Raw genomic sequence first — 144,179 nt, forward strand, 5'->3', positions numbered from 1 at the left:
GGAGACGAAGATCTATATCATCAAAGGAGGTCCCAGGAGAAGGGAGGAGTCAAAGGCCCCACCTGACATATACAGTCATACACAAACACAGTCACACACTCCCTCCCTCATGCTCACACATGCACATACAACCAAAGACTTACAAAAATACACGCCGGACACCCATTCATGCTCCCCATACACACCCTATTCACTCTGGTCCCGGTAATGCTGCACATGGGGTACAACCACCACCGGTTACCAGAGTTTGACCCTTTCTGCTGGGGTGCTGATGAGCAGGCTCCCCCGCCCACCGCCGAGCACAGCAACCCACCACCCCAGACCCCAACCAGACGGCCAGATCTCCCTCCTAGTCTCCAGCCCCAGGCAGCCAAGCAACAACAGAGGTGTGCTAAGACCCCCTGGTCTCCCTCCACCTGCTCCAACATAGTGTTGTGTGTTAATGAGGTGTATTCTATTGCTGTGGTGAGCGGGCAGTGCGGGCATTTTCTGGCCTATGCCAGCTGATGCCACTGCACCACCCTACTTGCACCCACAGCCCTTGGTGTCTAAATGCAGTTTAAAATTCGAAGTGGGCACCGGCACTCGGGAGGAGGCTGAGAACTCCCCCTGCCAAGTGCCGTTGAATGTGCTCACTCCCAAGGCCCTAAGTGTATGTTTGCGTGGAATGTCGTCGGTGGAAGTGCATAAGGTGCAAATAAAATTGGGGGGCAGGAAGCCACAGGAATGCGGAAATGGGGTCCATACCCGCACTCCTCGACTTGTCCACCCCCCAAGGTCCTATGTGCATGTTTGTGTGATGATGTGAGGGAGCAGGAGGAGAGAAATAAACGGGGATGGGGAGGAATGGCTGGTAGGGCTTAGCCCTCCAGGGAGCCAGCTCCCCCACTGACCCCAATAGGCACCTCCGTTGTCATACCGCCGCCCAGGGCATGGAGACCCCAGCCCATCCTGCCAGGGCCCAAAGCAGCAGCATCACAGAGCCCCACAGAGCCCGAGGGAGCCGACCCAGCCCCACCCCAGCAGAATATCTATGCCCATCCCTGCATTTGCACAACTTCCAGAATATATAAGACATAAGACATCCAGGTAAGGTTGGGTCCTCCCCCTCCTGGACCTCCCCCTCCCCTGTGATGGGACAACAGAGGAGCCAGGGCCTGCCCTACGCCCCCGAACCCGGGCCAGGTACTTCTGCGTATTCCTGCCTTCTTCCCGGCAGCGTACATGTAGGGACCCGACCCCCAAGGCCCAGCCCAGATCCCCACACGGGGCCGGCCACCCCAACACCCCGAGCCCCCAGGCCCCCACCCAGACCCACCCAGGGGCAATGCAGCCACCAGGCAGTAACCCATGGCCGCCGCCAAGACCTCCTGTTTTTCATTTTGTGTGCACACACATTGCGCCTCACATGCAGCTTAATACCCAACAGAATGCAAGCCTGTGAAAAGGATTGAAAACCAAACAAGGGTGCTTTCAAAACCCAGTTTAGAGATGCAAATCTTATTTTTGACTCCCAAGCAGATCCAAACTGACTTGCAATATGTTTATAGCTGAAATATTTTTTTTGGAAACATAAAACTACCAGATTGAGGAAGTTGTGGCAATCTGTTGTCAAGGCTAAAAAAAAAAAATAAATAAAAATTATAATAACAAGTAGCATGATAACACTTTGCAGAAGGGGGAACCTAGATTTTAAATGAAACCTGGGACAGCAATATTGTAAACTGTGGAAGAAAGAAATGAAAATGCTGATGCTCTTTGTCGTTGCTTTTGTCTTTTTCATTTACTTAGTGATTCTTTGTTTCTACATGTTGGTCTGTTGTAATTTGCTTTTTCTTTGCACAAAAGCAAATCAGCAGGCCTCTACTCTGTCAGTGTGCCCCAGGGTAGCTGTGGCTGCATCGTAGCTCTTCCCCACCATCATGTGAATGTGTGTGTGAATGGGTGAATGGCTGATTGTGTCTTGCGCCTTGGGGGTGTTGTAGAACCCTAAGAAGGCGCTATACAAATAAAGGCCAATTGCCATTTAAAATACCTGTACAAACTCCAACGTATTTTCATGTTACCTTGATTTAAAGACAAAGTTACTTCATTATCCTGAGAAAAAAGCTCAGGATAATTAGAATTTGATTTAAAATGAAAACAAACAAAAAACAACACATATCTACATTTCAAATCGGAACAGGAACAACTTCTTTTGGCTTCTTAATTTAATAAATTGAATCAGTAAAGAAAAAAATTGACAAGTTAACTTGTCAATTTGTGAAAACCATTTTAAAGGGTTGCCAATGCAGGAACGGTGAACAGCCTCCTTCAACAGAAGAACTCTACTTCCCGAGTCATAGCTGCACAGCATCAAAGAGCTTTCCTTCAGGCTCACTGAGTGATGAGTCCTACCACCTCGCCAAAAACCACAACGAATGATGGGAGCGTGACTCATACACCCATCTGTGATACATCACTCAGCAATAATTTGTGCTCGGCTACAAGAAAAAAACCACAATCTGTGGACACGATTCATGTATTAGCATGCATGGAGTCATGCTGAAATATTCTGAATTCCAATAATTGTAAAGAAAAAAGAAGCTAGAAAACAAAGCTAACATTTTTTATTCTATCTTTTGAAAAATGAACAAGTTTTTGCATCAAAAGCATTATCATCAAACTTTCCCCCCTTGCAAACAGCTTGAATCTCTACCAGTAGTCAGCATCTGTTTTTGTACAACTGAACTGACTGAATAAAGTGCTTTTTTGTCTCAACACCGTTTTTGCAAGACTAAATCACAGAAATGGATTGTTATCATTAATTCTTATTATTCTGTGGCATTTACAAAAGCAAGTAGAGTTAATGTGTGCTGCTGTGTCCTTTTCTAATAATCTTTTCTGAAAGATTCATGGTTTGAACGTGTTTTTGAGGTGCTGATGAGTCACCCTCGTGAGCCAGCCAAGTAGGAGATAATGAAAATGGCATTTTTAAAATACTGGAAATCTTGTTGCTCTCTGTCAATTTTTACTTTTAAAGAGCTATTGGGCGCTGAGGGCAGAGAGAGTTAGATTTTAAACAGCCTCAGTCTTCAAATACTGCATTCAAATATCTCATATATGTTTCCTGCAGGTGCTCATAATAGGAACATGAACCACCTGCTGATGAGGAGTTCTTGTCTTCATAGAAGCTATTCTCTTTTACTTTTTCTCTCTTTGTGCTTTTGAGTTTAGCTATAATATTCTATCCAGTCACCCAAAGTGGAGGATAAAATGGAAAAACAAAAACAATTGCTTTGAAGAATTTCTATTTAAGTCTGCAGGGTTCTCTGAAAATGGTTGTATTCTAGAAGACTAACCACTTTTTATATCAAAGTTTAAATCCATTTGAAGGTGTTGAAGTGATTAAAAAAATACAAGATTTTCTTACTTTCGTCTCTCGTTTGAACGTGACTGGCACTCGACTAAACCAGAGTTGCATGTCGAGGCACCCGGAGCCGAAGGTTCATTTTCCATTTCCCATTTATTTCACAGAAAGAGGTTATCAATTTGTAAAGATGCTGTCAAGTCTGACTGCTTAGCCAAGTGAGAAAGATCAACATGAGCCAACAGGGAGATGAATGTGATGCATCATTTTAATGTTTTTGGACCAAAGAGACCATCACGTGTCAAACAATCTTTTTGCATTTTGCTCTGCCTTTGTCAAGCTAAATGTGTTAAAAAAAACATTGCAGCGCTGTCGACATCGACACAATCTTTTGTCACATTGTAAATGCGTGTAGTAAAAATCCTCCAGTCTCATGTCACTTGTCAAAAGTCTCTCATGCGTCCATTTGAGTGAAACAGAACACAAGCAGTCCATTTGAAATTGCATTTCTTTTTAAAATGAATATCAAGCTGTGTCGCCTTTCAATCAATGATTCATCAGAGAGCATTCACAGAGTAAACCCTCTGTGCTCCTTTTTGTGTAATCCACCCTGCATATGCTGTGGTGGTTTGCCCTGCAGACGTGATGATCAGAGAGCAGCAGAGAGCCCCCCTCGTGAGATCCCTGCTTAAAATGACTCCACACTTCACTTTATACCAGATTTCTGTACTTTTATTTCACACGACAAGCCTGATTTACTCCAGTCTCAGAGGGGCTTAAAACTGTTATCCTGTTAAGTTGTGTGTGAGCTCAAAGAGCAACTAAAAGATTGTTAGCTGCTTAAAGGGCTTGGGTAATTATTCTTTAATTGTACATCTTTCTTAGTTCAGAAGATGGTGGAAAAAAAGGTATTTTCTAAAGGTTTATCTTGATCATTTAGTATAATCTTGAATAATCTGGAGCTGAGCAGAAAGGGACAAACACAAGAATTTCATCTTGTGGAGCAATGCTGGAACCATTACTGGAGCCGTTATTAGGTAACGGGAGACCACTTTACCATCACTGTAATCATTTGAGGCATTTTACCTTTTTTTCCTTCTGCCTAAGTATAACCATTTGTACTTCTTATCATGATGTTTATCAATTCTTTCTCTCAGTATCAGACACTCAAAAGAGATGTAAGAGGTTGTGATTGGTCTTTACAAAGACAAACATTGATTGGTTAAAAACACTGGTCCTTGTAATTCCTCAGTGGTGAAAAAACACACTGCAAGGTTTTGTTCTGGATTTCTTCTTATAGCCCACCAATGAAAGGTAACAGGAAGGGCGTCAGCGTTTCTGTTTCTGTATTAATGTTTATTTGTAGTTACATCTACAACTCCTGGAGTCAACCATGTTCAAGATGGCTGCCACAGTTAATCAACTTTAGTGAAGGAACATGACTATAATGAGCGCAAGTAAGAAAAAGTTCAAACGAATAAAATTCTGCTCAGGGCCCCGATTTGACCAGGGGCAGGCATAAAGCCATTTTATGCTGAGAGTGTTGACCTTGACAAGGTCACTCTTGCAAATAAGATTTGAAATCTCGATGAGTTTTCACCTGTTAATAATAATAATAATAATAATAATAATAATAATAATAATAATAGTAATAATAATAACAAGAAGAAGAAGTCCTTTACAACATACAGAGAGGTAACAAAGAAACAAGATCTTCAATAATGCACAAGACATTTTTGAGGTTTCACCACAGCAACAATGATGTCATCTGTTCTCAGCAAAAGCGCCAGAATATATTAGCTTTTTTTTTAAATATTTTATTTATGTATTTGCAATTTTACAAATAATGTGAATTGTACAGTTGATATGAATGTCAACAATGAAAGTACTAATAATGACAGTTAAGCCTAGAATGCAAACTACAAAAACCCTTTCAAACAAAACAAAGGAGAAAAAAAAGAAGAAAAAAAAAACAGAAAACAAAACAAAACAAAAAAAAAAAACCCCAGCAGCAACAAAGAAATACAACATGCGAAATATTTGCATTGTCAGTACTAGTCAGTACAACACATCTGGGCAGAATGAATTGAATAACACCAGTCAAGTTGCTGATCACTCACAAGGCTACAGATTTGACAGATAACGGATCCTCTCAAGTTGCAGCAGGCTTACAATCTCTGTCAACCAGGTCGCAAAGGAAGGTACACTTTCATTTTTCCACATTGTTAAAATACTTCTTTTGGCAATAACCATGCTATGTTGTATAGCTTTTTGCTGAGACTGGGTTAGCTTAGTGAGATGTCGAGTCCCGTCTAGTATGGCAATGTAAGGGTCTGGAGCAATATCACAGTTATATATTACAGAAAGGCAGTTAAAAATGTCTAACGAGTATTTTCTTAGTTTCGGACAAGTCCAGAAGAGGTGACCAAGAGTACCGTCGGCTGCTTTACATTTGGGGCATGTTGGAGACTCTGAAGGGTAAAATAAGTGCAGCTTGGTGCATGAGTAGTGTAGTCTATGGGTTACTTTAAATTGGATAAGCTGAAGTCTGGAATTTATTGAGCAGCTGTGGATGGCCGGAAGACAGACATCCCAGTCCTCTGCACTAAATGTGACACCCAAGTCCTCCTCCCAGGCTTCCTTAAGATGGTGTGTGGAGACAGGCTCACAGGCCGTAAAAATATTAACAAAACGAGTGACAAGTTTCTTAGAGTCCGGAGCCTGATTCATAAGTGCATACAAATCTGTACTGGCGGGGAATATTTCAAAATCTGTTATGTGTTTGCGTGTATAATCTCTAATCTGGAGAAAACGAAAGAAATGTGAAGATGGGAGTGTAAATTTTTCCTTTAGTTGGGGAAAGGTTGCAAATACTTTATCAATATAAAGGTCCGCTAGAGTGATAAGGCCTTTATTTTTCCAGATTGCAAAAGTGTTATCATACAGAGATGGGGGGAAGGACGGGTTGTGACAGATAGGAGTATAAACTGAAAATTCTGGCAAATTGTAAATTTTTTTTATTTGTCGCCAAATTCTTAAGGAGCTGGCCACTACAAAACCGAAGCCAGTGACGGCCATTGGAGGTATATTGGTTGAAAACAGAAGAGCAGGGAGAGAGCCCGTCGGAAGGTCCTGTTCGATCGCAAGCCATGCAGGAGTGGAATCCGTAATATTACCGGGGTATGCATCTTGCCAGTACATCAAGGCTCTGCAGTTTGCCGCCCAATAGTAATGCTGAAAGTTAGGCAGGTTAAGACCTCCCGCGGATTTAGGTTTGAAGATGTGCTTTCTAGAAATGCGGTGTGGTTTATATCCCCAAATAAACGAATATATTTGCTTTTTAACCTCGTGCTGCAGCTGGCTGCATCTTTGTTCACATACTTGCTGCTGCATGGCACGTAGTACTGGATGATTCTGCTAGGGGAAACAGTAGAGCTGGGTTTGTGGGGTACAGCCAAAACAAACATGGTGTCAACAGAAGAGATCAGTAACTGGTTAACTTTGAGATCACGGCAGACAAAAGGCAGCAGCGGTATTGTAGATAGTATGGAAGACCTCTAAACCAGAGACAGACTGACTATGATGAGTCTGTCTTGCTTATTTTGTCAACTCTGCCTACTGGTTACTTGTATATTGCAGCGTGCACAAACGATGCTCCAAATCAACGTGAGTTATGCAAGACAGCCATTTTGAACACGCCTGTGCATCATTAACCAACAAGTATATTCTAGCCTTAAGCTTCCCTGACTTTAAAATTGTGGCCTGAGACGAGAGATAGTGAGCAAACATATTTCTTCAGGGAGCCTGCTTTTTATTTAAAAATTGTTGCTAGGGCTGCATGGTGGCTAAGTTAGTAGCACGGTTGCCTTGCAGCAAGAATGTTGCAGGTTCAAATCCCAGATGTGTCCGTATACTTTTGAGAGTTTGCGTGTTCTACATATACATACACTTAGTTTCTCCAGGTATACTCCAGTTTCCCTAAAGACCAAAAAGCACACGTTAGGCTGATTGTATACTGTAAATCAGCCTTTAGCAGGGGTATTCAATTCTGGGCCTCGAGGGCCAGTATCCATTTTGATTTGAACTCTGCTTCAACAAACCTGATTTCAACCAGCAAGTGATTAACAGGCTTCTGCAGAGCCTGATGAGCTGCTGCACAGGTGATTCAACCACTGAATCTAGTGTATTGGACCAGAGAAACCACTAAAACCTGCTGGATACTGACCCTCAAGGCCTGGCATTGAATAGCCCTGGCCTATAGGTATGAGTGAGCGTGTGACTGGCTATGTGTCCCTGCGGTGGACTGATGATTTGTCCAGAGTGTCATTAAAACTCAGTGTTCAACCAATAATAATAGGATTTAATAAGAAGATGACATCATTTATGATTCCATAGACAGTAGTGCTATATTTCCATTACAGACCATTTTGAATAAGGGTGTCTCTATTCTAATGGATTTTTCGATTGGAGTGCTGGGAGGAGCATAACGTATCTGTTTTTATAGAAAACAGAAGAAAAACTGTGTTCACCTAAATACTGAGATCTACATTTATGGTTTAAATTCTGACAATGTTTGGGTGGCGTGCCACTGCGACACACTGAACTAACAAAAAACAGACTAATGATGGTCTTTAACAATAAAAGGTGATCTGGGGCTCCCTGTGCAACATTATATAAACAGTCATGTCGCAGGTGCTTTTGTGGGACACGGTGCTTTGTGTGGTTTTAAAACACTTTTTTTGTGCATGTACAAAAGGTACAATCTCCTGTGTTTGTGCATGAGGCTTGCATATGTTCCCTTTTAATCACCAGTAAATACACGCTCCCATTGCGCCATTGTGTCACCACAGACACAGTAATTGGGCTTGTTATGTATTTATTTATTTGATTTGAGACCTAAAAGAGACTTCAAAGTCATCAAGTTTTTTTGTGGGAAGGTGGAGTATGGCCAATTCTAATGAAGCCTTTCAGTCAGAGCTGCTCTAAGAAGTCAGAACGCACCGCACTGTAAGCGCACGCTTCTGGTTTTGTGAGGATAATGAGAATTCAGTCACATGATGTAAATATTCTTATCTTAGGGTGAAAATGTAAGGCTGTGGTAAAAATGAAGGAAGCAGGGATCATGGATGAGTAAACAGATAGTTACTAGAGACATTTTCACAACTCTTTAACACCAAGAACATCACATCAGAGCTGAATCTTAATCTGGGCACTCTTTTGAGGTGAATCAGGGTGCAACTGTTCAAAGAGAACTATTAACTCTAAATCCTCAGCAATAATTCAATTATTTTTCGTTGAAATACAGTTTAAAAATGAACTTACTGTAAATCAGGAAAAGAACATCATTGTTCTCAATTACCGATATCCAGCATGTTTATGCTGTTTCTCTCCAAAACACCTGGTTTAATGGTTTAATGGTTTAATCACCTGTTCACCAGGTAATCAAGCTCTGCAGAAGCCTTTTTATCACCTACTGATTAAAATCAGGTCTGTTGGAGCAGGAAAACAACTAAAACATGCTGGACTGAATGGTTAAATCATTGAAATGCTGGTTAAAAAAATATTTTACAAGAAAAAAAATATGGCAAGTAGATTTGTCGTAAAACAAAAGAGTATTGTGAGACGACTTTCTGCTAAAATGGTGATGTTTGGAATTGTTTAGAGTTTCTTTTTTTGATTTTTAAACTAATAGAAATATAAAAGTCCTGTGCATACGCTGTATGATCTCAATAATAGCGGAACTTAGTCTAACGTGCACAAATTAAATAAATTATTCCTAATGCAAAAGTGTCAAACAGAGTTTGTTACTTTCTCCTTTTAGTTGCAACTTTCTAAAGCTGTAGGAGGAGACATTGGGCGTGCCGATCTCTGTCAGTTTGACCTACAGCTGGTTGTTAGGAGCTGGTCGGAAACAACCATGCATTTCAGCTGTGTGTCTGGAGATTATTGACTCAACCATTGATTTTTTTTCCAGAGGAGAAGGAATAAATTATCATTCTTCCCTCAGCACCAAGTATTCCATTTTCATGAACTGGTAGTTTTCTCCCCGCTCCTATTCTTGTAAACTTGATTGCAGATAGTGACAGGTGTGCGTTAGCTGTCACTCACACCACAGCTAAAGCAGGAATGCCGTATACACACATAACACCTATTCTTTCTTCCTGCACCTTTGATGTGTTGTGAGCCAGCTCATGGGCCAAATTCCTGCTATTCACATCTTTAAATCCATGCTGTGCTACTTGATTGCTATAATCAGGCTCTCTGTTGCATTTCTTCTCTCATTTAGGCGTGGTCCAGCTGACAGCAGCTGAAAACAAATGTTGGATAGAAAACTCACAGAAACTGAATAAAGACAAAATAACAAAAGACTTTCTAAAAGAGGGAACTCTCGTCTTGCACCAAGAATAATATGGGAGCCCCTTTGTGGTTGAATGAGAAACTGAACAAAAATAAATATGTGATAAAATAACTTTACATCATGTACTTGTACATTTCCCTTTTTAGGATCTTTTATGATACAATCACAGGTCATAATCCTCATGGGGTTTGATCCGTTTTCATTGGTTGGATACGTTCGGTGAAGACCAACAGAAAAGTTGGCAAACATTCGTCGTTCCAACAAATGTGATGTAAGAATGAATGCCTTCTGAGTTGTTTTCTTTAAAACCAGGTTCATTAGTTTTTTTTTCAACACATCAGTGGTCTCCAGTATTATTGAATGGCTTATGAGTCAATCTCTGTGTGGAAAAAAGCTCCTGTATCAGGAACTAAAAATGAGCTAGGGGAAAGGTGAGCTCCAGACGACAAGATTTGGAGTCTTTTTTCTTGATATTCTGACCTCTCACCTCTGATTGGCTAACATCAATGCAATGGGTGTACTGACTCTGTTTGTTCTGAAGTGTTATCTCCACCAATAACATAAGCCTGAAGGATTTCTGCCTTGTGGCAGAGTTGCAAATGGTAACATTTAGCTTCTACTTGCTAAGATGTGCGCTGCTCTCTCCCAAACTCAACAACAGCATTTCCCAGTTCTGAGCAGAGATGGGTGAGTCTGTGAATGCAAACTTTACAGTGTAACTTGAGTTTGCGTGGCTTCTTATGACATGAGAGATCTGGAGAAATTGTTATCCAACAGCACAATGTAGTGGCTGACAAATGTAATTCATCTTAAGCCGTACTTACAGCCAAAAACAATGCCTCTCGTTCGTGGATGTGCACTTGTAGCTGGAAAACAGAGCTAAAACACACTGCTTGACATTTATTACACCGCCTGGCCAAACAACTAGTTGACACCAAAAAATAAAAAAGATCACACACACAACACACACAACACACACACACACACACACACACACACACACACATATATATAGATGTATATATAGATGTGTATATAGATGTGTATATATATATATATATATATATATATATATATATATATATATATATATATATATATACACACACACACACACACACACACACACACACACACACACACACACACACACACAGTTATTGTTAGTTATAGTTAGTTTTTTTCTAAAGACTTACCTTTCCACGTGAAAATGCCCTGAAAGGAGAGAAACTAAACTTGCAGATTTATGCATATGCATAGCAAAAAGTAGCTCCAATGAAAATCCAAGTTTACACAGGTAGGCTCATGTGCAACCAGCAAAAGAAAAAAAGAACATTCTAAAGAAAGGCTGTGCAAATTTGCATGCAATTATAAACACGGAGGAGCTGACTCAAGTGGCTGGGGAAAGGGATGTCTGGACCTCCCTGCTTAGGCTGCTGCCCCCGTGACCCGACTCCAGATAAGTGAAGAGGAATAGATGGATGGATAGAGGGAGTATAAACACATTTATGTTGCTATTGGAGCAAAGGGACAGAGTTTGACATGAGATCAACTGAAAGAGTAGAAAAGTGAAGGCTTGAATTTAGCACCGCCTCCTGGTGGATGTACTCGCCTAACAATTTAGCCAACATTAAAAATGTAAGGGGAGCTTGTGGGTTGTGATGCTGACGTGGTTTGCAATAGATGTTTCTATTTACATATGTAAAATGAGCATGAATGCACCTTTATTGGTTAAAGTTGTACAAACAGTGATTTTTGGTTAGGCCACAGAAACAAGCGGAAGTCAATTCAGTGTTCAAATAAAGATAGACCTCAACACTTACTCAGGCGTGTGTGTGTGTGTGTGTGTGTGTGTGTGTGTGTGTGTGGCCTGAATTGTATAAGGTTTAGTAAACGTTAAATAGAGATGCAGAACCTGTAACCTCAGCGTTTGCTGCACTAAAACTTCATTGCTCTCTTGAATGTTTCCTCAGTCCTCCCTCTGGCCTCCTTCTTGTAAAAGTAAGCCTCTGATGCTCCAGCTGGAGTGCAGTGCCTCCATTATCCATATGTATGAATGCATACAATACAGTAAATGGATGGGAATATCAAGTGAGTTTCTGGTGTATAAATTCTTCCAGCCGCATGCAACAAAGACAAGTACTAAATCATATGCAGAGAGAGGAACAAGTGAAGGGCCAGAAAACGTCAGCAAAATAACTTCTCCCATGTTTAATTTACAGTAGAACAAACTACTTCTGCTGTTGTTTCATGATGTGAGTTAAATGTCAAACCCGATTGCCTGATTTAGTGCGCTGAAACAATTTTCCCTCATTACAAATCTAACATGTTGACAATAATGCAAAACTGATAAAACATGAACTGCTAATGAAAAAACCTTGTAAATTATAGAGTGGTGCAGGAGATGAAAAGCAAATTATGTAAATTAGAGAAAAGTAGGAGAAAAAGCTCTTTTTGTTCCATCGTATTTTTCTGGTGAAAGGTCTGACATTCTCTTGTCCACAATTTACCAATAAAATATTGAAGGCAAACATTGAGCTGCTTCATGAGATTAATAATTGATCAGACTTTGTTCACAAGACATTGAAGAAAAGTGCATCCGGACCCATTGCCTCCTTACAGACTGAAGCTTTACTCATCTTTAGGAACAGGAGAATAGAAAAAACAAATATGAGAAATAAAACTAAAGATATCTTATTGTCTACAGGAGCAGAACCTGTTTATTACACAAATTATGTTAAATCGATTCATGGTTTGACCTTTTTTTCATATATTTTTTCATATTTAAGTTGTTAAGGGTGAGAATTTTGAAGAGATTTACAGAAGATCCCAAAATAAACCGAGAAAATCACTGGAATCTAAACAATATTGTGTACACTATTATTTTACTGCAAAAATGCATGATGTTAAAACATTATTACATTAAATGTTGCTTTTAAATGATAAATCTGTTCTGCAGCTGCCTCCTGGCAAATCCTGCAATCAGCTCTATTATATCAAGATCTGCAATCATCTACGCAGCTGTAGTTCTCCATGACCTTCTTCTTCAATTTGTGAAAAAAAAGCATGCTTTTTTTGTTCCCAGTTATAGCTGATTGTACTTCTCCATCCTGATTGGGTTTGATTGCACTGACTGTTCATTCACTGGCAGCACGACCCACAATTAGTTCTGATACAAGAATTTATATGAAAACCCACAAGATACCCAACATTACTGCCTAGTCTCACACTGGAACATAACAGCTTTGTTGGTTCTGCAGCAGTAACCGTCTGCAGTTTCAAAATAAAAGCCCTGGAATTTATGGTAACTGTACCTCTGAGATGCACATATCACAGTTATGATGCATTCAAGCTCAACTCAGCTTTATTTATACAGCACATTTAATCAACTTTGATTGACCAAAACTGCACAAAAAAATCAATAAAACAACACAAACACAGTTACAAAGCACAGAAACAGTGGGATGAGATAAAAGTCTGTGACCACTGTGACAACTATTACTAGATGATGGCATGAATCATCACTAACAAATACACTAAGCTGACAACAGAGGTTCCCTATGTCTTTTATTATTTTTTTAAAACTTTTACTTAGTTTTTTGTTTGTTTTGCCAACAATGTATCTGCACATCAGCGAGTTATGAAAAACAATATTTCTGTCTTATACAGGTGCTGGCCAGTAAATTAGAATATCATCAAAAGGTTGAAAATATTTCAGTAATTCCATTCAAAACGTGAAACTTGTACATTATATTCATGCAATGCACACAGACCAATGTATTTCCAATGTTCATTACATTTAAATTTGATATTCATAAGTGACAACTAATGAAAACTCCAAATTTGGTATCTCAAAAAATTAGAATATTCTGAAAAGGCTGAATATAGAAGACACCTGCTGCCACTCTAATCAGCTGATTTACTCAAAACACCTGCAAAGGCCTTTAAAAGGTCCCTCAGTCTTGTTTTGAAGGCACCACAATCATGGGGAAGACTTCTGACTTAACAGCTGTCCAAAAGACAATCATTGACACCTTGCACAAGGAGGGCAAGACACAAAAGGTGATTGCTAAAGAAGCTGGCTGTTCGCAGAGCTCTGTGTCCAAGCACATTAACAGACAGGCGAAGGGACGGAAAAAATGTGGTAGAAAAAAGTGTACAAGCTCTAGGGATAACCGCACCCTGCAGAGAATTGTGACGACAAACCCATTCAAAAATGTTGGGGAGATCCACAAAGAGTGGACTGCAGCTGGAGTCAGCGCTTCAAGAACCACCACGAGGAGACTCATGAAAGACATGGGATTCAGGTGTCGCATTCCGTGTGTCAAGCCACTCTTGAACAAGAAACAGCGCAAGAAGCGTCTCGCCTGGGCCAAGGACAAAAAGGACTGGACTGATGCTGAGTGGTCCAAAGTTATGTTTTCTGATGAAAGCAAGTTCTGCATTTCCTTTGGAAATCAAGGACCCAGAGTCTGGAGGAAGAGCGGAGAAGCACAGAATCCACGTTGCATGAGGTCCAGTGTAAAGTTTCCACCGTCAGTGATGGTGTGGGGTGCCATGTCATCTGCCGGTGTTGGCCCACTCTGTTTCCTGAGGTCCAGGGTCAATACAGCCGTCTACCAGGAAGTTTTAGAGCACTTCATGCTTCCTGCTGCTGACCAACTTTATGGGGATGCAGACTTCACCTTTCAACAGGACTTGGCACCTGCACACAGTGCCAAAACCACCAGCACCTGGTTCAAGGACCATGGTATCCCTGTCCTTGATTGGCCAGCAAACTCGCCTGACCTTAACCCCATAGAAAATCTATGGGGTATTGTGAAGCGGAGGATGCAATACGCTAGACCCAACAATGCAGAGGAGCTGAAGACGACTATCAGAGCAACCTGGGCTCTCATAACACCTGAGCAGTGCCACAGACTGATCGAGTCCATGCCACGCCGCATTACTGCAGTTATTGAGGCAAAAGGAGCCCCGACTAAGTATTGAGTGCTATACATGCACATTCTTTTCATGTTCATTCTTTTCAGTTGGCCAACATTAGAGAAACAAACATTTTTTCATTGGCCTTTAGAATATTCTAATTTTCTGAGATACCAGATTTGATGTTTTCATTGGTTGTCACCTATAAATATCAAAATTAAACGTAATAAACATTGGAAATACATTGGTCTGTGTGCATTGCATGAATATAATGTACAAGTTTCACGTTTTGAATGGAATTACTGAAATATTTTCAACCTTTTGATGATATTCTAATTTACTGGCCAGCACCTGTAATCTGCACAATGATGGTCTAATTTTTTCTGTCAAAACAATCATGCTGTGCTGATTTGTCTCTTTATACAGGAGTCTGACTCTTGCATTGAAGCTGTTATGATTGTTTCTTCTGGAAAAATCATCAAAATAGGAACAAAAATGACCTTACCTGAGCACAAATTTGACTTTATGCATTCTCTAATTCTCATTTTAGCACTTTTTATAGGTGTGGTTCACTTGTTTAATGATTATATTTGCCGAGGTCTCTAAGTCAAACTCTGGGTAGAAAAAACCTGTGTGCTTGTTTCAAGATTTAGATGATTGACAGCTCAGAGAGCTTCAGGCAGCAGGATTTGGAGCTTTATTTCCTGATGTTTGGACATCTCACCTCCGAATGGCTAACAGCAAAGTGACAACCTCTGACTCTGTTTACTTTGTAACCTGGCTGTTTTACCTCCTAATCAACACAAGCCTGGAGGATTTTTGGCACATGGTGGAGTTGCTAATGCTAGCAACTACCTTCTACTAGCCAATACATTGCCTGCTGTTTCCTGGACGCTAAACCAACAACAGCCTTCCCTGTTTTCAGTCAAGATGGGTGAGTCCATGAATGTTGAGTGACAGTGTGATGTCACTCTGTCAGGCTTTTCAGATCCTAAAGTTTCACCGTATATTTCCTATCAGAAGCTAATACAGGCAGCTGGCATGATAAATTTAAAGTGACCAATTGCTATCAGAAATAATCAGAAAAAGTGATTTTTCAGTGAATCGCATCTTTAACATTAACATTATGATAATAATAACTAGAAACATTTGCATTTCTTGCAGAAATGCTGTTTGAATGCTGGATAGCTGAAACTGTAAGCTGAAGCTGCTGAACAGCTGAACTGAAGCTGAAACTAAGCAAAACTGTCAAAATGAGCTGAATGTATTGAAAGATGTGGCAGCAAAAATCACCAAAAACCAAGTAAAGCACAAAAAGTAAGTGAATAATAGAGAAAAATAATCCTAAACAGCAGAAAACTGAAATCTGTGAACACTGTATAAGAATCGGTACAGCAAAAATGTCTAAACACCTGTTATTTCATTAGGACAAGTTTAACAGTTTAATCTTTACATTTAGCTGAACTGTGAAAATAGCAGCATATGCAACATTTGGAAACTGATTGCTGAAGCTGCTGAATAGCTGAAGTGAAGCTGAAACCAAGCTAAACTGTCAAAATGAGTTGAATGTATTTAAAGATTTAGAAGCAAAAATCACCAACAAGTGTAATAAAGCTCAGAATATAGGTGGAGAATGGACAAAAAAAAGCTAAACAGCAGAAAACTTAAATCTTTGAACATTGATTAAAAACTCAAGAGTTGAAATGTTTAAACAGCTGGCATTAGAATGAGAATAGTTTAATAGGTCCATTTTTACAATTGGCTGAACTGTGAATTTAGAAACATTTACTGATATCTGAAACTGATAGATTAACATATGTTCAGACTTGGTATGGAACTGATGAATGGTTGGATGAATGAAATGATGGATGGACTGTTGGATGGATGTTAGATGGTTTATTGGATAGATGGATGAATAGAAGCATGTATGGATTTATACGTGGATGGATGGATTCCTTAAGCCAAGCCGATCGATTTGATGTCTCACATGTGTGGGTGTGTAATTTCATTTAGCCAGAAGATGATTGACCTCTCTCAACCAATCAGGGAGCTGGGAGGGAGCGGGGCACTTTCCCACCTTCTGATAGTCAATGAAATTTAATTTGTTCCTAGTTTTAAGTACAAACAGTTCAAAAAGATCAAAAACAGAAGTCTGTTAATGGCTCAGTATTCAGCTTTTTATATTCATTTCTATGAGGCTTGGTTAAAGGGATATGTAGTTAATTGTGTTGCTATGGTAACAGATGACAGGAGTCTGCTTTAATAAAGCAATGTACAATGTCACATGACTCTTTTAAACTTTGAATAATATTTATATTTTAAAGTATGTTGATACAGTTGTCTCTAAAATGTTATTAAATGTTGTTGCTATGCATGTTGCCATAGTAATGCAGAACACAATATCAAGTTAATACAAGACTCCTGGGACCAAGCAGGTTAAATTGATGTATCATATGTGTGTGTGCATATTTCCTTTTATGCAGAAGACATTTGAAAACTCTCAGCCAATGAGATATCAGCGAAGGAGGAGGGGGCGGTTCCTGCCTTCTGACTAGTGTTAAAATGTCAGCTATGCTGCTAGTTTTAAGTGTATAGAGCTCAGAAAGATAAGAAACAGCAGTATCTTATAGGCTCAATATTAGGCTTTTCACATTCATTTCAATGAGACTTGTTTGGGGATATCCTTATGCACTTGTGTTACCATGGTAACAGATAACACATTTAAAATTTAATTCAAGATTCCTGAGACCAAGCTGGTCAATTTTATGTATCATATGTGTGAGTGCTCGATCCTGCTTGGACAGAAAATCGTTGAACACTCTCAACCAATCAGAGAGCAGCACTGCTTTCCCGCCTTTTCCCCCGGCTGTTGGAGGCCTGCAGCTGTATTCCTGTTAATGAGCGAAGCCTTTAAATCTGTCCTTCAGAAGTGAAATTGGACCTGTCAAACTTCTCATTACCATTCAAAAAGTACTGCACCGATTAGAAAAAATTCAAAAAGCTTGGGCAGCAGAAGGCTTTGGTGGTCATGTGTGTGGAGTCTTGTGTGCCTACCACAAATGTTCTAGAAGATATGAGGCACTTTGAAGCTGACAAAAAACCTACTAAATTTGAGAAAATCATTAGTGTATTATAAAAGTTCTGGTCGGTGGACATTTTTGTTTCAAGATTTCATATATCATGCATTTAACAGAGCTCAGCTGCTCAGATGTTATTTCAGACCTCTGAAATGTCTCATTGCCATTCAAAAACTGCTGCACCTATTGGAAAACTTCAAAAAGCTTGAGAGGCAGAAGGCTTTGATGGTCATCTGTGTGAATTTTTATGTGCCTACCATGACTTTTCTAGAAGCTATGACAAGAACATTTTAGCTGTCTGAAGCCAATTGGAGGAGAAAATCTCTGTTCCTTTAACATGGGTTTCAGTGGGACAGAATCAGGGTCTCTCCTCCTTCTAAGGTTTGTAGAGAAAGAAATGTAACACTTAAGGACAAAATTAAACCCATTCTGAAAAGCTGACAAAAATACCTATGTTTTGAGATAAAATTTGTTTCGGTACTCCAAACGGTCTGGGTGTTGGAAAGAGTTGTTTCCAGAAAATGTGAAGGTCAAAAGTTAGAGTGCGGGATTTTCAGTTTAGAGTGGTGGAAAGCATTTTTTTTTCTTTAAACATTCTCAAAGAAATGAACCGTATGACCACAATGTTTGGAGTACATTCATGAATTATAGCTCAAAACTAGAGATGGGAAGATTAACCGATATGTATCGATACGCCTTCATGCGCGTGCACGATGCGAGTGCATCGGTAGAGCAGCAGAGAATGAATGAAATTTTGGAAGCAAATCGAGATGCATCGGTTTTTGAGAGATACAGCTTTTAATGTAGAATGTATTTCTTTATTTATTAACAAGTGTTGTCAACCTGTTTTTGGTGCATAATCTAATCGATCTACAAAGTAGGCCTAATCAACGGACTTGCGGATGTATACATTACAACTCAATGTATCAGCTGCGTGGATGAAGCTAGTGATACACCCAAAGGTAGTTGTCAGGAAGCGCGAGGAGAAAAACAAACATGTCGGACGCCGAGAAAATTTATCCTCCTCTGGGTTTTAAATCTAAAGTGTGGCTACACTATGGATTTTACAAGAAAGACGGACGACTTGACAAGACGGATGCAATTTGTAAAATGTGCCGCGCATCTGTGAAATACACGGGCAGTACGACTAATCTGATATCTCACTTGAAGCGGCTCCACAGTGTTGTTGTGGAAGTATCTGCGAGTGCCCCTGTATCCCCTGCCTCCTGCTCTGATTCACCTGTAGCTACCAGCTCCAAAAGTGGTGAGAAAAGTATTGAAAGTTTTTTCCATGCCCCGCTTGCTAACAGTTCAGCGCGCTCTACGGCAATAACAGACGCTATTGCATTTTTCATCTGCAAAGATATTCAGCCCTATAGTGTAACAGAGAACGAAGGTTTTAAACATCTCCTCCATGTCTTGGAGCCTTGTTATAAAATCCCAAACCGAAATCTATTCTTCGATAAACAGATTCTTGCTCTGTATGGAAAAGTCAGGAGAGAGATAAAGGAGTCTCTGCACAAAGCCCAAAAATTTGCTGTAACAGTGGACGGCTGGACATCGTGCGCTACAGCATCATATGTAACGGTCACAGCACACTACATAGATGAGGGGTGGTTTCTCAAAAACCACGTTCTGCAGACCAGAGTGTTCAGCGAGGTTAACACAGGGAATAATCTAGCTGTTTTACTTCAGGATATTTGCCATGAGTGGAAGTCGAAGAGAAGAGCCCCGCGTTAGTCACAGATAATGCCAGAAACATGATCCTGGCTGGTGCTGGCGCCAAAATGGACCCACACGTGAGATGCATCACACACACAATGAACTTGGCATCTCAAAAAGCCTTTAAGGTGGACAATGTCTCTGAGCTGGTGGTGAAAATTAGGAAGCTTGTCTCCTTTTTCCACAAAAGCCCCAAGGCAACTGAAGTTCTGCGTGAAATACAGACACAGTTGCACCTGCCCAACCACAAACTCACCCATGACGTTTCCACCAGATGGAACAGTACCCTCGACATGTTGGAGTGTTTCTGGGAGCAGCAGCCTGCTGTACTAAACAACCTGCTGTCCAGGAAGATAAAGAGGCGTGAGGCTATGGAGAGTTTGACAGAAGATGACATGACACTGATCTCAGAGATTATCAAATTAATGTCACCTTTGAAAGTGGCAACCACACTCCTCAGTGAGGAATAAAATCCCACCATCTCCATTATCTCTCCATTCCAAGCCAAATTGCAGAGACAATTCCAACCAGATGAGAGTGATCTAGAGGTTATTTCCCGCATGAAAGACAGATTCAGGCAGGACTTTGATGGGTGTTATACATCTTATCTTGAAGGCGCTCTCCACTGTGCCTCAGCACTTGGCTTACGTTTAAAAGATCTGGCTTTTCTGGATGACAGTGATGCCAAGGATATGGTATTCATGAAGATAACAACACAGGTGGTACAGATGAATGGAAAGGTAAGAACATTTAAAAAAACATACGGAAGCAGAATGATAAACTAACTAACTAACTAACTAACTAACTAACTAACTAACTAACTAACTAACTAACTAACTAACTAACTATAAAGATCACTATAGTTTGAATGCTTTACAGCAGAGATTCCCTAAGTGTGGTGCGCGAGCTGCCGCTAGGGGGTGCGCGAGCTGCCGCTAGGGGGTGCGCGAGGTGAAAAGTGTAATGGCTACGGAGCTCAGAGAAGTCTGTCATATGTCACCATTAGCGTAGCCAGAAACTCATTTGTGGGTGGGCCTAAGAAAAAGTAAGTGGGCCCAATAAATGCAATTGAAAACAAGTATATTTTGCTTGTGTGTGTGTGTGTGTGTGTGTGTGTGTGTGTGTGTGTGTGTGTGTGTGTGTGTGTGTGTGTGTCCTCTGCATGTGCCCTAGCTTCATAATAATAATGCGCTCCGAGCTTCAGCACTCTGGCCTGCGCACACTGTCAATAGCAAGATATGTTCAGTATTTGATCATTTTTAACGATGTTGGAGAAATCTAAAGGTGGTGAGTCATTCTGGCAGATTGTAATTAACACCGTGTCTCATGCAGGTGTTCTGACATTGTAAACCTCACACACAGAACATTGTGGATGTAACAAAATAAATCAAGACATGATTCCCATCTGAGCATTTTAGCATTATTATATTATTATATTAGCACACTGACTTTGGGACAGCATTCTAAACGTGTCAGGCCATTAACAGCGCGCTGAAGATCTGAAGTTCAGAGTGCGTCTGTCAGAGGTCAGACGCGTTCCAGCGGAACCACGGCTCACGGGTGCACATGTGAGCACATCTGGGCTGGGCAGAAGTAATTTTACAACTTTGGTTTAAATAGCGCCAATAACAAGTAGCAGTGACTTGAGCGGCTTATGGAGCTGTGCCACACACACACACACACACACACACACACACACACACAAACACACACACACACACACACACACACACACACACACACACACACACACACACACACACACACACACACACACACACACACACACACACTGATTCAACAAGCGCATGCTGCGCAAACTCCAGCGCTGCGCTGTGCCGTCAGACTGAAGGCAGAAGCGAGCGCTGCCTCCTCCGTGATAAAAAATTTAAGAGGTTTTATAACAACATTTTTTATTCAAGGTCAAATTAAGGTATTAGCTTCTATTTTGGGATGACGTATTAAAGTCGAGTCCGCTCCAGCCAGTGACTCCTCATGAACCTGACCACAACTCATGTTACTGCAGCATTTGTTATTCCTGTCCGCATGACAGCGGATCGCAGATTCAGCCACACCATAAAACAGCAATGAGTCGGTCTGATGCAACAGTGAACCTCATGGCTATAGCTTTTCCATCTTTTCCTCTTTAGACATTTGATTACGCACAAGTAGGGGACTAGTTCAGGTTTACGCAGAGCAGAAGGAAGGAGAGAGCTCTGACTACAGGTTAAACCGGGCGCACACTGTGCGACTTTTTCACTTTTTTGAGCCGATTTTACACTCGTGCGTGAATCCAAAAGATCGGGGCGAGTTTTGCGCTGAGCGTCGTGTAGTATAGCCTACAGGGGGTTACGAGAGGCGATTAACACCACGTGACCAGCTACCGATCAGCAATCGTGAGCTCGTACGGTCTTCTGGAGTGTTTGATATTTTGCTCGTCCCTCGTGAGGGTGTCGCACTGTTGAAGCGGCGCTGCGAGCAGCTGCGACCCAAAAAGTACCAGAACCGCTCACGGCGCATGCGCAATCATGCAACACCGCTCGCCCGCTATTTCCCTAATAACACACGTTGTTTGTTTTTGTTTCTACACGTTTTTTTTTACACACAAAGATTGTCAAGAAAGTGCTTATCGTGTTCATGTCAAATTAAACTGATCACAAAACACATATTTACTTTCTTTATTCTGTTTTACTCATCCAACCCCCATAAATCCCTGTGTGTCCTGCAGCACTCCCGAAGGACAACAGGCAAAACAAGACAAGAAAGTCTGACGTGTTGTGTAAAAAACTGCTATTTTTAGTATATTTTTAGGTCCGACGTGTTGCTACCAGACGTACAGTGTGAGCAGTCAGGTCACATCCGAGAACTGGGTCGTACAGTGTGAGCACATGGCTCGTGAGATCTGCTCTGTGAGGAAGTCGTACAGTTTGAGCTGAAGCTGAGTGCTACGAGTGAAAAAGTCGCACATTGTCCGCCCGGCTTTAAACGTTCCTGCTTTAAGAAAACCGTTAAATTGCATTTTCTATGTGCTACCTGGGCACTCTAAATATTTATTTTAAATTAAATCAAAGGAAATTGTAATGGTATTGAATGTTTATTAATTACTATTTCAAAAATACATAATACATAAACATAAAAATGAAAGTGATGGGGAAATAGGTTGATCATATTTTTTTAACCCTGTCTGTCGAGTGACTGTTTAGCTTGATGTCTGATATATATAGTCATATATTAATGGCTATATATATATATATATATATATATATATATATATATATATATATATAGCCATGCCCTGATGTGGGGCTGGGGGGTGCGTGGACATGGTCAGGACATAGAAGGGGGTGCGCGGCTAATTAAGTTTGGGAACCGCTGCTTTACAGCATTCAAACAATTAAAAAACAACCTTCAATGCAGATCCAAACCACAAATTATCACTCAGTTTTATTCAGCAAGAATCAAACCAATAAGAATGTTCAGTTTGGTTCTAAGCCCACTGTATGAAGCATCAACAGAAATACAGTCTGCTCCTTGAATATATTACATTGCATATGGGTTTCTCATCAGAGCGTTGCATTTAATATTACTCTGAAATTAGTTATCGACTGAGCCATTTACAGGCTGGCATGAAACATTTCCTCAAATTAAACCAAAAATTATTGAAGTCTTCCCCTGAGGGTTTGGGGAAATGTCGACCACAGCAGGAAATCAAGTTTTCAAACACTTGTTTTAACATTTTGTAATGATGACCCTTAGACTTTTTTTTCAACCACTATATTGCGTTTAGATTCTCACATGAAAAATAACAAATAAAAATGAGCAAACATACTTTTTTGAGATGGAAATTTCCTTTATTTTCCTGAAGTATTGTATAAAGGAGGTTTGACATGCAGAATTTTACAAAGAGACTTTGTTATATTTCTGCAAATTAAAGACAGCTGAGCGTCACGGTTGATTTAATTCAAGAAATAAAAAGGAATGTGAATTCTTGAAGCTCCTGCTGCATTTCATATGACCTTTGGTTCTGGGTGAGTGGCATCCCACAAAATAAGCTAATTAAAAAGGACCGACTGAAATCTGGGCTTCTTTCAAGAGGTGAAATGAGACTCGCATAAAGTAAAAGCAGCTCAAAAGAAATCTAAATGTGATGACGTCTTAAAGAATGGGAAGATTTGTCACATTAAACCTTCCTTCATTTTATCTTGTGGAGGGTTAGGGGTAGGGCTAGGGTTGAACAACAGCCTCTCTCCAGCTCATCCATGACTCAGCACATAAACCGCTTTAATTTATGGTTCTAAAATGACTGTAGGCACTCCTTGAAGCTTGTCTATGATTTGTTTGGAAAGTCTTGGTGATCTCCAAACCGTTTTAATAACCTACATAAATGTGCATGCATGTGCATAATGCCCTACAGGGCACTGGCCCTAACTATCTCTCCTCACTGCTCCATAGATACAACCCCTCAAGATCCTTTCGTTCCCTAGACAGGAAACTGTTGGAGGTGCCACCCTCTAGGTAAAAATCTAGGGGTGATGGTGCTCTTTCTGTGGTTGCTCCAAGCTTAGAGAATGCCTTGCCTTTGATTGTGAGGCAGGCACCATCTCTCCAGTCTTCCAAGTCTTGTTTAACAACACATTTTCACCAATTGGCCTTTTCTCGTCGAGTCACAAGTCAGTCTCAGTTTTATTGTGATTTTATTATTTTATTGTTTTGCATATTTTTGACTTAAAGTTTACTTTTATCATTACATATTTGATCTTTTTATTGTTTGAGTGGTTGTCAGATTCCTTTACTATGATCTTGTCTAGATTTTTATTGTGATAGTGTACAGCAGCTTGGGCTACTACAAAGGTATGGAAGGTGCTATAGAAATAAAATTGTGATGATGATGATGATGATGATGATGGTGATGGTGATGATGGTGATGATAAAGACTCTCTGAGTGACTTCAAAGCTTTATTTCAGGTACAGGGAGGACTGAAAGCGGGGTGGGAATTGCTATTACTTTGAATAAGCTGGTTGTGCTTCACTGGAGCAGCTGAGTCCACACACATTGTTTCTCCTTGACTCTCTAAGCTACTCAATTATAGGACAGTGAACAATATTCTTTACTCTTTATATGTTCAGAGGTTGGGCACATCTTGTTTTTTTTATTTTGCAAGTGAATAGACACCTAGCTACAATATGATATAAAAATATTCAGCTTTTTAAAAGAGGATGCAAGGTGATGCAATTGGTAGCACTGCTGCCTTGTGGCTAGATGGTTGCAGGTTGGAATTCTGGCTTTGCAGCTACATCTACTGTAATGCTCTATATGTCGGCCTGCCAAAGTCCACCGTAGCTCGTCTTCAATTGGTTCAAAACTCTGGAGCCCGTCTCCTCACAAACACATCAAGGCAAAACTACATTTCTCGCACTCTCTCACTGGCTCCCTGTAACTTTCAGAATACAATTTAAAATCATTATATTTACATTCAAGAGTGTTGATGGCCTCGAACCTGCCTATTTCTCTGACGCTTTGTTCGTACATGTAATGTCCAGCAATGGTCACTTTTTAGGTACAGTTAGACCCTTCAACATCTGGTCAATATGGAGACACGAGACCGCATGTGTTCCCTTTAATCTGCCCGCCTTCATCCCACCAGCTGAAGCTCTGAGCCTCTCTGCAGCTCTGAACACATGATAACGCATTGTCAACAATGATGTTCTCTCCTCAAGGCTCAAGCTTCCCTTATCGTCCTACAGGATTCTTCACGCCTCCCTCGGTGCCAGAGGTCATCCGACCTCTCTGACCTTCGGATCCACAAAGAGGGTCTCCGAGAACGGGTGAAATAGACACACAGATAGCGTTGAGGTCATAAAGGTCAAAGAATTGTAGACCTGTCAAAAATTGTGACGGAGGGTGGTTTCTTCATCTCCCTACCACCATTAAATGTTTCAGTCAGAAACTGCAGAACTTTTATTCCTCCAATTCTAAAGCGTACAAGGTTGAGCAGCTGTGTCAACATTAACCTAATCTCTACCGGTTCCGAAAACATGGGCCAATGTTGATATTTACATTCCAAAAAGTACAGAAAACCTTAAATCAAACTTTTCAGCAACTAAATACTAAGATTTCAAAGTGTGCAAACCCCATGTTGAAATTAAAGCATTAACTCTGAGTTATTCTTTCTTTTTGTTTTTGTTATTCTTTCAGGAATTATATTTTGAAGCCTTTTCTGATTTCTGCCTAAGAATCACATGGCTGATAGAATATTGCCTTACTTGAGCTACATACTTGAGCCATAACATTAACAAAACAGTCTAATGTAATGGAAGGAAGGTTTTGCTAAAACCAATTGCATTCTTAGTTAGCCGGGGGTTGACAGTTTTCTTTTTTCAAAATGGTCAAAAAGGGACATAGTCACTTTTTATGATCCGTGAGTCTGCACCGCTCTAACGCTGCAGCGCTGGCATTTGTAATTCTCTAAAGAACCAAAGTCCGTAATCAGGTGCAACCCAGAATTTATTTCTTGAAATACTAAAGAAGTCCGGAGGCTAACATTGAGCTAACAATGCTAGCAAATAGTCAACTCTAATAATATCTTAAACTACTTTTCCAATAACCAACAACTCAATATTCCAGTGACAGACGTGTGTGTGTGTGTGTGTGTGTGTGTGTGTGTGTGTGTGTGTGTGTGTGTGTGTGTATGTGTGTGTGTGTGTGTGTGCGTGCGTGTGTGTGTGTGTGTGAGAGAGATAGACAGAGAGAGAGAGAGAGAGAGAGAGAGAGAGAGAGAGAGAGAGAGAGAGAGAGAGAGAGAGAGAGAGAGAGAGAGAGAGAGCGAGAGAGAGAGAGAGAGAGAGAGACAGAGAGAGGGAAAGAGAGGGAGAGTATGTGCGTGACATCTCTTTTAGCCTTGTTATTTTATTTTACTCATATTTCACCACCTTTTATGTGAGCTGTCTTTAGTGAGCGCAAAGTCAATTCCGTTGCACACCTGTGCAATGAAAATAAATAACATTGACGATAAATGACAACAAATTATCTTAAATCTTGAAAAGTACCAATGCCACATATAACTACTACTTATCAAATTACTGTGGATGACTCATCTAGATAGAATCTTCTGGCGCTGATCAGGAGTTAGAAAGTAACTTTTTGTATAGAAAAATGAACTGCAGTACCCAATTTCAACCACAGGATGTCATTTTTTCTTTGCTCTTACATATTGCACCTTTAATTGTGAGGACAGAACAACAGAAGTCACTGGTTCAACAACAATGGAACAATGCAAACCGAGCAAAAACAGATCACTGTAATTATACAATAAATATACACTTGCATTATGGGTGAGCAGCAATGTGATTTCCGACTTAGTTATTCTTCAAGTTTATACATTTATTGTAAGCAGCACCGTTTGATTTCTTTATTAGTTTCTCAGAATGGAACATCAAATAGAAAGTTATAGGATTTTATGTGCATTCCTGAAAATACCTATGTATAAGATTAACAATACTGAGCTGCAGAACCTTGTTTTAGATGTGAATGTCTAGAATTTGGCCCAGTTTTACCATCTCCATTTCTTTGTCTATTTGACAGGAGCAAAGTGAGAAATGAGCCCGGAGGAACTTGTGGCTGTGTGCTGTGATTATTTGCAGTCCTGTAGGTTCAATAACCTGTGACAAGTTGCAGTTCCTTTCAAACTCATTTAAAAAAGTAAAAATGTGTGTGTGTTTGAGTGAATGCTGGCTGCCTCTGTGTAAAGCAAATGATTAAAGTAGTGATCAATGCAACTAACGACAATAAAATTCATACATTATCAGCCCTGCATGGGCAGTTTGTACATGATTTGTTGTCTTAAATTCACACCTCACAGATGGCTGACCTCAGTATGACTCCTTCAGCAAAGAGCTTTAAACGGATCATGTATAAAATGTTAAAGGCACACTAAGTAACTTTGTCATATTTTCTAATCCTGTTCTTGAGCCAGCGTGTGCTAAAATGACCCTTCACAGGGTCAATGAAAAGCCCCATTCGCTCCTCGTGGGTACCAACTTTGCAACATCCGGACCGATGACCTGTCACCTCTCACAAAGTAATGTGTCTTGTAAGAAACAGTAAAGCTTTAAGGCCACGCTTACACCTCAGAACAGACGAGCTGTAGAAGTTTGATGTATATGAATCGGTTCATCATGGCAGAGCCTCTGAAGAAACAAAGAAAACCTTTCTCCGATGAAACAAGAGAGGGGAAAGAATGTTTGACTGGAAGAGGGTTTAAACAAGAATCAACATCAGGAGCGAGCTTTCTGAACATCGAAATGTCAGAGACAGAATTCAAATTGGACATCTTAATCAAGCTACTGTGCTTGTAGGTACAACTTTAATATGTGGTCAGCTGGTTTGAAAGTACAGACGTACACCAAGGAAGAGGAGAAAACTGTTCTATTTTACTACAGTATTCTAAAATTGACACCAAGTAAGCCACACCCATCTAGTATCCCTTTAATACACTAATATCTCTTTGTCTTTAAAATCACAATGTCATGGTCTGCGTCTGCGTCTCCCTCATGTGTCTCCTTGTGTGCTCCATCCCCCTCTAAGGATCCCCTTATGTGTCTCCTTGGCTGTGTCTCAATTCAGGGTCTGCATCCTTCGAAGGACCCAGCCCACTCGGCCGACGTGGGCTGCGTCCTCCGTCGGCCGGGTAGACCGGATGTTAACGGCTGTGAATTTGGACAGGCCTAGCCTTCATGAACTCCCTCCGCGAACGTTCCGTCGCCTAGCAACCGTGGAACCGCTGGGCAGAAGGTAGAAGGAACTTTAAACGATGGAGCTCGACGTTTTATTTAGCTTTTTAACCCCCAGAGACCCAAATTTAGAAAACAACTGCAAAATCTTTTTTTAACCTTTCACATGTTGTTCTAGGCCAGATAAACGGGCCTATTTTCACATTTTAACAGTCAATAGTGTTGCAGAACTGAACAATAGGACCTATTAGCAATGTAAATGTAGTTTTAAAAAGAAAAAAATGGGGAAGGTTTATTCTTGTAGACTTAAATCTGATGTTGTAATGTTACAACCGTGGGTCTCTGGGGGTTAATCATTTCCTTGACTGTTGGAGAGCTAATTCAAAGAAAATACTTTAGACAAGCTGAGCCTGAGCAAAGATGTGATAATAGTTTTTAATACTTTCTAAGGGTCTTAATTTGACCAAAACCGATTTATCACCTTTTAAGACTTTAAGACCCAGCGGATACCCTGTAATATTGAACAATTCTCATTTGTAAACAAAAATAAAATTCAAGAGTTTAATGCAGAACTGATTTTATTTAGATATTTCTTTTATATGTACATGTTTAATCTTTATTAACCATTTTTTCTAGCAAAGTAAAAAGCTGTCAAAGTTCTTCCTTCTCTCCTGGGCCCTCTGCTGCTCTGCCTCCCTCTGCAGCCTCATGTCCTCCCTGATCAGATCCAGAAGCTGGTCATCGCTGGCACCGTCCCCTGGATGCCCATTTTCTCCAGAATAGTCTTAACAAACATGTAAGAAAAGAAACAGGAAGAGAAAAGAGGACAACGGGTTATTCCTTTCATGTTTTCGCAGAAAAAATAAACTCAAACGAGTTTTTAAAATATGAGATGTTATTGTACCTCCATGCCACAGCCGCCGAATACTTTGCTCCGGTGATCATGTGGTCCATCTCCGCCCTAAGCTTAATAAATTACCTGGTTTTCTCTTTTGTTTCTAATATACAAACTTCTATTAAAATCAGGGGGAAAACGTAGCGGGAGAAATACGACACCGAGCGAGGCCGAACATACGAGCCGAGACCGCAATACAAGCACTTTTACTGTAACATTTCTAACTAAAATAACGTTCATGTATCACAAAAAGTCCTTAACCTAACAGTTTTCAAGTTTATACTGACATTTATATGCGCAATCCTCTCCGACAGCTCCCGCTTCACTGTCCGCCATTGTTTTTAAGTTTTTCTGCTGGCCGGCCCGCAAGGCATCTTGGGAAATGCTACCTGTTGAAGGATACACCCGACCCATCCTTCATTCAGGCGAAAAGAAGGCCGCATTCGTCGACCGCATTTGAAGGGGTCTTCGAATTGGGACAGGCCTAGTCGCGGCGCAGTGACGTAACCGGCCGACGAATCCGGCCGACGTAGGATGCAGACCCTGAATTGAGACACAGCCCTTGTGTTCCTCATGTGTCCCCTTGTCTGCAGCCCCTCCAGATTATTCCTTCCAGGTCCTGTGCTCACGTTGGTCTCCCCTGGTCACCCCTCTGCAGTTTTTTTTATAAGGTTCAGCTTTTCATATAATTAGTCTCTTTTAGTGTGTTTCTTTCCCCACCGGTTTTTGTAGTTTTCCTTCCCCCTTAGAACATTAGTTATTTAGCTTGCTGTTCTTGTCTTTAGGCTTTTGCTCTTAGGTCATGTTAGTTTCCTCTCCCTGATTAGTTAAATGTTTTCACTAGGTTTCTCTCCCCACACACCTGCAGCTCATCTTCCACTTATCATGCCCCAGTGTATTTAACCCTGTCTGCGTCTCTGTTTGTTGTTTGGTCATTGTTTGTGTCACCCTTGTCTCGTTCCCCGCTCTAGATTTTGTATCGCTTTGTTTCTTACGTTCTTGGATATCGTTAGGTTTTGTTATTAGGATTTTTTTGCGTTTGGTTTTTGGCTCCCTGCCATTTTGGATTTATTCTTAAATAAATGATTTTTACATTATTTCTACCAACCCTGTGTCATCTGGAATCTCAGCATCTTTGGGTCCTAACCTCCCCTTGGCTCACAACGTGACACACAACTTTAGTGTAATTTTACTCAAATAGCCACCAGTTCTTATTTAATGAGCTCATCTAAAATCATAGACCAATAGAACTTAAACTATAAAGGTTTATTTTTTTTCACCACAATCAAAATCATAACTTTTCTTTTATTTTTGTCTCTTTTCTTGTGACCCATTACGTGACGCTAATCCTGCTGATTTCCTTTCGGCAAGTGGGGTGTTGATGGGTTTTTAAAGCCATCTCCTGGAAAGTACGTGCCATGAACATGCAGAGTGGGGGAAAACAAAAAGAGGTTAGAAATTCAGCTCCACTCAAATCAGACATCGACGACTCGTGACCTTTTATGTTTCAGCTCATCTTGTCTTAGTATTTCAGCTTGACTGATTTGTCAGGTACAGCAATATGATTTTACCAAACCTGCGTGCCTGTCAGCTAGAATAACACACGGTTCTTATCAAGGCTGCATCGTCTATCACATTTCAACCTGACTTTAGCTTGACCTTCACGATCAGAAAAGCAAATACATGAGACAATTAGTTTGATTCAGAGGAGGAAAAGATAAAAAAAATTTAATGTAATTTTAATTAAAAAAATTGATTTTTTTTATATAGCTGAATTTTTGAGGTATTCACACTCTAATTGGACAAATAAACAAAGAAAAACGAAACGGGGACAAAATTAAGAGTCTAAACTTTTCCATTACAGTTAGAATGTGTGTTTTTCGCCTATTAAACCATAGCTCAGCAGAAAATAGACTGTCTTCACATTGGGATGTTTTATTGTAAAACGGAAGCCTGCTTTTGGGCTTGTGCTGCCAACAGCATCCAGTAGTTAGGACAATATTAAGTGTGGTAATAACCCACTCTTGTTGAGATAGGCCTCTGATCCTTTTTTCCCCCCTGGTTTAATTGCTTCCTTTGGGATAATTAGTAATCGTTGGGAGTTAGTCAACTGGGCATTTATGCCTTGTCATAATACACTGCACCAAATGCCCAAACATTAAGTGGTGCATCATTAGCTGAGTAGTCAGCAAAGTGGTGCTGTTCAAACTCTGAGGTCCACCAATGAATTGTGGCTCTCTAATGATCCAGAGCTAAAACGCTTGACAGTGCTTCTCTGAACAGATTTATGGTTCCCCCTGCAAACCACAATTTACAATGAACAAATTAAGAGTTGGTAACTCTGGATAATGACATATTTTAATTAGAGTTTAACTCTCCAAGAACTGGTGGATGTGTAGGTAGCTGGACTGGTGTGTGTGGTTGAATATTGTGGGATTGTTGTATCAATTTACTTCAGTTTGCTTACAAATCATCAACAATTAACGAAGGCAACTAAACTGGAGAGAGAGAGAGAGAGAGAGAGAGAGAGAGAGAGAGAGAGAGAGAGAGAGAGAGATCATAAATATAGTATTTTTTTTTTTGTTTTTTATTTTACTGGACATTTTAATGGACTCTAATGTGTGAGCTCTTGTATACTTTCTCAAATTTGACAGAACAGATTTGACTGGCAGCTACCAGACTGAAAGCTAGGATCATTCATGGGACATTTAAATTGACTTGTCTGGGTTATTTTAAATGCTGGATGCTGATGGATACACCATAGAAATAGAATGGCTCATAAACAATGTTCCACTTAATATAATTACCACGGTGCATGGATTTTAAGGACTGAAGTGGGAAAAAACTACTTACATGTTTTATGGACCAATGATAATATACATCCAAAATACCCAAACTGTAAAATCAGAAGGCAGAGAGCATCTCTGCTGTGACAGAATATATTTCCTTAACATTTATAATTTAGAGAACCTTTTACATTGTGATGTAGGGGTGAAGGTGAAGGTAATGTGAAGCAAAATGTCTCAATCAATATCTTCCAGAGGGAAACGGCTTGAGAGCAACGTCTCCTTACATGCATCTGCTCATACACTTCCTTGTTTTGTAACATTTAATTGATTAAGTGTTTTAGGTCTAGATTCAGGCAAGGCAAGGCAGCTTTATTTTATGTAGCACGTTTTAGCAAGAATAGCATGAATATTAACGTTGGCATGACAGCGCAATTACAATACACACTAATTAATTTCAAATTAACAATCAGAGAGAAACAAAAAAAAAACACAAAGTTAAAGGGTGAGTGGTTACAGTAGAGAAAGTGCAGAATAAGAGACGCTCATTCAAAGGTTGATTGATACATGATTTTTTTTTTTCAATTTTGATTCTAAATCTACCAGAGTTGAGGCACATTTGAGGTCATAAGGAAGCTGAATCCATCTGTGTGCAGCATAGTAGCTAAAAGCAGCTTCACCCTGTTTGGTTCTGACCCGGAGTTCTACCAGCTGACTAAGTCAGAGACCTGCTGGGTGTGTATAAAGGAAGGAGATCCGACACATAAATACTCTATATGCCTATACTTATATGTCTATAGGTCTTCATACATACCCAGTAAGGTATTCTGGCTCCATGCCATTGAGTGATTTATAAACTAGTAGAAGCACTTAGAAAATGATTCTGTAGTTTACTGGTACCCAGTTTAGAGATTTAAGAAAGACAAAAGTACTTCGTTCTCTTGGTTCTTGTTAAGACTCTAGCAGCAGCATTCTGAATAGAATATAACATGACCAGTTAATTTACCATCTACATGACCATCAGGTAATGTAAATTTTTCAATCTGGGTTTAGGAACGAACATAGCACTGAAACTGCTCGTGTGCGTGTGTTCAATGACATCTTTTTGGCCTAAGATCCAGGCTTCCATGTGGTTCTGGTTCTCCTCGATCTTTCTGCGGCCTCAGACACAATCGGTCACTGCATCCTGATCTCCAGACTCCATTCATGGACTGGCATCACAGGTTCTGACCTCCACTCCCTCTCCTCTCATGTGACCTTGACTGTTTCCGTAACACATTCTCACACCCGAAGCATTGAAAACTGACATTGGGTGACCAAGCGTTTGTTCTCCGATGCATTGGGGCTCCTAACACGTCAGGAGGTGACGCGCTGTGCCAGAGCATCGTTTTCTGCCACAGGAAAATGGAGAACTCACTGACTTGTGACCTTTGCCCTATTTAACCTTCCCCTCACCCCCATCCTAACCTTCACCATCTTGCACATGAAAAACTTTGTTTCTAGTTGTAACGTCCCTCTCAAACATGGTTAATGGGACGTTTAGAATGAGCAACAGGGTTCAGAAAAAGGATGGGGGTGAGGGGAAGGTTAAATAGCAAGAGGTTAGAGGTTAAATGTTGGTGAAATGTGTGTTTTACCACGGGCATCAGAAATTGACGCTCTGGCACAGAGTGTCGCCACGTCGGAAACAAACGCTTGGTCACACAGCGGCCATTTTTTGACACTTTGGGTGTGAGAAAGTGTTGGCTTCCAACATAGGAGTGAAAATGGACATGGCCTTAAAGATGGACACAGGTTAACACCGCTCCACCGCCACCACCCTCCTTGTGCCCTGAGGTCTGAGGATCAGCTCCTCCTCACGGTTCCTAAGGCATGCTTGCAGGGACGAAATTTTGATTTCAGAAGTGGGGGGGACACACCAGGCTTGTGCGGATTTGGGGTGGGGGTGTTATGTAAAGACCCTTTGACACGTCACATGCCCATCTCAATAATTTTTCCATCCTCTATATATATATATATATATATATATATATATATATATATATATCAAAGTTAAAAAATGTACAACTCTATTATCATTAATATTTATTATCATTATTGAAGTGCAGTTTTGGCTGTTGACAATGGATAGGCCATTGTATTTATTGTTTTGGGTCTTTTTTTATTGTTTTTGGTGCAACATTTTATAACAGGGAGTGAGATTCTTTTTTTTATTTAATTTTTGTTTGTTATTTTTATTCATTTAGAAGTTCTGGTTCTGGACATTTCAATGTTAAATGAAGGTTTATTTGTTGCATTTTAAAGGGTGTACTTGCATTATTATGATATATTAACATTATATTAGTGGTTATTTTGGTCTAGATAATGTTGACAATGATATTGTTTATCATCAACAATTTTTTTGGACAAAATATCATCCAGCAAAATTTGTTACTTTCCCAGGCCTAGTCAAAAGTATAAAAAGTATTTATATAAACGGTCCCTCCTGAGATCTGGCCGTTATTTCATTTGCTGTGTTAGAGGACATGCTGAACTAATGTTTTACACATGATCATCACCCTAACATTTGTCACAATGATCAATTTTATGTCTATCGTATCTTCATTATTTCAACCTCACCTGTGAGCCTCCAGCCTCTGCTCCATCTCCTCCAGGCTCTCGTCCTCCATCTCCTACAGCCTCTCCTGCTGTACCTTCACCGGTCTCTCCTCCTGCATCTCTGTCGGTCACCTGAAAAAAAGATGCATGAACTATAAACAGTGGGAGATTTTGGAATGGAACAAACAGAAATATTTACAGGATGGTTCTAGTATGATTCACAATTATTATTAATATAATGTGTAAATTATTCATTACCAATTTGAGTGTATAAAAACATATTAAATATGTTTTTTCCCTTAAAAGTGTTTAAACAGTTGTTGCATTTCAACACACAAAAAATAAATGGAAAAAATAAGATAAATCTAATGAAAAGTGTACATCTTTGACATTAAGCTTAAAAAAATCTGTTGACGATGATACTGTTCATTTTTCAGAGCTTTTTAATGTGAAAATATGCATTGCAATAGATAAGTTTACAATAAAGTTAAATGATAAAAGTTTTGAAGTTACACTTCTACTACTACTACTACTAGTAATAATAATTATGATGATAATAGTAATAATAAAAACATAATAATTATAATAATACGAATAAATTGTGTCTGAGGAGTCAGTTATGTGGAGGAGATTAGTTTGTAAAAGTTAGTTTTGAGTATGTTTGTGAAGGAGGAGGTGAGTCTGAGCTTAATGCAGGGGTGTCACATGTTCCAACTTACGTTTTGACTTTGAAAGAAGTCTCTTATATCCACTTTCGTTTCTTGACATGCTGCCGCCTGGCTGTGCATAACTACCAAAGACTCACAAATGAACACTTATTCAAATGTTGTGTAATGGAAGCTGAGCTGAGCTCTGATATTACACAGCGTCTAGTTGACGATGTGACTCAGTACCGGTGTTCCCTAGCGGCTCCAAACTAGCAAAACAACGTGAGCACGTTCTGTTTACTACTTGGAGTGACAGCAGCAACAGCCAATAATACGTTAGCAAGTATCAGCAGAGCCAATAGATTAGCTTTTGGGTGGGTCTAATAGGAAACCGGTTTCCGTTTCGGTCCTAGTGCTCAATCAAATCCATTTAATGGAGCGTAACATTGTTTTTGGACGGAAAAAAGTGAAGGGAACCGAAACTGCCTTTTGAAAAAGTGGGGGGGACATGTCCCACCCGTCCCCCCCCAAAATTACGTCCCAGCATGCTTGAAGTCCCGCGATGAAAGAGCCTTCTCTTTATGTGCACCAAAACTATGGAAGTCTTTGCCTTTCCACTTAATTTTGGCACCTTTAATCACTTTATTAGCTTTTAAATTTCACTATTTTTCCTGAACCTTCATGGCATGCATGTGTCTTGGTTCACGAGTGGTGTTGAGAGCGCCTCTTCTACTAATGATCTTGGAGTTATTTCCCACAGGTGAGGAGTGGAGGGGTCACCAGCTGCACTGGATTTCCAATCAGGAGTACTGGTATAAAGGGAGGATGGAGACACCACTCGATGCCGGATGATTGCTCCAGTTTAGGAAGCCCCAGCCACTTGTTTTTGTTTGCTCACTAGAACTCGTGATTTGGATTATTAGGATTTATGACCATGGACTGTTTTTGGATTATGTTTTTCGGATTCGCCTCTGAACCCCTGTCTGCTTTGCCCTGTTCAGGAACACTCAACTACATCCATTACCTTCGCCGCTCGAACCCTGGATCACCAGAACCACGTCCCATTCTCCTCCCTCTCTTCCTCTCCTCTCCGCTGCCTCACCCACCTTGGCCAACGGGCCTCCACCTGTGCTCACCTCAGCTCACCACCTTCCCCGCCATTCATGGCTTATTATCTGGACTAACGCCTTACGGCACATAATCCACCGGACTTCCCAGTGCTACTTTAGTTCCCGGTTTGAAATAAAGAACTTTACTTTAACTTACCCAGTGGTGTCGAGTCTATTCTGCATGTCTTGGGTTAAACACCATCCACGAGTCATGACAGCATGAGTCTCCATTTTACCGGTTTGGCCCGAAGAGACCACTTTGCGGGCCCTTTCAGGAACCAACCAAGTACCTGAACTGTGGTATGTACTTGTACCTGCCAGGTGGACCTTGGGGTTTACTCATTGATTGGTTGTAAATTAGCAGTGAAATTGATAGAGTTGCTGGTGAAGCATAACATAAGGAAAGAAAGTAAACAGCTTTTAAAATGCAACAGTGAAAAAGTGGGCGGATATCCCCCCACAATGTTGTAATTTGGCTGCTTACTGGTTTCTACAAAGTTCTGGTCATCAAATACCACTTTTTACATCACACAGCTGCTCTCCCCATCCTCCGAGTTGGTTAAATTACGGAGTACTTTGTCAGAATTAAACTTTCAGTGTTATTAATGTCCACTGGTGCTTTTTTGGTGCTGATCGGTGAAGTCATTCACTGCCGAAGCAGAACTTACATCCATCATTTAAAATTTGGGCAAGTGCATTAGACTTACTAATCTATGTTCTGTATCCAGTTTTTCATGAGGAAATGGGATTTATCTCTGGCCATCTTTGGGAAGGAAGTAGTGCACAACCAGAATCTCACCTGGCCATTCACACACACTTATGTCCTACATGCATTTAAAATTGCCAGTTAACCTAACATGCATCTTTTCTGTGTTGGAGGAAATAAGAGATTCCAGGAAAAGCTATTGCATGCAATAGCAAAACTCCACACAGCCGAGCTTTTGATGAGTGTAAAGTAGTCAAGGACTGCAATATTTTTTTGGGAAATTGTCAAGAAACAGTCCAAGGTTCTCTGTGGCATCCAAATGCTGGTCAAACTTCATAAAAGAATTCCACACACTAATAACTGACATCAGAGTGGCTAGGGACAGCTTTGCTGTGCTCTTATATTTCACTAAAATTGAAATTCTGAAGTTATTTGCACACGTCATTACAGCAAATGATGAGCAGTTGTGCCAGGGAGATTGTGCAGAGGGGTGGGGTTGCAGGGATCTTCGAAGTTGCTGTAATTTTATGATCTTAACTTCTGCCTGAAGCATTTTCTATATCTCCCCACTACTGATAGGGCTGTTTTTAGAGTACCAGAGGGCCTGTGTGTGTGTGTGTGTGTGTGTGTGTGTGTGTGTGTGTGTGTACCCACTTTTGCAGGTTGTATTTTTATAAAAGCCCACCAGCGAGTTTTAGCATCACCCTTGCTGATGTAAGGGATCGTACATGTAAATCCAGTCAGCATGAAGAACCTTAGAAACACTAGCAGGTAGGCGTGCCCCCAGGAGCCAGAGGGGATGAAGAAATCTGAATCCATTCAATAAATATGAAAGAGATAACACGCCTGAGCCGCTGCGGCTGAAATGCAAGCAAAGCAGGAGCCGTCTGATCCTGCCAGCTCTCCTGAGGTCACGAAGACCTTGGTGGTTGGAGCTTTAATCTGGAAGTAAAGCAAGATGGGAGGGCATTCAGTTGCCTCAGGATGTGGAGGTGGCATGTGGGAACATAGGTGGTCTGGAAGAGAGAGGACTTATTTCTTTCTTTATCTCTCAGGCACTGTTAGCTTCACTGAAATATTTATTGGTAGCAAAAGTACTGTCCTCTTATCTTTCATTAAACAGTTTTAAGCTACAGAAGCTTAAAAGGTGCAAATAATTTTCAATCAGTGTAGATTTATAACACAGCTTTGTTCGTAATTTTATTTTTGGTCTACTTTCTATTTTACGGCAATGGCGCAATGCTTTAGGTTAGGATTTTTACTGTCCAGGAAATAGAGGAAAATTGTATTTCTTTTCAGCCAAATGTTGATCTTAAAAGTTTGGATAACTGAAAAACATTTTTTAAATCTAGTTTCCAAACATAATCAATCATTCTGAGTTTTTCATGCAGGCTGAACATGAAAAAAGTCTCCTACACCTACCTCCTGCATTAGCTTCTGATAGAAAACAGATGGTAAAACTCTATTTTAGGTGTCACCAACTCCAGTCCTCGGGGGCCACAATCCTGCTGTGTTTTCTGTTTGACCACAGCTTAATGAAGTAATAGAATCCTCTCCTTACCACGTTTACATCTGCATAGGCCTGTTAATTACTACTCAATCAGGTATGTAGGAGCAAAGAAACTGCTAAAATGTGCAGGATGGTAGCCCTCAAAGAACTGGAGTTGGTGACCCTTGCTCTAGGATATGAAAAGCATATCCTGACAGATCTACGTCACACTCTCAATTAAGTCGAAGTCATTTTTATTGTCATTTCTACCACATGTGCAGGACATACAGAGAAACAAAATTGAGTTTCAGTGCACACAATTCAGAGATCAGACATACATGGGTAAGACACATGACAAGAATTGGTGACTGCGGTCATTTGCAACATGAGTCGCGCTACCTTAATAGATAGATGAAAAGGGTGTTACATGAGGATAATTGGGGGTAAGGTAAAAAAAAAGGCATAGCAGAGTTAGACCTAGCGGGGAGTAACTCTATTATACAAAAAAACTCCTCAACATAAAAGCACAAACAGCACAAATACAAACATCAGAGTCCAATGGGGAGGCGGGGATGGGCGGGATCCTGAAGCCTCCAATGGGAGCTGCCAGTACGGCGCATCAACCAGCTGCAGACCAACAGGTGGGAGGGAGAGATAAGGAACAGAGAGCGCATTGAGTTTCCCGCAGGTCGCTGACCTCAGCAGAAGTCACAATCTGAAGGCAGGGGGGGAAGGTCGGGACACAGCATCTGTCAGCATTCCTCCTTTCGTGGGGGTGTGTTGAGCTGCCTTGAGAGACTGCCTTGGCGTCAGATAAAGGATAAACATGGCTTTGTTTGGGGCAGGCAGAGATAATTTTCCTCTCTGCCTTAGAGTCTATAAGTGGTCATTCATGTCCACCAGTGAGCCAATTTTACGTTCTAAACATCCCCACATCGTCCGGCGACCCTCTCCGAGATGACATCCATCTTGCGTACTAATACAGGCAACGCCGCAACAACATTATCCAGCTTACGGTTCACCTCGAGTAACGCCCCAGTCTGTGAGGTCACCGCACGAGCAGCACATTCCATGGGCGTGGGTCGCACTCCAATTGCTCCCGTCTTCCCAAATTTCCAGAAAACCATATATCCTCCCACTCCAATCAGAAAAAATCCAGTGATCATCAGGCCGAACATCCAGAAATCTTCCACGTCCTCGATGGACAACTGAGAAAGGCACACGATTTGCCAGACCTCCCAAGAATCGAGTGCATATCCCGCTGCGAATGTCCCCTCAGGACAGGTGGGAGCCCCCTTCTCCGTTCTCATCGTAGAAAAAAATTTATCAGTCGCATTGAATGACCAGTTAATTAGGTCCATATTTCCAAAAAAAGAGTTGTGGTTTCAGGAGAAATGCAGAGAAGTGCTCTGTAGGCTGACAGGACAAGAGCCTTGGGAAAGCAGATAAGGGAGCTGAAAAAAAAGCGTCTGTACTCAGAAATTTTTTCCTAACATTCATCCCTCCATCTTTAATCACGACGGGAAAGGTTGTTGTTGTTTTAATTTCCAGGAAACAGCAGAGAACATATTGATTAGTAGAAGCTAACTGTTAGCATTAGCAACTCCACCTCATGGAAAACTCCTGTGGAGATAAAGCATCAATGTTGCAAAGTAAATAGAGTCAGTGGTAGAGTAGCATTGCTGTTAGCCAATCAGAGGTGAGATGTCCAAATATCAGGAAGTACGACTCCAAACCCTGCGAGTCTGAAGCTCTCCTCTAATATGGTAATCTTCTAGATCCTATAGCAGGCACACCAGGGCCTTTTGTCCCCAGATTACAATTGAAAAGGCATTAATTCCTACTAGAGACCACCAAAAATTTATTGATTAAATGAGTGAACTACCTCTTTAATAACATTACACAACACAAGCATTTTACATTTACATTTTATCATCAGAATGATATAAGTTAGATTCATGAGATCAGACACGAAAAAGCACCTGTTGCTAAGAAAAATCAGATCTGAGAGGAGATTTAAAGTTAGAATGTTTTAGTCTGCAGGCATCACAACGGCAAACTGAGTAAATGAATGATGAAATTTTAAAGTCAATGTAAAATTTTATTCAAATGTAAAATCCTGACATTTTAGTCAGGTTTTCACATCTGAAACTTGCTTTCAGCATCTTCACCATTACACTTCTGAAACACTGCCAGCTTTAAAAAGTGCATTTATAACAACAGACAATCCGAAAAGCTACCTGATGGCATTTGAGTCTGTGTGTATTCTTGGAAGTGTTTTTTGTAGCAATATTTTGGAAGGAGGATTTTCACCTGCAACCGAGAACCCAGAACTGCAGAGGAGTCTTTGATCTGAGGTGATGATCTTTGATCATGCAATATCACGTCAGTGTGTGTGTGTGTGTATTTATTTAAACCTATTTACACATGCATAAAACTGTACCTTTGCATAAATGGACAATTTCAAATCCACTCTGGACTATGTTCCTTAAATTTTCAGGTGATGCTGATGTTCACTGAAGCAAGTATAAAAGTGAGTGAAACAGAAAGTTTGGCCAAAGTAAATTACAAAAAGAGGGTTGGAGTGGAAGTGTGAAACAACTGAAATAAAGAATGTAAACATTCCTTCTGAGGAACCATAATAGCCTAAAATGATTATAGGTGGAATTATTTTTATCCTATGTTTTATTTCCTTGGTGACCTGTGATTCTTTGAGATTTTCCTCCCTTTACAGCAGAATAAAAATTGATTCAGATTCTTTTCATGTGAAGTAAGCCAGAGTCTAGTATGCTTCTGTTCTCAGACTAACACAAACAAATCTCCAGTGGTCCACGGATAGATGCATGCACCTGCGCAACACGGTAAGAGAAAAGCATGATTTGGCTACCAGAACATGAATAAACACTTGTCCTGAGATACGTAACATTGATGCAATGAAGAGAAATCCCTTTTGAATGATTTTTATTTGCTGTGGAGTTGCTGACAACACAAACTGAGAAATCATTTCTGTTTCGTCGGAGAATGGGGGTTGTCTGACGCACAGCTGCTACCAGTTACTGCTTTCCATTAAGCCTCAGTGAACAGGACATCACTTCCAGGAACACTTAATTGAAACACTTGTAAACGGAACCGTAAAGAAAATCGAACTCTCCTCCTAAATGTCATTTCAACCTTTGAAGTTCAGTGCTATGAGTTTGTCAAACTAAGAAAATCGATTTGAACTATCTTGCTCTTTCACTTTCACTTTCTTTCTTTTCCACGCACGTGCACACACACACACAGACACACACACACACACACACACACACACACACACACACACACAAGCACACACGCTCACAAGCTTTTCACATAAAAATGTAGAGAGCCTGGTTGCTCCCTGCATCTCGGGCTCGTGGCTGACACTTTGTGGGCCCTTCTGGAAAAAGGGTAATCGGAACCATTAAATTATCATCGACAAAGCAACTGAGTCACATTCGCATGAAAGGTTACAGGATACTGGAGACTTATTTTAGCAGCTTCACACAACTTGGATCTGAGTGTAAAATCTTTGGTCAGGCATTGAAATGAACAAGAATGGAGGAAAATACAAGGGTGAAATAAAATACTGTCAAAAATGTATAGGCACCAGCAGGGGCGCAGATAGGATTTTCAAACTGGGGGGGACAAAGTTCCAATGTACCCTCCCCCAAACACACATACACACACACACACACACACACACACACACACACACACACACACACACACACACACACACAAACACACACACACACACACACACACACACACACACACACACACACACACACACACACACACACACACACACACACACACACACACACAAACTATCGCAAGCCCCTTCACTAGAGCTCAGTCAGTTTGTGTAATTTCATCCAATGGTTTACGTAAAATCTAATATTTATATACGTGTTTGAAGCCATTATGCAACAAAGCTCTGCCTGATCAACACTATAAATGATAAATGATCCGCACTTGTATAGCGCCTCTCAGAGTAAGGACTCCAAAGCGCTTTACACTACAGTGTATCATTCATCCATTCACACACATTCACACACTGATGGGGATGAGCTACGATGTAGCCACAGCTGCCCTGGGGCGCACTGACAGAGGCGCCCCACTAATCAATTCAGTCATTTGTTATTCTCCCAATCAATTACTAACCAAAACCTCATGCTTTATGCAAAACATTAAATGATTTTCAGCATACCAATCTTTACAGAAAACATAAAAACCCTAAAAAACTGCACATAAAACATGTTTAAAAAACGAAATTCACTTATCACTTAGAGCAGTAGTTCCCAAACTTTTCAGCCTGACCAACAGATGTTCCTTCGTATGTTTACGTTATTTAGAAATTTTCATTATATTTGGAAAGTTTTAATTTATATATATATAAATCTCTTTTGAAATTTTATATTTTACTTTTTTTAAGGATTATGTGGCACACTTGACTTTCATATATAACGCATCGGCATCTGCCTCTTTTTTACAGCTTTTTTTTTTACATTGTCGCTACGTCTATCACGTTAGCGGTGTTTTTACCATCATTTCTACATCCATCACGTCCCAAAGAAGGTTAAACAAACATCAAACCCAACGTTTGGAGCTTGTAAACTCCACACACCTCTCGTGCAGCACCAGCTGTCTGATGCTGCAGCAGCGTCAATCTTCCTGGCTGGATGAGTGAATTCCTTCTTCAGAGTCAATATTCTGCTTCATAATCAGAGTCAGTCATTACCAGACAAAGTGATCAGTCAACAAAGACCAGACCTGCCGGCAATTATACGTTTTATCTCATATTTGCGCTCTTCATGTTGTGCACATCTCCTCCTCTCCCCGACTGGGAGCCTCACAGCGGGAGGCTTTTTTCAAACTCTAAAAACTCTCAAACTTTGCTCAGCCTGAAGGTTCCACATCTCCACTATCTTCTGATGTAAAGTAGTAACTTCATGTGGGATCATATTTGTAGATGAGACTTGTTAAAGTCAGCAATGAGGCTTTGGTGCTTATAACGAGTAAGTCCCAACACTGACAACAATGTACTGAATCTATAACCAACATGCATAAACAGACAGATCGGTCCCGCCTACTTACACTGTTGGTCTTTTTTAAATACGCAGTAATCGTTGCTTGCCTTTTCGCTTCATCCTGCATCCTGGCAGCAACCACTTTGGCGCCTCTGGAGTCGGTGTTTGTTTATGTCATGCTGCATTCATTGTAATTGGAAAAAGGAGCTTCAAGCGCTTAACCTCCGATTTTGTTTTCTTTCTGGCCTTAGTTGGGGGGGTGTTATGGGGTTATTGAATGGGGTTGATCTGAAATCTGGGGGGACAGATCCCCCCCGTCCCCCACCCTATCTGCGCGCCTGGGCACCAGCCCCACGTCACCCTGTGTGAAGAATGCAGGTAAAGAAAATGGATGGATGTTTAAATGATTTAATATTAATATGAAAATACTTTATACGCCACATAATTCTCTCTGTGCCAATATTTATTTTTTCTTTTCTTTTTGCTTAACTTTACTCTTTTGATTTGAAAATAACATTACTGAATTGTTGGGCCCCAAATAAAACAAAAATTACAATCTATTTTTGAAAAAGTACATAATGTATTACGTTGTCTTACACCAGTTTCACGCTGGAAGCATCAGCGGCCCTTTTCACACCGGGATAGTCTTGGCAGCAGCACAACCTCCTCGCTGTGCTCTTTGCTGTATTCGTGAAATCAGACGATCCCTCGACACTTCAGGTCATGGTTTGTTTATGCCATCCACTAACAGAAAGAAGGAAACCATGTTTGATGTCACTGTTTGATATTATAGATGATGTTGTTCTTCTCCACTGCCAGGAACAAAGCCACGAAAAACACCACTGTACTTCTGGAATGATGTGAGTAATTAAGCTGATGAGTCACACGTAAGCTTCATATATATGAAATTACATTGCTGCAATACTTTTATTTTGAAATTTACCGGTGATTTTACAGTGAAACGGCTTGTGATTTCCTGTCTAGCCTTGTATTAACTACGGAAATTCACTCATCCCGGCGCGGCACGGTATGCCGCTTCTGGGACGCGCCTGGTCCCATTCTGGACGCGCTGCTGGTTTGTAACACTCCATAGACCGTGATGGATTCTGTTTGAAGCAGTGGCGTTCCGCTGCCGTTTTGCGTTGCTGATGTTTTCAGTGTGAAATCAGGTTAGACCTTTTCCATGTTGGAAAAAACAACATGGATGTGGCACCTTCAAGGCCTGCTGACTGACTGCTAATTTGAGTGAATGAGTGTCAAACAGGTGCTTTAGGGATTCCATACTGATGTATGGAGTTTCCAGTAGTTAGGAATGGGTGATTTCCATTTGGTTATCATAGCTAAAACAATGGAGCTTGGACTATTTGAATGACTTCTATGTTTATTGTTTTGCAAAAGGGTGCGGAAAATGTGTCAAACCAATGAAAAATGATAACACATTTGCAAGAGGTGTCTTCTGCTCTGCTGAGAGGATGAAAACTGAGTGGGGGTAGTCCCCACCAATTTCAAGAACAAATTTACGCCAAGGTTGCACTCCCAGGGATTTCTGACCCGAATGGCCTTCTGTTGTTTAGGTCTTACTCAAACACAAAAACACAGCTTGCTTGCAATGATTGAGGTTTGTACTGACCCCTATTGCCAGGGAAAATACTATTGTTGCTTTAATATTTACTATCTGAATTTCTTATACTGTGATAGATGTTTGGTTTACATGAATTATATGTAAAAGTTACAGTATTTCAGTTTTTCCACAGTTTAGAAAAAAAAGTTGTGAAATCAATACAATTTCAATCAAAGCATTTTTGATTCTGAATCCAAAAGATGTTAAATTTGTCACAACCAATATAGAAAGATAAAATGACAATAAAAGCTACAAAGCCAAGCAGTGGTGCACTGATTCGCCCTGCTTGCTGTGTTTTGTATTTGTTGTCCATTGTGTAGTGATTGATTGATAAAACTCATTCATTTGTTTGCAAATTATGTTGTATGAAGGCAAAATTTGCATCTCTTTCATATTTTAAAGGTTTTGGCATGGTTAGGGCATTTTGCAAACAAAATGTGTCACTTTGACAGCAGTAGCTCAGGAGGTAGAGCGCGTTGTCCAGTAATCCGAAGGTTGCATGTTTGATCCCTGACCAGAGAATTCTCCTGTTGTACTTGGGCAAGACACTTAACCCACCTTGCCTGCTGGTGGTGGTCGGAGAGAGTGGTGGCGCCTGTGCTCGGCAGGCTTCGCCTCTGTCAGTGTGCCCCAGGGCAGCTGTAGCTACACCGTAGCTCATCCTCACCAGTGTGTTAATGTATGTGCGAATGGATGAATGACCCCTTGGGGGGGCTGTAGAACCCTAAGAAGGTGCTACACAAATACAAGCCATTTACTATTTGGCCATGATTACCACAGTTTAAGCCTGTGTGTTAACCATTTTCAAATGTGGAGTTTGAGTTGACTGCTGCATGAAAGTAATCAATAAATTATAAACAAACTGTAATCAAAAGGTTTGTAGTAGAACCGATAGACTTGCAAACCATCCAGTGTGTCTGCTTGTCTAATGATGGCTCAAAATCAACACCAGCTTCCTGCAACCTGCAAAGGATCAAGTAGGTAAAGAAATGAATGAATTAAGTTCTAATTAGCCTGTAGTAAACCTGATTTGATTGAAGGCCACATCTTAGAAATAGCTGAAACAAAAAGGTTACCATTGATCTAGGAACAGTAACAAAATCAAGAAGTAATCTTCATTTGTACGTACATCAGCTGAAGTTCATGTAGGTGCCTCTTGTGGTTCTTTCGGTGTCCTGGATATACCCTGGCACAAGGGTACATCAAAGGTTACTCCTAACATGCCTTAACTGCCACATCAGAACCACAGTATGTCTTTATAAAAGGAGTTAAAGTACAAACAAAGAAACTGCATGAGACAAAAGAGCACTAGGGCTGAACAGCAAACAAAGAGATTATAAATAGTTTAGTAAGTTTGAGTGCAAGTGTTGGGGAAAAAATCCATCTCATTCTTTTCCTGTGTATGCATTTGTGTTTCTGTCCATAAATGCAGTCAAGCATACGCTCATGCAGCTTAGAGAAAAAGGGTACCTGTAACCACCTAAAGGCAGTAAGTGGGTGGTGTGACACAAAGAGGGAAAGGAGCAGGGGGAAAGAGGATGGGAGAGGGTTATAAGGGTAGTTGGATCAGTGACAGACAGGGACTCTTTCCCCCTGAGAGAGGCCATTACAGGGAGAATGGAGGGGGAACATGTTGGCGGGTCCTGCCACAGAGCTTATTGGCAATCTGTTAGCAAGGCCGCTGGCAGGAGGGAGAATAAGGGGTTCAGGGACGGACGAGTGCTTTGGAGAAAATAAAAATCTACTCTCCTCAGGATTTCTGGCAATGAAAAAAGAGATATGTGGAGTGGGTGGTGGTGAGGGGTCAATCGTTGACAGTACAGGATGACAGGAGAGAAGGGTGTGGGACGGAATATATGGAGGTGTTTTTCATTACTGAAGGGCTGGTTGGGAATGTCTCAACACTGGGATTAGCATTTGAATTTAGTACAGGAGAGGTGGATGAGGTGATTTGGTGTCTAAAGAGGGATTGTGAGCACAGACCATGAAGATGAATTACAAAGAAAGGCTTTAGACTAGAAGGGACATAAATCACAAGCTGTGATTGTACGTTTGCTGTAAAGTAAATGACCCCTTTAGGTACAACAACAAAGCAGATACAGTTTTCACTGAACATTACACACATTTACTGACTGCTTGTCTTTTTCCATACTAGATGATGTATATACTGTAAAGTTGTTTGGTCTGAGGTGGTATTTTAAATACTGTTGACAGCCAAGGCCAGACATTCCACTCCTGATCTTGATATCACCCTCTGTTGCGCAAAGGCGTGATCAACATTCAGATCTCCAGTGTTGCTGTAACAATTACAATGAAGCTTGGTGACACCGTAACTGATAATATGAATATGAATGTGAATATGGATGGCCTTGCCCTCCAACCACTACCTCAGTACATGTTCCGTCACCTAGCAAGTGTGATGGCACTAAACAGAAGATAAACATAGCAGCAATGAAATAAGAAATGACAGACCTGACATACGAGCTCATTTATCATGATTTTTTGTAGGATAGTTGATAAAAATGTTTTATTTTACACTTTTTTCATTCCCTGGGATCAGTAGGCTGTAATTTGTACCATGCCTTGGGGGCAACTTTGGGATTCAGCATCTTGCCCAGATGCTTTGGCACATTACCTGCTGGGACTGGGGATCAATCCCATTACCTAAGGATAATAGGACAACCACTCTACCTGTTTGGGTGCGGCTACCCATTACATAAAAATAAAAAATGCATACTTGTTTTATAAGTCTAAACATAAAAAAATTGTTTAAGTTTATTTCTTAATTTTTTTCCCACCAGATATTAATTTATTAAGATTGAAAACCATAGTCCTTCCCTCTTTTGTCCACCATTATTGCAAGAATCAACATCTTCTGTTAGGCCTGCAATGAATCCTGGCATAACCTTTGCCAATGACAATACACCAGACCTGTCCTTGAAATTTGGTGAAAACGATAATGTGGGTGCCACAGGGCTCAATTCTCGATCCACTACTCTTCGCTGTGTATCTTTTCGAAAGCACATCCCGCTATGGCAGTCATCAGTGCATTCAGTCAACATTCTTTTGGATTGCTTTGAGGATGTCAAACCCTGGATGGCATTGAATTTCCTACATTTTAATGCAAGGAAGACTGAGTTTGATTGCCCACTGCTATGACCTAGCCTTACTAGCTCCATATGAGAAGTCAATTGTTACAGATCTTGGGGTGAAATTGGATGCAGGTCTTAAATTGGATGAGCAAATAAATACTGTTGTTAGATCATGCTTCTTCCAGCTGCACCAACTTTAGGGTTAGGTCATTGTTGTCCTGAGTGCAGTTGGAGAAAGTGATCCATGCTTTTGTTGAATCAAGGCTGGATTATTGTAATTCACTGTATGCAGAGTGACAGAATTCTGTAGCAAGATTTTTGATGGGGAGAAGAAATGGGAGCATATCACTCCTGTCTTGGCAGCCTTGAATTGGCTTCCAGTGTGTTCCCGGGAAAAAGGTTAAAATCTTAACCTATGTTTACAAGCCTTTGCATGGCTGTGCTTCTGCTTATCTGACAGCTTTGCTTAACAGACACATTCTGTCTCATGCACTTCAATGGGCTAGACAAGATTTGCTCACTGTTCCTCGTACCATGCATATAACAAAGGGTGATCGGGGCTTCTCAGTGATGGCTCCAACACTCTGGAACAGTATATCACTGGTTATCAGACAAGCTCCATCACAGCAATCAATTAAGCATCAACTGAAGACTAATGTTTACACTTTAGTTTTTGATACAGTTCTTCATGAGGGCAACAGCCCATGATTGTCCATGTTGTATTACTGTTTTCATCCTTTGTTTTTATTGTTGTATTGTGGTTTGTTTAATGCCCTGTTCAGTACTTTGGATCACCTTTGCAATTGTAGAAAGTGCTATATATATAAAAACTTGATTGATTGATTGATTGATTGATTGATTGATGGTTGATTGAAATGCACAGTCACTTTATTCATTGTTTAAGTGAGTTTGTGCAGGGTATTATATGACCCATCAGGATTGAATGTTGTTATCCCAGTTCAGAGATTCAGATAGAAGTCCTTATGTTAGGTTTCCAATTATCGAAAAGGGGTCAATTTATAAGCAAATGTACTTGATATAAATCAATTTGTACTTACTTGCGTAGGTAGAAGAAGGGACCAGTTCCCATCCACTCAATTATCCGACTGAGCTAGAGTTTGCATATACTTCCTAATCAGAATTATTTCTGATTCTTCAAAATGCCTTTAGGGGGTGCGTGGGAATTTGCCCAACCAGTCTACATGTGTTTTGTGGACTTGGAGAAGGCGCTTGACCGCGTCACTCGGGGGACCCTGTGGGGGTTACTCCAGGAGTATGGGGTACCAGGCCCTCTGATACGGGCTGTTAGGTCCCTGTATGATCGGTGTCAGAGCTTGGTCCGCATTGCCGGCAGTAAGTCGGGCTCGTTCACAGTGTGAGTTTGACTCCGCCAAGGCTGCCCTTTGTCACCAATTTTGTTCATAACCTTTATGGACCGGATTTCTAGGCGCAGCCAAGGTGTGGGGGGCATCCGTTTTGGTGTCCTGAGGATCAGGTCTCAGCTTTTTGCAGATGATGTGGTCCTGTTGGCTTCATCAGAACATGATCTTCAGCTTTCGCTGGAGCGGTTTGCAGCCGAGTGTGAAGCAGCTGGGATGAGAATCAGCTCCTCTAAATCTGAGACCATGGTCTTGATTCGGAAAAGAGTAGGATGCCTTCTCCGGATCAGGGATGAGGTCCTGCCTCAAGTGGAGTAGTTTAAGTATCTCAGGGTCTTGTTCACGAGTGAGGGAAAACTGGAGCGTGAGATCGATAGGCGGATTGGTGCTGCATCTGCAGTGATGCGGGTGTTGTACCGGTCTGTAGTGGTGAAGAGAGAGTTGAGTCAGAAGGCGAAGCTCTCGATTTACCGGTCGATCTATGTTCCTACCCTCACCTATGGTCATGAGCTTTGGGTAGTGACCGAAAGAATGAGATCACGGATACAAGCGGCCAAAATGAGTTTTCTCCGAAGAGTGGCTGGGCTCTCCCTTAGAGATAGGGCGAGAAGCTTGGTCATTCGGGAGGGGCTCGGAGTAGGCCCGCTGCTCCTCCACATTGAGAGGAGCCAGTAGTGGTGGCTCGGGCATCTGGTCAGGATGCCTCCTGGACGTCTCCCTGGTGAGGTTTTCCGGGCACGTCAAACAGGGAGGAGACCTAAAGGTAAACCCAGGACATGGTGGAGGGACTATGTCTCTCACCTTGCCAGGGAACGCCTTTGGATTCCCCCGGAGGAGCTGGCCCAAGTGGCTGGGGAGAGGGAAGTCTGGGCCTCTCGCCTTAGGCTACTGCCCCCACGACCCAACTCCGGTTAAGCGGATGAAAATGGATGGATGGATGGATGGATGGATGGATTCTTCAAAATGAGATGACTCTGACTGCAACCACACTGAAAAAAGAAACTGACTACAACGACCCCACACTCATTTCCACCAAACTGGAACTTTTTATTACTTTGCACTTTTGTTGTGCTCCACTGGCAATCTATCAACTGTAAATCTCTTGATAAATCAGCATATGAGATCCAATCTGACATGTTAATATAATGAGACAGGTGTAATGAGACAGGTGTCAGGGAGTGCAGTATGTCAAAACAGATACTAAATACCAGGGGCAGTGTTTGGCCCGGCTACTTGGGCTGAAGCCCCGGATGTTTTATGAAAAGCCCCGGATCTAAATCGCGGAAGTAACATGCAGTACCAAAGTCCAACAGAGAGGGAGCAGCTGGCATTAGTTTGTATACAGCCTGCCTGAGCCTCCACCACTGAAGAAGAAGCCCTTCAGCAGCCGGCTTCTTCTACAGTCTCTGCCTGAAACGCATGAGTGAAGATAAATTCAAATTCAAATTCAAATTTTATTTGTCACATACACATTCATACACAGTAGGAAATGCAGTGAAATGCCTTATGGATGGACATAAGGAAGTTTTTTAGACAAAAAGTACTGCGACAGAACCCCAGCTTTGATGAGACTGGTGTTGACTCAGGTTTGTGAGTCTTATTTGAAAATATGTGTTGTGCTGCTGGTTTGCCTAAAGTTAGCTTATCAGGTAAAGTTGATGGACAAAGAAAGGGAATATTTACTATCATCTCACACTAAACACTTACCCTGGGTTTCCACGGGAGCCGTCAGCAGCACGTTACTGCAGCAGCACGTCTTGCTCGCGTAAGCTGCTGCTTGGCCCTTCCCACGAGACGCAAAGCAGCAGGGGAGCAGCTGTCACCGACAGAGCACGAAGTCACACGAGTGACTTCGTCAGTAAACACAACAACAAGCAGGAGACAATTACAACATGGTTTGTGTTTTATGTTCTGTCCGTTTTATAATCGCCAATACGGACCTGAAAAACAAAGGAGACCGCTAGCTAGGTGATAACTTCTCACGGGGACGCACAGTTAGTAACCTTTTTTAAAAGTAAAGCAACCGGAAGGCAGTACGTTCTTTATTCTGAAAATCTCGGTAGCTTCTCTCCATTTTCGCGTCCGATTCCCTGTCTTTCTTTCCCCAAAAATGGCGAACTTGACCCGTTTCAGAGGCGTCGCGCGTAGAAAATAGAACCGGCGCATAAAGGCCGCGACATGCTGCTCCTGAGACGTGGCCGACTCGCGCTGCTGACGGCTGCTGACGGCTCCAGTGGAAAAGGTTCTGTTGACCCCAGCGGTTCCTATCAGCAGCTATGACGTGCTGCTGCAGTAACGTGCTGCTGACAGCTCCCGTGGAAAGCCGGGGTAACAGGAACAATATTCTACCCTAAATATGCTTAATATGTAGCTTCAGATTAAACATTATGTGGTACAAGACAAATGTATTTGTTGACTAGTGCGTGTCACCTGTGTGTGTGTGCGTGCATGAGTGCGCGCGCGCGTGTGTGTGTTAAGCCCCGGATCTTCTTCAGTCCTAAATCCGTTCCTGCTAAATACCACATCAGTACTAAAATCTCCATCAAATTTGTTTGATTTTCACATTTAAACTGTGCAATTAAAATGTAACAGCCTTTTTTCTACATGTATTATGGAGCTACGGGCGACTGTTATTTGAAGACATAGCCAGAAGTTAGGAAAAGCATGATGTCATCTGTTCATAATCATTCAAAACAGGCCTATTATTTGAGTCTACTTTTACACTGCTTGATATACAGTCAGATAGTCTGCTGCTTTGTGCGTTGGCCGTGTCGCTGTTCCCGGCGACTGAGGTGATTTCACTTTCCTGGAGAAAATGAATGGTGTCCAAAGCGAAGATGAGAAACATCAATCAACAGCTGAGGTGATGGGCGGCCCATACAGAGAATTACATGCACTTACCTTCGGTGATGTCATATTAACTGCTATGTCTTAGCTGAAACTCTACAGTTCTGCCTCCCAAAGGAGGCCGGGTCTGATCTCACAAGCCATCTAAAAAAAAGCAAGATTTTCCTGTGAAATATTGATTTTGTCTCATAAAACAATTTTTCAAAAACCCCAATCCATGAGTGAGAAAAGGAGAACTGAAACAGCTGCACACTACTGATGGAGGGCAGTTTTCCCTCTCCAACAGTTGAGGGGAGGAGCGTGTTTATATTCCAAATGGGCTTGGATTTATTAATCTGGTCGGCAGGTATTTTGTCATTGTCACAAGCACAGGAAGAATTAATTGGTGAGGGAACCCCACTGGCGGCCTCATGGGGTGGAAATGACATTTTTATAACCTTAAGGCCTTAATCAAAAGCGAAACGGTGGCACACGCCTTCAAATTGTGCTTAAGTAAATCTAACAGGTGTCGCCTGATACCAATATGTAAAGTCAGCTGGGCCGGTTGTTGGAATAGAATGGAAAGAGTTTGAGCTCTTCATAATTTTAATACCACCATTACAAAGGCTAAAACTCCAGTAATTAAGATAAAATCAAAAATATTTAATGTTGTATCATAAATAAATCAGTCCTAGATTATTTTTCTAGCTCTTGATTTTCTGATTGTTTGTTGCAGATTCCCCCAAATTAATGACAGATGCTGAGTGAAAATCGTGGGTGGAACATTTTGACTCACGTATCCATTTACAATCAGTTGCTTGAAAACTAATCATGTGCTTAATTAAAAATTGCAATCACTTAATTACTAATATCTATTAGTTTGCCTGCCTGTGCTTGAATGACTTTCATACATGATAAATAGTTGCGTGAAGTACTGTATGATTTGGGAGAAATGAAATAAAACGAAAACTAATTTGATGTATGTAATTACCTCCTTAGAGCTTTTCAATTTGGTTAAATGGTTCAAGACCTAAAAGATAACTGTTGATTAAAACCAGAATCTAGTAAATCAGGACACCTACAGAAAGCAGCACTTTCCAATTCACTGTTTATTTACACTAAACTCTGTGATGCGTTGGTAAGATTTATTTAATTTATCCGACAAATGTGAGCCGAGGAGATTGGCAGCGGGCCTCGCTGCGAGCGTTTCCTCGTTTATCTGACGGAATCGAATCGCCGGATCCTTCTGGTCACCTTAAGCCTGGACCGCCTGGGTAAGAGGTAAAAACATATATTTAATGTGACCTCATTTATTTAGTGTCAGTTAACAACCCACACTATTTTGGAACACGTTAAAAGAAAATAATGGAAATCGGTTCCATTCAAATTGAACGAAAAATCATTTTTCATGTAGTTATTACAATCAGACTACAATTTAATTGAGAGTTTTAATACAGAGATGTTTAAAATGTAACATTTAAGTCAGTCTATTATTTGACTATTCATTACTATATACTTCCATTAGTCAGCATGAAATAAGTTCTATAATTATGGTGATGACACTATTTTATATACATACACATATACACTCACTGGCCACTTTATTGGGTACACCTTGCTAGTACCAGGTTGGATGCCTTTTTGCCTTCAGAACTGCCTTAATCCTTCTAGTGATGTGTCAGTCGCGAACGAACCGGCTCTAAGAGCCGGCTCTTTGAAGTGAACAACGGGAGCCGGCTCATCATTTGGAGCCGCCCCCTCCCCTCCCCCCTTCCCTCTTGCTTTGGTGAAAGCTACAGGCGATTGGTCAACATGTGTAACTGCGAGTCCAGACTGTCCACACACAGAGCAGTAGGGGCAGGGTAGAGGGAGGAACAGGATATTGTATTTTTTTATTACATTAGTGAATCATTTTACATATAGTTTTGCATTATTTTGGTTATAAATGTACTCTACGTAACAGAAAATCTGAGAAGCCACTTGGGAGCTGAGCCAAAAGAATTCCCATCACTAAATCCTTCGTGGCAGAGATTCAACAAGGTACAGGAAACATTCCTCAGAGATCTTGGTCCATATTGACATGTTAGCATCATGCAGATGCTGTAGATTGGTTGACTGCACATCCACTATGTGAATATTCCATTCCACCACATCCCAGAGGTGCTCTACTGGATGTAGATCTGGTGACTGTGGAGGCCATTTCAGTGCATCGAACTCATTGCCATGTTCAAGAAATCAGTTGGAGGTGATTCAACCTTTATGACATGGTGCATTATCCTGCTGGAAGTAGCCATCAGAAGTCTGTGGTCATAAAGGGACGGACATGGTCAGCAACAATACTCAGGAAGGCTGTGGCGATGCAACAATGATCAATTAGTTCTAAGAGGCCAAAGTGCGCCAAAATATGTCCTCCACACCATTACACCACCACCGCAGCCTGGACCTTTGATACAAGGCAGGATGGATCCATGCTTTCATGTTGCTGATGCCAAATTCTGACCCTACCATCCAAATGTCACAGCAAAAACGGAGACCCATCAGATCAGGCAACATTTTTCCAATATTTTGTCCAATTTGGGTGAGACTGTTGCCTCAGTCTCCTGTTCTTAGCTGAAAGGAGTGGCGCCGTGTGTGGTCTTCTGCAGCTGTAGTCCATCTGGCTCAAGGTTCGACGTGTTGTGAGTTCAGAGATGCTCTTCTGCGTACCTTTGTTGTAAGGAGTGGTTATTTGACTTACTGTTGCCTTTCTATCAGCTTGAATCAGTCTGGCTTTTCTCCTCTGACTTCTGACATCAACAAGGCATCTTCGCCCTCAGAACTACCACTCACTGGATGTTTTCCCTTTTTGGACCATTCTCTGTGAACCCTAGAGATGGTTTTGCGTGACAACATCAAAAGATCTGTAGTTTCTGAAATTCTCAGATCTGTCCGTCTGACACCAACAACCACGCCATGTTTAAAGTCACTTAAATCACATCTCTTCCCCATTCTGAAGCTCGGTTTGAACTGCAGCAGATCGTCTTGAACGTGTCTGCAATGAGTTGCCACCATGTGAATGACTGAATAGTAATTTGCGTTAGTGAGCAGTTGGACCGGTATACCCAGTAAAGTGGCCAGTGAATGTATATGTGTTTGCGTGTGTGTAAACTTGTGTGTTTTCCCCATGGGTTTTCTTCAGTCACTCTAGTTTTCCCCCACTGATCAAAAACATGCATGTTAGATTGTTGGCAACCTTACGTTGTCCCTAGGTGTGAGCAAATGGGTGAGTTTGCCTCTGTGTGGCCCTGTGATTGGCTGGAAATCTGTCCAGGGTGTCTCCTGCTTATCGCCTGGTAATTTGAGAGGAGAAGAGGTGACAAAGCCTTGGTGGCTTTCACTGCCCTGAGGCAAACACTGTTGGCTTTAATTGTAAGCACCAGTAGGAGCACAGTGTTGAGCCAGTTACCCATAGCAGTACATTAGCCTCATGTTCTAGTATGTGGGAGCTTGGTGATCTTTGTGGCAAAAGGTTTGGTTTTTGTCTTCCTTCTAGCAAGTCAACCCATGAGGAAGATTTAACCGTAGAGTACTGTGGGGATGCATGGGGTCAAACATTGGCAGGATTTGGAGTTAAGTGGAAGACTAAAGCATTCAATCCAAACTGTCAGCAGCAACATTTGCCTAATTAAAAGAAAATATTAGTTTATAATTAAGACAAAAGGAGCGTATTCAATATATAGGATCATTACTCATTATTAATCATGATATGCTAATCCTTGTCTTCTGATTGGCAAACAGCAATGCAAATCTTCCACTGCCTCTGCTAAATCTGCAACACTGATGTTTAACTCCACAAATAACTCAAGCCTGAAGGAGTTCTGCCATATTGGAGAGTTGCCAATGCTAACGGTTAGCCTCTACAGGCCAAGCTGCGCTCTGTCTCTTCTGACTGCTAATTTATCACAGCTTTCCATGGTCAAAAGTTAAGCTGGGCGAGTCTATGAATGCTAATTTACAGTGTGACATAGATCTGTGTGGCTTTTTCTGACTTGATCATTTCCTCCTCAGTGGCTGATTTAGGAAATAGGGCTAGAAGACCATTTTCACATTCAGCATGCATGTGAATCTCAGCGTAATTCATCGTATTTCAAAAGGAACACGTTTTATGCATTTCTCAGTGGACTTCATCTTTAAACTATAAACATGTCTCACATATTTAGCTGTCAGTGATTATGCTTCAGGATTTTATGAACTGTTTTCTTTTCTTTTTTTATTTCCCCAACAGAGAACTCCACTCTCTGAATACAGATTTGGGAATTGGAATTCAGTGATTTGTCGGATGCTTTTATGAATGTTATACAATAAGAAACACTTTGTTGTAAATTGTTATCGGTGGTGGATGGTTCACTTTATTTAATGTGAAACGAGTTGACCCCTCGTAACACTGTCTAAAACCCTCTCTCTGCCCTCCCTGCTCCACCCCCCTCCCACCGTAAAAAAAAAAGACCTTGTCTCAAAGAGTAAATAATTGACGCACCTCTGGTAGTGAGAAATTTATGTATCGAGGAGTAGAGGGATGGTCGTATATTTCTCTCTAACTTCTGAGTAGTTCTTCTCGAACTTGTCTGTGTATCCGCACCAAGGTCAAATTGAGTGTATATTTTAAAAAGATGGATCACTCTGGCAAAACCCTCGAATTTGGGCCTGGCCCGCATGCTCCACGCCGAGATATTTACTGGCCTCACCAGCCCCAGGACACACATTTCTCTCTGTGTATTTTTCTGTTTGCGTGTGCAGACATGTCTCTGACAGCAAAACATAGAACATCAACACCTGATTTATGTTTTGAGCAAACTAAATCCACATTTCCTTTGGAATACCCAGAAAATGCATGGGTATAGATAAACATTTCCCCATGCAAAAGGAAAAATCACACACTTGATTGATAGAGTTGAGATATGTAATCCTTGAAATGTCAACATGAGAGTTAGTCTCATCTTTTGCAGGTTAACAAATTAGCTTCTTTATTTTATAGATGTGGGAGGCTTACATTTTCACCCAGTAATTGTGAAAAGCAGGGGAGTATGACAGAAAATAAGTATTACTTGAAAGAAAACCTTTTAGAACTGTGTTACGGCCCGGTCTTCAATCACACTTATAAACAGACAGGAAATTAAATATTTCTCCTGCTGCTGTCTGCTAACATCTGTCAAGTCGTGGACCATCTGTAGAAAGTCAAATTAGCTCCACTGGAAAAAAGGCAGAAGAAAAAGTAGAAAATAAACTTGAGGATTAAAAATAATAATAATCCAGGAGCTTCACAGCGCACTCCAGGTTAGATTTGTTCTGACAAAATGAAAAACATCCATTGAAGGTTTTGTATTCGATAAACATTTAAATATTTCTAATTTGGCCAAGTTTTAATTAAACTAATATATTTAAAGACAAAGTTTTTTGTCTACTTTGATTGAAAAGAGCATGCATTTTGTTATTTGTGGGAAATTGGACTAGTGCAGAGAAATTACACAGTCAAAAACACAAAATATGTACATGCATAGAATTAAAGTACTCACAGAGGAGATAAAGTGAAAGTAAAGAGGAGAAGTGGGGTGAAGGACTGACATATTCTCACATGGCTCAAACAAAACCAAAGAACTTTACACAATATTTAGCTACAAGTGGGTTTAATTGATGATATTTTAATCAACCAATAAGTTAAAAGGCCTTAATTTATTTATCACTTTCTAGAGTCTTGGAACCACAGTTATTCACTCTCACACACATTCACAGTGATGAGCCTTAATGTAGCTGCAGCCCTGAGGCTAACTAAAGGAGGTGAGGCATCGCCGGTTCCCTCTGACTACCACCAGGGAAGGTGGGTGAAGTGCCTTGCCCAAGGACACAATTGTGACAAACTGAGCTGGACGTGAACCTGCAGCCCTCCAGGTATGAGGCAGGCATCTCCGCCAGCATTGCCTAGTGGAACTTCTAAAATGAGTTCATATATTTGTCTCATTCTAACAGTCCATGTGTTTTATGTGCAATCAGGAGATTTAATTTTTTATTTATTCTTTACTTAACCAGGAAGGTCCCAATGAGATTAAAAAAAAAGGTAGCAAAAGTTACGATTACAAATTTGTCAGTGACACAGACATGTTATGCACAAAACTACAGAAGGCAGTTGCAACACAGGGAATCTGTCTTAAGGGCTCTCAATCTGGTTTTACGTGTATTCAAGGAGATAAACTCAGTTAATTTCCAGCTTTCCTGCAGCCTGTTCCATGCAGAAGGAGCAGAGGAGATGAGTGTGCTGCTTGATTTAGGCCTGGGCTACCCGGTGAATTAGTCAAACGGTTGTGACAGTGACTCAGGGGTTATGAGTTTGCAGTGTCATAGGTGGGTAGCTGGTTCAAGCCCAAGCTTTGTTCATGTCAGTTTTTGTGTCTTTGGACACTTCACCCTCTTCATCCAGTGATGGTGGTTAGAGGGACCGGTGATGCTGACTGTGTGGCAATGTGTGGATTCCACTCTGAGGCCCTTTAGCATCCCTAATTTAGAAAAGCGCTGCAAGTTTGCGTTGTTATTGTTGTCGTTAAAATGATGGTTAATTATTAGCTGCAGTCCTCAACCGAAAAGCATTAGGTCTGACTCACATGCGATCTTTGTACTAACAGCTGCTCATCCTCCACTTTCTGCAATATACACACCTAACTTTATTGGCCTTTCTAAACAAGAAAAAAACCCATTCTGTCTGTTTAATCGGCTGTTGCAGGATTGTTTTCTAAACTGACTTTAAAATAAACTTGTCATGATGCGTACCTGAAATGCTCTCATACACTTTTCCCAGTGAGGATTAGTTACTATAAGACGTCTTTATCTAAAACAAATTAAAGATTGTCTCTGGTTACAGCCCTTCAGCGTATTCTCCGATAATTCACCTGGCAACCAAGTGTCAGGGGTCCTAAGCTGAATAAAGCTTAATGAAGCATGTAACCTGCATTAGACCTCCTTCACTTCCTGCCCTCGATGACACGCGCTGCCCTTCACCCCACACAGCAGAACTGGAAGGTGGCTTAGTGCTCTCTGCCTCTAAACCATTCTAGGAAAGCCTCGCCAAAACTCTGTCTAGGAGTGGAATGCAGCACAGTCTGCAGACAAAATGCAGTTAATGAAGAACATCTTCACACTAACACCAACGCCTGTTGCACAGTTGCAATGTTTCTGAGACGGTTTGATTTTACAGCAAAATTATGATTTCAATTTATTTTAAACAAAGTTAGGACAATCTTTAAATAACACATCAACCAAAAATATTAGATGTTAACATGTCATTCAGTTTTTATTATTTGTGCATCTATATATGTGATTTATGTGATATGTGGATATATTTTTAATTCAGTGCACTATGTATAGATTTAATGTAACAATACAAATGCAGAGAATGTGATAATAATCTAAAGAAAGTAAAGTAAATTAAAAATGAATGCAGTTAACAGTGTCTGTAACAAGTACATACAAAAACAAAACAGGAACATTTGAACGGTAACAAAACAAACAACAGAACCAAAATATATCTAAATTCCACTAAATGTATTTTACTCCAAACAGAATAACAAATGCTTACGGTCGTCATTTCATTATCACAGCAGTCAATACAAACATATTGTTGCATCAATAATTCAGATTTTTCCTCTGAGGTTTATTTCAGCAGCCTCTGTTATTGACTTGTTTACCATGTTGATTTCTGTCTCTGTCCAATGGCTAATGTGTAGGATGTTGTCCACTGAAGTTTGTTTTGTGAGCATAAAAATGCGTGTACTTAAAGACAAGTTCTATTGCAGGGCATGTACGGTTGATCCTGGTCCCCATCACTCCTGCTGTTGGAGCCAAATTCAGGGACGGCGCTAAGCAAAGGCTGAAAAACACATTTAAGCATGCGGTGATGACATAGTTCAAAAACATAAACCAAATCAGAAAAAGAAAGATAATGGAATCTCACTTCTCTCTGGCTGTTTTGTGTGTGAACAGTGGGAAATTATAGAGCAGTTAGAGCTCTGCTGAGGTGAAACAAACGCACTCCACTGTGGCTTATTGATCTCAAGGCTGCAAACATCAGCAGCAGTGGCTCCTCTGCTCTGTTGATGTGCAGGCCCTGAGCCTGTGACCTTTTGCAGTGTCAGGCTTTCTGGGTCTAATCCTCACAAGTCATCCGGGGTCGTAAATGATGCTGGGTTAGCAATTTGAACGTCACAATGCACCACTTCAATTTTTACTCATTTGACTTTAGAAAGAGAGCAAATGTTTATAGTTTTGGTTTTGTTGCTTTACATCAATGAAAGCGTCAGAATTTCCTTGTTATCTGTAAATAGCATCACAATAGTCCAGCTTGCTGTCTTATTAAAAGGATGCATATCAACTTATTTAGATGCTACACTCTTTCTATTAGTTGCAAAGTAAGCATTTAGCTTCGCCTTTATCATGTGTGTCAGGTGAAACGTTTTCTAGTTACATTTTGGATGATTTTGTTGGGTTGTGTTCTTTTATTGGTGTAGTTGTAGTTTCATTATTTTATGCTTACTTATCATTACTTATCATTACTTAACATGCTTACTTGGCTCACCAATTCCTCAGACATCCTTGTTTCTCATGCTGCTATACCTGTTCTCCATCTGCTAGTCGGCCGCTATTCATCAAATGACCATCCCAGCATTTACATGCTAGTCATAAAATTAGAATATCATGACAAAGTTGATTCATTTCAATTATTCCATTCAAATGGTGAAACTTGAATATTAGACTCATTCATTACACACAAACTGATATATTTCAAATGTTTATTTCATTTATGTTGATGATTATGACTCGCAACTGATGAAAATCTCAAATTCAGTATCTCAGATTTTTAAACATTATATAAACATTTGAACATTTGAAAGATATTATTCTGTGTGTAATGAATGAGTCTAATTACAAGTTTCACTTTTTGAGTGGAATTACTGAAGTAAATCAACTTTGTGATGATATTCTAATTTTATGACCAGCACCAGTATAGTCCTTTGTTTCTGTCCTTCACTGAAAGAGTTGACTTCCTGATCTTAACGGATCAGTTCATTAAGTTTTGCTGCTTTTTCAGTTCCTGCTTTTCATCATTAAAGTCTTTTTGGCTGAATCATGTTTGCCTGGTTCACGCTTTAGATTTAAAATCAGTTTCTATTTCTAAAAACAATATAAAACAATTAAAAAATGCAACTCAAGAATACATGTGTTTTGAGTCATGGTTTGTGTTTGTAAAACAAAGTTTTGAAGCTTATTTTTTCTTTCATTTTAAACAATAACAGCAATTTACATTATGATTCAAAAAGTTTAAACACTGAAAACAAAAACACTTAATAATAATAAATAAATAAAACACCCTGGATAAACATTTCAAATTTCCAAGATTTTCATTTGGGATATTTTAAGATGCATTTTTTTAAAAATGCTAATGAGCTGTTTTCTTTAAAAAAAAGTAAAAAAAAAGTCTGCATGGTCCAGTTTTAGTATTTTAGAAACGTTTGCCATCAAGTATTAATTCCTTCACACTCCTCCTATCTCAGCTTCTCTCGGTGTCTGTCACACTATTTACCTCCCATGCATGAAATATCCTCTCACATGAGTAAGCACGGTGTCATTCAGAACACACCCAGTCTGGGCACAGATAAATAAATAAATATGCACATATATGAATCATTTCACGAGCCATTTCCTTATCAGTCTTTTTTTTCCCACCTATTTGGTGCCTCATCATTCAATTAAACACTACTACCTGCTGGAGTGGAAGTCTGCACAAATAAGCCACCCTGGCTTGACCCTTTAATGTAAAGCAAGAAGGTAATTCATCAGGAATAATCAAATGTGCAGGAAACAAAAGGAGAATCGGGGGGATCGCTCACAAATAGAAATACAGATTATTTCTGATCAGACAGGTGAGCTAATTATAACTGAAAAAATAACACAAAGGGAAAAAAGTCAAGCAATTCTAAGCTTACAATTTTTAAAAGTGTTAATGCAAACCCCATTTTACAAATGTTTCACTCACAATTTCACTACAATGTCAATAAAACTGGGGCAGCAGTAGCTAAGGTGGTAGAGCGGGTTGCCTCATGATCGGAGGGTCATGGGTTCGATTCCACCTCCCGCCAGGGGTATCCTGTTGTTGTGTCCTTGGGCAAGACACTTCACCCAACTTGCCTGTGTTAGTGGTGGTCAGAGGGGCCGACGGTGCCAAATGGCAGTCTCGCCTCTGTCAGACCTCCCCAGGGCGGCTGTGGCTACAAGTAGCTTACCATCACTAGCAGTGTGTGGATGTGAGAGTGTGTGAAAGCGTCTTTGGGTGTCTAGAAAAGCACTATATAAGTTCAAAACATTATTATTATTATTATTATTATTATTGTTATTATTATTATTATTATTATTATTATTATTATTGTTGTTATTATTATTATTATTAAATCATTTACACCTCCATCAGTTTCACACAGGTTTATTTCACAGCACATGTTTTGACTATATGGAAATTGCTAGTATATTCTCAAGGCTGCGTTCCATTTAGAGAAAATTCTGCTTGTAAGCACACATTCTAAAACCAGTGTGCACAGCTGCAGGATTGGGATGCAGCTCTAGCTAACACACCTGTTTGCCATGAAACAGGCTTCTTACTTAGGAATTCCGGCAGAAATGTAGTAAAAATTCAAGTGGAGGCGTGACGCTGTGCAAGTTCTATAGTTAATTTCAGCTGTTGAAGCACATAGAGTTGTATGTTAGTAGAAAACTAAACAAAAACTCCCGTTTTTGCATTTTAAAGATTACAGTTGTGCTGGTAGCTCATTTCAAACTAGCTGTTAGCTTGTCAATCTAATCAGACGAAAACTGTTTCTCCAAACTAAGGCTGTTATTTACAAATAAGATAATATTAATCATGAAAATATCCTAATAATGTACTCTTCATTTAATACTAAATCTGATATTACGATTAAAAGTTTGAATCTTGAGGAATTTAATTACTTGCACAATTAAACTTTTTGAAAAGAGATTTAACTTTGATTTATATCTGGATTTGTTTTAAGTCATCCAACCATCTCATCACATAATTATATTAACCACTCAATGTCTGTCATACGCGTTTGAATTCTCCTCCATCAACCATTTCTTGATTTTATCTGTTTCACTTTATCCGCATCAACCTTAGATAAGTCTGTCTTATCTTTTTGCAAATGCACTTCTCCAGTCTTACCTCTACAGTTATATGTCAGCACTGTTTGCCTACTTCTTAATTTTATCCTCTGCACTGATGATTTAAAGACCTGCTCTACTTGGGGCCTTGTTCAGGCTTCAGGTGTAATTATCAGGCCAAACAAAGTCAGAAATCCTTTAGTATAATTATTCATCAACAAGTTTACTCAGGTTTAGGATTATTAAAGTTATTCTCCGTTCCAACCATTATCCAGATATCTGGCTGATCAGTTTTGGGGATAAACAAGAATGTGTGTGTGTGTGTGTGTGTGTGAGATCTTTGGTTTTTAAAATATAAATAAACTTAACTTGAGAAGCCACCTTCATAAAACAGGCATTTTGAAACTTTAATTATAAGCAGTTTTTTTATTTTTAAGGACCAATGATTTAATGGCTGTTTGGAGCAAATTAACTTAATTATTTAAGAAGTACTTTATGAAAGGAAATTCTGTAGACATGATTGAAAGGATGGGTTATCTGAGGCTGAATATTAGTATTTATAGTTTTGACATTGTCTTTATTTTTCCTTTAAATAAACCTGATCTCTGATCACACATCTATTCTGTTATTTATGAAACATTAAAATGCATTGGTCTAACCAGACCTCTGATAGCAATGACTACTTCAAAAGTGACTGAGTAAAAAATAATAATAATAATAAAAAAAAACGTATAAGTAAACAAATTTCTTCTCAAATATTCAAATGAAAAGTCATTATAGCACAATGATCCATATTACTCTCCTATTAGCTACAAGAATCCACTCAACACCACTGTCACTATGAATTTGATGAGTCATTTTACAAGCATTGTAAAATCTAATCAGAACATCGAGACTGGGATTCATTTTTAGTTTGCTGCTTCAATCCAATTTAATATTTTTGCCCACATGACAAAAAAGAATCCAGGTGCAATTTGCTTCCGCTGGAATCTAAATGAGTTTTGACAGTACACAAATCTACAAACATATTGCACAATTGTTTTTAAAATATAATTTTTAGGCCCACTACATCATACAGTTGTAAAGTTGTTGCTTCTAGTTTTGTTTTACCAGACCTGTGTGTTTCATACTACTTTTTATGATATACATATTAGAGTGTTATAGTTTGTTGTGACGTTCAGCAATGGTCAGGTTTTAGGTACAGTTTGACGATTCAACATCTGGTCAAAAAGGAGACACAAGACTTCATGTGTTCCCTTTAAATCAGCCTGTCTACATCCCATCAGCTGGAGCTCAGAGCCTCTCTGCAGCTCTGAACACAGATAACGTATTGTCAACAACAATGTTCTCTCCTCAAGGTCCAAGCTTCCCTTATCGTCCTACAGGATTCTTCATGGATTCCAATAAGGAACACTCACAGCTCGGATCAGTTGCTAAATAAAAGAATGATTTCCTAAATTAAATATAAACTTCTAAAACCTATAAGCTAGATAATCATTAAATACACGTTTGCTTATTGCTACTTATAATAATTACAATATAATGAAATGTTTCATTAATCTGTTCTCAATGATTGAAGTTATAAATTAATGTTATGTTATGATTACATTGATTGAAATATATTACAGCATGTTAATATGACAAGATCATCACCACTTGCACTCACACAAGGACAAAGTAAAGTTCAGTTAAACTCATGACACATAAATAGTCCTTTACCCCAAATCAGAGCATCCGGTATCAAGGAAGGCATATTTCTGAGTTGTCTTGGTAACATTCCTCAACCTGTCAACCTCTGGTTGGCTACACAAATCATAACATGAGAACATTAAAACTGGATCACTCTGGTGAATCAGCAGTTCAGTTCAGCTCAGCTCAGCGGCGTAGTTCTTGAGAAAGCTTCAGACCGGCCATCTGAAGCAAAACCCCCTCTAGCCTATCAAAGCTTTTGACACGTCGTCAAAATCTTTTTGCTCCTGCGAAGCTGATACAGCAAACAGTTCCTGCAGAACAAGCTGATATTGTTTAGACTCCTTAAGAGTCCCAGACGCGCGTGACCCGAGACATCTCTGGACGGAAGAGTCGGTGCCATGGTATTCTACAGCCCTTCTGTGCCAGAGGTCATCCAACCTCTCTGACTTTCGGATCCACCAAGAGGGTCTCCGAGAATGGGTGAAGTAGACACACAGATAGCGTCTAATGTGGTTTTTGTTTTAAGTTTTAATACTCAACTTCATAGCTTAACGCAAACCAAATTCTTTTACATCCAGAACTCAGCTCTCCTAGATACGGAAGTTCTGATTAACACACAAAGACCAAGCAGGGTTGATATGCTATATTTAGATAGAGTATCACAGATTACTGGTCATAAGTAGAGGTAATATACAGTATATATTGAGCTCATAAAGCACTCAATTTCCCAAACCCTACATTGTACAGAACTATTAGAGCAAGCAATGAGGTATAATTAAATTTAAAGGTGTGGATAACTCGTTTGCAGTGGTCTCTAGTAGGAATGAAAGCCTTGTAAGTCATTCTTGGGGTAAAAAATAAATTACTGGTGCATAGTTTCTGGGAACTAGCAGTTACCGAAATCACTGCTGAGTTTCAAGTGGCAGATTTTGGAGACTAACCCTTTTCACAAAAAGATCAGTTGCATGGAACGGCAGCGGAACATCGCTACTTCAAATGGAATCCATTATTGTCTATGGAGAGTTTTAACGCTGCAACGCACCGATTTTCAGGTGCATCCCAGAAGCGGTACACTGCACTGCCAAAGATAGGATCAAGTTCTATTTGCGCCGCAAGCTGCTTTTGGGACATGTCAATTTCCACAGTTAGCATAGGGCTAGACATGAAATCACACACTGTTTCAGTGTAAAATACCTGGTAATTTTCAATATAAAAGTATTGTAGCGATGCAGTTTCACATACAGTATATATGAAGCTTACGTGTGACCCAACGGCTTATTTAATCACAGCAAAGTTCCAGAAGTGCAGCGGTGTGTTTTCATGGCTTTAATTAATGCCAGTGGAGAGGAACAACATATATGTTACATCAAACAGGAATCTCAAACGTGATTTTCTTCTTTTGTGTTTAACCCTCTCAGGCTCAAAATAAGTTTTGATGAAAGGACAAACAACTAAGTCCTTCAGGGGTAAAAAAATGCTCATGAAATACGTATGTGGAGTAACCAGGTAGGTACGTTTTAACTGGTGCAAATCTGCAATGCCTGCCTACCGAGGGTTAATGGCGAAATTACATAGATAAACCACGACCTTTGACTTTCCGAGGGATCTTGTGATCTTGCAAGTCCAACGATGAGCACAGAAAGGAAGTCATTCCGTGGCCAAGACTCTCCCAGTGTGTAATGGACCACACTGAAGCTTGAGAGCAAAAGGTTCTGCTGCCTTTACACGCCGCTTGTTGCTTCCAGCGTGAAACAGTGGTTATTTCCTGATATTTGGACATCTCGCCTTGGATTGGATAGCAGCAAAGTGACTCAGTTTACTGTGCAATGTGGGTGATTTATCTCCACAAGTAACACAAGCTTGGAGGGGCTTCTGCTGTGTGGCAAAGTTGCTAATGCTAACGGTTAGCTTCTACTAGCTGGGAAGTTATCTGCTGTTTTATGGAAGCTAAACCAACAACAGCCTTCCCTGTTGTGAGTCAAGATGGGTGAGTCCATGAATGTTAAGTGACAGTGTGATGTAGATCTGTCAGGCTTTTCAAATCCTAGAGTTTCACCGTCTATTTTCTATGAGACGCTAATGCGGGATGTGGATGTAGGAGACTGTTTTCATGTTCAGCCTGCATGAAAAACTCAGAGTGACGCATCATAATCAGAAAAAAAAATCATTAAAAATGGGTTTTCAGTGTTCTACACCTTTAATTTATGACAAAACTCTGCTCGACTTTAGCAATCCATAGAAAACCAGCAGGAAACTAAACCTTTTTACCATTTTAATCATACATTTGTGAGTCACAGCCTTGAGATTTAAAGTCAAAAGCACTCACTTCAAATAGCTCTGACAACCGCAATTGTACTGTTTAGTTTTAATACCTATGCTCCATAATTTGTGTGTTTCGGCACCATGCGCTGAAGTAAAGTGTTATCACACAGAGAGGATTCAAACCTCTAAAGTTATCAGTTTGACTGCACAAAGCGCTTTGGGAAACTGCCCCTTCTAAGCTCCTCTGATCCCATTTAAATTGCTAAGTGGGTTTCGTGCACTCAAACGCCTCTGTTGAAACAACTGAAAAACAAAATTGATCGCATTATCAAGTTTAAATGATCTGACACCCTCTTGCAACCTGGAACTCTGAAATAGTTGGGTTTTAATGTGAGCTTAGTGAAATTAATTTCAGGTTCTTTGTTTGTTCGCTTCTCAGAGATTAGTCGCAAACACACAGCTAATGAGAAGAGAAATGACTAATTAGGTTTAAGATGAGGAGCAGTGCAATAACAGAATGCATATGTTGAAAACTCCAATGAGACACCAGGCACAGGCAAGAAAAGGGGAGAATAAAACAATTTAAAGAGTGGAAGGACTGTGTGAAGAGAGCGACAAGAAGCTGTATGGATTTCAAGAATTTGCACTAGGCTTAGCCCCAAGAATCTAATACCTCAAATCACCACCTGCAGCCTGGTATAACACTCACTTTTCACGTATTCATCTCTGACACACTGAAAACCCTGAAGGAGGGCGATGAAGAGTCTGAGAAAAGGAAGTATGCTCACTATTCCAGTTTTATTTTAGCCCCACGAGGCACTGCAGTATTTGTCATACAGAGGAGCAGAATTTTCTGACATCCTCCAGGAAGCTGTAGAGTTGAATTTTTTTCTTCTTACACCCACATATCCAATCCTTTTAGCCCCGTGATTATCTGTTTGTGAGTTTTCCTGTGAGACAACATCACTCGTCAAAGTGAATGAGAGCAGTGTTTTCCTAAAAGTCAGTCACTATAGAGGAAACTGTTAGACCTTATTTTGATATTTTATTTTGTGGCATTGCCAAATTTATTGAAAATACAATTTTCCTTCTTGTTAACATCCCTCTGAAACTTAAACATTTCAGGTTTGCTAAGCCGTGTTTTAAGGGCAAAAGTCAAACTATTCTTGTGCAGAAGAAAAAAAAACGATGCCATGATTTTTATTCTCCATTCAGTAAATGGGGGAGCAAATAATATGTTCATTCAAAAATCACCAAATCTACCTTACACTTATGTTTCTGAATAAACACCTCATTAGAATCTTAGCTGCAGCTCCATGGAAGTTCTGCAGGACCCTTGATCTTAAAAAATTAGATAAAGACAATACATTGGGTACTGGAAAGTTTGAAACTAGATAATTTATCTCATCAACCTTTGTGCATTTCCTCCTATGTCTATACATGTCCACTGAGGCTATCACAAAGAAAGAAAAGGAGGTCATTACAGCAGACTGGAACTAACATCTGACATTCTGTGTGATTCCTGAAAGGTCAGTGCAAGATGGATCTGCCGCATGAGAATTAGGTTCAAGCATGAAGGTGCTCGGATGTAAGCATTAAGATTTAAGTTGAAATGTTAGTTCCGGAATAAAGTCAAGATGCTGAAGATGAGAAATGTTAAAAAATTATTGTAACGATAAACCCCTCCCACTAATTGGATTCCACTGTGGAGACCACGGACCCTCGTTCAGAGGCAGCCTGATACATCCCAGATGTAAAACAGAACGCTACCATAGGTTGTTCATCCCCTCTGCAGTAAGAGTGTGTAACTCCTCAGTTTAACTGGTACTGGCATTATCCTGTTACACAATAACATAAATGCAATACTCAGTACGTGTTCAATACTTTACATAGTATGTCTGTGTCCCATAGAGTATGCTGCACATTTTTGGAACCCAAGGTTTTAATTTTTATTTGTGGTTTTTAGTGGTCAAAAGTTACAATAACAGCATACTGCACATGTGTGTATATACATGTACATTTGTTATTATTTTTCTTATCATTATGTTTATATTACATATAATATGTATTGTAATAAAACATCTCCATTCTCTGATGCAGAAATCACGTTTTATTCATCTTTTTCATGCATTTAATACATTTGAACCACAAATTATTTCCCAAAGGAAACTGCCTAAATAATTTCAGCAGTAGTCAGAACAAAAAATCATTTCAAGTCTGAAAATTACATGCTGGTTTTCTCAATGGTGGTTTTGGAAGTTAAACGTTTTTACAGGCAGGTGGTGGAGAGGCTTGATAGCAGTTCTTTACCTATATTCTCTCAGAAAACAATGCTCCTTTAAATAAGTATTAAGGTTTTAAATTCTGTATTAGCAAGATGCAATAAACCTTCCAAAAACTGGATTTCTATTTATTTCAGCATTCACATCAAGTCTAACACAAAAACAAGGTTCAAAAGCTCATTATCTGATGATTTTATAATTATGCCATGAAAAAAATGCCCACAATTCCCCCCCAAGACTGTCAAAACCAACATTACAGTGCACATTAAAAAATTATTACCAATAAAAAAGTGCTACTTCATGCAGTTGAGTGGCTTTGGCTCTTTTTGAATCGCCTGGAGCCTAAGGAGACAGTCAGAGTCTGGGGAGCAATAAACCACCATTACCATGACCAAAACAGAATGTAATGATCCAAGAGAAAAATGGAGGGAAGGGTGGTTATTTCCTACTCTGTATGCACAACAGAGTGCCACAAATGAGATTTATTACCATCAAACCACTCACTCTGCCAATTAAAATAATCACTGAAAGCCTGAATGAGGTATGTGCTTGTGCATATGCACACATACCACAAACTTTGCCTTAACAGGGGTATTTCTCTCAGTCAGGTGGCCCTGGTTGGATATTCTACTCAACACTTCAATTCCTACTGCATATGATAGGTATACAGTATCAAAACAACACCGGAGACATGTGCATCATGCACCTGGGTACAAATGAATAGGCCTGAAGCCAGAAGAGTGTGAATGAAAGACTTATTACTCTTTAAAACTCTAGATGAGACATTTATGGTTCTTTTTGTTTCAAAGCTTTTCAACTGAATTTGTATTTAAATGAAGTGAAGGAACAAAAGAAAAATTAGAACATAAACTATTAAATAGGATACTCATAAAGGTATTCCCAGGAGAAGATTTAAAGTCGCTCCAATCCTTACTGGGACATGTTACTTTCAGATCATACTTCATCAAGCTCTTGCTAAACCAGAACTTGGACAAGATTTGGTTCTTTTGGTTGTGATCCAAATCTGGTGACTATAGGTGAGGGTTGGAGCATAGACAGGCCAGTCCAGACTGAAGCATCACCCTTATTACTGAAGACCAAACCTCAATTAGCTGGTTCAGCTCTTGCTCCGGCCTACCATCACTCACAGAAGAGACACCAACATGCTGAAACTTCTCTCCGTGATGCACATCTTCCCCTTCAACAAAGTTAAAGGAAAACTGTTCTGACTTTGAAAAGGAGATAATCATTATGTGTTCTTTAAATCCACCTCACATAAAGTGGTTCCAGCAGTTTTGCTCTTGACATTTTCAGTACCTTCCAGAATGAGCCGTTTCTGGGTTCTATCATGAGAAAAATTTAAAAGCTGTAGTTGACCACGCCCACCTCACTGCTACAGGCTGCTATGGGCTGAGAAGCTTCAAAATCCAGGAGGGTCTCGGAGTAACGCCACAGCTCCCCTGGTCTGCAGAGGTGAGAGGTGTTTCTTTTCAATTTTCCTCATTTGTGATGTCAGAAATAGGAACATTTTGAAATAGTTCATTTCAGGATTGTAATTCCTAAACCAAACACTGGTATTTTTTTTATTTGGACCCACAGGATGAAAGAAAATACATAAAAAACATTTTCCAGAAGGAATTGTAGGAGTTTAGTATGTCAGCGTTGATGAGAGAGAAGCAAAATTCTATAAAAAACAAGTTTGATAAAGTAGCTGCAGTTTACTTTTACTATACGACTGGTTGAATTTTGCTAAAATAAAATAAAATAAAATAAAATAAAAGACAAACTTCAAAAGTGACCCCAATATGCAGAAATTAGAGTTCAGGAATCAAACACGAAATTATTGAATAACCAAACAAAACACATTCAGCTGAATATTTAAAAACTCTAACATATTTCATTTTCGTGTTACTGACTAACACATCACTTCTTGTAGATTGATTATTGTCTTATTTCAGTTAGAAGAAATAAGCAAAAAAGAATAACTTTATATTATTAATGGAATAACTTTTTTTAATAAATATAATTTATAAGACTGATGACTATTCACTGAGTCATGCATTCCTTTTAATCTTAATAACAAATATGCCCTTTCAAAATAAGTTTAATCCAGACAGTTTCATAAATGTGCCTCACAAAATAATCCAAACACTTTATGTTAAAGGTTTTTCAGAGCCTATGATGGAAACTCATTTCTTAAGAGAACTTATCTGTTTCACTGCTTTGATAAGATGTGTGTGTGTGCGTGTGTGTGTGTGTGTGGGGGGGGGGGGGGGTTTCTCTGATGATTTAAATCATTTTCTGTCATTAATGTAAACTTTAATTATAGAAGAAACCACACCTATTAAGCCAGATGCATGTGAACAGTAATCACTCAGGAACAGCTTTGTATTGATTTACTGGATTTCCTTCCTGTGACGAGGACAGATGCTCTTCATAGAGCATCTTCTAAACTAGCAGCCTCCCTGCACCCGTCCCCCTCTCTACTGTCCACTCCTTGTTCCCTCCTCTCCATGATTCATCATGCTGCCTCACTGCCACCTACGACTGACTGGAAATTGGTGGTTGTTGTTGTTGTTGTTGTTGTAATTGTTGTTGTTAGCCTCAAGGGAAACATGCCGAATATCACTTGTAAGTCGCTTTGGACAACAGCGTCTGCTAAATACATAAACATAAACATGAACAAAATGATAAAAATCACACAAACAAGTCAGCCCTGCAGCTTTAAAGGAAGCACAGAGACTGCTCACGGCAGGGGTCAAGATTCCATTGCTTCCTTCTTACTCATTTTTTTCTCATTCTAATAATAATGCAGGATAAATTTAATAATGATATCTTTCTTAGTTTACCCATCTGTATAGATGTACGCCTTGAATGTGATGCTTCAAATTTTTACTCACTATATAATTTAATGACACTACCAATTGCAAAAGTATTTCAGAATAAAACCTTTACAATTAACTTTATTTTGAAAATCTCCTTGTATCTGACCTAATGTTTTAACAGTTACCCGAAGCTACAGCAGACTGCACAATGTGTTATTTTATTTAGTTTTATTTCTATTATTCATCATTTCTTTTCAGGTTTGGTTTCCTTCTAGCTGGCAGATTTTAATGCACAATTTATAAATAAAGACACTGCTTCCTGTCGGAGTTCTTTTAGTTTTATTTGACAAAAAGGATCACAGAGGAAAATGAGTTTATTAAAATGAAACCTAACATGAAACCCTACGATTTCCAGTGAAGGTGAAGCTGTTTTTATAATGCTGTCTTCATGCTGGTGAGATGATAGCAGATTTTTTGCCTTATCGATAGTCAACTTCCCCTCTCCGACATGGTTGATCCTTGTCCTCATTTATACAGCAGTGTTTGTTTGACCTCATTAGACATGCAAAAGCACCAGGATTGCAATGAGGCAAAGGATGAAGAGATGCGGGTGATTTAAGCACACAAAGACATTATCATAATTTTTTTCTTTCTAATTAATTAATGAGAAGGACATCTGCAGTGTTGGGAACGTTACTTTAAAAAAGTAATTAGTTATAGTTACTGATTACTTTGTCAAAAAAGTAACTCAGTTACTAACTGAGTTACAAGATCATAAAAGTAACTAATTACCAACAAAAGTAACTACTTAGTTACTTTTTTCATTAAAGAATGCAAGAATTACTACAATAGTAAAATATAAATGACTAATGACTGAACATAATAAAATGTATGTCCAAATGTTTTATATAAACCTGAATAATTTAAATAAATACGCACTTAACAGGAGGAACTACTAATAGGAACATTACACTAATCTAGACTATTAAAATGTCACTGTGTGATATTTAACAAAAACCCAATCAGCTAAAATTTAAAATTGCAAATAGAAACACCTGTAAAGGTTCCCGAGCCTTTAAATCTCGGTCTAGTTAAATTACAGAAATAAATGTAATTTTGCACAGTATTTTAATTTTTCCAGCTTCATATAATTGTGTGTTTTAGTAGCATTTCTGTTGCTGGTAATCTAGTAATGGTTAAATAAATAAATAAAATCCTTTAAAATGACACTAGAAGAGGCACAAGCCTGATGGAGGACTTACGTTTACTAACGTGGGTCAGACCCAACCACAGAAGAGCTGAAGCTGGGTGGTAAACACACACAGGTAGTTCTAATAACACCTGAGCTCCATGCCGTCTGAGACTGATGCATCAGTGTTACAGCGGGACTAAAGACATGATCAGGAACAGGTTACAGCTGGATGATCTAGGAAGGCAGAAGATCAGGACGTCTGAGCAGTGAACAGGTGAGCGGACCTTCGGGACGTCCCGCTGTCACGCTAGAAGGTCATGGCTGCAGACCCTGCAGCAACAAATCTGCGGGGGGTCTGCAGCCGTAGATATTCATCACGTCTTCCTCGTTCTTCACGGGCCGTGACACACTTGGATGAAAACATCTACCTCTTTAGCTCCTGATCAGCTGAGGATGACAGCTTCAACACACCGCGCTGCTTAACGCACGCATTTTCTTATCAGTAACAGAAACGACGTTTTGATAAAAGAAGACGTAATTAATTAGTTTGCTCGTTACTGAAAGAAATATTTTTTATTAACGCGGTTATTTTAAACGGAGTTATTCCCGTTGTGTCTACAGCATGCGGTGACAGCGAGAACACTGAGGGCCTCATGCTGCTGCTCAACGTTCGACAAGCACATAGTAACGCACAACCTTCCGTCCCCAGTAACGGTAACGGCGTTGTAACGGCGGGAAAAGTAATTAATTAGATTATTCCGTTACCTATAAAAGAACGCCGTTAGAAACGCCGTTATACTTAAACGGCGTTACTCCCAACACTGGACATCTGTGTAACATCTAACACACATTAGTGTTGCCTGGTGGATTTTCTCTGGTGTCATGTCAGCTCTGTTTTATCCCTTTATAAGACGAGTTTCAGTCAATGCCCAAAAGAAATCCAAATCAAAAGTTGGTTCAGTTTAATTTTCCATGTCACCACAGCTGCAAGATCTTTAATACTGGAAAAGTGCTCAATCATACACAAAGTGAAGACCATCTGCAGCACCGAATACTCACTTTATTTTTGCTCACGCTACACCTAATCATTTAGTTTCTCCTCCCTGGCTCAACTTTTGAGCATTGTGTCAGAAGGCCCAGCCAATATAACCATGGGAGATTTGTGTTGACAGCTTGAACCACAGCTGTTGGTTAACCAAACTGAAGTGAGACCTGTAGAAGGTCTATGATGAATAACTCAGATCTAGTCAGCTAAAGTGCTTATAATCTTCTTTAATATCATTATCATCAAAATATATGTATCTTTAAAGGGATATTCCACCCCAACGTGAAATTTACTCTGTTGCCACATTTCCCAGCATTAGATATATAAATAACCTGTGTTTGCATTGCACTTTTTTAGCTCTGCTTTTTACCTCTTGATATCGCTGCCCGAATAAATGGGGAGGGGAGCGGGGTGGGTTGGGGGGGGGGGGGGGGGGTCCAGTCATTCTCCTCATCTGGCAATGTTCCTTTAGCTTTAGCTTAGCATGAACAATGTAAGTGAATGGTACCAGCAAGAATTTTGTGTAAAAAAGTTGAAAAAATTACTCAATAATAATGCAAACTATTCTTCATTGTACCTGGTGAGACATGCTCCTCACAAACCAGAAATGTATTGACTTTTTCCACGGATGTTATTGGAGGATTTTCCAGGGCAGCAAGCCATTGTCTTCGTCATTCCACATTGGATAGAATTCTGTGAAACATTGCGTTGTTGGGTTAGGGTTGGATATTTTTGCAACCCTTTGTTATACAAGAAATGTACCAAAAATCATGGTAGTAACACCTCAGTGCAACTGGCTACATGGTGTTTACAGAAGTGGGTGCCTTTTAGGTGTCATGTCCTTGCGCCTCATAGCAGCGGAGGTTTACAATGGTGCTTTGTCATAATGTAGTCTCAAGTTTAAATCTTCTCCAGTAATTTATTCATGTTACTTATTATGTCTGTTTGCAGTGGATATAACTAATTAGGATCATTATTATGAAAATGTTATGACTTTTTCACCCAAAAAGCAAGCTGTTACCAGTCACTAACATAGTTTATGCTACGCTAAAGCAAACCAAATGCTGCCAGATTAGGAAACTGACTGGGCTGGCAACAAAATGCTTTTTCTCACTTATCTAACTGTGGGGAATATTGGCAACAGACTAAATTTTACTTGGGAAATTCTGTTAACTAATGAAAATCACATATACTTATACTATACTTATACTTAACTCTGTTTTGTATTTTTTCTCCTTGTATTCTTCTTCTTACTGTCAACTAAACTTGTTAGCTAACGGCCAAAAGGTGAAAAAAGCAGGAAATGCATTCCAGGACAGGTTGATACCCCAATTACCTGCTGGCAAAGGCAAGAGAGCTCCTTGTTATGTCCTTGGGTTGTGACATTTTCCCTTTCAGCTCCTCCTCAGATTTACTGGAATGAGCAGGGTTGCTGAGCGGGGCACTTTATAAATACATCTCCTCTCGATTACTGTGGCCACTGGCCCTGGGCTGTTGAGTGTAGCTGGGATGGCTCTATCCCTTGAGATCCCACGTTGTAGATCAAGGCCCCAAATGGCTGTCCTAACTCAGTGATCAATCTCCCTCATTGCCTGCCACAGATGCCAGTGTGGGGGACACACAAAATGATCTGCCATCTAATCAGCACTGTGTTGATGAGGGGATGATGAACACAAAACAATAGATCTTGTGTACATCACATATTGTGTACAGACTCAAGGTGTCATTGGCAATCGTTATATACTTTATGATGCTTCCTTGTTTAGATAAAAGTCAGATAAATCCATCCTGATATTTTATTCGTGCATCTGGCATAGTCTGTAGATTAAAATAAATGTTGTATTAAAAGCATTTTAGAATGGTTCGCAGTACGGATAATAGTTGGCTGCACGGTGGCGCAGTGGTTAGCACTGTTTCCTCGCAGCACGAAGGTCGCAGGTTCGAAACTCGGCTGCGGCCTTTCTGCGTGGAGTTGCGTGTTCTCCCCATACATGCGTGGGTTTCCTCCGGGTACTCCGGTTTCTCCCACAGGTCACAACATGCCCTATAGGTTATAAATTGTAAGTCGCTTTGGATAAAAGCGTCTGCTAAATAAATAAACATAAACATAATAATTCAGAGTTACCACAGCTAGATTGCTACTTGGACACTGAAGCAAATATCAGGAGGTACTAAAAACGTTTTAAGAGGAATTCCATTAAGACTTGAAGAACAATTAATATCATGTTATATTTTCTGCTTCGATGTGCTTGTGTTTGACTGGAATGAAGATGGTTTTAATGATTATTCTTGCAGTCTTGTCATATTCTGTTTGGTCTTAAGGTTTTAATTATTGTTTCTTCTGCTGTCTTAACTTGGTTTTATTTATAATGGATTTTTTTTTACCTTTCATTCTTCTGTAAAGCACTTCGGTCAACTTCCAGGGTTGTGGGAAATGCTCTATAAATACATTTGATTGACTGCTTGACTGACTGATTGATAATGGGTATTGAATATTTAAATATTTCTAAATTTACGATGTGCATTCATCAGTCATGCCTTGCTTATTTAAGCTCTCACACTGGTTGAAGACCTTGTTATGGCATTCTCTGTAGATGACCCTTGCTGACAGTTTCGATCATAAGCAAAACTTACGTAGCAAGCTTGTGACGGTTTATTAATTTAGTAGATTTGTTTATGTTTATTTATTTGGCAGACGCTTTTATCTAAAGCGGCTTACAAATTTTAACCTATAGGGCATGTTGTGATCTGTGGGGGAAACCGGAGTAGCTGGAGGAAACCCACGCATGCATGGGGAGAACACACAACTCCACGCAGAAAGGCCACAGCCGAGTTTTGAACCTGCAACCTTCGTGCTGCGAGGCAACAGTGCTAACCACTGTGCCACCATGCAGCCCATGCAGCACTATGCAGCAGATATACATCCTGGATGGAGTGAAGCTGCAGACATGGACTTGTACCCATGATGAGAGAATCACGTGCTTTGGTATAGCTTTGTTGTTGACGTTTTGAAACATGCTTGGCTGCACTGGACTTACCTGAGCTTTTCACTAGATGCACGAGTGGCATAATAGCATAACATAATACATCCGGTGTCCCCACAGAGTCTACAGGATGTCCCTTCCCACTGGGAGTGTTTCAGGTGCTAATTGGCAGCAAAACGTCCCACACAACTGGTCCCATAAGAGCACAAAATCATCAGAGAATTGCAAGACCATGCATGATTTTGGCAGTTCATGCAATAACAAGCAAGGAGGAAAATGGCATCATTTATCTCAAAAGGTCTGTGGTTTATTTTCTGTTCTTTCTACGTTAGCTATGAAGACCTCACAGGAAACAGTTTTTTTAATAGTTTAGCAAAAAAATTTTGAAAGCTTTGCACTTTTCGGACGCATAGTGCATAAAAACAGAGCCTTGGAAACGATCCTATATACAATATGTGAATATATAGTCTGACCACGACCCTTAGACAGAGCTCAGTTGTGGGGTGGAATCTACAGTTGTCTTTCAAGCTGTCGTCCTCTCTGCTATAGACGTCAGTCAACAGAGCAGCTTGCCATACACTGTAGCAGAAGACACAAAAACATCCTTTTTGTAAATAAAGGACTTAAGCACCTCTATCTGCTCTTGACTCAAAGAAAAGCCGACGTCTACGTAGTCCAAAGTTGATACCAAAGCCTTTTCAAACGAGCCATCACCATTTTTGTTTTTCCACTCAGTCAGAATAACATACCGCCCACCAAACCACGAGTGCTTTGATTGGACCACCAAACCGTTAATGCACTGTGAATGGCAAGCCATCAGACTGGTCTGGCCTGCCGAGGCTCTAATGGAGTGTGGCTAGACCAACCTGCAGAGGAATGTCATTTTGCTTTGGCTACTGTCTGTCAAGATTTTTAAGATATGAAAAATAGACTCGAGGCCTCAGTTTTGTAATGCAACCCTAAGCTTCGGAGATGCATGCAAAACGTGCTGCTTCATGGCTTGTGGAAAAACACCCAACAACTATAACAGCTCCGAATTGTTGTGTGCTACACCTCACAAACGTTGCACAATGCTTATGCGTCTCACAGAAAGCCAGCATTGCAGTCCTATTTTTGGGACAGCATCGCATGAATCTGGTGTGATCTTCTGTTGTGTAGCTTCATTCTAATGTTGTCAATTGTGAATTTGTAAGTTTATCAAAACCTAGTGTGTCAATGAAGCTAAAAAAACACGTGCTGTGTATACTCATACAAAAGTAAAGTCAATATTGACTTCAAACTGTTGAAGGTTATCTGAATATGTCATGACTAACACGCATTGTAATTGGTCACGCATGTAATAGAATGGGAAAGATGTTAAATTGACAAATTGAAATGTATGTCTCCCTACCTACTCATAAACCATTAACAAAATGAACAAAAGCAAAATTAGTTGACTTTGTGATCGTTTACCATACATTTGGGAGCCCAGAATAACTTGTGTTACCAGGTTTCACGCTTTCCTCTCTTTTGTGACGTTTTCTCAACACTTGCTTTAAACTTCAGGGACACAGAGAGCTTCGGAGCTGATAATTACTCTTGTAAACACCAGTTTTGCTGCTACTGCACCGATGCATTATTCACACATCTAACTCCCAGCAGTGGAATGTTTAAACACCAGTTAAGTCTGTCAGGCCTCCAGGCTCTTAACATTCGCAATGGGGGGGAAAGGTGAGCGTGTCAGCTTACCCACACAGCGGAGATGAAAGGAAAGACACTTGAAGAGAATGAATTTAACACAACAAATAAGAGAAAGAGTTTTAAGTGAATTTCCTGGTGAATTGTTTTCAACGGGAGATGCATTAAAACGTGGCTGCTACAACTTCGCTGCCTATTCTGCAAAGACAAGCAGCTAAAGACACGAGTAGACAAACAGCGTGAGCGGCTGCATCAGAAATGTGTCTACGTATCAGTTTGATTTGAGATTTGCATGTGTAATGTGAGCCTTCATCCGCCAGCACCCATCAAACGGAAAATATGAAAAGTATAAAAGTGAGCTGGAAGCCTCACTTCTTTCTCGCTCCACACAGCAGACATTTGTTTCTTTTAAAACTTGACATCACATCACTTGAGGCAATTTGTCAGGCTTTTGAGGCCACAAAAGGCTCTTCTTCCAAAAACCGGTAAACAAACTTTGATCTGTGGAAGTTGTGGAGTTAAGCTTCAAGCAAGTGTTTACCTTTTGCTATGATTTCCAGTTCCTGACGTTAAAATAAATAATTTCCCCTCATCTTTCATTTTTCTGTTATATTGTCAAAGAGCTCTGTCTTGTTAATTCTGAATTTAAAAACACACATCCCTCCATACGCACAGGAGTGTTTTGTGCTTCTTTAAATGACAAACTGATGGACAAGATATTCTCTTCATTATAATTTTCTCTAAATATATTATTTAAATAATGATGCTCCTATCAGGCATTTTGCTGCTGATTAGCAATACGAGCAATGAGTGTCAATCACTGATACCAATCCCACGGATTGGCTATGCATTCTTCACTGTAGTTACAACTTTATCTCACCCCAAACCCAAGTTTTACAACTTGAGTAGCTTCTTGGATGAGAGCTGAAATGTCACCAAGTAAACCAGACAAGTCCTGTATTCATGTAAAACTCTCAAAATGATCATGTTCTGGGAATCTACACCAACTTTCTACAACACAAAGCATCAATTATTCAATCCAAAGGACTTTTTTTGATTTTCCTGTAACACAATCCTCAAAAGAGTGAAAACATTAGGCTAAAAGGACAGAACGCCAACTAAATCACACACTATTGTGTGTTGTGAGATTTATTCTGATTGTTAGCTGTTGTTTAATCGGTAGATGTATTAATTCCCAGTAGTGGGCATCCAAATTAGGGTGCAGTGGGCATAACCTGGTGTCTTCAACCACTGAGAAAGGTAAAAAATGGATTATTAGCTTCACCTTCCCACTTTTACATCTATACGGACGAGTGTTGGTGCGTCTAGCTGCTTTAGCTGCTGTCTGCTGACTGTTGCTGCTCTGTGGGTGAAGAGGGATGTTGCTTTGCACAAAGAAAGTCATAGTTTCACCTTCCAGCTGAGAGCTTTCTGCTGAGTTCTCCTCAAGCATGCATGGGTCCTCCGGGTGCTCCAATTTCCTCCCACAGGCCAAAACATTAATTTATTGTTGGATGTCTACTCTAAATCATCATTAGGCGTGAGTGTGTGAACAGCAGTCTGGCTGTCTCACCTTTCCTTGCGTGTGGCCTTGAGTGGTGACCTGTCCAGGGTGTCCTCCACCTGCAGTGACTCCTGCAGCTCCCTGTGACTCTATAAAGGATTAAGTAGTTATGGAAGATGAATGGATGAGTCATATCTGCTTCATGTTGATGAAAGTCTGAACTGTTAAAGGTCACCTATCTATCATTAGCTTTCACTTTTTCATAATATGTCTCACATTATATTTTCCATGGAAAAAAAAACAGAGGTTCATTTGATTTTTCATAATAGGAGGTCACTACTTATCTTTGAAGTACCTTTGATCTTGGTTCTGTGTAGCCACTAGAGAAGCAATTTCATTAACACACAATAGAACCGTAGCCCCAGTTCACTCAGCTCAGCCAAGTTTAGGTTAATCTCAGACCTTCATATGGTCTGTTTCTCCTGTGATTTTCACTCGACTCTATTTTGGGAAGATGAGATGTCTACTGGTACTCCAATGGCTCAGTTGTGTAAAGTGTCACAATTTCTGCTCACAATCACTGTTTACTGATTGCTCTAGTTGTGGATATAGTCGGGTTCTAGTCCCAATGATGTCTCAAAGAGACATTACTTCTGAAAAACAGGACATGCATCTAGATTAAAGCGAACAGTGTGTGTGTGTGTGTGTGTGTGTGTGTGTGTGTGTGTGTACGTGCGTGCATGCATGCATGCGTGTGTGCGTGTGTGTGTGTGTGTGATTCAAATTCATATTTAAATACCCTATGTGTGAAATTCTTAGACATCAGGGTAAAATCATTCATCTCTTTACTGCCATGCAGTTCAGATTAAATATTGCAGCTACGGTAGCCCACATGCATCAAAATGGCGATATGTGAACAACCTCCAGCTTTCACTACAGCCATCAGGACCGTTCTTTATAAATAGCACATGTTTGATAGAATAATCGAATTCCAATCTCCATGGAAATTTCTTTTAATTAGGATGCTTGTTGTATTAACCTACCAGGAGCTAGTATGCCCCTCAGTAGCTACTGTATTTCAAGATGGCACATGACCATGGAGCATCAATCACAGTTTATGTATTTAAAAACGTAAAATTTCTGGATACACATAATTTGCAGGTTTCTGGAGTCATTAGCGGATTAGAGTGTGATCATTAGACAATTAGAATACCATAAATCCTCTAATACAGGACCGGGCCTGTATTTGACTCAAGCTCATCAAGCTCCAGGCCTTTATTTGAAGGAGGGCCAGAATTAGAGGCAGGCCTCAATTTCTATTTGAGCAAAATGAACTAATGGTTCGCTGGAGTTTTTGACAATTAAAATTGCACCCGCATTTTCAAAGTTAAACACATTTCTTTTAACAACGGTAGTTTCTGCTTCAGCCCTCTCCCCCCTCCCCCTGCGCAGCGGCCGCAAACTCACTGATGCGCCTGCAGTCTCTCGGAGTTCCTGCTGCTCTAAACATTAAAATAATTATTTCATTTTCTGTTCCTCACTTCTGATTACCTTCAATGCTGTCTGTTTGTTGCAACCACCAGGTACAAAAACTAACTTGTTTTTATTTGACTATTTTTCTGTCCTGCCTGTTTATTATCTTCCTGCATCTCCTCTCAATCCTAAAGAGAAACTGCTACCTGGGTTCATATATATTCACCTCATGAGTTACCTTTGAACTGCAGTTCTAAAAGATCTACCGACCGCAAAAACAGCGGAGTGCTCGCCGGCCGCATCAGTTAGGTATGTCACCAAGGACAAAACAGGTGATGCGCCCCGATCCACAGCAGCGAAAGGCATCAGGCACAAATATAAGAATAAAAGACAGAAAACATAAAAGGAAATGAGCCGACATGAACGATCGCGTGTTAAATTAGTTTTTGAGGTGGCGACACCTGATTTGATAATGTTACTGTGGCCGTGCTCAGGACACAGATGTCAGGAGCGCGTCAACAATCAGAGCTTTGCATGCGCAAGTTGGTTAAGGTTAGGATGGGGGTGAGGGGAATGTTAAATTGCAAGAGGGTAAACGTCACAATTTGGTTAAATGTCCGTTTTACAGCGGGTGTCAGTGCCGAGGCTCTGGCACAGCGTGTTGTCTCCCGACGCGCAGGAGCTTGTCACCTGCTCACAGCAGGCTGCTGTCTTTTCCGTGGACTGCATCTTCCCGGTCATTATCACGTGACAGCGTCTAGTCAATGATAGGCATAAAAAGTCACTACAGAGTGGTGAAGTCGACTAGTGACTAGTTCATACAACCCCTGCTACTGCTCCCCAGAGTGTTCTGCAGCATAATCAGCACGTTCTCTTTGAACGGTTAAAGTTACCCTCGCGGTCTATCACTGGCAAATCAAAAGTGAGACGGATGACACAACCGCCCCCCGTACTTGCTTGTTACCACGTTCCACCCGGCCACAATAAAAAACCGCCCATTATTCACCTCCGCCAACTCCGACACCGGCCATAATGTGATACCCGGCCGTTAATTGAATATAGGCCAATATTAGAGGATTCATGGTATTACATGAAAAGGATCAATATTCTAGGCTGTGAGATTTTGAATTTGGGATTTTCATAAGCTGTAAGCCATGATCATCACAATCAAATGAAGGCTTGAAATATCTGGCTTTGCATGTAATAAGCCTTTATTAGTTTCACCTTTTAAGTTGAATTACTGACATAAATTAACTTTTGCATCATATTCCAATTTTAGACCAACATGAACATGCACTGTGAAGTGCAGTCTTTGTCATTAATAATAAAAAGCCAGAAAAAATATTTAGAGGTATACCAGATGCACCTCCCTGGCATGTCTCACTTCCTATCTGGCTCACGTGATTTCTTCTACTGTGTGACAATCTGTACGTAGCATGAGGAAAAAATAGACTCAATGCAGAAACTCATGGAGAATTCACACCACACCACAGATGGCGTGGATGCTTTGAACGGACTCAGATTTTTGGGCTTTGAATCGGACCGCATCCGTTCCATACTCGGTGTGAATGAGGCGTTAGTCTGCTGCACAGTCACCTGGTCTTACCCGCTCCACACACACACACACACACACACACACACACACACACACACACACACACACACACACACACACACACACACACACACACACACACACACACACACACACACACACGCACACACACACTGCCTAAGAGGCCGACTTGTCTGAAAGAAGAAGAGAACAGAGAGACAGCACATCTATCACTCACAGGACATCTGCTGAGTAGTCTTCCACAAACCAATAAAAATCCAAGCAGCTACTTCACCAAATCACTTAGACATGGTGACACTGTGGACAGGAGGACAAGTTGACATTGAACAACACAGTGCTTTCAGAGGCTTTATTTTTGTTCCTATTCAAGAGCTCACAGCATCATCCTCGGTGACAGCTGTATTTGTTACGGAGCTGTCGAGGTTTGTATACAGCCCAGCAACAGCGTCTCACTCGGCTGGGTTTTGTTGTGTTGACAGATTAATGATACAGTTCCACTGATGTGGTTATAATGGCAACGTCTCAGTTAATGCAGTGCTCTGGTAATTCAACTCTGCTCCATCTCTGTTCACCTTAAACTTGTAATTGAAAAAGTTTTTACTGTGCTGACAGGCGCGAGCACACCTACACAACCAACTCCCTCACACATAAAACACAACAAAGGCTCATAAATAACTCTCCTTTCATATATAAAAAAATAAAATAAATAAGATTCACATCTTTTTTAGAATAATCTAGAATGACCAACCAATGTAGTGGAATGGGCTTTTGCAGTGCAGAGTCCACAGGGTTCCTTAAAATATACAACTTTAAAGTGACAATGTGTAGTTTTTACCTTTAATCTCTGGAAATATCCGTCGAAATGTTGTTGAAAATGAATTAAATGATGCCTAGTTGTTGACAAATATTGGCAGCTTCGTAATATAGAACCATAAATACCACATCTAAAATACATGGGAGCAGGTCTAAGGCCAAATTGCAGTAAAGCCTGAGTCGTGCTTCTCCACCAGCTCCAAAAGGGAGAGACACGCACGCACGAACTGAGATGTTTTGCCCTGATACTTCTCCGTCTCCTGGGGAGTGTTGGAAAGCAATTCCCCACCAGGACAGCAGAGGGCGTAGCGCTGTTCTGTGGTATCCTGTCATGTATCGGTCCAAGATAGTGTGTTTATATTGTGTTTTTTGTATATAAGAGACTTTTTAACACGGACAATTTTGTCTTTCATTCTCCTCCACCTCTTCATGCACTCGCCACCTCTAAACCCACGTTTCCTGTCATTTCTGTCCACAAATAAAATGCTTGCTGTGCATCTTTTCACTCCTCCAGTCACGGGGGGAATAAACGTTCATGTTTTTAGAGTTTTTTTCGCGAGGTATTCTTCAAGCTTCTCCGTGTCTGCCGCTAGTTATCCTCGGCTCTCTAAGTTTTTGAGGACGCAATGGTGGCGGTGGAGACGACAGCAGTGCCCTGACCAATCACAAGCTTGCGTACTCTGTCTCGACGGATGGATGTTTACAAAAGAGAGCTTAACTCCATCGATGCACACTTGGGTGAAGTGCGGATCAAGTGTGCAAAAGGGGCGTGATCATCTTCTGCACTTGAGAATCGGGACACCCTACGTGCTTGCACCCCTGGTTGGGATTGTGCATTTGAAGGGTGCAAGTGTGGAAGTGCAAGTACTGGGACTGGGCCTCAGTCTCAGGGCGATGCCATATTAAATGACATGTTTCCTTCTACAGGAGCCCGTGAGGACAAAACACATTTACTGATTGGTAACAAACGGTTACAAAACTTGTGCCGTTCATGAACGTTGTTGTTTTACACATTTACCTCGTCACTCATTGCCAGTGATTGAATGGAGTCTGATGTGCTTGTCATGTTGCTGGAGGTTGTGCTCCCAGGGATTTTTGACCCTAATGGCCATCCGTTGGAAAGATCTTACTCAAACGCAAAAATACAGCTTGCGTACAATGATTTAAGTATGTACTGCCCTCTATTGCCAGGGAAAATACACATTGTCATTTTAAACCTTTTGCCAAACTCCTAAGTCTAAGATCTGAACCTAACACGATTTAACTGGTGGAGCTTTGTGGCGATGTTGCAAGACACAAGCGAAGGCTCAACCTCAAAAGCAAACCTCCTTTTCCAATTTTTAGACTATTTTCATACATTTTCTTTATTCAGACATGCAGCACACACAGACCATGAAAGGTCATTGAACTCTTTTTACTGGTATCACCATTATTTATCTGAAAAATGTTAATCTGTTTTCAATATGCTGGGATAAAATAGCAAAGGGCTATCATGCCTGAGCAACTTGATCTAAATATACATTGAGTTAAAGGCAAAGTGAAATATTCTCCTTGATATTCTTGTTACAAGTGTCTGCTGTGGATAAACATACTTATTCCACTGTTGGATTCTCATCGATCGATTACACCACTCATTTGACAGAACGGGGTGAATAGTGACAACCTGTAATTATCAGTGGAAGGCTTCTCTGCCTAAATGAATTCTGTCAACAACGCAGGCATAAATCTAATATGGTTTGTGTGTTTGTGTCTCTAACTCGAAGAGGAACAGTGACTCCTCTAGCTGCAGTTGTTGAGGATGTAATTAAATATAGAAATTAATCCCTGCATTAGTCTGGCAGCATTTAAAAGTGCAGCCAGACTGATACACAGACAGGAACGGAAAGTCTAATACTGATATGTTAATATATAGCTTAATGCGAACATCAGTATAAAGTTTATGAAAAACGACTAAAAGCTCTGAACAAGTAAAAGAGCCAATAGCATTACTTTGTCAAAGAGGAAAATTTGATTATTTTGGTTTGACAGGAAGGTTTGAACTATAAAGATCATTTTTGGACCTAATTTAATGCAGGAGTAAAACTGGTTTAGTAATTTGACCCATTTCCCATAAAAATAATAAACTAGAAATTCTGAAAATACATCACAGGCGTTATTAGTCCAAGGACAGAATGAAGAAATGAGGGTGGAGTTGGTAGTTCTGGTGCCTCACAGTGAGAAGGTCTGAGTTTTGAATCCTGGCCGTGGCTTTTCTGTGAGTTTGCATGTTCTGCTCATGCATGTGTGGGTTTTCTCAAGGTACTTCAGATGTTCCCCAAAGGCCAAAAACATGCATGTAAGACCATGCATGCTTGGTCTTTCATCTGTTAAAGATCAAGCTCACTGAGAAACCGTTTTACTCTATTTTTGAAATACGATCAGTCACTGAGTTAATTGTGAAATAAGTCTTCTACTCCTATTTCCTGTAATACCCGGTGATAGAAAATAGATGGGGTTAGAAAAGCCGGTCAAATGCACGCCACATGCACTATGAATGGCTTGCGACCGGGAAAGGCTGTTGCTGATTAATCATCCAGGAGAGAGCAGAGCTAGTAGAGGTTAACCATTAGCATTAGCAACTTGACAACATGACAACTCCTCTAAGCTTAAGTTATTTGCAGAGATAAAACATCAATGTTGCAGATCAAACACAGTTGCATTGCTATTAGCCAATCAGAGTGGAGATGTCAGAATATCAGGAAAATACCATACCAAACCATACCATACCATACCATACCATACCATACCATACCATACCATACCATACCACTTTATCAAGCACATTTTCAAACTGCATGAAAGCTCACCAAGGAGCCATACATGTAGTACAGGAAGAGAAGTACTAAAAACTTTCATCATAAAACTCGGCTAAAGATAAAAACAAATAAAACTGCCAAAATGGCTGTTATTCAATCAATTAAACCTAATAAAAATGCAGAGAAGAATGACAAAAAACTTGTTTAACAAGCACCAATTCATAATTAAAAGCCAGGTTATAAAAGTACTTTTTAAATTGGCACTTGAAGGCCACAATGGATGGTAACTGATAGATTGTGACAGGCAAGGCATTCCAGAGAACAGGCACAGCATGCACAAAAGCACACTCCCCCCTCATTTTATTGTTCATTGAGGGAGTGCAAGCGACATGCAGTCGGTCGATCTCAGTGAGGGTGTTGGTGTGTAAGGCTCGTCAGGTATGTCAGCCAGGTATGTTGGTGCAAGGCCATTTAGTGCTTTAAACTTAAAAAGCAGGATCTTAAACCGAACCCTGAACACAGTCTATGGTCTATAGATATCTCACTTTCCATCACAGCTCATGTTCATGTTGGAGCAATTAGTCGTTTTTAATTTGCCTGTGTGTGTGTGTGTGTGTGTGTGTGTGTGTGTGTGTGTGTGTGTGTGTGTGTGTGTGTGTGTGTGTGTGTGTGTGTGTGTTGTTATTTCTTTCATGTATTGCTGTGTTGCTCCTGTGAAGCCAGCAATGATATGGATTGGCTTTAGCACCCCCCACAACCCTAAAGAAAATCAATAAATGAACTTTTGGACTTGTGAAAGCACTGCTAATACTGCATGTTGTATAATTGTCCTACAGCAATACCTTGTGTCCCACTAGTGTGACTCCATTGTCAAATAGTTCACTGCTTCAGGCAGTCCACATCTGTCAGATCTGTCATTTCAAATATTTTGAGCATCCTGAAACTGAAGATACCCCCCCCCCAAAAAAAAAAAATTAAAAAAATGAAAAGCCAAAGAAAAATTGAAATCATAAACTGCTGAGAACCTGAAATCCAACTTTAAAAATAAAGTTGCCCAATCTATGACCCTTTTGCAAATAAGATCCTTCAGCTCAATTAAATCGTTTTCCCTACAAATCATGCAAAGTTCTTTAAAAACAAAAATGAAAGCCCATCAGAGGTCTGCTATTCTTGCTACCACAGAGAGTATTTAATCGACCTCCTTATCACACTTGTTTAATATACTTTGTCTTCACACCCAGTTTGGTTTATTGTTTAATTATTCATACATATTGCATAATTTATTATACACTTGGTTATGCATGACTTGTTGCTCAAGGGTGTAATTGTTTTGTTTGGTCTATCCCAGAGTGAATGAGTGAGACATACATTAAAGCCCGTTTGGAGGCTTTGGTTGTAAAAAGCCTTGTTGTTTGAAATGTGCCCTTGCAATCCAGAGGAGAAATGATCCAACCCTTCAAATTTGCCATCTCTTGATCTGTCCTGCTCTGCGTACTTACAGAAAAAAAAGCATATGATTAATTTCTGTACAGTTATTAATGGAATATTTTAACAACGTGTCATTACACTGCTGCAAGGACCTTCAGAAGATGTGTTTCCCCGTGCAATGTTTTGGTTCAAACGTTTAGATAAAAATCTCAACCAATGAAACATCACAGGGTCATAACTCCTCACGCTATAAATTAATTGTGAAAGGATGAGTTCAATGCCCCATGGGAAATCAGATATTGATCTGACAGCTGTAGAGTTTTCTGACTTTTGACCTTGAACGTTGCAGGTGTAGAATACATTGCTGTGCGGGCTGTGAGCGAACTAACAATTTAACATAGAGCTGTAGGGAAACCAGGGTCTGACTGAGCTTCGACAGATAAACATGAAAAGGTTGTCAGGTCAGAGAAAGTTCATTATAGTGATCATCATTAGTGAGAACAGCGGCTCGATTCTACATTTTAATGGGAAAAATAATTTAAATATTTAATTTGGTACCACCGCTCCACAAACAACATGGGACAACACTCTTTTGTAGTTCAACAAGGTTTTGAAATGAATTGGACAGCACATTACACCCATTCTTAAATCTGTTCAGTTCAGGATCAATTTCAAAATTCAGCTTCTTGCATTCAAACCTTTGAACAGTCAGGGCTCCTGCTATCTGAGTGAGCTCCATTTCTACCACCTTTTTCGTGCTCTTAAGTCTGCAGATCAGCTTCTCCTCACTGTATGTCACCAAACCCACGGGGAAAGGGATTTTTCTATCTGTGCCCCAAAACGCTGGAACTCACTGCCTCTTCAGGTTAGGCAAGCACCCTCTCTTGGTGTTTTTAAATCATCCCCTGAAAACACTACTTCTCCCTGGCCTTTAACTCCTAAACCACCTTTCCACCTTGGATGTTCAATTTTTTTTACCCAGCTTGTTTGTTTGGATTTACTTTTTGATTGTTTTTATGACCAATGTGTCTATTTTGCCCGAGTTGTTTTATTAACATGCAGAGCTTTGGTTGGTTGTAATGCTGCGTTAAAAGTGCTCTATAAATAAAGTAGTATGGTATGGTTAATTGTGATAATCACTATAGAAATAAAGAACATAAACCAGAAACTGAGGAAGAAAAGCATGAATGAATGACTTGTCTGAAAAAAAAAAATGAAAATGCTATTAATTCTCTTAGCTTTGTTTAATTTTAAAGGACATTTGCATCCCTGAACCATTTTTTGGAAACGCCTATTTGTTTTCCTGAGGAGTCACCCAACGTTTGCTTAGTGGAATACCAAGAAAATCTGGTTTCTATCCACCCTAAATCATTCACACTTAACAGAATAACAAATAAAGACCAACTATAATAAAGACCAAATATAATATTTTTGAATGTATACACACCATATGAGTGCTCACAAAATGAGGATGAGTATCTTAGTAGATTGGCATTTGTTACGGCCTTCATCCAGGACAATCCTTCTACTTGCATCTATGTAGATGATGACATGAATGCAGATGTAAATGATGCCAACTCAATATTTGGCAATTGTCTACTCCAGTTTTGTCATGATAGTGGACTGGTATGGTTCTATCTAGCAGATCATTATTGCCTAAGGGGAGCTTCACGTATATTGGTGAGGCCTGGCACAATACATCCAGGCTAGGCCACTCTGTCAGTACGGTAGATGCTCATGACTCTATCAGTATGATTATGAGTTGGCTACCACAGATCATATACCTTTTCCAATGATGCTGAACACGGGCAAGTTACCAATGCTGCTGCCTGCGGATAGTGGCGTTGATGTGGAGAAAATGGATTGGTCAAAACTATCTACTGCAGATCTTTATAGATACGTTAATCATACCGATGAGTTGTTGGGTAAAATCAAGGTTCCAAAAGATGCTTTATTATGTTGGGATATGACATGTAAAAATGAGGTGGATCAGAAGGAGATATGTCTTATGTATGAAACAATTGTTGAGTCTTTAAGTACAGCTTCTGGTGCTATGTGTAAACGTCAGGAAAAAGGGTATCAGTGGAGGCCAGGCTGGAAGGTTTATGTGGAGGAGCTTCGTGCAGAGAAACGGTGTGCATTTAAGAAATGGGTAGAGTCTGGTAAGAATATGCATGGTCCAATATTTGAGAATAAGAAAAGCACTAATGCTCGATTTAAATATGCACTTCGATATATTAAAAGGAACGAGAACACTATGAGGGCAGATTCACTGGCTAGAAAAAAGCAAAATAACAATGTCAATGACTTTTGGAAAGAGATAAAAATTGTCAATAGTTGTAGAACAACACTTCCATTTAATATTGATGGGGTGTGTGGTGCTGAAGAGATTGCAAAGCTCTGGCGTGGCAAATATTATGAACTGCTTAACTGTATAAAGGGCACAGTACCTGTAGTGAATAACATGGAGTACAAAGATGATGTTAATGTTACTGCTGCAGAAATCTATGAATTAATGTTGAAGTTGAAAGATAATAAGACTGGATGAGATAATGGCTGAGCATTTGAAATATGCCAGTAAGAAATTGTGCCCTTCAGTGGCCATGTGTTTCACAGGATTTTTTGTGAGTGGAAGGCTGCCTGACTCTAGGCTCTCTGTTGTTCTGGTGCCGGTTGTCAAGGACAAAGTGGGGAAACTAAACAGCTCTGACAACTGTAGACCAATAGCTTTGGCCAGTGTCTTGTCTAAAGTCCTGGAGATGGTGTTATTGAGCAGGCTTGAGAGATATGTCTTGATTTCAGATAATCAATTTGGTTTTAAACGAAATCATGGAACTGACTTGTGTATATTTGTACTAAAGGAAATTCTAGATAAATATGAAAGGCAAAATACCACAATGTTTACATGTTTCATTGATGCCAGCAAGGCATTTGATCGTGTGAATCCTGAGAAGTTATTTCAAAAGCTCGGTGATAATGGGGTTCCTGGATTTTTAATTAGGATTTTGATCTACTGGTACACCCATCAGACAATGAGAGTGAGATGGAAGAGTGGGACATCAAACCCATTCCGGGTGACCAATAGGGTTCGTCAGGGTGGAATTTTATGTATGTAATATGTATGTAAATGATCTGTCGCTGATTTTAAATGCAAGTGATACGGGATGTAGGATTGGTGACTAATTAGTCAATCATCTCCTTTATGCTGACAATTTGGTCATCTTTAGCCCATATAGCGCTGGACTCCAACAACTCCTGAGAATATGCATTGAGTACGGTGCAAACTTTGATATAAAATATAATGCAAAAAATAAAAGCAAGATCCTGATATTCAGAAGTAGAGAAGACCAGAGGCTAACATTTCCTGAATTCTACTTGTCAAACATTGCTCTTGATGTATGCAGTGAGGTCACTTATTTGGGCCATGTTATTGATGGTGACTTATCTGATGACAAGGATATTTTACGACAGCGGAGGAAGCTGTACGCCCAGGCACATTTACTTGGGAGAAAGTTGGGTATGTGCTCCGTACCAGTGAAGATTTAACTTTTTAAAGCGTACTGTACATCAATGTATACTGCCCACCTGTGGTGTAGATTTAAGCAAAGTAGTATAAAAAAAATCTAACGGTGGCTTAGAATGACAACATGAGAATATTGCTGAAGTACTCGAGCTCCAGTGCGAGCCACATGTTTGTCAGTGTTGGGGGTGCCAACCTGCTCTGCTGTCTTAAGGAATATGATGTATGGTATTTTATGTAGGGTTACTGGGTCGCAGAATGGCCTTATTGATAGTTTGGCCAACCCTGTCCACAGTACTGTCCGGTTTACATCAAAGTTGTGGAATCACTGGCAGAATTGTCTGTATGTTAGACATTGAACATGTTAATTATTGTGTTTTTATTGTTGTTTTTATTGTATCTTTTGTAGTTGTGTTGTTTATCATGTGTTGTTGTGTTCCTTGTATATGGATCCCCCTGGGTCTGAATTTAAGGAAATCAATCAATCAGCTCAGAAAACTTTTCTAAGCTGATTTTCACATGTTTGGACAACCCGTTTGGCTAATATCAATAGATCATGTTTGACTCCTACAGTCTTATTGCAGATTAACATGAAATGCCAAAGAAAAATGCTGCTCAGAAACAATTCATCTTGGAAAACGTAACCATACAGGAACCATAAAATGCTTTCTCCCATTTGTGTTTCTAAAGGCTTAAGTCAGCAGTGTACGTGGGGCGCTAATGGATCTGCTTGAAGCTACCTGATCACGTTGCAGCAGACAGTTCTGGGATGTCAGTTACTGCTCAGAGTCTTGTACTCTGCTGGCTGGCACAACAACCCTGTGACCAGTGTGGAATGTAGTGTTTGAAATATTAACCAGGTTCTAAGAAAGAGCATAGTTAGGGTTTTACCTTTATCCATGTGAAATACATTGGATGTCATGGATTAGAGCCTTTTTTTTGACAAATAGAGTCAGACAGAGTGAGGGATCTATAAACCAAGAGCAATGTTTGGTAACAAGACTTTAAAGCGGGTACGTGGCTTCGGCCCACCAGGAAGCTTTTCTATGAGTTGGAGGGCCGGTCCGAGGGGTGGGTGGGTGCTGCTGTAGGAAAGATCCGAGGGTGTATGGGTGAGGAAGGAGCTCTAGTCCGGTCTAGGGTGTGTGTGTCTGGGGGCCAGAAAGAAAGAGGAGGCCCCAAACCTAAAGTGAGGCTCCACGTCTCAAACACACTCGTCCTAGCAACGATCTTTATGGCCCTCAGGAGCAGGGAGACATGTTTGCTCTAATGACCGATAGAAGGACTGACATGACACACAGCCACAATGACTGGCAGACTGTATGGACTTTTAAAAGCAGGACAAGGATTTGTGATGGTCACTTGATTGTAAAAATATATATATACTGGGGGCGTGTCCAACCAGTCATAATGACAGGTGGGTCAGAGCAGTAAAGAAAGGATGCTGGACCAGCATCAGAAGTTTAAAAAATACTGGCACACGCCAATTTACATACAGGAAAATATTATTTTAATAAAGCAGAGAGGAAACCAAGAAATTAGCATTTTCACTTATGTGGTATGCACACTAATCACTCAGTTATCGTTTCTCCACTGGTGTTATAATTCTGCCGCTCCAGGTGCTCCAGTCTACTGATAAGGCAAAGCTCATAATCCAGAAAGGAGCGTGGAGGGAAAGGAGTCTTGTTTACTATTCAAGGATCGGCCTTTGGCAAATTAGACTTTGCACTTCCATTTCATATTGATTATTCCCGTGTAATCACATATGGATATTAACAGAACGTGGACTGGAATGTGCAAAGCATCCATCCTTTTGATCGCTGCTTTCATTTTATCAGACATTTGACTCTACATCTCTTGAAGACACTATGAAACGGTGAACCTAATCAGAGCAGCAGCTAAAAAGGATGAAGGAATTGAGATACTTTCATATTAAAGCTTCTTTCCTAAAAAATAAAAAAAAAGGAAATATATGAACACAATATGGAACAAACATGGTCAAAGGAACAGATCAATAATGATCTGGCATTAAACAAACTTGGAATTACCATGTTTGGATTATCCACGTGTTCACTATATAGTGCAGTATTTCACTAGTCAGCCATTTTTAGTCCTGTTCAAGCTCTTTATCAATCTATTGTGCCCTATAGGAACTCGACATGTTAGAATAAAAGTTGTATGCAGATCACTGCATCAAGTCAAATAGAGCATAATCCACTGCAAACTGAACTAACAACATGTATTTTTTTTTATTTAACTTTTTTCAGACCCTTTCCAAATTTCAGGCACATTATGTTTCCAGAATTCCTATATGACATGCTTGGTTTTCCCTTCTAAAGAGATGCATCACCATTTTTTACTTACTATTTTTAAATGATTAGTCACTCTGAGTTTAACATGCAGGCTGAACATGAAAATGCTGCCCTATACATATTTCCTACATTAGCTTCTGATTGAAATCCTAAAAGATCTATGTCACACTGTCTCTTAAAATTTGTGGATTCACCCATCTTCACTCAAGACAGGGAAGGCTGTTTTGTAGCATTCAGGAATCAGCAGAGGATGTCTGGACCAGTACAAGCTAACCGTTTGCATTAGCAACTCCACCGCACAGCAGAATATCTTCAGACTTGTGTTATTTCTAGAGAAAAACATAAATGTTGCAAAGCAACTGATGAACAGGTGTTGCTTTTCCCATATTGTCGTTCTTTTTTTAAAACACAGAAACGGTTTTGTTACCTGTTGACGCTACGTTTCGCCGACGGCTGCTGGCTTCTTCAGGCTGACGCTGATGATGGCGCGTCCCTTCCTTCTCCGTTTATCTGCGGGCAGCAGATTAAAAAAAAAAAGAACGACAATATGGAATTAGAACAACACAGCAAGAACACACCTAAGAGGTGTTGCTTTTGTTTACCAGCTCTTTTCTACATGTAACTATTATCACCTGAACTTGAGAGCAACATTGTGAAGATGTTCCATACACTCTCCAGAACCAGAGTAAATTGCAGTCTGTCCAGAAGGCGCACATTCCAGTTTGCATCACTTTTCTACTCAGGGTAAATTAAGTACCCTGAATTACGAGGAAGTTCTATTCTAATTTCACCATCTGATGTCACAAAAGGGGACTTTTTCAAATGGCTTGTTTTAGACACATTGTTCCTAAAACCAAACACTGACATAAAATGCATGGATTGGTTCTTCACATTTAATGTGTTTATGCAGACAGTAGACAACCTGCCCAATAGAGACAAAAGGTGAGTTTTGCATAAAATGTCTTTATTTAAAATTTGCTAGTAATATTAATTCATGATTTCTGTTTAGTGTCACAATCAAAGCTGCAGTCACATGTAAGTAGATTTAACATAAAGCATCTTACAGGCAATCACAGATACATGTAACTACATGTTGTCAATTTTATAAAAGCAGATGCTATTAGCTACTTGTTATCTGCAATAGAAAAAGGGCAACATAATGTCAAATGTCTGATTTTGATGAGTAATGCTGTGAAATTAGCTGATGATTGTTATTGTGATGCAGAATTATGAAGTACTGCATGTTACCAAGTGGTGTTTGAAATGCAAAGCACTGGGTTGTCCCTTATCTCTTATTTACTGTATCATAACAGCTGACTGAGAGAGTGTGAGCAAGCAAATGTACATTCTGACCACGGCTTATTAGAGTATTAAACTAAGTCAGGGTGATAATTAGCAAACAAGTGATGTCCAGGAAAAAGAAGAAATTAATAGAAACAAAGCTGGAAACAAGACAAGAACAAGAAACACTATTAAACATGAATAATGTTGCAACAGCACCCACAGACTATGACAAGAAAAAAAAACACTGGATAGAAAAACAGACTGGCTTCAGCCAAGGATATCAGTTATCCATGCAAAGATTCAGGCAAGCAAAACTTTTAAATGATGACTGTGACTATACAGTCAGCAAATTTAGAAAAATAAATTAATCTCTGAGCAAAGATGAATTTTACAAAGGATTAACCAGATAAGAGAATTTGCAAACAAAATAAATAAACAAGCACACCAAACATTAAACCCCTGAGCGTTACAGCGTCCCACGCATGGAACAAAACCCCACTGTGTTCATTAAACTTGGAAATTGAAGGGGTTAATAGTTTAAATAAAATCATCTAGATGGAAACTTAGATTTATTAGTGTGTTAGTTTTTTATCAAATGTTGTCACTTTTAGCTTTAAATGAGTTCAGCTGTGTTTAGAAAGATTCCCGAATGAGCCCACCGATCTTCTTCTGAAGCTTTGATTAGAATTTACGAGACAATTTCTCCAGGTGCAATTGGTCCGTTGACCGGCATGAACGAGCATTTCAGCTCCGACCTCCCCCAACAGCAAATCTCAACACGTGGACATGCCAGACCACCACCTCTGTCAAGGCAAATTACAGCTCTTGGAGGCGTTGACGTGGAAAAATTGCTTGAAAAATTGTTCCAGGGTCGTTCCAAAGGGGCCAAAAGGATGAGAGGACCCGAATAGATCTCTGGTTATATTGAGGCGGAGGTGGACAGGTGATGCTATTTTTGGCCCTCTTTTGTCTTTCTCTTTCAGTGCTTGACAATAATTTCCCGTTATTTTGCTACATCCACTAGATATTCACACGTGAGCGAGCAGAGGAGGCACAGTAAATTAGCTGCTGGGAAAATCTCGCCAAGGGAATCTTGGTGCCTAACGACGGGATGAAACCTAAAACTATTTCTCCTGTGGAGAGGTTTCGTTTTGCACCGAGACATTACCGAAACATTCAACGCATCCGTGCTCGGATTAATAGATGTGAAGAAAAACTGTGTGTGAAACTGTGATGCCGAACAAAATAATGACTCTGTGAATCATGTGAGGGGAGGTAAAACCTTTAAATCTTCCTCTTGTGTTCATTTAAATTCTGCTCCCCTGGGGCATTTGTGTACAATCTGTTCTCTAAAAGCACACACACAAAAAAACAAAACAATAATTAATAAATAAAAGACATATCTGAGCTTGTGATACTGGCAGCCTTACATGTAACCAAGGTTTTCATTCTTTAACGCTACATAAAATCACACGATTGAAGCCACAGTGGCGTGAAACTGATTCAATAATAGCATAATATTTATAGAATAGCATAAACATAGTAATCCAGACATATCCTGGGGTGAGGAGTAAATACCTGAGCATAATGTGAATAAACCTATAATTTAAAGCCATCACAGCTTCCTTGAAGAGTTTCTTTCTGGCGTCTCTTTCCTAATTCCCAGCTATATGACCAGCTATTTGATGCCTTTTTTATTTTAGTTTTTACATCTACAGATGAAATATTCATAACATCTTGGTTGGAAATGTTAAATCAAAGATAGCACATCTCTAAAAGCTCGTTTTACTCATCTGACGTCTTTTATCCAGGCTGGGAAGGACCTAACTTGTGCTTGGCCCCCAAATGGAGCCAGCAGGGAGGTTTGGATCATGCTTTAGGTGAAGTGGCCATGCTGGCTGATCTCCGCTGAGGTGTTACCATAACGTTGGGTAAAGCTTCAGTAGATAACACACTGTGAGGTAAATGAAGTCAGCCTGAAGTCCCTGACCTCAAGCTGGTAGAAATCACAAACACTTTAAGGGCCAGTGTGTAACCTGTTTTTGCTTCCTGTACACTTTATAAAATCCACTCTAGTGAACATGAACACAGTGAATTCATTTTCCACAGACACTTCAAAGCAAGAGTGGAGACAGGGATGTGTGGTCACAATATTCTGTGTGTAAACAAATGCCTACATGAAGAGTTAAAGGGATATAACTTTTTCATGTTCATTTTCCTGAGCCAGCATGTGCTAAAATGACCCTTTACAGGGTAAATGAAATGTCACTCAGACCCCACTGCCTCTGTGGCCGGAATACAACACTTGCAACTTCAGAGTGGTAGCCCAGTCCCTGTTTGGTGGGGGAGCTGTGGAGTGGGGTGCAGCTGCTTCCAGCACTTTTCCTGCATGTTTTAGATCATGAACAAAGCTGATTTCTTTGATTTAGTGACGAACCGCTCCTGTAGACACGAATGAAGGCTAAGGAGACATTTCAGCTGTTAGATTAAGGTGTTAAAAAGACGAACGCACAGCGAGGTGATAAGTTTCATTTTCGGTTGAACTACAGTGAATTAGTAACGTACACTTGGAAGTGCTTAAAGCAAGCAAAACTGCTTAATACGCCTTTAAAACCAAACTCAGGCATTATGTCTTGTTGCTTAAACCAGTAGGGGGTGTGGTAACACTTCCTTTTACAGTCCCCTAATTACTAAGTACTTACACGATAATCACATAGTAAGTTAAGTGTATAATTGTAATTAAAGAGTATAATTGTAATAAAGTGTAATTATTGTGTAAAATGGTATTTACTGGGAATGATTAATAAAATAAATTCTATAACTGAACCTGAGTCATATGGTAATAATTGTTTAAGAACTCAGAAACAACAATACACTTTAACTTACTATGTAATTACTATGTAAGTACTAAGTAATTAGGGGACTGTAAAAGGAAGCGTTTCCGGGGGTGCCAAAAGCAAAGTGTCACTCTAACTCTTATGTAAGATAAACTGATTACAAATTCAAAGATGGCAGTTTTTCATCAAATGGTTCAGATTTTTCACATTTATTACATTTTAGCACAAAGTCATTTTAATGTATTCACTTTTTTATTTTTATGTTAACCTACCTGGCAGCATGTTGCTGACTTTATGCAGATTTCTCTGTTTAAATGTAGACAAGCGGAAGCTAAAGCGTGAGTGAGGGCAGAATAACGTGTGCTTATTTTATTCTTCATGCTCCCACAGAAATGATACAGATGTTTTTTTTTAAATTGTGTGTGGTGTTAATGTAACTGGTTCAAACTGAGATATGTAAATAGATCCATTTAAAAAATGCACATACTAATTTAAACTGTACATCCATAGGAAGAAAAGTGAGAAAACAAGTGCCCTTTTTGAGTATGTTACTGCAACAGCCCTTTAGTGTTTGCTTTGTCAGAGTTAAGTCCATATTTAACTTTATGACAAAAAAGTCTGACGCCTAAATAAATCCATTTACTTTCCTTGCCTTGCTCATGCGTCCTTTATGTTAGCTCCAGGTACATCTGGGATGTAACAAGTACCTTATCACATACTAAAACACCACTGGGCTTTAGTTTTATAGGTAATCCCATGTGTCTACTTCATATTTTAATTTTAAAATCATAAACATCATATGCAGTAATTTTGTTTCACATCTTTGTATTGCTTGAAGCTGTTTGGTCCCCATCCAGTCTCACATGGAATCAAATATGGAAGACAGACTTCACACTGAAGGCAACAACACTGCTGTGTTCCTGCTGTATGTGCACCTTGTTCTACATCAAACTCCCATGTTCCAACACGTTCACACCCGAAGCATGTAAAACTGACGCTGGGTGACCAAGCGTTTGTTTCTGACGCGAACGCATCAGGAAGTGGCGCGTTGTGCCATAGCGTCTGTTTCCAGCTGCTGCGGGAAAATGAAGATTTCACCATATTTTGACCTTTACCCTATTGCTATTTAACCTTCCCCTTCCCCTCACCCTCATCCTAACCTTAACCCTCTTGCACATACAAAACTTTGCTCCTTGTTGTAACGTCCCTCTTAAACATGGTTAACGGGAATTTTAGAATGAGAAACAGGGTTACGGTTAGGATGGGGGTGAGGGGAAGGTTAAATAGCAAGAGGTTAGAGGTTAAATGTTGGTGAAATGTGTGTTTTGCCGCGGGTGTCGGAAACTGACGCTCTGGCACCACGCGTCGGCCTCTGACGCATTGGAAACAAACACTTGGTCACTCAGCGCCCTTTTTTGACGCTTCGGGTGAGAGAACGTGTTGCATGTTCAGCTAGAACTGCACTATATCCTAGACCCTGCTATGGCTCAGCTCTCCTGGATCATCAGGATGCAGCTGCGTGTTAATAGATTATAAAACACCATCACACTACTGTGGCCAGTCTTGACAGAGCTGCAGTAATACCATCTTCAGATGGCGACTGTGTGACGCCAAAACTGTCAGCAATTCAAGGTAAAAACTTTACTATGCTGAGTGTTAGGCAAGCAAAACCTAATGGAGATTGAAAAGAAACAGAAAGAACAAAACAAGGAGTTTAAATTAGCCACGCCACCACACAGAAAAACTGTTCCAGGCTTGTGTTATTTGTAGAGATAAAACATCCATGTTGCAAGTCGGTGGTAGAGTCACACTGCTGTTATCCAATCTAAGGTGAGATCTGCAAATATCAGGAAGTAAAACTCCAAATCCTGCCATGTTCTGCCACTGTCTGCCGCAGCAGACTTGTCCATGCGGATCCAAGCGATTCTGGGCTTTTTTAGCCCCGAGTACGGCTTGCGAGGCATTCATTCCTACCAGACACCACTGCAAATGTGCCTATTAAACGACTTTCCCATACCTTTAATGTCTGCACAGCAGATTTCATGGAGATCCTGCTTTATTTGTGTACCAGCATGCATGTCTTTCTGATGGAGTTTAATGTAAACTGGTCATTGAACATGATTCAGCTTTCCATTTTCACTCATTTAACTTGAATGCATGCTTTTTTGTGTCACTTTTAGGATGTCCCCACTGTGAGTGATGTTCACGTACGAACGGCCCATTAAACTGTGCAGTAAAGCAGCCATGAAACTCATGCACTCTAACTCTGTCTGTCTCTCGGGAAACTGCCAGCGACAGGACTAGCTGAGAGAATGAGCTGACAACATGCAGATGGCAGAAGCCTCGAGATACCTCGATAAGATGTTAATGACATTATACTGCAGCGATACTTTGTCTCCTGTGACCCGAGTATACACAAGTGCTAGTCATGCATCTAATAGTCTTTGTTCAGCAGAAATAAAAGCTCTGGCCTTTTTATTGCCATACACAAATAAATAATAACTAGTGTGATAAAACAGAGTGCCACATGTGCCGTTTTATTGTTTTCTAGACCCCTGTTGTGATGATAAATTTGATCAGAGGGCAATTTATAGTAGCCATCATAAACCCAAGGAGATCCTATTAGCTGGGAACAAATGTGGAGAAAATTCATGTATTTTTGTCTCTACACCTTCATACATGATATGGGACAACCGATATGCACAGACAGAGATGCTTTAGAAACACATTCAGCTGGAAATTAAATATATTTCACAGATGTTCACTTTCCTACTGAAATCTGTTTATCTAAATAAATATGACCTGTATACTTCTTTCCTCTCTCCTTATTGTTTGCCTTTTTCATAAAATATTCAGAGGATTGTGAAAGACTACCTGATAAGGCAACCTATCAAGACCTCAACATTACAACCCTGCTAATCCCCTTGACTCTTGAGTCTGGAAGCGGCTTCTACAGAGGCAGCACCAACAATGCAACAGTGGTTCTGCTGGGAAATCATTATTCAGTAAATCGGTGTGTTTCTATGCAGGGGATGCTGTTTCAATGTAGAATAACACTTATTCTCAGGAGCTAACCATGTCTGATTGCTGTCAAACATGCAGAGCTGCTGATGGGAAGTGGAGGACCAGGGGTGAGTGAAGCAGATGATTTTATTTATTTATTTATTTTTGTTGAATTCATTTTAAGATGAGCAAATCTAATACCGTAATTTCCGGACTATAGAGCGCACCTCAATATTAGCCGCACCAACAACAAAAAAAAAAAGGTTTTCTCCACTCACATGTCACACTCAAATACAAGCCGCGGTGCAGCAGCCACATGCAGGTTTCCGGCGCACAGCGCATGTGTGGCCATAACAGAAGATAATTAGACAGAAAGACGCTACACGAAAGTTGTTTGTTGTTGTTTTAATTCAACAAACGAATTGTAAGCACGGGTGAACATACCTTCAAGGGGCGACGGTGGCACAGGAGTTAAGTGCTCGCCCCGTAATCGGAAGGTTGCTGGTTCGAGTCCCGCTCAGTCTGTCGCTGTCGTTGTGTCCTTGGGCAAGACACTTAACCCACGTTGCCTGCTGGTGGTGGTTGGAGGGACTGGTGGCACCAGTGCTCGGCAGCCTCGCCTCTGTCAGTGCACCCCAGGGCAGCTGTGGCTACATTGTAGCTCATCCCCACCAGTGTGTGAATGTGTGTGTGAATGGGTGAATGACTGACTGTGTTATAAAGCGCCTTGGGGGGTTCCAGAACTCTAGAAGGCGCTATATCAAATACAGGCCATTTACCATTTACCATTTCAAGTTTAGAAAAGAAAACAGCACTAATAGCATTCATATTTCTGGATGGTTATAAAATAAAAACAGAACTGACACGTTATTACCGGTAATTTGCATGCATGTTTAGAAGAAAAGAACAGCGCTGACACAGCATTAATAAGCCCTGGATGATTAGAAAATAAAAACTGTACTGGTTAGTAAATAAAACACACTTGCCTACCAGAAAAAGTCATTTGCTCTCATCTTCCTCTTGCGCACTAAAGCCATTAAAGTCCTTTTCTTCAGTGTCGGAGTTGAACAGCCTCAGAAGAGCTTCGTCAAATACCTTTTCTGTGGCGATGTCAGTGTCGCTGTCCGTGTTGCTGTCATCATCCCCGGGTGAAGCTGGCTTGAATGAGTTCTTCCCGCTGCCGTCTCCAGCGCCGGACCATGGATTCATTCATGCCAAGCTTACATGCGGCAGCACTGTTTCCCTCCTTTACTGCCAGATCGATGGCCTTCACCTTAAATGCGGCATCATATGAACTCGTACGTGTAGTTACCATGATGAGGGGGTATGGATTTGAAAAACATTCTTCGTCGTGCCGGCTGCTTGCATGTGCTGAATTAAAATGAGCACTTTCTTCGATTTCCACTTTTGACTTCCACCTGTTTCACTTTCTGCTAAAGCGCCCCCTGGCAGGTGAAGGAAAATCTTCAGTAAAGCCGCACCTCATTATAAGCCGCATGGTTCAAAGCTTGGGGGAAAAGTAGCGGCTTATAGTCTGGAAAATACAGTAAATTATTGCTTTTACCTTATTTTGAGAGACAATATAATTACACATTTCATGACTTTTGCAGAAAAATCAGTAATTCATGTAAAGGAGCAAACAAATAACTAACATTTATCATCGTAAAAGATCAAAACAATTGAATCCTGTTTTATTTAATGTGTTCGGTTCTTTGCCTTTTGTTCCGTACATTTGTCTAGAGAAGAAATGATGAATTGTCTGTGCACAGCTTGCATTTAGCAGGTGTAAACTCTGCTATCTTATCAGGTATAGGCTATTTTAAACTTGTGGCTTAAGTACGCGTCTGTATAAATCATCTCTTATCGCTGTGAATTGTTCAACAAGCCCTTGTTCACATCCGTTTAGAGCAATTCAGCCACCTTGCTCAGAGCAAAAGACACAAAGCAGGTCAGGAACATAAACTTATAAAGTACAGAGGTTGAAATTGCATTAAAAGCATGAACCTCTACTCTCAACAACAGGAAGAAAACACTGCACCAACATTACTTGCTGGCTAAAAAAGATCTTAATTTAGATATGACTCTTAGGCACAAATTAGTTGAACTGCATGTCTTTTTCAGGTGCAAGTCAGAGTTTTGCACTTCAGTCTAGTTCATAAAGCCTTAGCAAAAGGAGGGATGCATTCAGCACTCCCAACAAAACATAAACTCTCTGCTGAAGTTTGCTAACATTTAAATGAGCTAGCATGCGTGCACTTGAAGGGAAAGTCGATTGGGGTTATGGTAAATACATCAGTTCAAATAAGAAACAGTGGAAGACAGGACTACAATTACATCATTTAGCATGTAAAAGTCTGATAAGTATTCCTTCAGCTGTGCAAAGGGCAAGGGGGTGGGGATATTTTCAATTTCAACCTTTATTTTCCATTAAAATATAAGTATTTAGGGACATATATGCATTACGTTGAACAGTTAACTTGTATGATCTTGTTCTGATTGAAGAAACCTTCCTCCGATAGTGTTCCAGCTCTGACGAGAGAACGTTTTTTGACTCTCTGAGCGTGTTTTCTTTTGACCTTTCTGCTGTTGCAATGTCTCGTTTGCCAAGGAAAATATTTGCTCAACAACTTTGATTTTGTTAAAAACAAAAAGTTGTGTGTTCATGTCTCTTTTACCATTTCTGCCATAACATAACATATTTTGATAGATGTGCTGAAGTTTTGTAATTAGTAAAATTCTGTGGAGGTTTGTGTCACTGGTCCCATTCATCCTAGTTAAAGAAGTTGGATTAGTTAGGCAAAGATCATTTTATTAGTCACATTGTATTTTATTATTTTCTATTCAAAGAAACTTTTGGATCATCTGCAACTCTGTTCTGACTTATTTATATAAAAAAAGTTAGCCTACCTAAGTATGTGTGCATCAGCATGCTGTCAGGCTGAACCCAAATTACTCTGAGGGCTGCAAAAGGCTGTGGGCTACATTTTGGAAACCAGGGACCAAAATATATCCTCATATATACAGATAATATTGTGATTCGTTCTGTTTAGCCTCCAATTAGGCAACTTTAAAAAAATGATTACAATTGGCACATATTTGCATTCACCCTGCAACGAAGCCTATGCTCTATTGCCGGCTTTCCACCGGATGTGTAAATGTAATGTACCAAAAACTTGGGTCATACCAAAGACTTTTAAAATGGGACCTATTCCCTCCCTGCTTGACACTCAGCTTTTAGGGTTGGATTGGGGTTTAATTGTCCCTGAGTGCAGCCACAGCTGCAGCTCCCTGCTCCCCACTGGGATGTGGGGGTGTATTTCACCAGTGTGATGATGACTACAGGACATTCACTTTAATACACGTGTTTTACTTGCACGCTCCTTTCTCATCGGGATCGTTTCAGCAACAAACTGCAGCTAAAACGTTCCACGCAGCTGGTCCTGCAAAGTCAAGAATTGATGGAAAAATTGCAAGACCGTGTGATTTCGGCAGTTCATGCAAAACAAGAAAGGAGAAAGACAGCAGCGTGTATCCGAAACAATTTTCTATTCCGTTTACCTCAGCTAAGTAATGACGTACTTTTTACTTTATTTAACTAGTTAAAGCTGCTATTGCAAATCTGCAACATTTCAAGATGATGAGAAAATTGTAAAAAGTGTGACTGACTACACAAACTATTGATATTTCACCTGCAAACTTGACCTCAGAAGTTAGTGAGACGTCAAAAACTCAAGCAGACAAGGAGCCAGAGGAAACAAACGTTCCTCCTAAACAGACAGAAATGCAGTATTGTGTTTTTTTCATCAGAGACTGAAGCAGATGATGAAATACTGCAGGTTTTTAATATTGATGCAGAAAATAATGGTTTTGCATCTGAAGACGTTTCTCCACAGGCTAGCGAGACGTCTGACTCTCATACAGTCGAGGAATCAGAGGAAGTAAATGTTCCTCCTAAAGAGATTTCCCGCAGACGGAAGAAGAAAAAGAATCGTGAACCCAGAGTACACCTGGTAGATTCTCAAACTGCTGCAGAAATGGACGAACTGATCAAACTCTCGTTTCCTGAACTACTAAACGAGTTTGAAACAGAAAACAGGTTCAACCTTCTATTAACAGAGCAGTCTTTTGAAATCATGGGTGAGGACAATGCTGGCGTCAAGCAAAACTCTCGTAGGAGAAATAAAGGACATCACCCTGAGGAATGGCCATCCCAAAAAATATGTCAGGAAATCATTTCTGATGGAAATAATTCCTCACCACAAACTGCATCAACAGAAACTCTGCAAATGGTGGTTATTCCTGAAGAAAAGTATGTATTTACATCAGATACTCAAGAAAATTTGGAAAAACTGCAAAGAGTGAATGATGATGCAGTTAATGGTTGTCCAACATAGGAATTTACCTCAGATGTGACTGACGTGGGAATTTATAACAGTTAAGGAACCAAAGAACGAAAATATTGCTTCTACACCGACTGAAACGCTGCAAATCGTCATTTATGAGGAAAATGGTTTTATGTCAGAGACCGAAGCAGATGATGAATTACTGCAGGTTTGTAATATTGATGCAGAAGATAACGGTTTTGCATCTGAATACGTTTCTCCACAGGTTAGCAAGACATCTGAATCTCATGCAGTCGAGGAATCAGAGGAAGTAAATGTTCCTCCTAAAGAGATTTCCCGCTGACGGAAGAAGAAAAAGAATCGTGAACCCAGAGTACACCTGGAAATGGATGAACTGATCAAACTCTCGTTTCCTGAACTAAATGAGTTTTATACATATAACAGGTTCAACCTTCTATTAAAAGAGCCATCTTTTGAAATAGTGTGAGAGGAAAATGCTGGCGTCAAGCAAAAATCTCATAGGAGAAAGAAAGGACGTCACCCTGAAAGGAAATCAGAATCAGTTCAGGAAATTATTTTTAAACATGATAAAGATTCCTCACTGAGAACTGCATCATAAAGAAAGAAAGAAAAAAACATAATAAAAAATAATAATGAAAATAAATAAAATACAAAAAATCATTAAAATCCCTTTTGATTAATTGACACCTTATCGTGGTGAATGGGTTTGTGTACCCCTGTGAACCTCATGTCTGTGTAGTTATGGGAGTTCCTTCTACTGGAGTCTCTCATAGCAAACTAGTCTCAGGACAGGGTCAGACTAAAAGCAATTCAAACACCTTATTGACCTCAGATTAGTTAGTAACACGTTATGTCAGCGTTCAAGAAAAAAAAGCATCAAAGTATCTCATAAACAGAAAACACAAGCATATGTGAAAATATAAGTTGTGAGCTGCCTTTTAATCCTCTCACGCTCAAATTAAGTTTTGGTTACAGGACGAACATCTAAGTCCTTCAGGGGTACTTCTGAGGAAAACAATGCTCATGAAATACGTATGTGGAGTAACCAGGTAGGCAGTTTTCAACTGTTGCTAATCTGCAACGCCTGCCTCCAGAGGGTTAAAGGAAGCCCCGGTGTCAACTGATCTCTGATCAGTGATGAGGAAGAACGTTGGCGTGTCACATCCAAAAGCCAAAGGCATCGGTAACAGTGCTGTCAGTCATGAGACGGGGTTCGACGCCCTGTGATGCCCTTCTACAGACATGTCAAAACCTCGCCATGCCTGACACCTGTCAGCTGTTCATGATGAGCCTCTCGCCTGCTAGTGGGTGGACTCGTAACTGGAGGGTTGCAGGTTAAAGCGCCGAGCAGCCTGTTGCAAATGTTGTGTCCTTTAGGAAGACACTTCTACCTCCTTTCTGCATCATAGAAAGGCTTGGAACAAGACAAACGACCACTTTAACTCATCCTCCTTCCCGTCTGTGGTTGTAATGGATTATGCACTCTACTTGTTTTCTGATGTTTCTCAAATTACAGTATGAGCTGCCAATCATTATGAACTCTAAGGGGCTTGTAAAGACCATTCTCTCCTATGAAGATCCTAAAATATCCCAAATAACACCCAAACTCAGGCGAGATGATTATTAAAACTATTGCCTCAGATCAATTCAGCATCACAGAACACTGCCTAGATTTGATGGACTGAATGAATACTTAACTTCTGACACTTTTGTCTGCACACATCAAATGGTTATTTTGTCAAGATTTAAGAATGCGCCATTTTTGTCCCTCTTCACTTTCCATATAGCTTGTACTGCAGCGAGACTTCTTGTAACAAAAGGCTCTTGGAAAGCCTTTTGTAAAATACAACAATGGCACTTGGGTGGCTTCTGTGCATGTGTGTGTGTGTGTGTGTGTGTGTGTGTGTGTGTGTGTGTGTGTGTGTGTGTGTGTGTGTCTGTGTGTGTGTATGTGTGTGCGCGCGTGCGTGCGTGTATACTGATATGGCAGACTGCAAGTCTAAAGGTCTAAATGATCTCTTGAGCAAATATCTGACTCATCACGTTCACTTCAGTTTGAAAAAAGCATTCATGTTTCTCAGGCGTTTAGGGTATTTGCTCCAAACAATACCTGTACCTGTACTGTGGCCAATAGTGGCCAAATTTGAGTCGATAAATTCATGTCATTAACTAAATGCTAATCTCACAATTAATTGAAGAGACATAACAAAACAATTTAAAATCAAGATTGCTGCTGCTTTTTTCAGAGGTAATCCTTGTAATCACTTGATTGTTAAGAAACACAATAGTGATTTTCATCTGTAAAAATGTTCCGTTTTAAATCAGTTACTTAAATGAAATTAATTTAAAAAAAATTTAAATTAAACTTGTTACAACACTAAAAAGTTCAGGCACATAGAGAACTGGTGGGGGGAGAGTGACATGTATCACTTTGCAGCCAAGAGTTTCATAAAATCTATAAAAATATTAAACTAAACTTTTGCAGTATTAGCTTGTAGATTGAGGAAACAACCAGCAACTCTATTTAATTCTGACAATTGCACTGCTTAATGAGAGGACTGAAGAACATGACCCAAATTGGCTCGGTTAGAACTCTCAGGGGGTGGGGTTCTTTGAATGGCAGCATTACCGGGCCCTTTGCTTCCCATAAGGAAGTGCTGGCATGGCTGGTCAGGCTAGAGAGTCACGTCAACTTAAATAAAGCCATTAGACCACCTCAGAGCTTTATGACATCCTGCATTTGTGACATTCACCCATAACCTGGCAGTAACGGATTCTCTCCAGCTCATGTTGGGGAGAAGGTGTGGCAGTAGGAGCATGAACTACCGAGCACTACCAGAACAGGGGCTTCCTTTTCAATTTTCAAGAAACTTCAGAAGACCCTGCTCTTCAGAGAGCATCTTCTAAACTAGCACCCTCCCTGCACCCGCCCCCCCTCTATACTGTCCACTCCTTGTTCCCTCCTCTCCATGACTGATGTCAAGTTGTTGTTGTTATTGTTGTTGTTAGCCTCAAGGGCAACATGCCGATTGTCACTTGTAAGTCGCTTTGGACAAAAGCGTCTGCTAAATACATAAACATAAACTAGTGTGTGGACCAAGACAACAAATACACACAAAGATATAAAAACACAAAAATTTGTCCATTTCATGATGTATGTATGTGTGTGTGTGTGTGTGTGTGTGTGTGTGCGTGCGTGCGTGCGTGCGTGCGTGTGTGTGTGTGTGTGTGTGTGTGTGTGTGTGTGTGCGTGTGTGTGTGTGCGCGTGTGTGTGTGTCTGTGTGTGTGTGTGTGTGTGTGTGTGTGCGTGTGTGTGTGTGTGTGTGTGTGCGCGTGTGTGTGTGTGTGTGCACGTGTGTGTGTGTGTGTGTGTGTGTGTGTGTGTGTGTGTGTGTGTGTGTGTGTGTGTGTGTGTGTGTGTGTGTGTGTGTTGTCTGTGATGTCCTGCGGTGGACTGGCAACAAGGCCAGGGTATACCCCGCCTGCTTGCCCTTAGACTGCTGGAGATAGGCACCAGCCCCCCGTGATCCTGTATATCCACGGTTTTAGAAAACAGATGGATGGATCTCCACAATGTATTTACAGTTACACTATGTTAGAACGTTGTTAAGATGCAGGAAATTTTTTTTAAGCTAATTAGATTTCTAAATTTGCCATTGCAGCTTTAAGCAAGTGAAAATCGGCATGTTGCTTTTACGTTGAAAGTAAGCGTTCTGGAAGCGTAGGGCATAAAAACATTAATTAGAAGTGTAAATTTAGCGGAGCGTCACATCGCTACGGGTCTGGGAAGCATCTGAAACTTGCTACGTCATGGCTGATGGAAACACACCCATCCATTATTAATGGCTGCTAATTACAGCGTCCTTCACTTTGTGGAAGTTACACCACGTTTACCGTGAAATCACCTAAACTTAGATGTTTAAATGTAAACGTGTATGTATTATATATAGTTTTATGTTTTGTTAAACATAAATTAATATTACTCTTTAGCTTTTAGCAGCTAGGTTTAGTGGAACCATTTGACGTAACTTGGTTAATTAAATTCAATATTTTATTTCTTAGAGTGTAAATAAATCCGCAAATTTAAATTATCCATATATTCTTGATTTTTTGGAACATCCAGAAGATTCAAAATCTTGCACATAAAATTAAGCTACAAACGGGTTCTCTATTACTACTAGCTGTAGATTTCTCTATCTCGTTACATAACATGTATTCACATTTTCATTTTGCTGCCTGGGAAACCCTTAAGCCCTGCAGGATTGGCTGAAATATCGCATGCATGAGTCATGTAGCATTACATATAAGTCAGTTTCTGTCGTGCTCCTGTTCTCAGTGGACTCCCTTTGCACTGACCTTACTTTGGGCATTATGGGTAAAATGTTGCTGGAGCTTAAATCAAGCCCATCCTGAGCAGACAGTCCAGTACCCCCTGAGGCAGAGCCAGTTAAAGAAGTAATTAATCAGCCTGCACATCTTCCAAGAGGGTTCGCCACATCAGAGTAAAGGATGATCTAAACAGGCCTAAGATGCTGAGGATAAAGCTGAAAGTAAAGCCCTAAATGGGAGAAAAAAAAACATTTTACAACTTTCCAGCGGGGTCCATTAAAAATATCAAGGTCAGCAGTTTCCAAGAAGTTAGGATGGATGTGTGTTTAGAGAGGGAGGCAAAACCAAACAATGAACAATATTAACAAGAATGCTTAGAGATCACAATCTGCCTTTTTGTCACTGTCCCTCGATGATTAATGTCAGGATTAATAACGAAAAAGAGAGAAAAGGATGTAGAAGCATATCGAGCTCTGCAGAAAAGATGATGAGCTCAAAATGGAGAATTTTCCGTAAGCCATCTGATTTTAATACTTTTGATATTACAGCGTTAACAGAATCAGCGAGTGCCTCACCTGCTTTCACTTTGTCAAGATGAGGTAATTTAATTCCTCCACAGTCTCTAAAGACCCAGGGACATTTCAACTTTCTTTCATATGACAGATTTCCAATAATTTCACATTTAATCTCTGCCCTGTGGGTGCAAAGTATGCGAGGCAGTAAATTGATGCTACTGTAGTCGGGGAGATGGTTGATCTCCAGTAATTCTGAAATTGGATACTTACTCATCCAAATTCTGTGCCCTCATTTGAATGTCAGAATGGAGTTGGGCCGCAGCTGCGTTTTACTTTATGACTCGTGTCTTTTCTGAAAGTTTAAAAGGAGAAAAAGAAACTTTGACCTTAGTGGATGAAAAATATAAATTATGCAGTGTTGAGATTGTCAAAAATGCCTTTGTTACATTTGAGCTGCAACAGCATGGTAGCTGAAGGGAAGGTAACTGAGCCAGTCATACCGGTATATTCTTTCACACAGACTGCTACATTTTCTGTAGGGTTTTCCTTCTGCTGTTGATTCTCACCGGATCAGCAGAGAGAGCAGGAGAGGCTAAATTATAATTACGTTGTTTATTTGAAACTGTTGTTGCTTTGGGAACCACCTCTGAAAAGTAATTCCTTATTCTCAGTCATTTCCACTCTTAAAGACTTTAGATAATAGCTTCGGTTTTGTAAGGTTTTATTGATTTGTAATACAAAAGTGTGTAGGATTTTTATTAGAATTATTTATGTTGAATTGAATCAGTTCTGTCTTAGAATTAGTTTAACCTTCCCACTGTCCTAACGGGTGTGACCCCGCGAGGAAAGTTGACCATTGAGCAGGGTTGATGGTTTATCCCTTGGGTCCATGTGGCAGGGGTGAGGAGTGAGCACTAGGGTTGAGCCGAGTATCCGGTACGGATAAAGCATTTTTGACAAATACGGACATGAAACGAGTAAAACTCATAAATATCTGTAATCGTGCTGAAGGAAAATCCTCATTGGGTAACTGACTGTCCATGCTCTGTGATTGGCCAGTCACATAGAGTGCCCGCCCCTCCCTACACACAAAACTCTGCAGCCGGGAGCTCAGTCCGTCCGGCCTATCTACGCCCCCCCCCCCCCCCCCCCCCACACACACACACACACACACACACACACTCTCACACACACCGAGACAGTAACAGATCTCTCTGTGCTTGCTTCACTCTTGCTCACGTTTCTTCAGTACTCCCTGGGTTTTCCTCAGCTAGCCTCTTTTTCGGTTGAATAATTAAAGTTACTTTTGTTTGTAACTTACGTGGTGCATTTGAAAAGACAGAGCTGACGTGCTGCGTCAGTCACTGCCTCTGCTCCGATCGGGTTTTTTAAAATATTTTTAACTCTCTCTCTCTCTCTGTATCTCTCACACACACCTTAATCATCATTGTTTTGTTTAACTTTGTGAGGGGAAAAATGTCAAGTACGTTAAAATCAGTTTAATCAAATTAAAATAAAAAATATATACAAAGTTGTGTCTGGTTCTAGCATTTTATATTTCCTAGTTCCTACTGCATGAGTTCAGATGTATTAATTCATGCACTTAAATAATGTTCTGATTTTATTGAAAAACTTGTTCTGTAATAGTTCCATTGTGATCAAAAATATTTAATCTCAATTCTGAGGCTGTTCTGCAAATAGTTTTCAAATAAACAATACACATAGCAACTTCTGATCAATCCATATCAATTTCAGACTTAAAATAATGTATTGATGTAAACCACACCCACTTCTGGGTTATGCCACGTCCACTCCGAGTACAGATACAGATACAGATAGTGGTGTACTCGCTCATCCCTAGTGAGCACCACCTCACCCCTGCCACGTGGACCTCAAGGGATAAACTATCAATCCTGCTCAATGGTCAACTTTCCTGGCGGGGTCGCCCATAAAGACAGTGGGAGGGTTAAACTTTATTTTGAAGTTGGTTTTCCTCTAATCAGGAATATTATTGTTATTTTTACTCTAGTAGGTGTTGTAATAAACACACCTTTATCTGTAACAGGTGGTGGGAGGGGTTCGAACAAGACAGAACACAAACAAGGGGAGAGTGAAAGAGACACAATAATGTCGGAAAGTGTTATCGTTTAGTGTGCTTCAAAGGCACTCACGTAATCTAGGCAAACCGTAAAAGTAGCAACATATTTAGTTCTGCATGTTGGTCTAGCTTCAGGCCATTGTAGCCTAGGGGAGTCCATCATTGGCTTGACCAGTTCTGTGTCTTGCCAGTCACAGTATTTCACAACTGTTGGGTGGACTTAGCACCAGAACTGCAATGGAAAAAAAAACTACAAAGATGGCATCGGCTCGAGAACAGTGATTGTTTAAAACTGTTTTGGCATTGACTTTGGATGATTTTGACTTGAGCTTTATTTCAGACCTGAGCAGATAAGCATACTCAAGTCACTTATTTCAGAAAAGGATGTTTGCTTCTTCTTTTACGTACGAGGGACTGACCCGTTGATGGATTTCTGTAGAGATGAATACACCACATTGTTTGTTGCTCTGATTGGTCCTAGCAATGTCAAATACCGTGTATAGACAGATTGAAAGACAACTCTAGATGCCGACCCACAAATGAGATCTGTCTATGGGTCTTGGTCAGACTATGTATTTACATATATAGGCTGAGCTGCCAGGCTACTTATATTACTCATTCGCTGCCAGCCATTTCCTGATCGGTAAAACTTTTCGCTGCCAGTGTTTCTCACTATTTTCACTGTTTTTTTCAGAGTCACAGAACATTGCACGCTAGGATGATTTTGACGCCAAAACAACCAATACAAAGTGGAGACTAACCTCTTACATCAGGAAGAATCCACGCATTTCGAGCCTTATCCATTCTTTCCTAATCCGTTGTTGAATTGTGATTGGCAGAAGCTTTTCCGGTTCATAACTCACTTTGTTTACAGCAGCGGCCCAAAACGATCCAACACATGGATTTTCATGGATTTTCAGCTTCCTGTTTATGTAACGTGTCACGTATGCTGATGAAGATCGGCTTTAGAGCTGGGATGTTTGTTCTCACGGTGTGGGGGCTCGTTCCGATGCCCAAACAATAAAAAAACAAAAACAAATGATGACTTTAGTCGTCATTGGCAGTAAATGGTTGGATTTAAAATGAGGACTTCAGTCGTCAATGGAAGTGAATGAGTTAAAGAAACAATGTGTAGCTTTTACCATTAAAGTCTGGAAATATCTACAGAAATGTTGTAGAAAATTAATTAAATGATGCTCAGTTGTTGAAAAATATTGGCGCCTTTGTAATATATAACCATAAAAATTGGCTCTAAAATGTATGGGAGCAGGTCTAAGTCTCTGGGCGACGCCTTGTTAGACACCACGTTTCCTGCTACGGAAGCCTGTGAAGACAAAATGCATTTATTGATTTAAACAGTTAAAAAACCTTAACCATTCATTAACGTTGTTGTTTTACACATTTGCTTGTTGCCAGTGATGAAGGGCTTTGTTGTGCTTGTCATGTTGCTGAAGGTACTTGCACTGAGCTTTTTGACCCTAGTGGCCATCCATTGGTAAGGCCTTGCTTGAACACAAACATACTTTCTTACCCCCAAATTCCACTACCTCCGCTCCACTCCGGTCCGCCCCTGCCTTCTGCAGCCGCTCGCTTCCGAACTCAATTTTTACTGCTACCCGTTCTACAACGGCTCCGCTCCGGTGCGGAGACTTGAGGTGGGCAAACAAGCATGCGCGGGATTTTCGAGATCTTGCGATACAGTCCGAGCAATAAACGTGGAAGTTAGATCCAAACACCCGTTGTGTGGGAGATGCATCGAAATGAACTGTTTAATTTGCCATCATTTGTGTTGAGAGATCAGCAGTGTTTGGATCAACAAAGTGTGACTACTTTGATAGTGGAAACTGTATTTATGGCTTATTTTTGTGCATTTAAACTTCAGCCGCCATTGATAGTTGTTAAACCTGTTCATATGAAACAAAAAATGCCTTTTGTTTATCGATTTATTGTGAAAAACGGAAGTTGTGCTTGCTCCTTTTCCTGTTGGGTGGTTGTGATTTCTTTCCATTTACTGCGGAGGTGCTCCGGCGTCCGGCAAAAATAGGATCGATTCTATTTTTGCCGAACGCCGGAACAGAGGGCGGCGCACTGCACCACACTGCCGGAGCACGGCCGCAGTAGTGGAATTACTCTGATTGACTACAACGGGACCGATTTTGCTCCGGCGTTCGTGTCGGAGCGGAGCGGAGGTAGTGGAATTTGGGGGTTACAAAGATATAGGTATGTACTGCCCCCTATTGACAGGGAAAATACACACCATCACTTTAAGTCAATGGAACATCTGAAATGCTTGTTTTGTACACTATTAAGGAGCTTTAGACACAGTTTGATTGAAATGATTGATTTTACTGTGACTTGTATAATTTGGTTGCTACTGTGTTATTTCCTTCATTTGTGCATGTTTTTATTGTACACCACTTTGGTACACATCACAGTTTTTTTATTAGTGTTTTCTAAAGAAATTGGATTGGATAATTTTACATATTTTTTATAATAAACTAGTGCAACAGTAAATCAGAGGAGCCACGCTTAGAGAAGAAGCCATTAAAACTGACTCTGCCATCACTGAATCAGCGATCTGGAGCTTCTCGTCTGATGTCTTGAAGATTTATAAAATCCAACTAATAACCATGAAGAGAGGTCACTTACAATTTTGATTTGCTCTTTCATTCACATTTAACACATTCATGATGAATAATAAACAAGAAAAATCCAAAGGAGAGCTACAGTTCAAATTGTTTTCTCTTTTTTGCTGATTCATAAATCTCACAAAAACGCTGTTTTTGTGTGTTTTTAAAAATCCCAAATTCAAGGGGAAACCTGGTAAAAATCTTCATCAATGTCATTCTGCTCTCTGTACTTTTTTATTCAGTGTGTGGAGACCTTTTCTATTTTTCTTTTCTAACTAACTATATCTATCTATCTATCTATCTATCTATCTATCTATCTATCTATCTATCTATCTATCTATCTATCTATCTATCTATCTATCATCTATCTATCTATCTATCTATCTATCTATCTATCTATCTATCTATCTATCTATCTATCTATCTATCTATCTATCTATCTATCTATATCTATATCTATATCTATATCTATCTATCTATCTATCTATCTATCTATCTATCTATCTATCTATCTATCTATCTATCTATCTATCTATATATATCTATATATATATATATATATATATATATATATATATATATATATATATGTATATATACATACATACATACATACATATATATACCTATATATATATATATGTGTGTGTGTGTGTGACAAAATCATATTTTCTGTTTTCTGACTGTAAGTCAACTCAGCTAACTTTGTTACTGAATATTTTCCTCTGCTTGAGGTTGAAGCGTCGGGTCAACTTGACACTTGCTGCAAAAAACTGCATGAGTCCTAATAGGAAACAGAGTTTTAAACTGTTTTTTTGATTAATGTTTACCATCATCACCCTGTGGAATATGATAACTCGGCCCTGGGTACATTGTTAAAGTAGTGCACTACAAATGGGAGTGCACAGTAGGCCGTCACAAAGACAGAGGCATGATTTATTGGCTACAAGCAGAAAGCACAGTAAACCAATGGAGAGGGAACTTTTTAATGGATTATCTGTAAAACACAAACAACTGGGAGTGTTCCTATTCATTCTACAGGATAGATTCTGAGGGCCTCTGGCACCCAGCAGGTAAGCTGTCAGGACTTTAACAAGCATGGTGGTTTACAGTACTTTTCTTACATCCTCTGCTTAGTTTTTGTTTTGTTTAACAAACCTCTTTTTTTCAAGGGGGGGCTATAAAATGACTACCATCCCTTTGTTAGATTTATTCTGCCCCCGAGTTGTCTGCCTAGCCACACAAAGACTCGTGCTGGCAGAAGCAGTGCAGCAGTAACTATAAGCAGCATCAACGCTGTCACAGAAAATCAATGGCACTTAACTTGTGGAAGATGTGAAAGATGAGCTTGATAAAAAAAGATGTAATGTTTCTGAAAAGGTTACGTTTTCGTTGAATATGTGATCAGCCGCTGACGCATTTTATTATCATTCATTTCAATTTAGTTAAAACGAGAGGGGACAAATGGATGAGAACTGCAATATCTGGTCTTGGTTATTATTAATGTGTCATAAGGGTTTGGGTTCAACGGATTACCAAATGGATCCTTTACAGAAGCCATTAGACAACAAACAATAGCAGTAAATATCAATGAGTTAAAGGATCCTGTTTTAACTTCTCCAGTATTTTGTGAACCAGCAGTTGTTAGTGACTCATTTCTGCTGTAACAAAGCAGGCAGGATGTGTTTGACACAAAACTGTGTGTGCCAACGTTTACCACCCAACGAACCTGCTGTTTCCTCTCCTGCGCTGCTCTTCATCACAATAAAACACTCCAAAACCATCAGGAAAACAACAATCTAGACTTTTGATGGGAAAATATTTGTAGTTGCTCTTTTAGCTGCAGAATAGGTGAAGAACTCAACCAGGAAAGTGTGATGTTTTTACTGCTTGGTGGTTTCTTTCAGTGTAGAGAATAAAAGAACAGAACAGAGGGATTTATGTTGTAATGCTCATAATTAAAGGGGGAAGGTAAAAATGGCTGGTGAGCTAATCCTCATTTAGTTTGATTCGTGTCTGAGGAACCTTATGCTTGATCTTTAATCTTCTTTCTGTTCATCTAATGCTATGAATTAACCAACAAGGCTATACTGAATTAACTTTAGAAAACAAAGACACACAAAAATCTCATTCAAGCAAATGTCTTGTAACAGAACAAATCACAGTTGGTTCTGTAAACTTTGACTTGTGTTTTTCTTTAATGCACAATGTTTATATCATTTTTCAATGTCTTACTGGCAAAAATACAACACACAGACGTCTAATCTAAACTATTGCTTGTTGACACAGACATTAAAAATCTAAACAGCCAAAGGCTTAATAGAAGCTATTTGGCTATAATTTTGTTATCATTTTCACATCGATCCTATTTAACGATACATAATTCTCTCGAGACAAAAGTTTAACAACAGTTTAAAAGAAATTTTAAAGATCAAACTTTATGCAGGAAATAATTAATTATTGTGTACTTTGAAAGATTTCCACAAACTTGACTGATTCTGAATTTTCTGATTCCTTCAATCTCCTAAAATTTAGAGAAGTGCTTCAAATGTGTATAGGTTACTCGCTTCTCGAAAAATGAGAATCAAACCGAACTTTCTTAAAACTGAGCACAAATAAAAATTTAAGTAAAACATTTTCTTGTTTTTATTTTTTTATTGTTTGCTTATTCTTCTATGCTGGACCTTCAAACAAACAAGTAAAAACAAAATATTTCTAACACTTTAAGTGTTTAAAGTCACAGGTAACAACTGGATTCCTCAGCTTATTTAAAGGGACTTTTCGGACTTTTGAATTTTTATGCTCGTGATTGCCCCCTCAGGCCAAAAGTGTAATGGCAGCTTCAATAGTAAGCTAGTGCACGAGGCGTGCATGCTGTATGTGCACACTCCTTAACATGAATAACAGCTGAGACAGTCCCGTGTGTGTGTGTGTGTGTGTGTGTGTGTGTGTGTGTGTGTGTGTGTGTGTGTGTGTGTGTGTGTGTGTGTGGCCCAGAGGACAGAGTACAGAATGCACAGCTAATTAATTAAATAATTTGGTTCTGTACCTTTCTCTTCAGCACAGCCAACAAAGGTTTATGATGGGTCAGTCCTCCTGCATGCTCAGATCATTCCCTTCCCTTTCTTGAAAAATTGTTCCAAAATGAAAGTTGAACCCACATCTTTTTTATCTGTGAATTCAATGCCGTTCGGCAAGTCTCAAATAAAAATTTGGGCATCTTGCTGTAAAAAAAATATACCATTAATGTAAAAAAGAAACTCTAAGTGAACTATGTTCACACCCAAAATCGAACCCAGGTCATTTAGACGTGAGTCAGACATCTTACAAGGTGAGCTACACACCAGTAACATTCATTGTATCTGTAACTTTTATATCCTTGATGACAGCTGAAACAATGTCAAACCAAAGAACAGTTCGGAGCGAAAATGGCTATTTTGTTGCTAATTTGCAGGAAATATCTAGAAGAAAGTTCTACAGAAAGTAGCTAAGGGTCCTCAGAAATGTAGCTAGGTTTGTCACTAGGCGTTAAGAACAGCGACAAAGTCGCTGAGTTGGCACTGCCTCTCTGCTGCTAAAGCTACTAATAGCAAATGCTACGGGATATGCCTGAGCATGAACGCACATGAAGCAGCCTGCTCGACCCGAGCAACTCTCTTTTTCTGTGATTTTACAAAACAACGGGCAATCACAGTAAAAATGCCAGGGCTCGTTCTACAGTACCAGGGCATTGCAGGAGAATGTATGAAGAAGAAAGGTATTGTTTCTATACATGTTTTGGCTGTCAAACTTCCGTAAGGTCCCTTTAATGGCCATGTTCTTTAATAAGTATGTAAACATGTTCTGGCAGTAACTGAGACCTTTGGGCACTAACTATGTACCCTATGGTTGAAAAGACACCCTCACTTGGGATGGAAGTAGCAGGGATGGAAAGACATGCTTTGGCAAGTGACTAGCGCTCGCAAGATAGAAGTTGCCTCATTGAGAAATATCGAAGACTTGTACTATTGCGAGATCTCGTTGTATAAGATGTTGTTACATCCCTACTGACCTTATTTAAAAAAATAACAAGTATCATTTGTTTTTCAGTGATGTTCACCTTTAAGCAACTTCCTGTTTAGCCCAAGAGTAGCTAATGTGTATTCAGTTCAACATTACACTTCTGCCTTTAAAATTGTTTCTGTGTTATCTTTGAAATGTATGAATTCATTTTTGGTTGATGGGAATGATTTTTGCTTTTATTTAACAACTACACTGTAGCGTTATGGATTTATGCTCTTTTATGAAAGAGAAACCATGCTACGTATTAATTCGGAATATTAATTTTAATAAATCAATAACCAAATTTTATATTGTTCAGAAGACTCAAAGGTTGTTTTCATCCATAAACTGCCGATAATATCTGAGTGTCTGTGTTTCAGTTCAATGAGGAAACCAGTTTGACGTTTAAAAGTTTTAATTCTTCAAATTAAACTAATGATTTTGAAATTGACAAACAGGAAATACAATCAACATTGATAACTTTGTGGGACAATCTTTTTAACAGTTGATAGGCTGTTAATGCTCAAATAGACCTTCTGTAGGTGAATGAAGATTGAGAGTGATATGATGTGATTATGGATGCGTGTGGGTGCCAAGTGTGGTGAGAATTGAACATGAGATGAGATGAATGCATGTGTGCATCTGATTTTGCTTCAGGAAGAAACAGGTGTCTGAGTGAAGTGATGGTTTGAATAAACTTAGGTTTAGTGGAAAAGATGCATCAAAACGCTATCTGTCGTGTTTTGCCTCACCGAAAATCGGACCCTCTGTTGGACCCGGGACGTCACCTTAGGATGTTTCATCCACGTCACCTTGGCTGGCAAAGAAGACAAAGATGCACTGCGACCCGGTCCAGAGTTGTCCCTCGGTACACGTTGATGGTAAAGCGTTTTGTCGACGCTCTTTCTTAAGTTAATTCACTCAGAAATCAAAAGACTCGGTAATGAGTCTGCGTTAGAAGTTGCGGTTCAGCTATTCTGCCTGGCGTGGCAGAAACAGCGTGAGAGGAGGGGGGGGGGATTGAGCCCATGGGCTCCGTTCCCCGTTAGCGGTTGTTCACAAGTCCTCTCTCTCTCGTGGCCCAACACGAACTGAATCAAAAAGACTGAAACTTACCAAAAACTTCTCTTCTCAAAGCAAAAACATGTGCGTCATCAAATGTGTCTGGATTTTACTGTGGGAAGGTGTGTGTGAATGTTTGTGTGCTTGAGTGTGAAGGTCAGTACCAAACATTCAACATTATCTACTTAAGTGTGGATTCATTAATCCATTATAATTACCCCAAAGCATAAGAACCATTCATTTGATTAAACACATTTATAATGAGCAAAATGATAATGGTTATTTTAACATTAAAATCAAGAAAAAGAAGTTTAAACTTTATGTTTTGACTTGGTCTGGGTACAACTCATGTAAACACATCTTCTGGTAGACTGCAGGTGGTTGATGTTATGGTTTCCTCCCAGACTCGCTGGCGTTCAGGTCTTAATCTGTGGGTGAAAGTTCTCAGCGACCCAGCTTTGACACAGCTGAGTCCAACACCACCATTGTGACAGAAAACCCATATTTCCTCACGTTACAGATCCCCCCTTTTTGTGACGACATGGTGGTCAAGCACAGGCCACCTGCCGTCACAAACACAATAACGTGATGTACTCGTGAAGGTAGACATCCCAGATGAAGGCAGGAACGATGAAGCGTCTCCACAGGTCTCGTGTAGAAGGGAGTCTATCCTGATCAGATGATTAAGGCCAAAACTGTTGCAATCATTATAAAGTAATCCACTTAGGAAATCTTGAAAGCTGAGTTATGCCAATAGCAGTTAATTTCATCAGCAATAATGCAAAGGTATGCAAAGGATAAGCAGCTCGTGTGCCACACGGAGCTGGGCAGGTGATGTATTCCTCAGGCGTAGTCCAGGCGAAGTCCAGTGACGACCTCGACCCATCTCGAACCACGACCGAAGCCCCATGCGACAGGAAACCAGTTGAAGGATGGTGAAGACGGCCCCTCTGATGGGATGTAGTCCATACGAGCTCGGAGAAGGAGACAAAGTGAGACAGCCCACACGATAGATAGCATTTGATGCAAAACAAAGAAATCAATCAAAACCTATCTATGGGTGCCTCTGGGAAAATGTGGATGCCTTCTGTGAATTATCTAAAGAAGAAATGTTCTGCACCCTGATCTACGTGTCATGTAAAAACGTGATGCAGAGAAAACACAAATAAAAGAAAGTAAATCCTAACTGATATGTGAAACTCAGCAGGCTACACTAATTAAAGGCATGTATATATAAAAAAAAAATCATGAAAATGAAGGGCAAATTGGCTTGTGGCCCTTTAAGGGAAATAGCAACAAAATAAAATTAAATTTGTAATCAAATATAACCATGCTACACAAAGCACTAATAAAAAGATAGAGATGTAAATCAGTTCTAAAAATGTAAATCAGTAGGTTAGTAACCCCTAAAAATGTGAGTTAGTAACAGGACCCTGGCTGGAGGCAGGTAACCTGAAAAAAAAACTCAAAGGATATCACATTTGTTAAAAATTCATCCCACAAACGAGAGAATTTGTAACGGTCCACCAGTCAGTGGAAAAGAATCCGGTCAGAATAGAGTCGGTCAGAATAGAGTTTTGAATCTGGTATTGCGGACCCACAGAGACACGAGTTTGGACGTATCTGTGGGAGCAGGCTCATAAGCGATTTGGTTATCAAACTGTTTGTATCTGGTGTTACGAACCCACAGGGAAACTTGTTTGAATTTACCTGAGGGTCCCGTTTGGAACTGGAGCGAAGCTGATGGTTTAGCTGTTAAATCAGAACCTGATTTTACCTGCTCAAAGTTGGGTTGCAGCTTAACGGAGGCGACTTTGTTGTGATCAGAAATGGTAGTGAACTGGAAATGCGAAAATGATGCTCGCAAAGCGGGAGGAGGCTCCCCACCCCCTTTTTGTTTCTCAAACGTATGCCGTGTCTGTGAGACAGGAGAAGCATAACAAAGAACAGTTCTTAAGCTCTTAAAAGCACTATTACCAAGAAGATGCACATTGTCACCTGAATCGTGCTGAAAGAGTAGGTGTTCAGATGTCCAAAGACCCGGAGGTGTTGGACTTGGAGGTTCTGAAAAGGAGTGATCCAAGGATGGTTGTGTCACGGGTGTCAAAGCAAACCTAGCCATGTTTAGAATCAGATACAGACATGATGCTAGCTTTAGGAACATGGTCTGTCCTGAAAACTGAAGCCAAGAATACTTTATTCCCAAGAATGATGGAGGTTCCCACACAGAATCAGAAAAACCCGGTTTAACCAGAGTATTTACAGACTGACTAGAACTCCGCCCCGTAGAAGGTGCAGCACCTAACTCCGGGTCGGAGGTCAATGTTGTCAGCTGAATTGGAGGAAGGTCAGTGTCGAGTTCTGCAATGACCCGCCCGCTCGGAGGAGGCGTTCCCCCGAACCGGTTGAAGTCCGCAACAGAAAACTCAGAGCCACTCAGCACCCCCACTTTGTCAGGAGGGGCCCCGAGCAGAGCATCACTGCACGCACCTACACCTCCCGGGCCGGGTTGCCTTCCCGAGCCCGTGAGAGAGGTGTGCGCAGCAACCACCGAGCCACCTTTAATATCGCCACTGACCACAGGACTGCTGGAAACCGCAGGGTTTTCTGCGTCGTCGTGGTCACCTGTAAGAGAAATCACAGGAAAGAGAGCACAGAGGCCCGAGACTAAGTCACACCCCTGTGAAAGGAGAAAAGAATTGGCCACCGTATTAGCAGAGGTCACAAACTGAAAAGTGACAAGGTCATTCACATAAAGGTCAAGATGTCCGGGCACAAACCCCCCAAATGGCCTGGTAGCTCCGTCCGGAGACCACAAGCGTTTCACGGCAGCTGACGTTTCCATCACGCCCCGATAAAGAAGCTGGTTTGTGCATGAAGCGGACTGACGAGTAAAACGGACCTCTGACTGAAGCGGTGGATCACAGCCTGAAGATTGCACACCCATGCTGGAGAGATGTTCAGCCTTTAACATGGATGACAGAGGAGAAGCATTAGGAACCAAAGGGTTAAGCACAACCTGTTTGTCAGAGAGGTTAACCATAGGCTCAAGAGATTTATTCAGCTTAAAAGCAGCAGAGAAAGTGTTGTTTATTTCAAACCTTGATGTTGATGGTGGGTTTTTGACCCCCTGGAAGAAACAAAGGTAAAGAAAAAGCGTTATGACTGTAAACAGCATGCTGCTCGAATTCACGACATGAAGTGCAGACCAGAACCACCTCCGACCCAGTGCAGCTGGCACCGAACCGCAGCCACTAGTCCCCACTGTTCCCGACCGGCGGCACCCGCCTAAAACGGGCCCGTTCGGGCGGGCGGAGGGACCAGCGATGCTCGGCCGGTGAATTTCCTGCGTCTTGGCATGTTCTGGAAGCAGAACGTCAGAGAACCTTACATCAGGTGTAACAGTGCAAGAAAGATTTTGTCGTGTCTCGTCCATCTCCCAGTAAGTTCAGAGCAACTCGCGTTTTTACCTTCTGAGCCGACGTAAAACTCCGGGCAGATTCCTTAATATGTCTCACACAACAAGGACTGACCGTAGCCTACTTAACTTTATGACACAGGGTAAAACAAGGAATTGTTGATAGAGAAATGAATACACACTACTTCACAAGATGGAAGAAAAAGGCATGGAACCGAGCAACGGAGGCTGTGAAAGCCGACCCGTTCACCGGTCCAAAATAAAAATAATAAAATAAAAAAAAAAAAAACCCTACGCTGCCGTGTTGGTATCAGACGGACAAACGTAGCAAAATGTAGATTCTACACACCGTAGCGATTTACAAGAATCACCGCCAATGCGGGTTTTGTGAGGACACAGACTGACTGTGCCAGAAATGATGACAATTTAACGGGACGCGTGCCCTATTTGTCTAACTGTGGCGCTAGCTTAGCTCCCCGGCCAGGCCTAGCGTTCTTTGTCTGTAGCGGCCAGACTGAAATTTCCCCGATTAACAAGTAGGCATCTCGCTCCACTTTTAATACGGACTTTAAAAAAAACGTACGCAATCTGAATGCAGTAACGCGTAACGGCTGTGCCTCGCTTTACGACGTTTACCGAGCAGTCAAGCTCCGGCAGGTGTCACCGAGCATTCCGTTTAAAAAGCGCACGCAATCTGAATGCAGTAACGCGTGACGGCCATAACCCGGCTTACGACGTTTACCGTGCAATCAAGCAACAGTAGGTGCCTACGGGCATTCCGTTTAGATTCGGCTTCTATAAGTCGCTCATGCAATGGAGATATTTTCCACAATAGCTCGCCCACAGTGTCAACACACTGAGACGAAAGGTGTCCGAGAATTTAGTCTCGGTTCTGAGGTCGGAGAATTTAGTGAGCGGAACAATTTCCGGTTAATTTCAAAATAAGACATCAAAGTGAAACACAGAGAAAAGCGTTGTTTGCAGCTTTTAGATGTAAGAAATCAGACATATCGCAGATATAGAAGACTGGATACGCTCGCCATTAAATGTAGCGTTATGGATTTATGCTCTTTTATGAAAGAGAAACCATGCTACGTATTAATTCGGAATATTAATTTTAATAAATCAATAACCAAATTTTATATTGTTCAGAAGACTCAAAGGTTGTTTTCATCCATAAACTGCCGATAATATCTGAGTGTCTGTGTTTCAGTTCAATGAGGAAACCAGTTTGACGTTTAAAAGTTTTAATTCTTCAAATTAAACTAATGATTTTGAAATTGACAAACAGGAAATACAATCAACATTGATAACTTTGTGGGACAATCTTTTTAACAGTTGATAGGCTGTTAATGCTCAAATAGACCTTCTGTAGGTGAATGAAGATTGAGAGTGATATGATGTGATTATGGATGCGTGTGGGTGCCAAGTGTGGTGAGAATTGAACATGAGATGAGATGAATGCATGTGTGCATCTGATTTTGCTTCAGGAAGAAACAGGTGTCTGAGTGAAGTGATGGTTTGAATAAACTTAGGTTTAGTGGAAAAGATGCATCAAAACGCTATCTGTCGTGTTTTGCCTCACCGAAAATCGGACCCTCTGTTGGACCCGGGACGTCACCTTAGGATGTTTCATCCACGTCACCTTGGCTGGCAAAGAAGACAAAGATGCACTGCGACCCGGTCCAGAGTTGTCCCTCGGTACACGTTGATGGTAAAGCGTTTTGTCGACGCTCTTTCTTAAGTTAATTCACTCAGAAATCAAAAGACTCGGTAATGAGTCTGCGTTAGAAGTTGCGGTTCAGCTATTCTGCCTGGCGTGGCAGAAACAGCGTGAGAGGAGGGGGGGGGGGATTGAGCCCATGGGCTCCGTTCCCCGTTAGCGGTTGTTCACAAGTCCTCTCTCTCTCGTGGCCCAACACGAACTGAATCAAAAAGACTGAAACTTACCAAAAACTTCTCTTCTCAAAGCAAAAACATGTGCGTCATCAAATGTGTCTGGATTTTACTGTGGGAAGGTGTGTGTGAATGTTTGTGTGCTTGAGTGTGAAGGTCAGTACCAAACATTCAACATTATCTACTTAAGTGTGGATTCATTAATCCATTATAATTACCCCAAAGCATAAGAACCATTCATTTGATTAAACACATTTATAATGAGCAAAATGATAATGGTTATTTTAACATTAAAATCAAGAAAAAGAAGTTTAAACTTTATGTTTTGACTTGGTCTGGGTACAACTCATGTAAACACATCTTCTGGTAGACTGCAGGTGGTTGATGTTATGGTTTCCTCCCAGACTCGCTGGCGTTCAGGTCTTAATCTGTGGGTGAAAGTTCTCAGCGACCCAGCTTTGACACAGCTGAGTCCAACACCACCATTGTGACAGAAAACCTCACGTTACAACACTAAATATAGATTTTTCATATTTTTCCCATGTGAAGCTATAGCTGAAAACATTGTCCACTATACCTTTAAAACACTCAAAACAGAAGCCACTCATTATTAAACTCCTCATGGGATCCAAAATGTTTTTAGATATGGTGGTTTGAAAGATCCTGTTGGGTTTCTGCAAAACAATAAAGTCATAAAATGGGTTTGTAGTTGTACGTGTATCTCTCTTTTCACTATCTGCAAAATAAAGGCTGTAACTAAGTGTCCTTATGGGCAGTTGGTCATTACTGAGGTGATTTCTACTTTCCTCTGTGGCACACCGTCACATTAATACATTATTTGTTAATTTAAGGCGGTGCTTTATAACACAACCAGCCTGTTTTCTTGCCATGTCCTTGTGAGAGTGAGCATTACTCAAGATTGTCTTCCCACGTGCTTTACTGATAACATACATTATATTGTTGTTTATTTTTATTTAAAAAAAATCAAGATAATTTCCAAGTAATCTATAGTTCACCTGTTTTATTCCTTTATGTTATTGTTGCTATTTTCACTTATAAGGTTAGGGTTATCTTTAGCTACCAAAAAGCTGCTTGAAATTGTGCTTGTGATTGACCATATAGACCCTGCTATCAAAAGTAAATTCAGAAAGTCTAAATATTAGACGGACTGTCCACTAGCCTGGTTCTATGATCATTCTATTACTGCTGGGTTGAGTTCAGTCTCACCAAAGCTCCCTGAAACTCCTCGAGCGTTTCAGACTCTGTGAGTGAAATACGAAAGCAGGCCTAAGAACAGTTTTAGTTTTTTTCCACAGACAGAAAGTCTTCTTAACCTAAACTGCCAAAGGGAAGGAACAGAGCAAAACACAAGTGTATCACAAACCATGTTCACTGTAATTGTGGAAATTGCCCCTTCCAATCTCCTCTAAATGCCTTTTCTTTGAAAAGAATAATGGAAAACCTTATCTTGCGTTAAAAAAGGGATATTGGCCTTCTGCTGTTTACCAGTAATGTAAGAGAATTAGATAACAGTGGAATTGCTTTATATCGCTGTCAAGCAGCACAAAAATTACAAGATACATCGAACATAAAGCTTTGGGCTTTGGCCATTTTTTATCTGTGACTGTTCATACGAGCTTTTAGTCAGCGTGATGTGTTCGCTCATTGGTGCAATAAAAGTGGTGGTAAATATACTGGTTCATAATAAAAAATGGAACACCAAGTTTGTGCATCATAATGCAGTCTGAATTCAAATTTGGCTTCTCAGAAAAATAAAATATAATTATGTCTTATTTATTTATGTTTAATTTTGTAGAAAACATGTTTAAATATATTATGCCAGATTCCTAATCATTATTTTCAAGTTTTCTGGAGATGTTCAGCACATGGATTGCGGTCGGTGGGAATTGCAATCCAGATGCCACACAGAAACCGGACTGCATCTCTTCCATATTGTAAATGGTGGAATCAGGCTGAAGTAAAATGGGATCAGAAAGGCCAGATAACTCAGAGGGACAAGCGATCCAGATAAGGAAATCAGAGAGAACTGGGGAGGACATAGTGATTTAATTCAATTCAGTTTATTTACATAGCACCAAATCACGACGTCTTCTCAAGGCACTTCACAAAGTAAACACTCCAATGCAGTTCAGTTCATTAAGCCAATCATTAAAATCAGGAAAAGTTTCATTATATAAGGAGTCCAGCAAACTACACAGACAGTGACAGGTGTCAGATGATGAGGGCAAGGGGAGGACAGATCATAACTATCTGGTTGGTCAGATAGATCAAGTTGTTAAAAGGATTTATTTTTTATTGTTTTCATTTTTTGACAGTTGCTGGAATATTTAAAGAGACAATGAGTAGCTTTTGTCATTTATTTCTGAAAATATCCATCAAAATGTTGATGAAAATGAATGGAATGATGCCCAGTTGTTGAGAAATATTGGTGGCTTTGTAACATATAACCATAAAAATCAGGTCTAAAAAACATAGAAGCGGGTCTAAGTCTCTGGGCAATGCCATATTAGATGTCATATTTTCTTCTACAGGGAGCCCATGAAGACAAAATGCATTTACTGATTTCAAACAAACGGTAACAAAACTTTCATCTTTCTTAAACATTGTTGTTTTACACATTTACCTCTTTGCTTGTTGCCAGTGATGAAAGGGAATATGATGTGCTCGTTATTTTGCAAAAATCTGCACTCCCCAAGGCTTTTTGACCGTAATGGGCATCCGTTGGTATGGTCTTACTCCAACACAAAAATACTGCTTGCTTGCAACGATTTATGTATCTACTGCCCCCTATCGCCAGGAAAAATACACACTGTTACTTTGAAAGGATATAAGACTTTTCAGAAGTGTAATAGGATTCTGAGTCAAAAGATGGCAACAGTTTAAGCAGTTTAAACAGAAGAAGAAGACAGGATTGTTTTTTTCTGGAAAGTTTAAACTACCAATTTGAAAAAAAAAACAGATCTTAGTTCTGAGGGCTTCAGTCAATGCAAATACAAATTTTAAACCTAGACATTTCTGCCATTTTCAGTCAGAAGTTATCTATACTGATGTTGAGCTGGTAGCCCATTAATCCTCTCAGAACTAGTTTGTCGTCGTCGTCTTCCTTCGCTTATCCGGGTCTGGGTCGCGGGGGCAGCATCCCAATTAGGGAGCTCCAGACCGTCCACTCCCCGGCCGCCACCACCAGCTCCTCCAGCAGGACCCCGGGGAGGCGTCCAGGAGGCATCCTGACCAGACGCCCAAACCACCTCAACTGGCTCCTTTCGATCCGGAGGAGCAGCGGTTCTACTCCAAGTCCCTCCCGAATGTCCGAGCTCCTCACCCTATCTCTGAGGCTGAGCCCGGCCACCCTACGGAGGAAACTCATTTCGGCCGCTTGTATCCGCGATCTCGTTCTTTCGGTCATTACCCAAAGCTCATGACCATAGGTGAGGATTTGGACGTAGATCGACCGGTAAATCGAGAGCCTGACTTTCTGGCTCAGCTCCCTCTTCACCACAACAGATGGGCTCAGCGTCCGCATCACTGCAGATGCTGAACCAATCCGCCTGTCGATCTCACGATCCCTCCTACCCTCACTCGTGAACAAGACCCCGAGATACTAAACTCCTCCACTTGAGGTAGGACCTCTCCCCTGACCCGGAGTTGGCAAGCCACCCTTTTCCTGTAGTTTGTAACATGTGACTAATTGTTCATGGAAGCATGTAGCATTACAATAGTTCCACAGTAAACATATAAAGGTTTTTTCCACTTCTGTTACTATTTAGCATTTGGTTGCTCGTTATTTATCTTCACTTTTGCTGTGTTCAATCATCAGTTTTTTTATTATCATTTAATAATTATGCTCACAAACAAGTTACATTTGTTTAGAAAAAAACTTGCAAAAAATATTTATATCCTTAAAAATAAATAATAGTAATTGAGTGCATTGAACCAAGTTTTAATGTGCAACAGTGAGATATTACATGTTTAAACTGGCAGCAGAAGCCCGGTGCAGTCAAATGGCACCTTGTGGCTTATGGTGATGGACGAGCCCTTCTCCTCCTCCTGTTATCCCTCTATTTGTGAAAAACTGCAACATTTGCTGTCACCAGGCTTTAAAATGCCACAATGAGCAGTGATGGATTTTAGATGGTTGTAAGCTTGATGATTTTGTGTGGCCAATCTCAGAGAAAAGGCATAAATATCAAAAGTCAAAACAGAGGTTTTTGACTTGGGGAACATTCCCTTCAGTGTCTGGCGCTGATGTGAAATGGTCAATAAAACAATTAATCAGTATTTGTTTGTCATCCTAATTCATTTGTAATTTGTTTAAAATAATATCTTTATTATCATGTTATGATAATTAGCTTCAAATGATTACCTTTCTATTGCACGGAGCAGTATACAGACATTTGTAAATGACGTGCTGCAGGTAGACCCACTCCAAAGGGGCTTATTGATTCCTGGCAGACAGATTTATCATTGGCATTCATGCATAATATATTGATGAAGTTTATCCTCCTCTGCTGGGGTGATTTGCATTTCAAATATCATTTTTATGAAGGTCAGGATCATTTATTTTCAGAGGGATAGTGTCATGGTCTGGGGAACGCGTCTAACCCAAGACATGCAGAATCACAACCCGAAACACAGAATGATGAAAAATAATATATATTTATTAAAAGGGGAAACCGAAGGCGCACTGGGAAGTCCAGTGGGATTGGGAACGCGAGTATAGCATCTGGAGAGGGGAGAGCAAACACAGGTGAGTCAAGGGAGGTAAGTCTTAACTGGGTAGGTGCAGAGAAAATATTTACTGGGAGTTGAGGGGAAGCACTGGAGAGAAGGGGAGGCAGGTTTAGAGCCAGGGTGTATCCGAGTGGGGGAGTCCAGGAGAGGGAGCGGGTCAGTGAGCAGGAGAGCGGGTCAGTCAGGGTGGATGGAGAACGTGTCAGAGCTGAGTCTGGTAATCCTATGGAGCACGAGTGAAGAATCCTGGGGCGTCGCTGTATCCTGAGACGTTATAAACCTGAATGCAGGTAACCACAAAAAGTCCAAAAATCACAAGAGTTCATGAACACTAGAGCCTCAAACCAAGTAACACGAGGAGGGCTGGAAACTACCAAGCTGTAGCAATCATCCGGCGTCGTGGTGTGTTCTCCATCCTCCTTACGCCGGGGACACATCGGCCGCCGAAGCACCACGAAGCACCGTGAAAACGGGACTGCCTTCATTCGGCACCCTTGTTATCCTATTCTATAGACCACATGGGCCGCCGAAGCGCCATGTGCCGGCGCTCCAGCCTGCGCCGTGCAGCGATTGTTTCGGCGTCTGCTCTATTTTTGTCACGAGCTGCGGGTGAACCGCGTCAATTCTGGCAGGAAGTCAAACCTCGACATAAGAGGCAGGCCGGTAAATTTAACAAAATAAAGCATTTCAAAATACAATTCCGCGATAGTCAAATGTGTTTGTAAACAGAGACTGCATAAAAACCACACACACACACACACACACACACACACACACACACACACACACACACGCATGCACGCACGCACGCACTCACACACACACACACACGCACGCACGCGCGCATGCACGCACACACACACACACACACACACACACACACCGAACTTGTGTGTGTGACCAAGTGAAGGGGGTGTGGTTTTGGGTGTCTTTCAACCGGAGCACACAGGAGAGAGAGGCAGAAAGTCGTAGGCCAGCTATTAACAACTGGTTCACACCACAGGTTCACACACACATGTACAAACACACACACAAACAGCAAGGGGGAGGGGGGTGTCGAGGAAAAGAGCAGAGAAAAGGCGGAGAGGAAAGGACACCAAGTGGTTAAAAGAAAAACTATGAGGCGCGCCTCGCCCGGAGCGGAGAAACAAGCATCTGGTCTGAACTGCAGTGAGCAGTGGCTGAATTTCGTGAGCGCTTCGCCTCCCGGTGCTACGGCGGCCATTGTGTCCCCGGCCTTATGCAGCAGGCCCCACTAATTGCTAACTAGGTGCAGCTGGGAAACTCCCTTTCCTGCAAAACACAGCTCAAAGGCAGAAAGTTGAGAGGAGTACTCACCCCGGCTCATGACAGATAGATGCTCTTTACATATTTGTTTATGACACTTTACACCAGAAAAAATGAACAGATCCAAACTGCTGACATTTCTGTGATTTTTATTCTATGGCCGTTTCATAATTTAGAAATGATGAATGACCCAGACTTTTAATGAAGTAAAAATGAGGTCAAAAATCAACTTGAACATTATTAGCTATTGTCACAGTTTACTTGTCAAAACATGCTTTTCTAATTGATGAATGTTTCTGTAATGGATATAAGAAAAACAATTGTGCTAATTCACTGTGAATATAAGCTAATGGTGCATCATGAGGCTGCAGGGTGGGGTGGTGAACTCTTTTTTTCTGACTACTTAGTAAAGTAAATAGGGTCAAAAAAAGTTAGTGCATTATGTTGGGGTTATTAGGAGCGAACAATTCGTAAGCTTTAACTTACTTTTGGATTCTTCAATAAATTCTGTAAATATGGGAATATTTACTGATTTATTAATTAATTAAGATATTCTTAGATATACGGCGCACCATTCCCCTTTATCCGGGGAAAAATTGAATCCAAAACTCTTATCAGTCTTTCTTGAAGTTCGTAGAATCCTCGGAGCAGAGACTTATCTTCGACACAACAAAGCTACTGGAGACGAAAATCTGAATTTTATAACGTTTAATTAATTTATTAATTTAATTTAATTAATTTGTCAAATGAATAAACAGTGGCATAGATGAATAATAACCATGTGATATAATAAAAGGATGTATATTCAAAATAATGTTCAAGGTGTTTTGTGTGTATGTATGTGTGTGTGTTTCTAAAATGGAGTCTGTATGCAAGATGGCTGACCCCTTTGTCTGGCTAAAGTGTGGGTGGCAACATGCACTTTAACTTCCAAAGCACTTAGAATCAGTAGTAACTTAACCTTAAATCACTCAAAACATTTCAAAGGATCATGAAACAACACAAAAGATTAATCACAAGTTAATATCTTTTAGTTTATCAGCCTGGCCATGGCCGAAAACATTTAAAGATACCAAACAATGATCAATAAGCAGTTTATTTATTCAAAATGACCCGGCGGACGTGTTTTGGGAGCGAAAGAGGAAGACACGAAGCTACTTTTTAAGCAATAGCGCGGTTTTATTGCTTATTCTGGACTATAGAGGAAACGGGAGGAGAAAAGGAGAGAGAAAAATGAGTTTTCTCATCACCAGAAGAGCGAGGCGTCCCTCACTGTTTTGATTTGACGGTTCTCCATGTTTCTCCGCAGTTTTCAGCGTCATCCGTCGGTTTGATGCTTTCTCCGTTGTTTGGCTCCACGAGTGTTTCTCCACGGGCTGGACACAAAGAGAACGAAGTTTCTTTTGGGCTGAGTTTGACAACTTACAGCGTCTCTGAGAGCTGGATGGAGCTCCGCTCGTTCCCAGTCAGGTCCCGATGGTGTTGGAGTGGTTACCAGCGGTTGCGTGGCTCAACTTGGGCACTTAGAGCTTCCGCGTGCTCAAGTTGTTGGAGCGTTCGACAAGCGTGTCCTTACCGCCAGGTATCCTGGGCAAAAGAACGAGGTTCCTTTGTCTTTGCTGAAGATTTATGGTCTTAGTTTGCGGGAAAAGTTCCATGGCCTCCCGCACATGCGCAGAACGTGTTTCTGGTATTAGGCGGTGACATCATCACAATGCTTCCGTGTGCAAAGCATCATGGGAAATGAAGTTTCTTGGCGCTGATGTGATTATTTGCTTTTCAGAGCAATTTAAGCACAGTCATTTTGGAGAAAATCACTGCATAGTAATTTCCTCATGAGGTCAGACCCTCAACATTTACAAAACTAAAGTAAGTTGTAATTTCAGCAACAAGCATGTTATATTTAGAATCCTGCAGTGTTTTGTGTGAAATGTTAATTTTTAGCCCAATTTTAACAATGGTTTTGGCCAAAAGGTATCTGATGGTAGCATTATCATTCCGAGCCCTTCCCGGATGACTGAGCATCTCACCCTATCTCTAAAGCCGGGCGTACACTGTGCAACTTTTTCACTTTTTTGAGCCGATTTTCCACTCGTGCGAGAATCCACGAGATCGGGGCGAGTTTGGCGCCGAGCGTCGTGTAGTATACAGGGGGTTACGAGAGGCGATTAACACCACATGACCAGCTACCGATCAGCAATCGTGAGCTCGCACAAACTTCTGGCGTGTTTAATATTTTGCTCGTCCCTCGTGAGGGTATCGTTCTGTTGAAGCGGCGCTGCGAGCAGCTGCGACCCAAAAAGTATCAGAACCGCTCACGGCGCATGCGCAATCCTGCATCAACACTGCTCGCCCGCTATTTCCCTAATAACACACATTGTTCGTTTTTATTTCTACATGTTTTTTTACTCACAAAGATTGTCAAGAAAGCGTGTTTGTCGTGTTCATGTCAAATCAAACTGATCACAAAACACAGATTTACTTTCTTTATTTCGTTTTCCTCATCCAACCCCCATAAATCCCTGTGTGTCCTGCAACACTCCTGAAGGAAAACAGGCAAAACAAGACAAAAGAGTCTGACGTGTTGTGTAAAAACTGCTATTTTTAGCATATTTTTTAGGGCCGACGTGTTGCTACCAGACGTACAGTGTGAGCAGTCAGGTCGCATCAGAGAACTGGGTCGTGCAGTGTGAGCGCATGACTCATGAGATCTGCCCTGCGAGGAAGTCGTACAGTTTGAGCTGAAGCTGAGTGCTACGAGTGAAAAAGTCGCACAGTGTCCGCCCAGCTTAAGGGAGAGTCCAGCCACCCTGTGAAGAAAACTCCTTTGGGCTGCTTGTATCTGTGATCTTGTTCTTTCGGTCACTACCCAAAGCTCGTGACCATAGGTGATGGTAGGAATGTAGATTGACCGGTGTCTCTTCACCAGAACAGACCGATACAACACCCACATCTCTGCAGACGCAGCACTAATCTGCCTATCAATCTCACACTCCATCTTTCCCTCAGTCTTGAACAAGTCCCTGAGATACTTAAACTCCTCCACTTGAGGCAGGACCTCATCCCTGACCCGGAGAAGGCATTCTACCCAGTTCCAACTCACTGCCATACATTATTCATAATATTGACTATACCTCGTGGATGTTTGAAGTTGGTCCTCTGCACCTTGCTTCCTGGCTTGTTCTGAATCTAATAAATCTTTTTGCTTAAAGAAAGGGCTTCTTTAAAGGTCCTGACAGTGAATTTTATTGGGTTTATTAAACAAAAAATGAGAACTTGAAACAATATAAAGTGGGTATTAAATGTAATAAAGAAAACAATAGGTTTATCACCCTTATAGATCAGTGGGTTAAACTAAGCAGAAGATGATGAAGTAATAAAAGTACAGGCCATCGCTGTAGTTATGGCCCTGAGTATAAATCAGCTCTGCTTGTGCTGGTGATCATGTCTGAGTGCTAAATTTGATTTATGCAATTTAATCAGTCTCCAATCTGCACTAGTTTCATTATGTGTTTAAAAAGTTGTGTTTTTTTATCAGAGAAGAAGAAAAGGTGTTGGCTTTATGATGCCTTCTGTTTGTTTGTTTGTTTGTTTATTTGTTTTATTACTTAGAATTATGCAAAAAAATTATGCATAAATTAGATAGTACACAGTTTTTCTAAATTAACATATCTGCCTCATTAGAGTAAGATAATTACATTTCTAAGGACAGAATAATCTGTAGACCAGTAAAATTAAATGGGATTCTGGTGGATTATGTGGGAAATAAAGAACAGAGTAAAATGCATTATGCACAGATTACAGTAAACCGCATAATCTGTTTGTCCTAAATAAGCTTTGTTCATTGGAAGCTGTAATCCTTCTGTCTCTCTGGGACTGCGCTTCAGTGATGCCATCTCCATCTGCGAGGAAAATACGACGTATTTCTTTTTAGTAAATCTACAAAAATACACTTTATTTTGCTTTGCTATATCAAAAGTGTTGCCCAATAAAGTATGAAACTAAGCTGCCTCAGCATTTAGAATCAAGGAATACAGTCTCCGGTAAAACATGCTTTATTTTATTCTCCAGAGATAATCTACAAATAACCTAAATCTAAGTAGAAATCATATTATTGAAAAAGACTATTTTACAGTTTTTTCCCCCTCATCTCAGTGCATTCTTCATTAAACATTTTACATTTCCATGTTTCAGTGATTTGAGAACCCCTCTAACTACGTTACCACCAGGGTTTGAACTATGGAGGACCAGGGGGAGCCCAGCTCTCCTGGAAGCCCTCTACTGACACACCCAGGGGGAGCCCGGAAAATGATTCAGTCCCCGTCCCCACCGCCATTATAATGAAGGCGATTGGATGAACCACTCAAACATCCTTCACCCCCGTACCCATTGTCACAGAGGTTTAAACGGAGGTGACCTGATGGACAAGGTCCACACTTAAGGCTCTGGACACCCTAAGCACTTGAACCACTGGACAGAAGTCCCCCCTCCGATAGGAACAAGCCCCACCTGGGCCCCCCCCCCCCCCCATTTTAAAAGGCCTGGATGTGCCACTGGTAGCAGGAGAGATGTGTTGTTAACGCAGAAAGCAACGATCCCTGGTGGAAAACATTATAAACAATCAACATAAACAAACAAGTAATACAGAATCACTAAAAGTATCAAGTTGCCAACTCAAAATACAAAAACAGGAGAAAAACAAGCATAGAAAACCTAGTGTCCTAATGTAACATATCTTCTTGTTTGAGCAAGGGCCCTACATAGACTTCTAAAGGACCAAGGTGCAAAGGTTACAAATCAAACTGCATTTAAACAATGAGTTTGCTTTTCAGCAAAGCATACAGCTTGTTACTCCGACATCTGACACTATCACCAAGCCTTTGCCAGCAGCCGCAGAGTCGAGCTGCAGTTGACCTGTGGAGGTTATGACTTTTGTCGCCACTGATAGCTGTCGCTGTCTCCTTTTGAGCCAAACTGTCATAATGTGACACAATCAGCACTGCAAGGTTAAAAATAACACCACCTCCAGAAATTATGGTTCATTTACTGACGCATTTCTAGCAACTGAGCTTCCAAATTGTTGTCTGTATGTAGCATTGAGCAGGGACAGTCAGACACCACAGCTTTGTATTAGTCGGATCTATGTTTCCACTTCTGACACTGAAAAAACACAGCGATAACTAAAACTGGCCCATGTGGACACTCAATGGCTGAAGAGAAACTTGTCTGAACACAATCCTTAGCTTCATCCAACTTCCTACTACAACTCAGAAACACAAGTTGCCAATTTAATAAAGCTGATAGATCAACAGCCCATTTTTGTTGAATGTTACAAAATAAATGATTACTCAATCAAACCATGAGTAGATTTTCTCTTTCAAGTCTGCTGCAGGTCACTGCAGGGCTTGTTTTTGGGTTTCTAAACCCATCTCAGAGGGTGGGATGATAATGCATCCTTCTATCTGTCATCCTGACTCACCTTGTCATAGCAGCTTTGTTGTACCTCATCAATCTCTGGTTGTGACAGAAGATTCATCATGCAAATATTGGCTCACTGTGTCACAAGTTGTTTCTTAGGCAATCTGGAAGTTGGGTTTTGAAGTATCAGCGGGTCCCATGTCTTCTCCTTACAGCGTTCTTTGTATGCTTCTGTCTCAAACATTCTTCATTCAACACTTCACAATTCTCTTGCATAAATTTCAGATCCCCTTCCATCCTCAGCTTATTTACTGCTAGAGTAAATTAATCAATCAATCAATCAATTGTGGCAAGGTGGATAAACGAGGGCCCAGACGGGATTCGATCCCCAGACTCCCGGGTGAGAGTCATACGCTCTAACCAGTCAGCCAAAGGGACATCCCCTTGGCCAAATAGCCAGGGCGCATGATCAATCAGGACACTGTGACAGGACACTCACACTGTCACACAATCAATTAATCAATCAATAAATCAATCAATCAACCAATCAATCAATCAATCAATCAAAACACATTTTTGTTTAATTGAAGGTTACCCTGCTGAAATGGCAGTGTATTATCAATAGCCATGTTTCCACTACAGGAGTCCCAATAATGTTCTGGAGGGGGAGGCTCTGTGCTCTCAGCTGTTGTGTCGCCATACAAAGTAGTCCCATTCAGGACTTTGCTAAGACGTCAGTAAATCACGACTGCCTCAGCAGTGAGTGATTTCACCAATCAATGTCTAAAGGCATTATTAACATCCATCCATCTATTTTCAACCACTTTTAAGGAAACGGGCCATGGGGGTAGTAGCCTACGCCGAGATTTCCCTCTCCCCAGCCACTTGAGCCAGCTCCTCCTGGAAAATCCCAAGGTGTTCCCTGGTCAGCCGAGAGACTTAGTCACTCCAGAGCATGTCCTGGGTCTTCCTTTAAGTCTTCTCCTGGTTGGAAGTGCCTGGAAACCTGAGGTGTCCAGGAGGCATCCTAACTAGATGCCCAACCCACCTCAACTGGCTCCTCTCGATGTGAAGGAGCAGCGGGTCTACTCCGAGCCCCTCCCGGATGACCGAGCTTCTCATTCTATCTCTAAGGGAGAGCCCAGCCACCCTGTGGAGAAAACTCATTTTTGACCACTTGTATCTATGATCTCATTCTTCCGGTCACTACCCAAAGCTCATGACCATAGGTGAGGGTTGGAACGTAGATCAACCGGTAAATTGAGAGCTTTGCCTTCTGGCTCAGCTCTCTCTTCACCACAGCAAATTGGTACAACGCCTGCATCTCCAGCTCTGTCTGGAGTGGTTTGCAGCCGAGTGTGAAGCAGCTGGGATGAGAATCAGCTCCTCTAAATTTGAGACCATGGTCTTGAGTTGGAAAAGGGCAGAATGCCTTCTCCGGGTCACGAATGAGGTCCTGCCCGAAGTGAAGAAGTTCAAGTATCTTGGGGTCTTGCTCATGAGTGAGGGAAAGATGGAGCGTGAGATTAACAAGCAATAACACTAAAAGTTTTACTCTGTCAAAGTTCACCATAATTTGACCTATTCGAAGGACGGAGTGAGTGGCTGTGTGTCGTAACATGCAGTGTTCAATGGCCAGAAAAAGTGCTATTTTTCTGGTGTTCTGTGAGACCCCAAAGCATTGTGAATTATGGTCTTTTTCTACTAAGTAACAACCAGTCAGAGTGAGATAACCATAGCCAAAAGTCTCACTCAGTGACTCTAGTGGGCCTTTTTGAGTACATACCACAGTTCAAGTATTCTGTTGGTTCCTGAACCAGCACAGAAAATGGTCCTTTTGGGGTGGCCTGGTGAAATGGAGACACCTGTATGCCACAATGATCCAGTAAAATTACCTGGAAGTTCTGATAGTGGACACAGGCCTAAAGACTCTGAACTTTAGGGCTGTCTATCAGCCATTTATATCCAGATATTTATGTGCATTTACACTGACTGCACTTTGGGTTGCAGTGTATGAAGTGACACAGTAGTGTCCGTGCTTTTATGCAAGCATGCCATCAACACCCGCACATATAGGAGTACGAAAGGATTTAGAATATCTTGAATGTTATGTTTGAAATACTCAGAATGTCCTGCTGATGTTTCCTGTAGCCCACATGTCATCCAACCCCAACACCTTAAAGCCTGACCTCATTAAGCTGGAATGACTTCATTCATGATTCTCTCACTCATCAGGATAAGGGTGCTATGGGTATCCCATTTTCTGTTGCTAGGGTCTGCATTCCTCACACCTACACTAACCTGTCAGCAGCTATTTCCACAGGATATCCTTAGCATGTACTGGTTCTTGATGTCATCTCATTCAGTGTGATCAAGGAACATGCCTACCAGTCACGAGCAATAATCAAATTATTATTAATATAAATATTAATTACTAAGCAGAGCTTGGCACACATCCCACCCCAAGTAAGTTAGCTGGAAAAGAATATAGATACATATATTCATTAATTGCTCAAACTTGTATTTGTTACACACACACACACACACACACACACACACACACACACACACACACACACACACACACACACACACACACACACACACACACACACACCACACACACACACACACACACACACACCAAGTAGCAGAAGCTCCCAGCAGAGCCGGAAAGCTTTTGAAATAGAAAGGGTATTTTGTGTGTGTGTGTGTGTGTGTGTGTGTGTGTGTGTGTGTGTGTGTGTGTGTGTGTGTGTGTGCGTGTGTGCGTGCGTGTGTGTGCGCGTGTGCGTGCGCGTGCGTGCGTGTGCGTGCGCGTGCGTGTGTGTGTGTGTGTGTGTGTGTGTGTGTGTGTGTGTGTAACCAGACAGCAACTTTCTCCCGAAAACACCATTAGCACTTGGGTGCGTTTCAGTGGGGTCGCGGGTTCAAGGAGAAGCCGGGTTCTGCCAACATGATGATGGGTAATCAAATATGACAATATTATCATGTAGGAGGGCACAGTTGGCACATTCCCTTGCCATCTAAACTCCACTCCACTCTGCTCCATTACCACACACACTACAGAGTGAATGTTCTCTTTGTGATGGCTCCCATCAAGACTTTACGGCTTGAAAGGGGCACATGAAAGTTAGAGGCAGAGAGAAAAGAGCACAAGTTGAAGCAATGAAAGTCAACAAAAAGAGAACTTTTACCTATTTTTAGGAAGTGACATGGAAATCTGCTAAGAAATCACAGTATCAGGGCTAGTTAACCTTTAGGAATGCATTAATACAGCTTGCTCTTGTGGTTTGCCTCACGCTGCATATTCATGAGTAGCCAAAACGGCTGAATCACAGTACATCCCAATGCAGAGGCCAGAGTCATTACGTTAAATTGAATTTGGAAGACACATCTGGATTTTACCCAACACTAAAAAGACAATTAACTGCTATTAAAGCCAGTTCCTGTGAATGAACCTTAAAGGACTCAGCAGAAAAAGTGAAACAAACTTGTCTTATTTTAAGATTAATGCAACTACATATGGGGAGAGCAAAATCGCTCATTCAAATAACCTTGCTTAAAATAGAAGAGAGATTCATTAATCTTGATGTCAGTCCCAAGGATAAATGGGAGAAGTAATTAGAGCTAATAGGAATTGCATTTTCTATTCTTTTTATGGACTTATTTTTCACCATCAGTTGGCAATGGGAGGAACAAAACACCCCGGTACAGCCCAAAATATTTTAAGCTCCTTTATATAAAGTTATGGTTTTTCCTGCCAACATCTGAAGCTTACGTCTAAACCTGTAATGTGTCAGGTGCCAAGTAGAACCCAGGTTAATAACTCAACCTACCTGAATTTTAAAAGACAAGCAATGAAGAGAAAAAAAACCTTTAAACTGTAAGCTGCACCAAGTCTGCAAAGTCTAATATTCAGTGATTCAGCAATGATTCAGTGACATTTATCCATGCAGTGTGAAAACACTAGAAGTGGCAGTAATGTATTCAGCAACAAGGTGAGTCGTGAGTTTTACACAATCTTTGTGTCATACATGCTTTGCAACAAAGGACTAAAGATGATCTGGTGAATAGAAGACAGCAATAATTCTTATTAAATATAAAACATGGCCCAAACTTTGTACCTCTGAGTTCACTTGAGGTCCATGAAATAAGGGCTAGACAAGGACTGGTCTGCCTCTTGTCACTAGCAGTGAGCTAGGAACTGCTAATAGGGCCATTTCTGTGGGTCTCATTGGTTGTGAATGCACAAACCAAGTCGATAAACCCGAAACATGTGTAGAAGCTAAGCCATTCCAGGCTTTGAAAGTGAGCAGAAAGATTTAAAAATCAATGTGAAATCTAACAGCAGAGGGGTGACATGTTTGTGTTCTTTTGTTCTGGAAATCAATTTAGCTCAAGAAACAGGAAGTGGTGGTGGAGAAAGTGATGTCTGTAATCCAAATGCAGTATATTACATTAACTACAGGGAATGACTAACACTTTGTACTTTTTTTGGTTTGATTTTACCTTAAAAATAACAGATCAGCATGTTTAGCCTCAGAATTGAGATTGAAAATCCTAAGGGTTGCTGTCAACAGTTTTTCAAGACTTCACAAACGGACGTGCTTGTTAGTCCAGGTGAGTGGCAGCAAACACTTCCTGTGTTGTGTTTTGAATTCTGATCATCTTTGGAAATAACATAAAAGGAAGTAAATGAGACTTCCTGACCATTTCCTTTCACTGAGATGGAGCCGCTCCACGTCAGCGTGTCATGAAACAATCTTGTTTCTGTGAATATTAACTCAAACTGGTTCTACTGTATTGTTTCTTATTTCTGCCGACCTTTCCTCTATTTAATTAAAGCTGAAGTAGATTTCATAATTAGAATAAACCTAAAATCTTCTGCTAGTTTTTCCTTTCTGTCCTTCAGCTTCTCCCCAGCATTACAAATTGTAAATAAACCTTTGGTTGTGTGTGTTTTCCTGTCTTGTGCATCACTGTTTTAATTTTGTAGAAGGAAAGTGACAAACACTAAAAAAGCTGTTTTAACTGTGAAACTGCAAGCTGCAAATCTTTCCACCAACACACAGATTTTCTGTTGTGTGAGTCTCATTTATTTCTGTCATGCTCACCTCTGATTAAATTTAAACTGCAAACCACAGATTTATTAAATTCTGAAGAACTATTTATTTTTCATTCAGACTATATTTTATGCTGCATTTAAAGGGATATTATGCAATTTTTTTATATTTTTAAACACTTTTCTTGAGCCAGTATGTGCTAAAATGACCGTTTGCTGGTAATGAAATGTCACTCAGACCCCCACCACCATCTGTGGCCAGAATATTGCACTTGTGGTGATGGGACTTACGGCTCTTTAAACAGAGACGTTCATTAGTCTGTCATTTATCTCAAAGAGCCGTTCAAAAGACTGACTCGTTTGAACGAAGCTGAGCCATGAGAGCGGGGTGTGGGGTGTGGAGCAGCAGCGTGTCCCTCCTATGTCCGTGAGAGCACGCGGAGGGGGGATAGCGTTTCGCCAATGTTCATGACAGCGGTGGGGGGACCGGCTGCGGTTCGCTGATTTCCGTGGGAGCACAAGCGGGTGGAGGGGGGTTACTGGAAGACAAGATGAACGGTTCTCTACAAGGACTCGACTGTCAACGTTCAATTTGAAAACCCATTCAAAAGATTTGATTGGTTCGTGAATGTTGCATCACTACACACTTGCAACTTCAGACTGGCAGGATTTAGGTAAAAAATAGCACATGTAACCAGACCCAGCCAAACTGCTTCACCCAGGCCACCGAAAATCTCTGCGTTGTGTAAATGGTGAACGACCCAGAAGCACAGGTTCAGTCCAATTGACGGCACCTTTATTCTCCCTCCATTACAGCTCCAAACCGAGAATGGAATAACACAGTTCAGAAGTAGTGAACATCATCCAGCCGATCTTAGCTCATCTCCCTCCACTACTGCTCAAAACCGATTGGAGCTGGAGGAAGTGATGTCACAGAACAAGGCCATTCAAAATAAAAACTCAAAATAGCTTTTCTTAAAATGACTAAAAATTTACATTTAAAGTGAGAATCTTACAATGAAAATGAAAAACAAGGAACTTAAAACAATTATTCAAAGTAAATAACATAAAAATAGATAATGAAATAAGTAAAGAAAATTAAATGGGGGGATGAATTGTGTTTTGTTTTCCTTCATTGCTACACGTATATGCCTGGCACTGCAGTCTGCTTCTAGTTTGTTTCCTGCATGTTTTAGATAGTGAACACAGCAGATTCATTTCATTTAGTGGTGAATCACTCCTGTAGAC

The sequence above is a fragment of the Nothobranchius furzeri genome, chromosome 17 (genome assembly GCF_043380555.1).
Source record: "Nothobranchius furzeri strain GRZ-AD chromosome 17, NfurGRZ-RIMD1, whole genome shotgun sequence".
In the NCBI taxonomy this organism is placed as follows: domain Eukaryota; kingdom Metazoa; phylum Chordata; class Actinopteri; order Cyprinodontiformes; family Nothobranchiidae; genus Nothobranchius; species Nothobranchius furzeri.